Raw genomic sequence first — 144,179 nt, 5'->3', positions numbered from 1 at the left:
CATCCCTTCACTCCATTTCCGCATTTTCTCTTCCGCATCGCGAGCCGCTCCGATGCGAGGGGCAATGACAGGAGACGTGACCCCCAACAACATCCTCCTTATCGGTGGATATCGGGGACATTGGTCCGGCAGCGGCCTGGATCCGGAAAGCCACACTTGCTGATTCTCTTTGACGTGTGCATATGCTTCCGGCCAAAGTGGGACCCGCATCGCCTCTCCTGAATCCTTCACCACTGGTCGCAGATTCCAAAGCTTTGGATTAAACTGGACATGGGAAAGGTCCTCGCCGCCCATTCTGCACTTGAAGTTGTTGTTGAAGTCCATCAACATCCATCCCGGCTCCGCTATCCTTCCGAATAACCTGTCGTCGCTGGCCAATCTTCTCAACTCTTTCTGTTCCACCCAATTCAGCACGGAACAATCCACAACGGAGACTAGGTTGACGTACAACACCGAGTTCCTGTATGCCTTCACTTGCACGTCTGGGAACACGTATGACATCGCAGGTCCGTACACCACCGTGACGAACTCCCTTAGTCCATGGACCAGAGCCAGCGGATCGATCCGCATCATCACAGCCAGATCTGTCAGCAAGGGCATGCCACAATACTGTTTGCATTCACTCGCTCCCGTTGCCACCTTGTCCTCTTCTGTGATACTCCTATTCTGTTGCAGGAGGTACTGGAGCAAGAGTATCCTCGAATCCTTCATCTTCCTGTATGAGGCGGTTTCCAACTGCGTGTTGAATTCTCGACTCGCTCCCTGCAGTTGTTCGGGGTAGCGTAAAAGCACGAACAAATAGCCCAACCGACCACATGTCATGGCGATCAGGGTAAGGAACCATCCAATCTCAGGTCCGCCAACGCTTGGGTGAAGAGATTCGCAGGTCCCTTCACAAAATTCTCGTGACCAAACGTCACGTACAGTTCCATACCAATCGGCAGTTTCCGGATGTCCTTGACGAAGCTCGCGATCAGATTCCAGGAGGCCCTCGGGTAACACGTTGAGAGGAAGAAATGCGTCCATCCCACTCCCATTCCACCCAAGAGAGCGTCTGATCTCTCATATTGTGCCCTCGTGGCCAAAATATTAGCTTGGAATCTATCTAGCGACATCATGTTCACGTCTTGCATCAACTGTAACATCATGCCTCCGGCTAACTCCCTCTCGTTGAACAAGTTCTTCAGATAAGTGTGTATCTCCTTGATTACTGCCGGTGCATACTCGAACGCGTCTTCTCCTAAGGTACACACTCTTGGCGACAAACACAACCATGCATTGGTGTGTGGCTTCGTGCTCAAGGCCAACGCCATGAGGTCCTCTTCTGCCGATGTCATATTTCTTCTGACCGTCCTCCCTTGTTCATTTCTAACATAATCCATCTGTCTGAACCAGAGGTCATTGGCCACCTGTTGTACTAACAAGTGATCATCATCTACTCCTGGCCTCAACCTCAGTAATCTGGCGAAGTTGGACAGCTCCAACCCCAGTACTTCATCCAGCACCAACCGAGTTGTGCTGCAATCCTTGAATCCCTGGATGGCATTGGAAATGTCAGCCCAGATGGCAGTAAGCTCAAAACGGGGTGGGTAATAATCATTTGGGTCCACTATTCTGTTCGGCGCGGACATTATCACGCTGAATTGTCCCTCAGCTAAAGTTGTGACCATCGTGTACACAAATTGTAAGGGTTCTGGCAATGTGGCGTACCCCGGTGATAGCACAAAAATGATCTTCACCACATTCTTGACGAAGTGTCGTTGCACTGATGCCTCTACTTCGGTCATGGCTGAGAGCAACGTCATTATAGACTCCCCTATGCCTTCATTGTTTGGAATTGATCCATCTGTCAGACGGGACAACAACCCTCTGCTCTGCAGGTGGTCATTCGAGCCGGCAATTACTATCACCTGCGGATCCATGCTGATCGTCCTCCGCACGCTTATCGTCATGCCTACTGATTGCCCCAGTCTAACTTATGCGCTGTCAAGAAAATCACGTCGGGCCGAAAGAGGGAACGAGGCGTGTAGAGATAGTCTGAACTTGCCACTATCAGATATTTGACAGCCTTTATATCCAGAGGATCATAGGCAGCAAACAGGCTGTCACCCACTGGTGCCTTCAGTCCCGCGTATCTCCTATCGTCCACCTCCACCGAGGTCGCTCGGAGATAGTGTCTCGAATACTCACCGGGCGCCTGGCCGGGTGGTTTAGAGAACTGCCTGTACATCTTATGATATTGTTTTTGGGCTTATTCTCTGTCAAGAATTTGCCCTTCTGGGAAGGTGGCGTCAATTCCCTGGCTCTCCAACGGACGTCCTTAAGAGATCGGGTATTCAAGGGCCCAAAGGTATTGTCCTGAGGCAATCCATCAAGGTCCACGAACTTGAGCGTGGTCGCGGAACTAAACTGTTCCTGTTCCGCTAACAGCCAGTCCACGCCCGGTATTCGATATAATCCCGACACTACGGGACCATCTCCACCCATCATCCTCTTTGCATCCACTCCACACGTCAATGTGTTCATGTTCAGGTTCGTTGAAATATCCGTTTTATACTGTCTTCAACAGCAAGCAGCACGCTGGTTGGCTCAATCCCTTCTGCCGGCGTGACGCTCGTCAACGGGTTTCCTGTAGGAGCAGGAGTTGCCGTGGCGGGCGGGTTACTCGTCCTCGATATGGTCTAAGAGCTAGTCTGACTCTGGTCAATTGATCTCCCAAGTCGGCTCTCCAACGGTTGTCTTCTAGGGGGAGGGGCAGTCCCCAACCTTTCTCTCACATCTGAGCTTGGAGCAACGGGAGCGGTTGCACCCGTTTCCATTGCCAGGGGCCTGAGGCGATTGGCGAGTGATTCGAGCACATTAGGCCTCACTGTACCTCCTCCAGTCGAACTGGTCCGAGCCAGTGAGTTGGTTGTCCTCAATTCTTGCCCCATTTCCCCTATCTGCGTCTGGAACACGTCGTTTATCCAGCGTCTACCTTGCTGGGTGTTGAAGTGTATCCCATCTCTGGTGAGCGCGAGATGATCAATCATGCGCAGCATGTTCTCAAGATCCATGAGTCGCAGCTCGCTGGGATTGCTTTTCACCAGACTGCGGGTCATCTCGTTCCATCGGGTCACGTTGCCGTTCATAAAATCCGCCACCGGCGTGCCCACCTCCGGGTTCTGCGATATCGTACACAGCGCCACGAGTCTGGGTCTGTATTTCTCCTTCAGTTCGTTCAGAAGGCAGACCAATAGGGGCTCCACTTGCCCTCTGGGGTTACAGGGACGCTCGAAACATCATTGGTCCCGAGCAATATCACCAACGTGTCTGGGTGATCCTCGCCCTGGAACTCCATCATCTTGATGACTTGAGCTACGGAGGCCCTTCCAAAAGATAGAACAGTGGTCTGACCACTGACAAAGGTCTCGTTCAGATCCCTCACTAAACCATCTCCAACAACCAAATGACGACTCCCTGAGGAAATTGCCTGGTTGCTTATGGCAGGGTTCCAGCCCATGCCATTCAGACAAGCTCGAGGATGCTCCGCGGCTACTTGCACGAATTGGTTGCGTACCGTTAGGTTATTCCTGATGTCCACTACGCGAGATTTCTGAGTCGTTCTGCCATGTGTAGTTCCCGTTGGTACTATGGCTCGAGGTATGCGCTCCGAGCTACTCGAGGAACGATCAAAGCGTTGGGAAGGGACGACCTCAACCAGCGTCCGGACAGTGGTCCGGTTGATCTCATTCATCTCTGCTCTGGCCACCTGATTGAATGACTCCTGAAACTGGGGAGCCAAATAGTTGTCTGAAGGATCCGGTATCGTATTCCTGGGGTTCGGGGCAGACTGAGATGTCTTCTTCTACTCGTCTCTTTCTCGAGCTATTGCCCTGTACTCCTCCAGCTTGGTATACAGCTCCCTATGATCCTTTTCTTCCTTCTTCTCCAACGTCTCAACAGTCTCCGAGATCTGGATCTCCATCTCATTCATCTTCACTCTCTTCAACGGAGGAGCAGCCGTTGGAGAATCTGCTGAGTGTGACGGGTCCGGCCCATCACGTAGTCTTTTCGCTCTGATGGGCGGTTGTACTGGCTGAACAGGTAGGGACATCTCACCTAGCCGGTGATCCCTCCGCTCGCCTAGTCCCGGCTCACGAGCCAAGTCGTGGTCAGACATTTCTCCTCGCCGCCATCTCATCAGTCGGTTTCGACCTCTCTCGGCGGTCCCGGACTCACCGAAGGCCAGCATCAACGCTACTTCAGTGGGGCGATTCCCTCGACCCTCTCGTCCTAACGCATTGAGGAGCGGGACCACAAACATCGCCAGTCCCGGTTTCTCTTGTGCAAAATCACAGTCGATCAGCCGCTGGTATATCTCGTCCAGATTCGCTCCTAGACTCGCTGAGACAAATTCCATTAAGTCATTCGTGTCAACCATCGTCCTATTGTGTGTATCTTGTTCTTCAAAGTCAATAAACAAAATTGGATCAATCAAGATCTAAAAAGCAAGTCACGACATTAAACCATCATTTCATGCCGTTGTATTTTCAGGATAAAACATCATTCACATCTTTTAAAAACGATCCATTGAAATTTTCTTTCGTTCTTGATTTAAAAACTAAAACCAAGGTGGATCGTCCACCTGCAAACTCATCAAGATAACACAAAAGAGCGCTGTCACCTTCAGTACCTGGAGTGTTCCAGGTCCCTATGATACAGACATCACATAAAACATACCCTAACAAAACTATAACACATAAACATCACATATTCACATTATAACATAAAAACATAATCCCTAGTAGCTAACCTAAAACTTAATTCTAATGCCTATAAAGTGAAGTTAACAAAAATTATTTCTCGCCGAATGTAACTCCTAGCATATGTTCAGATAGTATTTTTTATGTAAGTAAACCTCTATGTCAGTTTCCGAAAATATCACGTGTACAAGGGCATATAACTCTCTCGGATGTAGCTTTCCCCTATTGGAATCATAGACTGGTAACGAGAGAGGTCACTCCTCTCTCAACCAGAAAATCTCTAGGTCGAGTCAAGGCCAAAACCAAGCTCTCTGGATTCACGTGTTGCTTATCAAAGGCCTTAGTAACCAGGAAACACAAATAATTCCCTGGTATCTGTGATGCAACAAGGGGCAGCGCTATCATCCCTCCCACACCAGGCCTCTGTTTCCATAAAAACTCGAAATTCTTATACTCTCTTTTAAAGTCAGCCGCTAGTGCTGTTTTGAAGCTTACATCCGCGGTTATCGCTATAGCGCATGTACGTTCCGTGAGTATGAAATCGCTGTCCGTTATGACGACATTGTTTGAATAGTGGTTTGGTAGGTCAAAATAAGATTCGAAAATTCTTCCAAAAGGTGGTTTTGTAGCGTTCTCGCCCTCCGTTTCCAGTTCTCCGGTTTCCCTTGCCGATTTTAGTTTTTTAATGATCAGATTTTTGAGGTGGGTGAGTTTTCCCCCACTCCCGGACAAAAATATCCATCGACGTCCCCGTCGATCGCCGAAAATCGAGCAGATTGAGGTTGGATTCGGGAACGCGTAGAGGGCCATCTGGAGCGACCAAGTTGGACTCGGTATTGTCATGGCTGATGTATTTGATGCTGTCTTTATCGACATCCCGAATCGTCAAGATTGTCTCTTTAGGATCTGCCGGCAGGTCGTGGAGACATTCGAGCACTCGCATGTTCGTTAATTCTTGTTCATGAGTCTGCTCCACCTCTGGTGCAAACTCTATTTCTGGTTCGGAGCGATCGTCCATCCAATCCTGATCCATGTCATTGACTAAGTCGATCTCTTGTGGCACCGCTACTTCATCCAGTCCCACCAGTGATTCCATCATATCGCTTAAAACTATCCTGTCTATGACGAAATCCTCTCCATACGGGTTGTACTTTTTCTTATTCCTTCCTTTCTTGCTCTGGCGTGTTTCCATGGTGAAGGGAAAGTCAGGCCGTACTCCTTTGTCAATTTCAGTTTGTTCTGGGCAGTCCCAGGCCTCTTGGGCATAACGTAGAGTTTCGTCGTCCACCTTCACTCGCTCGGTCAACTCCAGGTCGTGGCAGATCGCAATTATCTACCACCTCATTCCCGTCGTTTTGTCGCGCGTACCTCTTTCATTCACTTCACAAGCAGGATCCACTATCAAATAGTCTCCCTCCTGCATGTCAGCTGGGATGCACCAGTCCTCTGATGAGGCATTGTGCGGTTTGATGTTTTCGTAATGAGCTGCTTGTCCGGTGCTTAATCGATAAAAACGACCTCCTTGGTGCACTTCTGTTATTTGCAATGGACCACGCCTTTTTTCAGTAATTTTTTGGTTGCTTTTGATGGAACTACTTCCTGGAACACCCAGGCATAATCGCCAACCGAGTAGGCTTTTGCATCTGCAGTCCTTTTATCAAATCTCCTTTTTTGTCTGATTTGCGCCTGTTGCGTGTTCCTCCTGCATAAGTCATTGAGGTCCTGCTGCCTTCTAATAACAACACGCACGTATGTTTGCGTTTTTCGTGACCAGTTAGCATCATATGCGGACTTATTCCCGTGGTGGAATGTTCTGTGCTGTTGTAAGCGCACATCACTTGCGGCAAGTGTCTATCCCAGTCATCCATGTAGCGTGAGCAATAAACTCTCAACATGGATACCAACGTGCCATTTTGCCTTTCAACTAGGCCATTCGTTTGTTGGTGATAAGTGGTCGAGTGGGCCTGTGCTACCTGCGACCTCTTCATTAACTCCTTCGTGAGATCACCCACGAATGATTTGCCATTCTCCGATTGGAATGTGATGGGGCAACCGTGTCTCGCTATCCATACATTTATCAAGTGATCGCACGTTCCTTCCGCTGACTGTAATCAGAGGCTGACTATTGTTGCAATTGTTTCACCTAAATCAATTGCCTTTCTAGAAAAAACAACAGAAAAAAAAATGAAAAACAATAGTTTAGGTGAGTGTTTTTGTCTTAAATCAGTGTGATCGGAACGTTCTATACCACTTGCGCAGCAACCGACTATGCTTTGTCAAGTATACAGAAATGAATGTGGGAAAATTCCTTTTTTGCCAGAAGCTTGCAAAATGACAATATTTGAGATTTTTAAGAACTTATAACAGGGAGTATTCTCCTGTGGGTCAGAAATCTGTAGCACATGTTCATTTTACCGTTTTGGGAAATCTGAAGAAAACAGCGAGGAATTATATACATTTTCAATTGTTTTTGCCTTCTGGGACTTACCTTCTGCAAAACCTTCTTTGAGCCAGTTTTCAAGGGGACGTTTTTTTTTTCGAAAACGAAGGACAGGATGAGTTGTGGTCTCAAAATTTTCATCTTTTTCGGAAATTTTCAAAGAAAGATAACTTCATACACGTTCATACATCTGAGCATGACGTGCTTTGCCCTGATACAATCAGTATTGTATTTACTTAACTGACAAGATTCGATCTGAATATTCACCACTTATTGAATCTGCAACTTGCTGTTCCCCAGTGATCAATGGATTAGATGCTATTGCCTGCTTAAAAGGATCAAGAACTTGTAATGCAAGTACATCAAAATTATGGATTTGTAGTCCCAAATATAAGGTTTTTAGACACCAAAAGCGAGTTCTTAGTTCAACAATTTTTTTGTATGCGCAGCAGTCTCTTTTTATTGCTCAACTAGAAAACGTCTAAAAAATGGAATTGAGAAATTTTCCAGATTTATTTGGATGGGAATTTCAGCGCAACCTTCACAACTACAGCCACTTATGTTAAATATTGCTATTGAAACGAAACATTAACGGTTTTCAGCGTCAAATATGGCAACTGTTGATCAGTTCATTATCATCAAACTTTGAAAACATGTTGACAGAAATTAAATTTGGATTCCATTCGTATAAAAGGATAAAAAAATATTGCGCTGATTCAAAACCAAAAAATAAATTGCCAAGACCAAAGGAATAAGAACATACTCGACAGTTAGCTATTATCATTTGCCAGACTTTCAAGTCACCCAGTAATAATCACTCAACATCGACAAATTCCATTAGAAATAAGAACATTTCCTATCAATATCGTTCATTTTGATGAGTTCTAAGTTCAGTTTTTCGGCAATATTCTATTGCTGCTATTTAAAGTCATGATGTTTCCATTCTATTCAGAATTAAGTTTCTACTGCCTCGCTATTTTCATCTTCAGATCTCTCGCTTCCTTCATCTTCCTCTTCCTCGTTGTCTTCTTCAGTCTGACTTATACTTTGTCTGAAACTGGTCAAAAATGTCACCAGTTCCTTCTCCACTATGTCGCAGCACTGGAACTCGCTGGATTTCTTCCAGTGGTACTTGCGAGCATTCTCGAACACCCTGTTCATGTCTGAGTTGAAGTCGCTGAAGTTTGTGTAGTGTCGGCAAGATACTTTCTCAGATATGTCTCGGAAACCTAAATCAAAATATACTTTATGGATTTCATAAGTTAAAATCGGAGGGGGTTTGTTTCATTTTAAAAACATCTCCAAACTTGTCTTAGATCGACCAAGATTACTTTACGAGCTCTCTAACAACAGTAAATTTTGTCGAATATTTATTTAAAAACATCCAAGACACCACTTGGTTGCAATTTTGGAAGGTTTTGACCAAAAATTGCGTCATTTCGGCGCGCGCTCTTCATTTAAAAATAGTATAAAAGTCAAAAATGGATTTCGTTAAATAGAACCTTTGAGTAGTAAAGAAGTCGAAGAGGGAGTGTGGCTGCGAAAAAAGTTAGTAAATTATATCACCTAAGACTATACTTACATATGGGATTAGTCACCACTTTCGAATAATTTGGGTACTCTTCGTCAGTCGAGGGTTCATTGAAGGGCCAACTGTGTGTATGGTCCATTAACACCGTCATCAACTCCGACAATAGCTCAAAGTGCTCCGGTTCCAGAGTGAAGTTGAAATTACTATCGGCAGATTCTTTTTCCTCCGTTTTGCAATTCGGACAGAAATAATTGTCGATTTTTGACGCCTCCTCCGGTTCGATTCCCACACATGCCCCGTGAAACCAATCGCCGCATTCGTCACATCCTATGTAAAACTCGGACTCATTGTAAGGCGTCTGGCAAATACAATACAACTCATTTTTACTTGAGTTTTCTTTACAATTTGGACAGAGAAAATCTGTCATATTTTTGGCTTTCTTTGCGTTAATTCCGACACATTTTCCATGAAACCAGTTCAAGCATAAGTCACATTTGAGGTAGAACTTAGTGTGGTCATAAAAGGTTTTGCAGATACAATGCAAAGTTTCTTTGTCTCCAAATCTTAATTGAGAGCCTTTAGTTGCAACCGAAAGCTCGGCTACTGTTTCGACATTTTGTTGAGAAGTGTTATCTTTAGTCTCCACTCGTTTTCTCTTAACCAAAGGAGCTGAATGATCATTTTTTCCACCTTTCTGTCTCTGAGCCATAGCATCTTGCTTATTAGCGTACGCCGTGATATGTTCAAAAACTTCTCTGCGATTCTGGTGAACTTTGTTCTCATTTTTGAGTTCCGGGTCACCTTGAACTCTTTTCGAATCTGAAGTACTTTTCGCTTCGCCTAACTTCCGTTTTTCTGCCTTTTCTTTCTTGACGCTCACCGCGGTTACCTTTTCTGAATTCTGTTTTTTGGGTCGACCTCGCTTTCCTGTTGATATCAAATTTGAACCCTGAATTTTTGGCTGCTGAATCTTCAGGACTGCCGAAGATTCCGGGAAACTCCAAGCGTTCAACTTCGGCATGTTTTCAGATGTTGAAGCTCCTCGCGATAAGTTCAGATCAGAGGTAGAGTCAACTTCATTGTCATCAGTTGTAATTTGATCATTTTCCAATTCTGAAGAAGACGAACATGACATATTCGAATCATTATCATTGTCGGGAAGCAACTGCTTGTGAGTGACTGAATTGTACGGCCTCTCATAAATAACTCGAGAAAGAGGAACTTTATTTTTCTCAAACATCAATTCTAAATTTATTTGCTCTTTCATCAATTTCCGCTTCCTCTGAACCGGCTTTTTATTATGTCTAGTGGATATCTGCTGTTTCTTTAAGGTCTGTTTTCTGGTCAGCGCCTCATCTCTCCTTTTTACCTTACGAGGTGACAGTTGCATCCGATGTCTGTCATATATCCCGGATATTTCATTCGAATCCACAGCCCCAGTTCTATCCTCTCTCAAGTGTTTATGAGCCGAATTTTGTTTTGCAGGAAACTGGTAGTCCGTTTCAAGATAACTTGACACAATGGATCTCGCTATTTCCTGGTTGCTAGCTTTTACTTTTCCTGGGATAACTTGAACAGAAGGCTGGTCAGGATCTTTAGGTCGAACGAAGTCCTGGAGGTTTCTATCTTTTTCAGATGATGATATGAGCGAATGATTCTTCACACGAGCTGGAACAGGTGACATCACATTTGACATTGAGGGCGAACTCAAGGAGGTAGCTTTGATAGGAATGATTCTGATAGGCCGGCTAACGCCATCTGCTTGTTTCACGTGTACACTTCGTATTTGGCCTGAGCCCAGTGGAGATGGTGTCGATGTGTTTCTAAAGCATAGACAATCCCTGTCCCTTAAAAAGTTTAAAGCATGAAGGAAACTGAAGCAAAAGCGCCAATAAAGGAGGTTACAATAACAAAAAAATCCGACAAATTGCTATCAGTTCAACTTTTGACGGAGTTACACTGACCAAACCCTACATATCATTTTTAATTTTTTTCTGGGCCACATGATTTTTTTCAAGTTTTCTCTATAAAAAATACTTACAGGACTAATTGCTTTGTCGTTCCGTCTGCGCATCTGACTATCACCACTTTTGAAGTACTTTTCGGGGTATCAGCTGCTTTAATATCATTCTGCATTTGCACTGGCATCATTTGTGGAATGGCTTTTGGCGGAGTTGATATTGGAGGTTTATCTTCATCCGAATCGCTCCAGACACCAAATTCTCGATCCGGTTTACCCTGGGCATTTTTGGCGGCTTTTAGCTTTTCTTCTGCTGCTTTCTGAAGAGCTCTCATTCGCTCTGCTTCTGCTTTCTTCTGTTTTTCCAACTCGAACTTTGCAATGATTTCTTTGCGCCTAAAATATAAACTATCTCTCAATATTTTTTTTTACTTTTAACAGGCGTTTTTTTTTTACTTTTACATTTGAAAAAAAATTGCTTCAGTTGGTTGCAATGTTCGAATTTCACTTCAACTTCAAATCAGATTCCGAACACTCACAATTTTTACGATTGCTCACCTATTTCTGGAATTTTTCAATTCGAGTTTTATCTAAAATGAAGGGGCTCACCTCTCCAACATGTACTTGACTTCCCACAACTGTAAATCCACTTCCGACACCCATCTGGTCTCCACACTCCGCTCTGTGTTGCTCAACAGACTCTTTTTGAACTTAGGAGTACGCCCACTTCTACGCACTCTCCTGGCAACATTCAAAAACGAACTACTTCTTGGTAACATTCAATGAACTAATCAATGCATTCCTTTTTAAACCCATGGAATATCCCTTCATATGATTTTAACGGGTATTCGTATGCACCCGGGCTGTATATATTAGGCGAAAACTATATTAGGCGAAAATAAAAGTGTTAAAATTAGGCGAATATTTTGATAATAAACGTGTATATTTTTAGCAAAATCCTCCCTAATTGACGACATTGACAAGAGGCAGTTCAAAGACTACAAAGCCGTTTATCGGTTCAAGGTCGCCAGTGGGCGCGCTATGCGCGCGTCGCCGCGATAATTGGCTCTAATTTTCGTAAAGAGCCAATCCTCTGTTGCAAACTCGCAACACGTTGGCGCGACAACAGCCCGGCCCGAGAGGAGTACCTTTACGAGGTGCGCCGGATTCAAAACGAAACCTCCTCTTCAGTGGATATCGCCATCCGAGACAGATCAGCGATCTGGAAGAAAACTCACCTGTCGCCGGGTTTTTTGGGGGCAGAGGCATGGCTCCAGCACATGACCTCTGCCGCTTGTTAGAAGCTGGAGATATCGAAAGCAACCCCGGTCCCACCCAATGCCACCACTGCAGTGTGACCCTCCGCAGTGGACTGCCCCACTTCTCCTGTGCCACCACCACCTGTACAGCAAGATGCCACAAGAAGACAGAGTGCAGCGGTGTCTCGCGCTACAGCACCACACAGGAGTCCCTCTGTCCTTCATCCGCTGGATTTGGGCCTTCCTCAGAAACCGACATTTCCGCGTCCTGTTTAATGGTAGCCTCAGCAGAACCCGTTGGTTGGTCCACGGAGTCCCGCAAGGTGCAGTACTATCGCCTATGCTGTTCCTCTTTTACATCAACTCTTTTACATTGTTCGAGAGCGGAGTCCCTCTGTCTTTCATCCGCTGGATTTGGCCCTTCCTCAGAAACCGACAATTCCGCGTCCTGTTTAATGGCAGCCGCAGCAGAACCCGTTGGTTGGTCTACGGAGTCCCGCAAGGTGCAGTACTATCGCCTATGCTGTTCCTCTTTTACATCAACTCCGTAGCCGACGTCATTCCGAAAGCTGTGCTGAACTCAATCTTCGCAGACGACCTCACGATCTGGTCCAGCGACCACAACAAGGAGACTGCCCAGCGGAGAGTCCAAGAAGCAGTTAAGCACATCGAGTCCTGGCGCCGCAGCAAGAAGATGCTCTGTAGCGACAAGAGTGTCGTCACCTTCTTCTCGGCAGCGTCCTGTGACTCCAAATGGGTCCCGTCCCTCAACATGAACAACCTGCCAATGAAGTTGACCCTGCTCCGAAGCTCCTCGGCCTTTACATGAACCGGACCCTCTCGTTCCAACAACACGTTGAATATGTTGTTAGGAAAGTCGAGAAACACTGCAACCTCCTAGCTTGCCTTGGCAACACTGGCTAGGGGTGGAAGAAGCGCCCCATGCGCAGCGTCTACCTGGCAACTCAGCGCAGCATCTTGGACTACGCCGCCCCTGCCTGGCAGCCGTGGATTGCCAAGACGCAAATGGACCGCTTGGAGAAAGCGCAGAACCAAGCTCTTCGTCGCATCATCGGCCAGACCGCATCCTCTCCTGTGGAAGCCCTCCGCATCGAAGCGGGCCTGCCCAGCTATGAGACAGTCTCCCGGCAGCTGATAGCCACCTCCGGGAGAAAGCGTTCAGATGTCCTCCGAGCCACCCGAGACGCCTCGCTCTCGAAGGCGAACAGAGACACAGGCTCTACCGCGACAGCTGGCGCGAGAGCAGCAAGAGGTTAGAGGCCTCACTCCGAGAAGGACTAGCCCCCCGAGAACCGCTTACTGGCCCTACTGAGCACCTGTGGACCGCCAACCCGAGGAAGCGGACCGTGAGCTCCACACTGGTTGGAGGCAACAGAACTGACAATGCCAGGACCGACGCCATCCGAGTCATCCATGAGAGTGAGGCCAAGTGGGTGATCTACACAGACGGGTCAGCCTCTGAAGGTACCCACTTTCGCGGGTCGGCGGCGATGGTTGTGACCCATGGCGACCCGGAGAATCCGGTCACGATTGACGAGAAGAAAACCAAAGGAAGGATCCTCACATCTTCCTATGAAGAAGAGAAAGAGGCTATGGATAGCGCAATCAAGTGGCTGGAAAAGAACACCGTCGAAGAGCACGACAAGGTACTGATCTGCACCGACTCCCAGTCTGACCGCCGCTCTGGACAATGAAAGTCCTGATGTTGCCTCCTTGTGCCGTCGGCTGGATGTCATGGACCGCCACATCGACATCCAATGGGTCCCCGGCCACATGGACATTCCCGGGAACGAACTCGCCGACAAATTTGCCAACGAAGCCACAGAACTCGGAGACGACGCCCAACCTACAAGCCTGAAAGCCGCCAAAGCAGTAACCGAACGAACCCTGAAAGACAAACCGCTCTCCTACGCCAGGACAGCAGCTGTGTACCCCAAACACTGAACCGCCAAGGACGAGAAAACGCTGACCAATAGAAGAGACGCGGTCATGTTAGCGAGACTGAGAGCGGGGCACAGCATGCAACTGGCAGCGTATCGACACCTTATGGAACCAACAACAGACCCAAGATGCCCAAAATGCCTCCAAGAAAACCAAACCCTGGAAAACTGGTTACTCGAATGTCCAGCAACTCTCAGCACACGACAATCCATATTTGGCGACACCAACACTGAGCTTTCAGTCTTTACCGACGATCCGATCAAGGCGATCGAGCTGGCGAAGCGCTGCCTCTGAGCACGCTTCAGCTCTCACACAGAAGAAGAAGAAGCGAAGAAGAAGAAGGTCACTATTTTACCGTTTATTTGCTGTTTGCATAAAATTACGTGTGTTTTATATGTAGCAATAAAATGACGTAATTAATCACATACAATTTCTACTAAAATGTACACTTTTTTAATCAAAACTTTCGCCTAATTTTAGCACTTTTATTTTCGCCTAATATAGTTTTCGCCTAAAATAGCCGCCTCCATATGCACCTAAGAAATGAAAAGACAATGCTTTATTTTAATCATTGCTCGAAATGAAGTTTTATTTCCACGGAAACAAAAATTAGGCCTTTTGATCGTAAAAAGGAGCAAAAAATAATGTTCCGACCAAAGTAGTATTTTAGATCAGATATCAAAAGTAACTGCTGACCTTTTTGTCTCATTTAGGAGAGCCATTTCGCCTTCATACTCAAAGGCATCTTTCAGACAGTTGTTGACCATTGCAGTGCCTCCTCTGTCATTCGGCAGATGCACTATCCGCAATAGGAATTCTGTTTCCACGAACAAAGGAGCAACGTCGCGGATATTCTGGGGGTCTTTGATAATGGCGGATCCGTTATCCATTTCAAATCGGTATGCGAACCCTAAATGAATCATTATTCTATAAATTGAACGCGGGGAAAAACAGCAGCACTATTGAAAAAAATGTCAGATGATTTTGAAAAAAAGTCGATAAGAAGTCTTAGTACACGCCGAGATTTCCACCCACGCTTAATTTCGCTTGAGCAACACAGGAACAAAGAGCCCCTTGGCACGCTTGCGAAATCGCTACGACCATACTCTCGAACTTAAAGCTGGAAATTATTCAAGTCGAAAAACTCATTCTAGGATAAGCCGGAGACAGAAACAAAACAGGAAAAAAATCACCAAAACATTTTCGCGAAACTTTCGGAACCAAGGTTTAATTATTTATTTTCTCGAACTTTATGATTTACCACGAAAATTAGTGGACTCATTTTCCATCCCACTTGCTTCCTGAATTATTGTTGTTCTGACCATCTGTCAATTAATTCTAATTTGTTCAGGATGCTTTAGGATCTTATTTTAATTCATTACTTATATCATGGGCGGATTTAGGAGTAGGAGCAGACGCACACCCCATCGTGGATTCGGCCACAAAAGATCGTTCCCCCCTCTGTTACTGTTTTATGACATCCACATTTCGACGCATTTTCGGTAGGCGCAATAATTTAGTAATTTTGAAGGCAACGCGAACCGAAAACCTAATTTCAAAACCTCATTTATGGCCTGTTTTTTTTCGAAAACTCGCCTGCTGCAAAGAAGATTTTGGAAAAATAGGGTTCATTGTGTTTTTCGGTAGAGCCCATTATAACAAGACAATGTTCCGACTGGCCATTAATTGGTCTCGACTCGTTTTTGGTAAAGAAGATTGACAAACTACAAATTTTAGGCTGCTAATATCTCAGTGTTATAACTTGAGTCGTTTATGGAATAAATAAGACCAATTAGCCTGCCTCAATTCCATTTGGAACGATTGTGGGTGGGATAATTAGCCACGCATAAATAATTTGCGTATTGAAAAAACTCGCGTTCAGACAATTCGGCCACAGACAATTCAGCCAATTTCAAATTCAGACAATTCAGTCAAAATAAGTGAGACAATTCGGCCAAAGACTTTTCAGACAGACAAACGCGCGCGCAAAAACTTTTCACATGCGGCAAAACATCAAAGCTTTCATTAGACGACTTATAAGTAATTCCTTTCAAATGCACATAAAACAGTTAAAATTAACAGAACCAAAAATGCCTAAGCATAATAAAACTTTATACAACTCATTATGTTTCCAATTTTGGAATAATAGTTAAGCAAAAATCGAACTCTACAAAAAACTGCGCAATACTTAAAAGTTAACCAATTTACACGAAAGCAGACCCGAAATTGGGAATTTACAGGCGGTCACAAAGGATATCAGTTAAAGGGCTGACCACCCCTACCACGTACTGGCCACACAGTTACGCTGATATTCTTATCATGCCTTAGGCGGGCGAGGGTGCAATCGCCTATCAGGTAATTTGGGTAGTTGGTTGAAACTAATTTGATACTTAAACTTTTTAAAAAGATAAACTAATTGCGATTAAAATATTGACCAACCAGAAACCAGTACCGCGTTTAGCGCCTACTTTTTGCAGTTAAATGGTCCATTGACACAATTAACATTGATTAATTTTCATTAGTAAGTAGCTTGAACAACTGGTTGATTAGTATCCGAATCATTCTCAATCATTCACTTTTAGCAAAAGTTGACGTAAAATGGAATTCGTTATATCTGAACGCGGAAAAAAACATCTTTGTCTCGACGGTTATAGATACCGTGAAAAAAACCAACTTAAGAACGGTCTCATTAAATGGCAATGTACATTTGGAAATTGTAGAGCAGTGGGTTATTTGGACGAACAGCAAGAATTTACCTTAAAAACCGAGCACGCTCATTTACCGAGCCCCTCAAAAATTCAAGCCAAGAAATTTGCTAATGAAGTTCGAGAAAAAGCCGCAAACACCGGTAACGCTCCCTGACAGATTGTTTTCAACGCCCAAATTGACCTGCCTCTTTATGCAGCGTCCACAATACCGAGTTACTCAACATCCCTTCGAAGTATAAACCGAATCAGGCAGCAAGCTTTGGAAACAATGCCAAAACCAAAAAACCTTGAGCGCGTCGACGAAATTCCTGAACCTCTCAAACTCACACACAGCGGTGATACGTTCCTGTATTTTGATTCTGGTAAGTCGGACAGTCGAGTTTTAGTTTTTGCAACACTACCAGCGCTTGATTTGCTTTCTCAGTCGGAAATCTGTCATTGCGACGGAACGTTTTCAGTGGCACCAGATCTCTTTTACCAAGTTTATACTAATCATGGTGTAATCGAAAACGCAGTTATACCCTTGGTGTATGCTCTGCTGCCCAATAAGACGCAAGACACTTACGAAAAACTTTTTGGCTGCTTAGAGCAATTTGGAAAAAAAGTAGTCATTGACTTTGAAGCCGCTGTTCACAACGTCATAAAAAATGCAGCCTGATACAGAAATTCAATTCTGTTTCTTCCACCTGGGCCAAGCAGTATGGCGCAATGTACAAAAACTTGGTTTTTCGCGCAAGTACATGGACGATGATGAGTTTCGACTGAATGTCAAAAAAATGATTTGCTTGGCATTCGTTCCCATTGACGATGTTATTTTCGCTTTTGAGGCGCTCCGAAAAGAGGATCCCTCAGAGGAATTCCAGAGTCTATCAGACTGCTTCGAAGACACCTATATTGGTGCTTGTCGAGGAAATAGACGCGTCAAACCAAAGTTTGACACTGCCGATTGGAACGTTTTCAATCGGGTGCTCAGCGGAGAACCTCGTACGAACAATGCGTTGGAGGCATGGAATGGCAGCTTCAATAAATTCGTATCGACAAAGCATCCAGCCCTCCCCAAGTTGATCACACGATTCAAAGATGAGCAAAAAACGCCGAAATTAATGTAGAGAGACTGATGTCCGGTGATATTATCAGAAAACAGAAGCCCAAGTATTCAATAGCAAATGATAAACTCGTTCAAAACGCAAAAAACTACAATCGAGACCATATACAGAAGTATTTAAAACTGCGTACCTTCAATGTACATATTTCGTAAAACTTTATGCATAGCAAGTTTGTTTTGATCTTCGAAATTTGCTATTTGATGTTTTACATTTCTTTGGTAAACTGTTGAAAGCCTTCTGACTCTAATCAAATTAGAAAAGTTTTATTGTTCCCTTTTATCTTGTCTCTTTAATCTAAATCGGCCGAATTGTCTTTGGCTGAATTGTCTGAGTTTTTTTGGCTGAATTGTCTGTATTTTAAATCGGCTGAATTGTCTGTGGCTGAATTGTCTCTGCACCGAAAAAACTATCGAAGTATTATTTCAGCACCAAAGCCGCCCTATAGTCTAGTGCATGCATACTGACTGGGCAATCCGAAGGTTTCCGGATCAATGCCCATATGCACTCATCTTTTCTAAAACTGGTCTGAATAAAAAAACACCCCGCGCATATATATTTCTCACTTACTTCAAAAGTCGGAATAATTAAAGAACAAGCGCTATAAATAAAGCTATTGAGGCTCGAGACATTGCATTACAGATTTGGGAATTTTTCGCTCGAAGTAATTTGGCGCACTTTGCTATCGCCCGAATAAATTTCAAAAAACACAAACAGAGGTCTAGACAATTTCCAGAAATTCTTTTAGAAGACGTACGCAGTGTATTAAAATTACAACTCAAATTGAGTGAAAATGAATATATATTTCATATAACCCTGAAATAACCACACCTTTATTTAGGAAGTTGACAGCTACATTTTGGGGCATGATCGACTTCTCAATTTCCTTCAGTTCTTCCCACCTCACACAAGCGTGAAAAACTCGAATCAACACGGCTATTGTAGAAAGGGTACAAGGTAATGGAAACGTCGCTGAGGGCTTCACGTCATTTTTCACATCGACTGAAGATGCCTGATTTGAAACTTCATTTTCCAGTCTGTATTCCCAAGTATGCTTCGTGGAAGGTCGTTCACAGAAATAAGGCCATTGCACTGCGCTGGTCATCGGTTTATGCGAAAAATTTGCTGACGGAACATCACAAACACTCCCCAAACCCGACTGTGCAAATCTTTTCAGTTGATAATTCGGAAGTGTGAAAATATTTTGATCGTGCCTTGAATTCATTTGGCGAAAAGGTGTTTCACTTTTCGTTTTCGCCTTTTGGACTGAAACTAATTTATGAACTAAAGCCGTACTTTTCGTTTTAATTATTTGAGTTTTCGCTGTAGCTAACTGATCTTTAAGTTGCGACTTTTCGTTGATAAATGTTTTTAATCGTTCTCGTTTCGATTTAATCACAAAATCAAAGTTCTGCAGTTTTTCTGTTACTTTTTCTAATTTAGTGGATCCTGCTATTTCTCGAAGCCGATCAATAACAGCTTTACTCTCATTACAGAGCGGCGAATAACACTCATAGTTATTTCTCTCATTGAAGTGCAAAGCAATTTTTGAGCAGCTATAACAGCTGGTCAAATGTTTACGTTCTTCAAGAACATTTTCAATTCGTAACCTCTGTTTACTGATGTAATCTAATTCATCTCCGAGACTAGTAACTTCTCTGTCAACTTTTGCTATTTTTTCGCTAAATTCAATGATTGAACTTAAATTGTTTTTGACTTCTTGTTGGTCGCAAATTTCTTCGGTTAACTTTTGATTTAACCTCACGTCCAAAAGATTTCTTAATTGAGTATTTCTTTTGACATTTTCATTTAAGCTACGAGAAGGAAATAACGAGGACATTTTTATTACATCTTCAGATGCGCTAGTATCTTTATTATCCTCCGTTGTATCTTCGATCTTTATATTGACGACCTTCTTTTTTTCGGTTTTTTCATGCGACTGTAACTCAAATCCATCGTCTTCTCTTTCTGATTTTACTTTTAGCTTTCGAAACTGAGTAAACTTTGATTTCTTTTTGCGTTTCATCCAAACCCAGCCATGGCCTTTCTGTCTGTATAATTCACCTCTCGTCTTGTACAGATTATGTTTCAAAGGAATCGATACAAACACCGGGTGTTCGATTCCCGCGTCCGACAGTGCTTGGTAATAATCATCAGAAATACACTCATTCATCATTTTGGCAGTTTCGTTTTGCATTGACGTCCAAAAGGAAGCATTATTGGGGATAGAAACGCTTTCTTTTGAAGATGAAATTGGACCTGGAATTCCCGAGTTTGGTTCCAGTTCCTTTTTTGGCTGGAAGAACTTAACCCAGAAACCCATACTCGAACAACAATCCCTCCAGATAGGGAGAAATAGGGAAGGTTTAATGTGTCTCTGTATAGTCAAGAATGCATTGATGATGTCAGAGGGTGCGGGGTGGTATCCCAACATTGAGTTGATGCCTCTTGGGTATTTAACAGACCAGTCATCGAGCTAGAAAACAATGAAACTTCAGCAACCAAACCGAAAAAATCATAATGATCGGAATTTTTAAAACTTAATCTCATGATTTTTACAAGTACACACAAAAAAAAAGCAAAGATAGCCGATTACTGTGCAAGTAGCACAGCATGTTCCGACCACAGGTTTGTAAAAAACACATTTTTTTCGAATTAGTGTCGTTTTTTCTGAGCGCAGTGATAAAAAGATCTGAACAAAAAAGAACTTAAGCATATTTGACAGTAATAGTAAAATAAGCCAATTGGAAAACAGTTTTTGTAGAAAAATGACTGGAAACAGAAAAAAAATCGTAAAATCAATTGAAAAAATGTTTTTAAGGTGAGCTATTAAGGTTAAACGCTCACCTTAATAGCTCGAAATTATACCCAAAATGAAAAATTTCAAACCGGTTTTTCTCGACACTTTTTCTTAATGTCGTTCGAACCACGACTGAAACGGCTTTAATGTGATATATCACTCAACCCATTCCAATGATTAATTGTCTAACCCGATTTTGAAAGGAAAACTTAAACACACCAGAATACAAAGTTCCTCCCCATTTTCAATGGTCGGAAAAACAACAAAAATTTCAATAATAACCAGCTGTTGATTTGACACGGTAAAATTGTGATAGATTGCAAGGCTTGTAAAAATTGCGAGGGTCTCTAATAAATATTCTAAGGTGACTCAAACTTTAATCAATTTAGTCATACAGTGCTACTTATTCCTATATCATCAAATACGTTTTCGCGTGAGTCAGGTGTGTAATCGATCACAGACACGCACTCAAACAAATATTTGAGAACAGCGCAGAAAACACGATGGACTAGAAAGCAGCACGCCGGTAAAAGCCTAATAAGAAACTATTGAGTAGATTGTTCGATCAACTCTAAACTTGTTCTAAAGGCGCCAGTATAAACTGTCGTCAAAAACTGTCGACAATACGCCAAGTACCTTGGAAAGTAAAAAAAGGAGAAAAAAGCAAAAACAATTGAGTTTTGAAAAATAAAAGCTCTTTCCGGAAATCGAATACACAGGCCTTTAGAATACACGTCAATTGCCCTACACAGCTGAGATCGAGACGCTTACGGTACGAACCACAAGCCACTGGTGAAGAGGAGAATACATGCTATTCAAATGCCAATACTATGCTGCAAGTGTTTACCAAAAGAAACACTTTTGTTTGCATGTTGGATTGGAAAGAGTATACTCGTAATATAATACTATGCTCGCAAGATCGCAAGTGTAAATGATCATACTGGTCATACAGTGTACGACTATTACACCAGTGAAACTTCCCAGCTCGAACTTGGTGGGTTCTAGATACTTTAGTTGCAAATGCAGTCATTTGCAGCAAATTAGCGAATCAAACGATGCAAGCAAAAAAGCAAACAAAGATTGCAAAACAGTAAATTGTTAGAAATTACAGAAATTTAAAGATAAAACTAGATTCGAAAAACAACAGCATGATGAGCGGAACAATAGTAATATGTTTTCGGAGCAATAAAAGCATGATCTATAGCTCACTTATGCAAAAAAAAACATACCATAAAAATAGAGGGCAAATTGTCTTCAATCTGCTTAATAGTTTGCTTCAATCCTGTCACAACTTGTTCCTCCGTTCCCGTGAAATTCGATGCCAACTCGAATTCGGGTTCCAGACAGAATTTATATCCTAGATGTCTTCGTCTGTCTTCAATTTCCTTCGCCTGAGACCTGTTCATGCTTAGAGAGTGGTTGTTGAAGAAGTTCACGTATTGTTTGACTGTTTCTTCCATTCCAAGAGTGAATAAATTTTCGGATTTCAGGCGATCATGCACTTTGGCTTCCTAAAAATTCAGGGTTTTGTATGAGGTTTGCTGTTGAAAAGATTTAAGAGGATTTAAGCTGTTGAAAAAGTCGAGCAATTAAAAAATACTATAGTGAAAAAATTCTTTTGTCAAAACAGTCGATTTGAATGAGCTCACACCTGGTCGTATTGTTGAAAATCCAGGTCTTCGAGAATGATGTCCGAAGTTATCCAGTCGAAGTCCTCGTGGGAGTCCAGAACTTTTTCATCGTTTTCATCTTTTGTCTCCATTTCGTCCATGCGCAACTGAAAATTTAGAGCTGCTATTCAAGAACACAATGGAGAAAAAATTATCCAAACTATTTACAAAAATGGCATGGGTCTTCATTCAGACAGAAATATATGCAAAGCTAAATCCCATTCTGATTCTGATATTCCCAAAAAAGCGAAAAATATACTCAATATTAATTGTTACCTCAGTTTGCTCTTTGATGAACTCCTCAAACTCCAGCAAGTCTTCCGTCATCACCATCTTCAAATCGGGATCCGTGGCTACCATTTTGTCCTCTAAAGATTGTGTCATGTCCATAGTTAAAGACATATGTTTTGACATCACTGATTGCACTTCAGTAAGGCGAGTGTGCAATGCTTCTTCGTAGCAAACTGCGTCTAGACTCTCAATGATGTAGTTAACCTGTTCCATTTGGGAGTAGTACCTCACGAAATCGCCCTTTTCTCTGAAAACAAGGGCCGATTAAACTTAGTGACAATGATAAGGGTGTAACCTGCCAACCGCAACACTACACCGTTCGTTTTCTACATAGGGATTAGAAACCATAAGATTAAAAAAATCCTTATCTACACTCCAGTTATCATCATTTTGACAAACTCACATTAATGAAATCAGTGAAATTGTCAGTTTAAAACTGAAGATACAATTGCAGAAGTTTTATTTAGCTTCAAGCCATTAAATCATCTCACAGTTTTGGCATGCAAACCTTAACAGATAAACGTATTAGCTCATAAATCTATTACTTAACCACTTATTTTACTAGCTTCGAAGAAGTCAACTTACATTATAAGACGTCTTGCCACGAACCAGTATCTTCTTAAATGTCTGTCATGGCCCAAGCATTCGTTCTTCGGGCTCAATACAGACGTGAAATCATCAGCTTCATCTGACAAACTCACTTCATTCACACCTGGAAGTTGGTTAGCTTCACATAGCGAGCATAACCATTGATGTTCTGGAATGGTTTCTAAAGGAGGTTTAATGCATTGTAAATGGTATACGGCGGGACAGTTGTCGCAACATAAGAGATTACCCGGATCACCACAACGTCGACATTTCGTGTCGTATACAATCTGACCGTCTGAATTCAACTCGTTTCTAATGATTTCGAGGTCAGAGAATATACCAACCAATGTTTTCAGCACTGCAATTCGATATGCGACGTTTACGAAAGGGTATCGAGGTGACAAAACTGCTTCCTGTACTGGCGAAGGACATGATTCTAGGGACATTATGTAATCGGACACAATGACAGGCCATGTGGCTTCATCTATGAAGTGGACTACAAGGTCAAAAGTGAATTTGCTGTCATAAGGAGTGAACACATACCCAAAGGATTCCTCGGCTGAAACAAAAATTTGCGATAAAAAAGAAAAGACTTAAGCCGACCCAAATAAACTCAAAGCTCCAAAGCAAAGATTAAAAAATCCGGGCAACTATTAAAGGGATGACTTAACTAAATTGAACACAACAAAAATTATCCCACTTAATTGTTAAGCCTATGCGATTTCCCTTTCAAACTAAAACAGAGACAAAATCAATTTTCAGCATATTATGCATTATCTTTTTGAAATAGAAATCAGTTGCAGCATTTTTTCAATAATCCTAGAGTTACAGTGTCTTTACTTTTGAGGATTATTTTCATGAGCGATATGTGTATCTCGGCCAGTAGTTGTGAGCTCTCATTAATCTGCAGAACGGCACAGAAGTCTTCGAACTTGAAGGGAGTGAGTCGCAACACCTGATGGAACCTCCTCAGCACTTCGTATACCTAAACACGTGCCTGTGAAGAAAAGCTGAAACATAAAAAATCCGAAGAAAAAACGCAATCCAAAAAAGCGACTCAGCATTTTGAAAGAATCTGTTCAGAAAGAAAAACTTTTCAGCCAATATTTTCAGATGGAAACTTTTCAGCCAACATTTTCCTATTTCGGCATTTTTCAAAATCCCTCTCTTTAACATCGGGCCAGAACTAGAACCGTTATTCTACTTCAAACCATTCGTTTGATTCCAAATTGTGATCCAATTTGTAACCTCTAGAGTGGGCATGATTATCTCATTCTGGATTAGGAGATCGGAGGAGGAGGGGGGCAACACCAGTCTGTCTATGACGTCACCACAGAACAGCTCATCCGGCATGCGAGGAGAGAGATCCACACATTGCTGCAGGTAGGTCAAACGTCTACCACTAAAAAACATCAACACCAATTAAATAGATACCAATAATGATTCGATTCTGAGCTGAAAAGGATCTGCTTTACGCTCTGTTTAACTTGGAGGCCTATCGCTTTAGTCATCATGGTTATGATCTTTCTGGACTAGAAAAAGCTGCTCGGAAGAGCAGGATTAGAAGAGGCACAAATATTCGACATTTTAATTGAGAGGTGGAAGCTCTGATGTAGCTCACTAGTGCTTATTCTAAGTACAAAGTTTTTAAATATTGATTGAGTTTGACAAAACGAGGAAGTGGAAAAGGATCAAAATAGTTCAAAAATAAAAAGAATCTAATGAAAATTAACCAAAAGCTTCTTTCGAAAAAGTGTCTTTCATTAATTTTCAACGACTTATAGAATTTAAGCTTTCACAAAATCACATCAATTCAAGGCATAAAGTCGCTCCGATCTAGAAGCAAGTAAAAAAAACGATTCGACAAGAAATTGCACATGAGGAACAGTGTACCCAGTTTTTCAAGCGGTTCGTACTCAATGGACATAAGTAATGTGTCACACTCAGAATGACATCATTAAAATTACCTCGCCGATTTCTCTGATCCAACTTCTGACACGTTGTCAATTCCATCCCAAGTCAAGTCATCCTCAATTTCAAACTGATCGCGACGCTCCTTGACTCTAGCCTCTAGTTCACTTGGTCGAACAAACTCCAAACCGTCATGATCTCCAGCAAACTGCGACAAGTCTTCCTTCCTACTTCCTGTTTTTAATTTTTTGGTCGGAACAACCTTCGCAGACGTAGACTGTGTATGTTTGAACCCATTGAGGTATAAATCTTCGTGTTGACGTTCACTAACAAAACTTGAAGCTGTAAAATTGCATTCTGAATTGGCGTTGGACTTCACGCTACCACTGTCCGAAAACACATCATGATTGTCGTTTTCTGGAACAATGATGTCTGAAAAATGACCCGTCAAACCGTTGAATACGTCAATACCAGTCGCATGCTGAGAGGTTCCAGACGGAGGAAAAACTTCGATTTCGGGTTCCTCTTTAACTTTTGGAGGTCTTCCCCGTTTCTTCTTGGGTTTATTAATGTTTGAAGGACTGCGACCTTTAGCACGGGAACCAGTGGGTCCATTTAGAACTGCTTCCAAACTCAGGCCCTTGGGCATTTCTCGTTGCATTCCCGTTGTACTAACTGCATAATTGATGCTAGCCGAACATTAATTCATCTTATTCAACATTCCAGTATCCTGAAGATAGAAGGCTACTCAACTTGAGGTAAAATGATACCGTTTTACACATATGTTTAAAAAAACTTAAAAAACGACTCGAAAACAGCCAGATTCAAAATTATGCATTCAGCTTAACAGGCCATCGCTTTATTGACTATACCGCAAAACATAATTCAAAAAGACTGCTCGTATCAGGGCAAAACCCTGAAGGTTCCGACTGCCTTTTAAGGTCTATGGGGCAGTAATAACATGAAAAAACTAATGTAATAAAATAAAATGATATTTTAAATTTGAGATTTTTTATGAAACTCATTCCCCACACGCCATATGAAGTACAAAGTGATAGATTTCGCTCCTAGTAACAAATCAATTATGGAAAATAAGCTTCCTTCAACCAATTTGGAACGATTTCTAAGACTGATTAAATCTCCGCTTGCACATTAATAGCGCGAAATATATTGCGCGTTAATTGTCCCAAATTGGCCAAAATGGCAAATTTCAAACCCCCATAACTTTACAAAAAATGATCACAGGTGAAATATTTTTTCAAATTTAGGCTTAGGACAACAATAGCGTTTGAATGATATAAAAAAAATTGTCAAGAATGGTTAGTTAAAATCGAAATTTGTCTGAGGAAAAAAACCCACCCGAGCACAAATATTCCGTTATTTTCGTTACGAAAGTCGAAATAATCAGTTAGTGTGGGCAGACAACAAATATAAATACGTTCCTTTGTAATAAACAAGACAGCTCATATATACGAAAGTTTCGACTGCTCTTAACTGGTCTGAATTTCTGCCGAAAACATTTTAATAACATATTTTCTACTGTAATATCAAATGTCGTTTTAAAATAGGAGTCTTATTAGCAGCAAGATTTAACGGGAGATATTCTCACGAAGGAGAGACTGATTGATGAAAAACTTTTAACCAATCAGAATTGTTAGACCTTTCCTTTTGGCTAAATTACTTTCTAACAAAACCGAAGTCATTATTAACAGAAAATGAATAAGCAGCTAAGCAACGTTTTTTGTACAATTCGCGCAGATATACAATATTTTTTCATTTTTTTGAAAATCGATTTAGGTTTTTCCAATACCCGCTTTTGATTTCGCAATATTTGATAATTCAAATATCTGCTTATTTTATAATCGGTAAATATTAATTTTGTTGGCCTGGATTTATTCGATTTCTTTGAGATTTTCGCGATTTCTCAAACATTTTTGAATACACAATTCTGATTGGCTAAAAATGACTTTAAAAATAAGTTTCCATCATTCGATCTCCCCATCATGAGGGACGCCATCAGATTTAACAGAGGCAAAGCTGCAGCCTCGCCTAAACGAGCAAGAAAGCGGCAAAGATTCAGGAGATTTAGAATCACCTATAACCTTTGCAGGTAAAAATTTGGAATGTAAAAAACTACAGGCAACCACACTAACTTTGCATGTAATAAATTAGAATATATCATACCAAATTGACAAAAAGTTATACGTTTCAAAAAGCTCGCGAAAAAATACGAGGTGGAAAAATTCTGAAATGGGACTTTAATCATTATACTATTGAATGAAATAGATAGCTTTTTCTACTCAATTAATGCACCAAAAAAGCATCAATCTTGTTAGCTAGTCATTAATGACTTGTCAAAGTACTTGAGATTATACTGCTTATGTAGCCTACCGATTCAAAAGTACCATGAAATTAGCACTTTAGTAAGCGATTTGGGTCGCAAAAAAAGTTGCAATGCACTATAGGGGGGATAAATTACCGGTTTTTCAGATATTGACTTTGAGGGTAAAACAAATTGATCTGATTAGTCAAAAAAATCAATGAAAACCGAATAATGACTGAAATTCTACGCTATTCTTTTTATATCCATTGTTTTCTTCTATTTCTATATCTGCCATAACTAGAAACGGAGCCTGGTACCCAAAATACCCAACCGAAACTTTTTTATAGAATCAAGTTCCACGGTACCTACAACTCGATTTCAACTCATTGAAGTCAAACTTTGTGTTGCCAGACCAAATGACAAAACTGACTCCCTGCAGACCATTGAGATCAGAAACAGTCGATGTGCTTGACTCTACGTTTACATTCCTTGATAACATTACCACCAGTTTTGCCATATGCTTGTGTGTCAAAACGAACAATATCATTATGATCGAGAACAAAAAAAAACAGATTTTGAGCTGTACGTCGTCTTCAGAAATGGCAATGACAAACAACTAATTGCTTCAACTTTATCGTTCGTTTGACGAATTTGCTTGTTGTCAGAATCCCAGTATACATATTCTACATTCTGAACCAGAGAAACGATCATTAATGGGATGTGATTAATCGGAGGATTGATCTTTGGGTAACTGAACATTTTCAGATCCGGGTCAAACTTCAGAATATGGTAGTCTGCCAAAATCAAAATAGGTTGATTACCTTTTTGGAATTGACGAAAAACGAATAATTTCTTAACATCTTCATCTGCGACGAATTTTCCAATACTAATTACCCTCTTAGCCTCGATATCAGGAAACCGCGGTCGCCCGCTTTTCGACTCAATTAATTCATCAAAAAGGCATCAACTGTGTTAGCTAATTATTAATCACTTGTCAAAGTACTTGAGATTAAACTGCCTATGTAGCCTACCGATTCAAAAGTACCACCAAATTAACACTTTAGTTAGCGACTTGGGTCGCAAAAAAAGTTGCATTGCACTATAGGGGGGGGGGAATTATCGGTTTTTCAGAAATTGACTTTGTGGGTAAAATAAATTGATCTGATTAGTCAAAAAAATCAATGAAAACCGAATAATGACTGAAATTCTACGCTATTCTTTTTATATCCATTGTTTTCTTCTATTTCTATATCTGCCATAACTAGAAACTGAGCCTGGTACACAAAATACCCAACCGAAACTTTTTTTATAGAATCAAATTCCACGGTACCTAAAAATCGATTTCAACTCATTGAAGTCAAACTTTGTGTTGCCAGACCAAATGACAAAACTGACTCCCTGCAGACCATTGAGATCAGAAACAAAGTCGATGTACTTGACTCTACGTTTACATTTATTCATAACAATACCACCAGTTTTGCCATACGCTTGTGTGTCAAAACGAACAATATCATTATGATCGGGAACAAAAAAAAACAGATTTAGAGCTGTACGTCTTAAGAAATGGCAATGACAAACAATTAATTGCTTCAAATTTATCGTTCGTTTGACGAATTTGCTTGTTGTCAGAATCCCAGTATACATATTCTACATTCTGAACCAGAGAAACGATCATTAATGGGATGTGATTAATCGGAGGATCGATCTTTGGGTAACTGAAAATTTTCAGATCCGGGTCAAACTTCAGAACATGGTAGTCAGCCAAAATCAGAATAGGTTGATTACCTTTTTGGAATTGACGAAAAACGAATAAATTCTTAACATCTTCATCTGCGACTAATTTTCCAATACTAATTACCCTCTTAGCCTCGATATCAGGAAACCGCGGTCGCCCGCCTTTCGACTCAATTAATCCATCAAAAAAGCATCAACTGTGTTAGCTAATTATTAATCACTTGTCAAAGTACTTGAGATTAAACTGCCTATGTAGCCTACCGATTCAAAAGTACCAACAAATTAACACTTTAGTTAGCGACTTGGGTCGCAAAAAAAGTTGCATTGCACTATAGGGGGGGAAATTATCGGTTTTTCAGAAATTGACTTTGAGGGTAAAATAAATTGATCTGATTAGTCAAAAAAATCAATGAAAACCGAATAATGACTGAAATTCTAAGCTATTCTTTTTATATCCATTGTTTTCTTCTATTTCTATATCTGCCATAACTAGAAACTGAGCCTGGTACCCAAAATACCCAACCGAAACTTTTTTTATAGAATCAAATTCCACGGTACCTTAAACTGGATTTCTACTCATTGAAGTCAAACTTTGTGTTGCCAGACCAAATGACAAAACTGACTCCCTGCAGACCATTGAGATCAGAAACACAGTCGATACGCTTGACTCTACGTTTACATTTATTGATAACAATACCACCAGTTTTGCCATACGCTTGTGTGTCAAAACGAACAATATCATTATGATCGGGAACAAAAAAAAACAGATTTTGAGCTGTACGTCGTCTTAAGAAATGGCAATGACAAACAATTAATTGCTTCAACTTTATCGTTCGTTTGACGAATTTGCTTGTTGTCAGAATCCCAGTATACATATTCTACATTCTGAACCAGAGAAACGATCATTAATGGGATGTGATTAATCGGAAGATCGATCTTTGGGAAACTGAACATTTTCAGATCCGGGTCAAACTTCAGAACATGGTAGTCTGCCAAAATCAAAATAGGTTGATTACCTTTTTGGAATTGACGAAAAACGAATAAATTCTTAACATCTTCATCTGCGACGAATTTTCCAATACTAATTACCCTCTTAGCCTCGATATCAGGAAACCGCGGTCGCCCGCCTTTCGACTCAATTAATTCATCAAAAAGGCATCAACTGTGTTAGCTAATTATTAATCACTTGTCAAAGTACTTGAGATTAAACTGCCTATGTAGCCTACCGATTCAAAAGTACCACCAAATTAACACTTTAGTTAGCGACTTGGGTCGCAAAAAAGTTGCATTGCACTATAGGGGGGGGGGGGGGAATTATCGGTTTTACAGAAATTAACTTTGAGGGTAAAATAAATTGATCTAATTAGACAAAAAATCAATGGAGACCGAAATATGACTGAAACTCTACGCTATTAACAGGACAAAATAGCAATTCGAAATAAAAAAATCTTCCTCCAGCAGTATTTTCAGCGCGCATGTTTCAATTGATTAAATTGAGCGGAATTAATTTTCAAAATTAATGCATTCTTGGAAAGGACAATCTACGGTTGGTCACTTAAGGTCGGGGCCAACTTTTTACGATTATGCTTAATTGACTAACTTTTTACGGGTATGTGTAGTTCTCCGATCACACCATGGACAAAAAAGCGACACTAAAATAAGAAGAAACACCGTTTTGGCAGTTTTAAGGCATATGCTCGGAATATTTGTACATGCACACCAACCGGCTATTCTTCTTATACTTGTCTTTTATTCAGGGGGATTATTAACATCGACCGAAAAACTGTTCACCACAAAGAAATGTATGCTCCGATTCCATAACGCTTGCTGATCGCACGTGTAATTTTTTTCATTCGTTAAAATTCTGTTTAAAACATAACTAAATGAGATCTATATCAGTGCGTTATTTCGCTCTTAAAAATTGACCGAGCACAAAAAAGAAGTTTCAAATTCTAAATTCCCATACGAAGTTTGATTTATTACCCAAAACTACCCGAAACAAACCAGTAATTCATCAAAGATTTCACCTATAAATGAACACGGAATGACACATCAGAGGATAGATTAACTGATAATGTTGCCGAAGCAACTACATTTTCCCAATCTTTAGAAATCAAAAGTCACTGTGATCAAACATTTGTAATCTCTGTGATATAAACACTCTTGAAACAAACCAGAACTAAGAAAGTTGACTCTTGGAGCCATGTTTTGACCTAAAGTGACAAGTCAACTACATGTTTTGGCGAGCAAAAAAGCCGATCTCATCAACTTTCGTACAGCCTTACAGATCACAGAGTTTCTTATATAGTAAAGAAGGAATACAATCCCCCCTTTTTTGAATTTTCGGGAAAATTTCAGCAAATAATTTGGTTTGGTAAATTGGTTAAATTCTACAAAACAGCGAAACAACACAGCGACACAATACAGCGATATAATACAATTAATCCAAAGATACAATACAGTGGTACAAATGTATTTTTTGGATATGTTTTGAATACTCTTTCAGAAGATTGGATTCTCATCTCGCAATTGTATGATACTGACAATCAATATACACTGATCAGGTTGTGAATATTTATTCAAAAATTGGATGCTTTTCTTGGTTTGAACTACTTCTCTATTCAGCTGGAATTTGGGCTTCTCCTTCATAAATACTAGAAAAAAAAAGAAGAATCGAAAACAAAAGGAAGACGAATAGTTGAACAAAATACAAGCTGAAGAAAACCAAGATTAGATGTGGACAAATATATTTTTTTAAAGTTTAACCCCGAATTGTCTCGTTTTTTTCACACACTTTCAAAAAATCCAGAAAAAAAACATACTCGAGCCTTTTGTTTTTTGTAGTAGTTTTCGTTGGTCGCTGCCTTAAATATTTTTGACAATTTATCAATTTATTTCAAACTCTTCCCAAAAAAAAAAGAAAAAGAAAACTGTCTTATTAGACTGTGATAGAGATAGCCAATTTCTGAACACACTGAGAACAAACAACCTTTTGTAGTTTTCCTTGACAATTCATCTTGTTTGTTGTAATTTTACTTCGCAAAATATAACAAGTATCTTGGTTCGAAATTTTGTACGTGAAAGCAAAAGTTGAATTTGAAGAGAAAACGAAACAAATAACATTTCCTTGCATTTTTTTAAAAACAATAACGCTTCTTGTTAAAGTGTAATTTGACATATCAAAAAGTAACAAATATACTGGCACTTGATGCTGCAGACTTGAAGACTATGTCTACTTAAAAAATTTGGCTAGAATTCCATTGAGCACAACAAAAAGTCTTTTTGACGACAGTTCACGGAACAACGCTTTGTTTGTTTTTCAATTTTTGATTGACTTTAATTACGCATGCCTTAATTGTAAAACATAATAAAAAAAAGAATAAAAAACCCTTAGACGGACACTTAAAAAAAAAAACTTTTCTAAATCATAGACGATTCCTGGTTTTGTTTAATTTTCCTTTTTTCTAACTGATTTGCGCATCGCCTCGGTTTTTTAGAGCCGTTCTCACAATCTACATACAACAGGATCTTCGACGATCAACTTCAATAGCAACAGAAAACGATGTCAGCGTGGAACAGATTTCGCATTTGCCAAATGCAGCTCAATGGATCTCTCGACTTCTTGCAGAAAAAACTCTGCTCAGTAAAATCAACTCGTTCTTTGAGTTCGTTAGTCGCAGCAGCAGAATCCAGACTGCAGGAACTGAATCAATTGTCAGCGGAAATCATGGATACCGGATCGCCCGAACAAACTAGGTTTGTCACGGCAACAGCTACAGACATTGCAGTACGCCTCTTACAACTACAGAGTGACATCAACGATAACGATTCACTAACTCAATACAACGCGCAACTTATCCACGACTTCGAGAGAAGAAACACGAAATCACACAACGCGCACGCCGACATGGCCCCATCATCAGTTACAGACAATCATCGAGCAGAAACAAGCTATTCACTTCCAGACGATCGGCGAGCAGAAACAAGCCAACACTTACAACTTTACGACCCAAACTGCGGATACAACAACTTACATCATCGTCCAAGACATTCTCAACCTAATATGAGCTCGGCAATAACCCACAACTATTCCGAAAGCAACGAACATCCGACAAACAGACAAGATGTTGTCACAGAGACAAGAATTTTCGACAGCAGCCCTCATCCCCCGTCGTTTGCAAACAACAACGCTTTTTCTCAATGCCAGCAATACAAACCAATGAATGTCAATAACTTCGGAGATGCAGGTGCTCAGCTGAGTACGGATACAACAATCGAGATCGACGACGATGTAAGTTCGGAAACTGTAGTCTACAACCAACAGCAGCCCAATACAGCAAATAGCACAGTCCAAACAGCAGGGTTGCAAAGTCCATCGTTTGCTTTTACAATTCCGCAACCTCATCACCTAATGCAACCGGGACTACACGAGCAGCCTAGCGACAATATCGATCTCAGAACCCATCTCACAACAAGCACCTACAGTTTTCCACAAGAACAAATTTTCCAATCTCATCAGCAGATACGTTCAACTGAACAATCATCACACCATAAGTTACCGAGCCAGAAACAGCAAACTGGAGAACAAACAAACTCTTACACAGATCAAGGTTTCTACAGGCCTTACAACCCCAACAACCAAACTATAAATGATTTTCATTCAGAAAAACATATAGCGGCATCCTCTTGTATAGCGCAAACTCCTGTAATGCGAACTCAAGGACATCCGTCAGTATCAACTGAAGCCTTTTGTCCAACTTACAATTTAGAAAAACATGCATTAAACTTTGATGTTTTTCCAAACAATTTCAACGGTAGCGGATATTCTCATCAGATCTCGAAAGATATCGATCTAAACCTCATTACTACAACGACAACCAAAACCTCGGATTTAACATTCAGATATCCCTTGACGCAAACAACCTCTACATTTCCGTATCAAAGTACCTCGCAAACTAACTCAGTCATACCAACGCAACCTTCATGGCAACCAATGATTCCCATGAATCCGGTTTCTTTAGTACCGGAGGCATCAACTTTCCCACAACCCAAACTGCATCCTTATATGCAACCAACATTCAGCATGCATCAACAGACAAGGATCAACGCCGCGTCGATAGCTTCTGGACTAAGTTGTAATAACGCTTTTCTACCAGATAATAGAGAGCAAAGAAGCAACCCTCACCAATCTGCAAACTATTTTCTCCAACCATCTTTGATTCAAACCATTTCGCCACAAACAACATTAACAGAGTTTAAAGGGCAAGTCAGCAATTATCCTCAACTTACCACCTATTTTGACATAAATCGAGATAACAGAGACAAAATTGACTTCAAAACCACGGTCAAGTTACCACCAATTCAAATTCCATCATTTGATGGTAATCCTCTGGCTTTCCATGACTGGTTGAACATGTTCAATGCCACTGTTGATAGCAATACAACCATCAGCGATACACACAGAATTACCTACCTACAAAACGCCGTGACTGGCAAGGCGAAAGAGCTAATCAAAGGCTACTCATGCAACCCAGTCTTCTATAAACCAGCGCTAGAGGATCTTAAATCACGTTTTGGCGATACATTTATTGTCGTCAACGCGTATATAAAACAATTAGAAAAATGGCCAGCAGCCAACAAAAGCAGTCATTCTTTTGTTTCTTTTGCCGCCTTCCTGAAACAATTGGTGCAAACCTTCAAAAATCTCAATTTTAATGCAGATTTGAATTCCTCTACTTTGACAAAGCTTGTCAAAAGCAAAGTCCCACAAAATTTGCTTCTTAAATGGACGGAATACACCGTGCGAAACGACATACAGTACACAGATGTTCAACACTTACAAAATTGGCTAGAAGTGCATGCGAAGACCTACGACAAACTTCACAATCAATTTCCATCTTTCAACAATGCAGAACCGTCAACATTTAGCAGCAATGCCCTAGCGCCCTGTTCCTCAAACGTTATATCAAGCAATCCGCAGGCTTCTAAAACAATTGGACCTGAGAATTTCAACCAATACAGAACAAAGCGCAAGCAATGCCCTTCTTGTAAGAACGAACATAACATCATGCAATGCCCACAGTACAGTTCTTCTACGCCACCTCAACGCTACAACATCGTAAAACAACTTGAACTTTGTGTCAACTGCTTAAGCCCTCATCACCTCCGAACTACTTGTGTCTCAAACAACCGTTGTCAAGAGTGCAACGGATTTCATCACACAAGCCTTCACGACCCAAACAAGTTTAAAAAATCAACTTTCGTTGTCAACGCCCATCATGACTTGTTTCACAAAACTATGCACCCAAACATACAAGAACCAGTTTGGGGTTCCGACAATTTTTGTAAAACCGCACCCCAGGAAACCGGAAAATTTAATCAGCAGTCTGCAGATTTTAACCAAAAAAGCAAAGAGTACAAACCTAAAAGTAGAAGGTTTCCAAACCAACCAGACCTAAGCCGATATGGTGCCCAGCACTCTAACAAATCAGAACATCAGCGATCAAAAACAGAGATGTCATCGCAACAAAGCAAAGACGCAGCATGCGCAGAAAATCAGGAAGGATTCACTGCCTGTGAGTTTATCAGTTTTTGTTCAGAACAACCTCAATGGTTTGAACAACTACAACTTATGCCGGTTTCACTCTGCCATGGTGAAACGAGCACAACTACTTATGCATTAATTGACCACGGGAGCCAATTTAGCTTCATCGTTGATGAAATAGCAGATAAACTACAAATTCCATCTATGGAACACACATCAATGTCTCTTCGTTATATCGACATTGATCATGAAATGCCAGTTGCAAAGGTTGATAATGCTGTTCACATCTCACCGCATGACAAACCGGATGTTAAGTTTTCAATGAATAATTTGTACAAAACTCCTTGCTTAAACATACCGGCGGCAGATGTGTTTAATTTGAACGAGATTTGCAGCTCTACCGACACACTTCGCCATATTCATTTTCCACACCTCGATCATGGGAAGATTGGAGCTTTGCTTGGTGTAAACTCATTCTTGTTTACATATCCTCTACACGTTATTGAAGGGAACAACTTTATACCTTCAGCTGTGCAGACAAAACTTGGATGGACATTAGCCGGCGAATACCAGCTGAACAAAATTAGACAACAGCGACACTCATCCAAAACAAAACATCGGCCCTTTGTCTTCCACGTTTCTCGCAACAAAACAACAGAGCAACCTCTTGACTACCTTGTACAGCAGTTTTGGAAAATCGAGGAAAACGGAATCACTACATTCAACAAAAACTACAGCAGCGACGACAAGTTTGCTCTCCAAATCTTGGATAACACGACAAGACTTGTAAATGGACGATACGAAATAAGTCTTCCCTGGAAACCCAACTCAACTCTCAGCAACAACTACTGTGTAGCTCTGAAACAATTGCAATCATTGCAGAAAAGACTCGGCGAACTCAAGGACATCCGTCAGTATCAACTGAAGCCTTTTGTCCAACTTACAATTTAGAAAAACATGCATTAAACTTTGATGTTTTTCCAAACAATTTCAACGGTAGCGGATATTCTCATCAGATCTCGAAAGATATCGATCTAAACCTCATTACTACAACGACAACCAAAACCTCGGATTTAACATTCAGATATCCCTTGACGCAAACAACCTCTACATTTCCGTATCAAAGTACCTCGCAAACTAACTCAGTCATACCAACGCAACCTTCATGGCAACCAATGATTCCCATGAATCCGGTTTCTTTAGTACCGGAGGCATCAACTTTCCCACAACCCAAACTGCATCCTTATATGCAACCAACATTCAGCATGCATCAACAGACAAGGATCAACGCCGCGTCGATAGCTTCTGGACTAAGTTGTAATAACGCTTTTCTACCAGATAATAGAGAGCAAAGAAGCAACCCTCACCAATCTGCAAACTATTTTCTCCAACCATCTTTGATTCAAACCATTTCGCCACAAACAACATTACCAGAGTTTAAAGGGCAAGTCAGCAATTATCCTCAACTTACCACCTATTTTGACATAAATCGAGATAACAGAGACAAAATTGACTTCAAAACCACGGTCAAGTTACCACCAATTCAAATTCCATCATTTGATGGTAATCCTCTGGCTTTCCATGACTGGTTGAACATGTTCAATGCCACTGTTGATAGCAATACAACCATCAGCGATACACACAGAATTACCTACCTACAAAACGCCGTGACTGGCAAGGCGAAAGAGCTAATCAAAGGCTACTCATGCAACCCAGTCTTCTATAAACCAGCGCTAGAGGATCTTAAATCACGTTTTGGCGATACATTTATTGTCGTCAACGCGTATATAAAACAATTAGAAAAATGGCCAGCAGCCAACAAAAGCAGTCATTCTTTTGTTTCTTTTGCCGCCTTCCTGAAACAATTGGTGCAAACCTTCAAAAATCTCAATTTTAATGCAGATTTGAATTCCTCTACTTTGACAAAGCTTGTCAAAAGCAAAGTCCCACAAAATTTGCTTCTTAAATGGACGGAATACACCGTGCGAAACGACATACAGTACACAGATGTTCAACACTTACAAAATTGGCTAGAAGTGCATGCGAAGACCTACGACAAACTTCACAATCAATTTCCATCTTTCAACAATGCAGAACCGTCAACATTTAGCAGCAATGCCCTAGCGCCCTGTTCCTCAAACGTTATATCAAGCAATCCGCAGGCTTCTAAAACAATTGGACCTGAGAATTTCAACCAATACAGAACAAAGCGCAAGCAATGCCCTTCTTGTAAGAACGAACATAACATCATGCAATGCCCACAGTACAGTTCTTCTACGCCACCTCAACGCTACAACATCGTAAAACAACTTGAACTTTGTGTCAACTGCTTAAGCCCTCATCACCTCCGAACTACTTGTGTCTCAAACAACCGTTGTCAAGAGTGCAACGGATTTCATCACACAAGCCTTCACGACCCAAACAAGTTTAAAAAATCAACTTTCGTTGTCAACGCCCATCATGACTTGTTTCACAAAACTATGCACCCAAACTTACAAGAACCAGTTTGGGGTTCCGACAATTTTTGTAAAACCGCACCCCAGGAAACCGGAAAATTTAATCAGCAGTCTGCAGATTTTAACCAAAAAAGCAAAGAGTACAAACCTAAAAGTAGAAGGTTTCCAAACCAACCAGACCTAAGCCGATATGGTGCCCAGCACTCTAACAAATCAGAACATCAGCGATCAAAAACAGAGATGTCATCGCAACAAAGCAAAGACGCAGCATGCGCAGAAAATCAGGAAGGATTCACTGCCTGTGAGTTTATCAGTTTTTGTTCAGAACAACCTCAATGGTTTGAACAACTACAACTTATGCCGGTTTCACTCTGCCATGGTGAAACGAGCACAACTACTTATGCATTAATTGACCACGGGAGCCAATTTAGCTTCATCGTTGATGAAATAGCAGATAAACTACAAATTCCATCTATGGAACACACATCAATGTCTCTTCGTTATATCGACATTGATCATGAAATGCCAGTTGCAAAGGTTGATAATGCTGTTCACATCTCACCGCATGACAAACCGGATGTTAAGTTTTCAATGAATAATTTGTACAAAACTCCTTGCTTAAACATACCGGCTGCAGATGTGTTTAATTTGAACGAGATTTGCAGCTCTACCGACACACTTCGCCATATTCATTTTCCACACCTCGATCATGGGAAGATTGGAGCTTTGCTTGGTGTAAACTCATTCTTGTTTACATATCCTCTACACGTTATTGAAGGGAACAACTTTATACCTTCAGCTGTGCAGACAAAACTTGGATTGACATTAGCCGGCGAATACCAGCTGAACAAAATTAGACAACAGCGACACTCATCCAAAACAAAACATCGGCCCTTTGTCTTCCACGTTTCTCGCAACAAAACAACAGAGCAACCTCTTGACTACCTTGTACAGCAGTTTTGGAAAATCGAGGAAAACGGAATCACTACATTCAACAAAAACTACAGCAGCGACGACAAGTTTGCTCTCCAAATCTTGGATAACACGACAAGACTTGTAAATGGACGATACGAAATAGGTCTTCCCTGGAAACCCAACTCAACTCTCAGCAACAACTACTGTGTAGCTCTGAAACAATTGCAATCATTGCAGAAAAGACTCGGAAAAAACACCGATCTACAAAATTTATATGGAAAGACGCTAGTTACGGACCTGGAAAAATCTTACGCGCAGCCAGCAGTTTCTACCAAAGAAGTACCTTCTAGGTTGTGGTATCTGCCTCACCACGAAGTCGTAAACCCTAACAAGCCGGGAAAGGTAAGGCGTGTCTCAAATGCTGCCTCCAAATTCAAAGGCCAATCTCTAAATTCTAATCTGCTAACAGGCCCAGATTTGCTCGCAAATCTTACTGGAGTCCTTCTGCGGTTTCGTGAGTTTGGTATTGGGACACTAGCTGACATTGAAGGAATGTTTATGCAAATAAGCATAAAAGCAGAAGACCGTTCCTCGCTACGTTTTCTCTGGGATCACAAATATGTTATAGGACATTACCAGTTTTCAAGACTAATCTTTGGAGCAACTTGCTTTCCATTTTGTGCTATCTACATTCCACAGAAATGTGCCAAAGACAACATCGTGAAATTTCCGCTTGCCTTTGAATCCGTCAAAACAAATTTTTACATGGACGACTACATTCACTCAGCGTCTTCACCCAACGACGCATTGGAGTCCGCTTTCCAGACCAAAGCAGCTCTACAGCAAGGCGGATTCAGACTAACCAAGTTTGAATCGAACAGCACTAAGGTACTTAACGGTTTACCAGCCTCGGAAAAGGAAACACCTAAGCCAACAACTAGAGTTGTAGGACAAAAATGGAATTTGACAAATGACACACTATACATGGAGCCTCCAAAGGCAATTAGTGGGGATGCCCACGAATACACACAACGGAAACTTTTCAGCCTAGTGTCCTCAATTTTTGATCCTCTGGGAATATTAGCACCAGTAACCATTTTGTTCAAAGCAATTTTGCAATCAACGTGGAAATTAGGCAATTCTTGGGACTCATTATTGCCCGCTAACAGTCAGAAAGAACTACAAAAGCTGCTAAACCTCTTTGTGTCAATGAAACCAATCAGTCATCCCCGAACACTTTTCAAAAGGCAATTAACAACACGGGATAATGTTCAACTTCATACGTTCACGGATGCGTCCTTGATAGGAATGTCAGCAGTCGTATACGTGAGAGTCGAATATCAACCAGAAAAACAATTGGCAACTCACTATGTAATAGGTAAGAGCAAAGTAGCTCCAATCAAGCAGCTGAGTATTCCAAAATTAGAGCCTGAAGCAGCAATTATTGGATTTCGACTAGTTGCATTTGCTAAAGTACAACTTCAGCTTAACATTGATCCTGACGTACATTTGTGGACAGACAGTCAAGTTGTAATTGATTGGATCAACTCGAAGAAAAAACAAAAAAGTTTTGTGTCAAATCGTCTAGCCGAAATAAACGCAACTCAAGAAAACAATAACTGGCACTATATACCGACTCATCTGAACCCTGCTGATCACGGCACTAGAGGATTAAAACCTATAGATATCGAATCAGAATGGTTAGCAGCCCCATCCTTTCTGATGTCACAATCATTTGAATGGCCACAGAAGTCTTCCGTAATAAAAACTAATAGCGTCTCAATATTCGCCTCAGTGTGTGCATCACAAAAACTGTTTTCAGGTCCTCCAGTCTTTAACATCAGTCGTTTTTCCTCGAGGAATAAACTTTTGTTGACCATCGCCGCAGTTTTCAGTTTTTTCACAAAACTGAGCTCATCATCTGCAAAAGACCAAGACTTTAACGGAAAACATCGAAAAGAACGACAGCATTCAACTAGTAACGATATGGAACGAGCGAGAAATTATATCATCATATCAGCACAGCGAGAATCTTTCAGTGAAACGATCGAACATCTACAACAGAAGCGGCGCCTGGAAGCGAAGAACAAACTGATTAAATTCAATCCATACCTTGACCAAAAGCATATGCTTCGTTCGCGCAGCAGGCTCGAATTTGCCCCAACAATGGAGCTTGAATCACGTCACCCGCTGATTCTATTAGCAACTCATCCAACAGTTAAACTCTATCTACAGCATGCACACCAAATTTGCATGCATCAAGGACAAGAGTTCGTCAAATCTTTCGTGCAGCAGCGCTACCACATCATTGGGATACGACAAGCTCTTCGTTCAATCGCTCATCATTGTTTCTTGTGTCGACGATACAAAGCAGACAACCTCCAGCCAATCATGGCACCATTACCACTGAAGCGATATCCCGACGAAAATCATCTTTTCCCGTTCACTAATGCTGGAGTAGACTTTTTTGGTCCCTTCTATATTGAAAACAAAACAGATATTGAGAAACATTACGGAATAATTTTTACTTGTTTTGCAACTAGAGCTGTTCATTTCGAAAACTGTCCAAATCTGAACACTGATTCACTTATGAATGCAATAGGTCGGTTTACAGCTAGACGGGGAACTCCAAAAACGCTAATCAGTGATAACGGAAAAACGTTTGTTGGAGCCTCTAAAGAACTAAAAGACGCCATAAAAATGGTTGACAATAGAGCCTGTTCTTTGAAGCTACAACGGCAAAACATCCAGTGGTTCTTCAACCCGCCATATGGCCCTCATTTCGGTGGCGCTTGGGAGCGCTTGATTCAGATTGCCAAGAAAACAATCCTCATCATTCTTGGATCGCGAAAACTCACACTTGATGTTTTTCAGACAATTTTAGCCGAAACCGAAATGATACTGAATTCGAGACCCTTGACAATTGTAACTGATTACCCAGAAAATGACGAGCCACTGACACCAAATCACTTTCTCATTCAACGACCTTTCAGCAGCCTTCCACCAGGAGTATTCGACGACAGCATGCCATTAACCTACACTAAATGGACCCACGTTCAACAGATGATGAACCACCTGTGGAAGCGGTTGAAGAAGGAGTACCTACCTTCACTAATGAAACGCCCCAAGTGGAACGAAACGCAACCACCATTGAAGGTTGGAGACATAGTGTGGGTACTAAAAGACCTCACGCCGCGAGGTATTTGGCCGATTGGACGTGTGGTGGAGGAACATCCAGGAAGAGATGGCACAACACGAGTGGTGACCGTGAGAACGGCTTACGGCACTCTCAACCGCCCCGCTACCGCTCTTGTTAAGGTTTTTTGATTTTTTTGCAACGCCTTTTGCGCCGTTCCAGACAATTCGGGGCCCCGGGAGTATGTTGCCGAAGCAACTACATTTTCCCAATCTTTAGAAATCAAAAGTCACTGTGATCAAACATTTGTAATTTCTGTGATATAAACACTCTTGAAACAAACCAGAACTAAGAAAGTTGACTCTTGGAGCCATGTTTTGACCTAAAGTGACAAGTCAACTACAGATAAAGCTTTATGGTGGATATGAAATATATATATTTGATTTCATCCAGAGTGGCCCGAATGCATATAAACATACAAATAACCAATTGATGATATATCGACAAAATCAAATTGAGCAGAGCATTGATATAATTTCTTCCAAAGAATTGCAGAAAATTGTAATAACAGAGACATGAATTTATTATTCAGACTGTTCTAATCGCACAACAAGTGCAGTAATCAAAATGTAGAGACATTGAGTGTCTTCTCTGGAACTCGTGCGTTTCCTACTGTGTACCCTTGATCACAAAAACTTCTTTTTTTTTAAAATTTATCCTTCATGTTATCTAGAGGTATAAAAGCCGTAACTAGGAACTGAGGCTCGTTCCCCAAATACGGAACCGAGAAAACATCAAATCGAGATTTAAATCCCACAACACCTAAGACTCGATCGTAACGCATTAAAGTCAAACTTTGAGTTGCCAGAGACCAAATGACGAAACTGACTTGCTTCAAATCATTGAGATCAGAAACACAGTCGATGTGCTTGACTCTATGTTCACTTTCCTTAATAACAATAACACCAGGTTTACCATTTGCTTTTTTGTCAAAACGAACAATATGATTCTGATCGGTCACGAAAAAAAAACATATTTTGAGCTGTACGTCGTCTTCAGAAATGGCAATGACGAACAATTAATTGCTACAACTTTATCGTTCGTTTGACGAATTTGCTTGTTGTCAGAGTACCAGTATAAATATTCTGCCTTCTGAAACAGAGAAACGATCATTAATGGGATGTGATTAATCGGAGGATCGAATTTTGTGTAACTGAACATTTTCCAGGCTGAGGGGTCAAATTTCAGAACATGGTGGTCTGCCAAAATCAAAATATGTTGATTATGTTTCTGGACTTAAGGAAAAACGAACAATTTTTTAATCTCATCATCCGCAACGAATTTCCCACGAAGACTCCTTGTCGCCAGAAGATTTTCTGTCAACATCATGCGCTTTTCAAAAATTAACTGATAAACACTTATTTCTCATCCATGTGCTAGAATAGACAAAAACATTTGTTCACTGTAGTAGTTTATGAAATGATTGTGAGATACCTGCAGCCACGCAAAGTGATTTTCCAACCTTTCAATTAAGCTAAGCTGACCATCTGCTACATTCGGAATAATGCATTTTGACGCGTTTTTCATGAGTGGTATTTGCAAATGCTCCCAAAATTGTACTATGAACTCTCGGGCAAACGGTTCCAAAGTATCAGAGGCAACGGCGTGCATTTTTTCTTCAATGAGAACGTCGTTCAACTTCGCTTGTGTCTGGTCAACTGCAGCGGTTGCCTGTTTCACTTTTGGGTATTCGATGATCAAATCACCAATCGACCTTGACAGTAATTCACGCAAATCACTTTCACATTTCAGAAGCAGGTCTAAATTATCCTCAGATTCCTTGCCTGCATTAACGAATTTGTCATGTTCGTTTTTGATTCGATACAACACCTCTTGTTTCATTTGGTCAAATTGATCAGATACTTTTTGTAGTAAATCTTCGAAACCGGAGTTGTACTTTTCCTGGTCTTTAGTAAGTCTTTCCTTCGTTTTTCTGACTATCTTTTCATTGCGGTCCTATTCAGAAATGAGCTCAAACACTTTAATTCTTAATTCAGCTGCTTTTTCCTTCAATGGAATCATACCATGTCCTAAATGCTTCGAAACACAATTCAGGCACAACACTTCCTCACAGTTCGAACAAAATAAAGAACATAGATTCTTGTGATCTCCGCACAAAGCAGGTTTGAGATATTTGTGATCCAAAATTTCATGACCTTTTCTAACATGAGGGAGAATACACGCTTCGCAATGGAATTCTACAGCAGTTGCATCATCCACATCATCCATACACATTAAGCATTTAAACATATCTTCAATTTCAAAAGTCTCGAAACATGAATCACATTTCCTGTGTACACTTGATCACAAAAACTTCTTTTCTTTTTAATTTATCCTTCAAGTTATCTAGAGGTATACAAGCCGTAACTAGGAACTGAGGCTCTTTCCCCAAATACGGAACCGAGAAAAATTCAAATCGAGATTTAAATCCCACAACACCTAAAACTTGATCGCAACTCATTAAAGTCAAACTTTGAGTTTCCATAGACCAAATGACGAAACTGACTACTTGCTTCAAATCATTGAGATCAGAAACACAGTCGATGTGCTTGACTCTATGTTCACTTTCCTTAATAACAAAAACACCAGGTTTACCATTTGCTTTTGTGTCAAAACGAACAATATCATTCTGATCGGTCACGAAAAAAAAACATATTTTGAGCTGTACGTCGTCTTCAGAAATGGCAATGACGAACAATTAATTGCTACAACTTTATCGTTCGTTTGACGAATTTGCTTGTTGTCAGAGTCCCAGTATAAATATTCTACATTCTGAACCAGAGAAACGATCATTAATGGGATGTGATTAATTGGAGGATCGAATTTTGTGTAACTGAACATTTTCCAGACTGAGGGGTCAAATTTCAGAACATGGTGGTCTGCCAAAATCAAAATATGTTGATTAGGTTTCTGGACTTGAGGAAAAACCAACAATTTTTTAACCTCCTCATCCGCAACGAATTTCCCAAGACTCCTTGTCGCAAAGAATATTTCATTCAAAAACCCGCGCTCAAAAATTAACTGATATACTCTTATTTCTCTTCCATGTGCTAGAATAGACAAAAACATTTGTTCACTGTAGTAGTTTATGAAATGATTGTGAGATACATTCAGCAACGCAAAGTGATTTTCCAACCTTTCAATTAAACCAAGCTGACTGTTTGCTACATTCGGAATAATGCATTTTGACGCGTTTTTCATGAGTGGTATTTGCAAATGCTCCCAAAATTGTACTATGAACTCTCGGGCAAACGGTTCCAAAGTATCAGAGGCAACGGCGTGCATTTTTTCTTCAATGAGAACGACGTTCAACTTCGCTTGTGTCTGGTCAACTGCAGCGGTTGCCTGTTTCACTTTTGGGTATTCGATGATCAAATCACCAATCGACCTTGACAGTAATTCACGCAGATCACTTTCACATTTCAGAAGTGATTTTATTAATGTTTGAAGGACTGCAACCTTTAGCACGGGAACCAGTGGGTCCATTTAGAACTGCTTCCAAACTCAGGCCCTTGGGCATTGCTCGTTGCTTTCCCGTTGTACTAACTGCATAATTGATGCTAGCCTAACATTAATTCATCCTATTCAACATTTCAGTATCCTGAAGATAGAAAGCTACTCAACTTGAGGTAAAATGATACCGTTCAACACATATGTTTGGAAAAACTTAAAAAACGAATCGAAAACAGCCAGATTCAAAATTATGCATTCAGCTTAACAGGCCATCGCTTTATTGACTATACCGCAAAACATAATTCAAAAAGACTGCTCGTATCAGGGCAAAACCCTGAAGGTTCCGACTGCCTTTTAAGGTCTATGGGGCAGTAATAACATAAAAAACTAATGTAATAAAAAAAAAAATGATATTTTAAATTTGAGATTTTTGTGAAACTTATTCCCCACACGCCATATGAAGTACGAAGTGAAATATTTCGCTCCTAGTATCAAATCAATTATGGAAAATAAGCTTCCTTCAACCAATTTGGAACGATTTCTAAGACTGATTAAATCTCCGCTTGCACATTAATAGTGCGAAAAATATAGCAATTTTTAAACCCCCATAACTTAACGAAAAACGATCACAGGTAAAACATCTTTTCAAATTTAGGCTTAGGACAACAATAGCTTTTGAACGATATAAAAAAAATTGTCAAAAATGGTTAGTTAAAATCGAAATTTGTCTGAGGAAAAAAAACCCACCCGAGCACAAAAATTCCGTTATTTTCACTACGAAAGTCGGAATAATCAGTTAGTGTGGGCAGACAACCTGTGGGCAGACAACAAATAACAATACGTCCCTTTGTAATAAACAAGACTGCTCATATATACGAATGTTTCGACTGCTCTTAACTGGTCTGAATTTCTGCCGAAAACATTTCAATAACATATTTTCTACTGTAATATCAAATGTCGAGTGTTAAAATTTGAGTCTTATTAGCAGCAAGATTTAACGGGAGATTTCTCACGAAGGAGAGACTGATTGATGAAAAATTTTTAACCAATCAGAATTGTTAGACCTTTCCTTTTGGCTAAATTACTTTCTAACAAAACCGAAAACACTATTAACAGAAAATGAATAAGCAGCTAAGCAACGTTTTTTGTACAATTCGCGCAGATATACAATATATTTTCATTTTTTGAAAATCTATTTAGGTTTTTCCAATACCCGCTTTTGATTTCGCAATATTTGATAATTCAAATATCTGCTTATTTTATAATCGAAAAATATTAATTTTACTAGAGTTTCACGCACCTCCGGTGCTTCGAAATTTTTCGACAACTCATGACAAACCGCATATAATGGAAACAATATCTGCAAACTTTTAGTGTACTCTGACTGCACCCAATTACAGGGTTGGTAATTTCGAACTTTTTATTTTTTTAAATTCCCATTTTAAAGAGTCATCTCGAAAACTTAATGGGCCTCTGGAGAAATTTGGAGGCCACATTTGCAACCACTGGGAGTCCCTGAGAGCACCCGACTATAGGGTTCGGAATTCAAAAATTTGTGAACTTTTTTAAACTTAAGTTTCAGTTTCCCGAAAAAAAAATTGAAAAAAAAACGTCCTATCTCGGACACTAAAAGAATTTCAGCATTCATAGAAAAGAGGCAAGATTTGAGACGCCAGGGTGTACACTGACAATGAGGTTATAAATTCATCGAGTTGGTAATTACAAATTTTTTGAATTTCTTTGTAGATAAGTTCTTTAAAAAAAAATCAAAAAAACGTCACATCTCGCAAACTAAAAGCATTTGAGCAGTCGCGTTTAGCAGTCGCATGTGGCAAAATTTGCAACTCTTTAGAGTACCCTGACAACACCGAACTATAGCGTTGGGAATTTCAAAATTTGAAAAATAATTAATTTAAACTTCCTTAAAATTTCGAAAAAATCACAAAAAACGTCACATCTCGAAAACTACAAAGAATTGAGCAGTCAAATTTGGAGGCAAGAATCGGAATATTTGAGAGTACCCTGACAGGACCCAAGTAAAGGGTTGGAAATTTCAGATTTTAGAAAAAATTAATTAAAATTTTCTGAAAATTTTTTTGAAAAATGCACAAAAAACATTATATCTCGAAAACTACGAAGAATTCAACAGTCATATTTGGAGGCAAGATTCGCAATCTTTGAGAGTACTCTGACATGACCCTACTAAAGGGTTGGAAATTTCAATTTTTGTAAATTATTTTGATATCTGCAAATTCTGAAAATTTTTGAAAAATCTCAAAAATCGTCTTATCTCGTTAACTAAAATGATTCGTGCATAAAAAAACTCTTAACCATTGCAATATACGATATAGTGTAAACATGCAAAATTAATACGTTGAAAAAGCTTAAACATGGCGAGACAGTGAAGCCCGCATTTAAATATATAATGGATAATAGATTGGCCTGGATTTATTCGATTTCTTTGCGATTTTCGCGATTTCTCAAACATTTTTGAATACACAATTCTGATTGGCTAAAAATGACTATAAAAACAAGTTTCCATCATTCGGTCTCCCCATCATGAGGGACGCCATCAGATTTAACAGAGGCAAAGCTGCAGCCTCGCCTAAACGAGCAAGAAAGCGGCAAAGATTCAGGAGATTTAGAATCACCTATAACCTTTGCAGGTAAAAATTTGGAATGTAAAAAACTACAGGCAACCACACTAACTGTGCATGTAATAAATTAGAATATATCATACCAAATTGACAAAAAGTTATACGTTTCGAAAAGCTCGCGAAAAAATTCGAGGTGGAAAAATTCTGAAATGGGACTTTAATCATTATACTATTGAATGAAATAGATAGCTTTTTCTACTCGATTAATGCACCAAAAAAGCATCAATCTTGTTAGCTAAATATTAATTGCTTGTCAAAGTACTTGAGATTATACTGCTAATGTAGCCTACCGATTCAAAAGTACCACCAAATTAACACTAGTTAGCGACTTGGGTCGCAAAAAAGTTGCATTGCACTATAAGGGGGGAAATTATCGGTTTTACAGAAATTAACATAGGGTAAAATAAATTGATCTAATTAGACAAAAAAATCAATCAAGACCGAAATATGACTGAAACTCTACGCTATTAACAGGACAAAATAGCAATTCGAAATAAAAATCTTCCTCCAGCAGTATTTTTAGCGCGCATGTTTCAATTGATTAAATTGAGCGGAATTAATTTTCAAAATTAATGCATTCTGGGAAAGGACAATCTACGGTTGGTCACTTAAGGTCGGGGCCAACTTTTTACGATTATGCTTAATTGACTAACTTTTTACGGGTATGTGTAGTTCTCCGATCACACCATGGACAAAAAAGCGACACTAAAATAAGAAAAAGCACCGTTTTTGCAGTTTTAAGGCATATGCTCGGAATATTTGTACATGCACACCAACCGGCTATTCTTCTTATACTTGTCTTTTATTCAGGGGGATTATTAACATCGACCGAAAAACTGTTCACCACAAAGAAATGTATGCTCCGATTCCATAACGCTTGCTGATCGCACGTGTAATTTTTTTCATTCGTTAAAATTCTGTTTAAAACATAACTAAATGAGATCTATATCAGTGCGTTATTTCGCTCTTAAAAATTGACCGAGCACAAAAAAGAAGTTTCAAATTCTAAATTCCCATACGAAGTTTGATTTATTACCCAAAACTACCCGAAACAAACCAGTAATTTATCAAAGATTTCACCTATAAATGAACACGGAATGACACATCAGAGGATAGATTAACTGATAAAGTTTTATGGTGGATATGAAACATATATATTTGATTTCATCCAGAGTGGGCCGAATGCATATAAAAATACAAATGACCAATTGATGATATATCGACAAAATCAAATTGAGCAGAGCATTGATATAATTTCTTCCAAAGAGAATTGCAGAAAATTGTAATAACAAAGACATGAATTTATTATTCAAACTGTTCTAATCGCACAACAAGTGCAGTAATCAAAATGTAGAGACATTGAGTGTCTTCTCTGGAAACTCGTGCGTTTCCTACTGTGTACCCTTGATCACAAAAACTTCTTTTCTTTTTAATTTATCCTTCATGTTATCTAGAGGTATAAAAGCCGTAACTAGGAACTGAGGCTCGTTCCCCAAATACGGAACCGAGAAAACATCAAATCGAGATTTAAATCCCACAACACCTAAAACTTGATCGTAACTCATTAAAGTCAAACTTTGAGTTTCCAGAGACCAAATGACGAAACTGACTACTTGCTTCAAATCATTGAGATCAGAAACACAGTCGATGTGCTTGACTCTATGTTCACTTTCCTTAAAAACAAAAACACCAGGTTTACCATATGCTTCGAATTTTGTGTAACTGAACATTTTCCAGACTGAGGGGTCAAATTTCAGAACATGGTGGTCTGCCAAAATCAAAATATGTTGATTAGGTTTCTGGACTTGAGGAAAAACCAACAATTTTTTAACCTCCTCATCCGCAACGAATTTCCCAAGAAGACTCCTTGTCGCCAGAAGATCTTCTGTCAACATCATGCGCTTTTCGAAAATTAACTGATATACACGTATTTCTCTTCCACGTGCTAGAATAGACAAAAACATTTGTTCACTGTAGTAGTTTATGAAATGATTGTGAGATACCTGCAGCCACGCAAAGTGATTTTCCAACCTTTCAATTAAGCTAAGCTGACCATCTGCTACATTCGGAATGATGCATTTTGACGCGTTTTTCATGAGTGGTATTTGCAAATGCTCCCAAAATTGTACTATGAACTCTCGGGCAAACGGTTCCAAAGTATCAGAGGCAATGGCGTGCATTTTTTCTTCAATGAGAACGTCGTTCAACTTCGCTTGTGTCTGGTCAACTGCAGCGGTTGCCTGTTTCACTTTTGGGTATTCGATGATCAAATCACCAATCGACCTTGACAGTAATTCACGCAAATCACTTTCACATTTCAGAAGCAGGTCTAAATTATCCTCAGATTCCTTGCCTGCATTAACGAATTTGTCATGTTCGTTTTTGATTCGATCCAACACCTCTTGTTTCATTTGGTCAAATTGATCAGATACTTTTTGTAGTAAATCTTCGAAACCGGAGTTGTACTTTTCCTCGTCTTTAGTAAGTCTTTCCTTCGTTTTTCTGACTATCTTTTCATTGCGGTCCAATTCAGAAATGAGCTCAAACACTTTAATTCTTAATTCAGCTGCTTTTTCCTTCAATGGAATCATACCATGTCCTAAATGCTTCGAAACACAATTCAGGCACAAAACTTCCTCACAGTTTGAACAAAATAAAGAACATAGATTCTTGTGATCTCCGCACAAAGCAGGTTTGAGATATTTGTGGTCCAAAACTTCATGACCTTTTCTAAGATGAGAGACAATGCATACGTCGCAATGAAATTCTACAGCAGTTGCACCATCCACATTATCCATACAAGTTGAACATTTGAACATATCGTCAGCGTCAAAAGTCTCACAACATGTACAACATTCAGTTCTCACAAATTCTTCGGAGCCAGCCATGCTTAAAAATCAATCTGAAAAAAAAGAGTAAAATCTGACAGTACAAGGTGTCAAAAAACATTAGTTCAAAGACCGCATCATTGTTAAGTTCTTCCTATCATAATTCAGCTTTCAAAAAAACACAGGCGATGCAAAAGTATCGACAAATTGAAAATAAAGTCAAAAAAATTGTGAACATTGCAAAAAAACAATCTTAAAACAACTTGCAATTAGCTGCACCAAGACAAACATTACAATGAGCATACGGAATGGTTAAAAACCGAAATGGAAAAAATTTTCGTTTAGTGGGAACTAAGCCGACAAAAGCAGACTGACGATAGTCTAAAGTAATCAAAATTTTCAGTTGGCAAAAACACAGGTCCATAAGAACATAAGTCATGAATTATCTTGAAAAAAACTAGGTCTAACAAAATTTATGTATGCTCAGCACACCATTTGAACATTTAATTGGTAATGGAACAAAACTGACGAACCTGACGCAAGCAGACAACTTTTGAGCAGACAACAGTTGAGCCTAAAAATATTGATTTTGTAAAAAAAAGTTTTAAGTCCCGCTGAAACTACAACGAACAAAATTTTCAACAATAATGAAAATTGCTTACAGCGTAAGACAAATTAGTGATGTGTCAACTAAGCCGACAAAACATGAGCAGACAAACGAAAGTCCGACAATTCAATTTGTACCGGAAAAAAGCTTGAAATTCATAGATACTGAAAAAAAATAGTGTTCGACCGGGATTCAAACTCAAGACGTTAATGTACAAAGCTGACCACGTTACCTTGAGGCCAATTGGGAACAAACATGGAATTTATTAAGATTCAATAATAAAGCAAGTAAGAACATCAGGTAAGATTTGTTAAGAAAAGTGGGAAAAACAAAGTCTAGTTTCCGATTACAAGACACTTGGTTTCGCTTGATCATCGTCCAACTCGAAATAGCGTAAAGCACTTCAGTTTTTAAAATTATTGAGACGATTAATCAAAAAAATCAAAAAAGCGCAAAAACTCATCAACTCAACTTCATGCAACGACACTATAGGATGAATAAAACACGATGCTCAAGAAGCAAAGAGAATTTCGAACCAGGTTATCATTGAAGAATGAACCTAAAAGAGTCTTTTATAGTTTATCAACTATCGAATTTAATTACGTTTCACCGCGTAAAGCCTTCTTAATTACGAGCATTTTTAACAAAGTAATTTTTTCATACATCTAACAAAATGAAGAAAAACTGGGTCGAGAGGTTTTTTCCGCTGGAAAAACTCAAAAATATAAAGAAGCGAAGCTGTGCTTCAGACGCATTGCGGTGCAACAAAAATGAGATGGAAACAGCATGAGGCTCAAGAAGCCGCTAAGAGGATTTCGAATGAGGTTAAAATCGTTAGACTAGTAAAACAAAATCTGAAAAAAAAATACGTTTCATGTTTAATTTTATTAAAAAGCTTTAGAGGGGCCTTGTGGGGTTGACTGTTAGAATTCAAAACATTGTGTCAGAGCCTAACCAAACTCAAACAGAGCAACGGAAATTTAGGAAACAAAATCTTAATAAGAACAGATTAAGACGACACCCAATTATCTAAAAACCAACGAAATTTCGGTCAAGTAAAAAAAAATAAATGCTGAAGAAAAACTAGGTGAACCAAAATTTTCGTATGTCTGGATGAAGGACACTTAGGATCCAGCTAAAGCTGGAGGATCGGGTTTGATATTTTTTGAATTTCTTACTGATGCGGGATGAAATGTGTAATTTTAAAACTTGGACTTTGCCCAAAACCTTAGTTGTTTCTATAATAAAATAAATGAGAAGAGCATTTTTTGTCCAAAATCAACCTTTCACTTACAAAAAACATTAAGGAGTAACCAGTAACCACTTCTGCGGCGAAAAATTCGCGCAACCCCTTCTTTCGCTGGAATTTTTCATTCTGATTTGATAGCGTAGTTTTAAAGAAAATTCAAAAAGTTTCTAAAAAACGATCGAAGTTCAACAACTTGACTTTCCAAAATCCGTAAATTTTTTTGCTTAAAACGGGTCGCGGCCGGTAAAGTAAAGAAGATTCCCTAAATCGAGTATCTTGATTGAAAAAAATTATAATGAGAATTGCCACTGTAATTTTTGAGTAGAGTCCTTCCTTTTCGAATGGAGAGTGAAACACTTCCAAAATGGTCTTTCAAAACTTTCACTTGTTTAAAGGCCATATTTTTTTCTAGCAAATTATAAAGTAAGCTTCCAACAACCTGTTGTGTCGATTAAACCAAGGCAGGAAGACATAAGTCCAAAAAACAGTCAAAAAATCAGAATGTTGACACTTCTGAGAATTGGAGCTTTTTGTTTAAAAAAGGGCCGTGGCAGCTTATGCAGAAAACAATTCACCCAACCTGATACTTCGATTGAACCCAAAAACCCAGGAGTGGCAGGGAAGTTCTCGAGTAAAGTCAATACGTTTAAAAATCGGTCAAAAAATCTGAATTTTGACTTTTCCGAGGGCCACAATTTTTTGTGTCAAAAAATGGGGCGTAGTCGCGAATTAAAAAAGAGCTAAACACAACCCATTTTTTCTAGATTGAACCCAAAATCCTAGATATGGGACGTATTTTTTGGTAAAATTCAGAAATATTAGAAAAAACGCTCAAAAAATCAAAATTTGACATTTCGACGACGATAACTTTTTGTAGAAAAAATGTGAGTGTCCACTACTTCAGGTGAGCTTCGCACTACCCACTATTTCCATTGAATCCACAATCTCAGGTTCGGGGGTTCGAGAAAAACTGAAGAAGATTGAAAAAACGGCCTTTTCAATGACTTTTCCGAGGGCCATAACTTTAAATATAAAAAAAAGTTTGGCCGCAGCCGCTCATGGAGGGAGTCTTTCGATTCCATTCTATTCATTGGAGCCAAATTCTCTGATTTGGTAGGTTAGTTTTTGAGAAAACAAAAAAAATCAAAAACTTCGGTCAATTATCCCACCCCCAGAATTATTCGAAGGCTGTAGGCAAAGGGGTAAAGCAAAAAGAGACCAGGGTAGTATGCAAGCACACAAAAAATATAGACAATTTTTAATGGATACTCATTTATTGAAAACTGGTAAAAGATTTTTGGGGAAAAAAAAACTTTTTTTTTGCAAAATGGATAAAATTTTCCAAAGCGTGTCAAAAAACCCAATCCCACACACTTTCATTATACTGGTTTTTATCAAACAGGAAATCTAGACAAACACTGTAAGCAAGACATTTGAATTTCAAAATAAAAACTGAACAAAACTGACGAAAGCAGACAAGGCCGACAATTTTTGAGCAGACACCAATTAAGCCGAAGTAGCTGATTTTGTAAAAACAAAACTTTATACAGTCCCCACTGAAAGTACACTGTAGTAACAAACACCACCTCATTAGCTTAATTTGAACTTTTATGAAATTGAGCTCGTTATGCCGCTGACATGCTCAATCTCATGAAAATTCAAATTTGATTCGACTGATTTCGTTAAACTAGTTGTTAACCGAAAAAAGACTACATTGCAATTTGATAACGCTTGCTAATTGCAATCGTAATAATCGCAAGCGTGATAAGCATAAACACACTGGGCAGGATTCTGGATATAGCATTTACTAAAAGCAACTACTACTAGTAGCCAGTAGTTAAATTTGAAATTAAGTAATTGATTATGTCAGATGCCGAAATGATTCAAATGATTTTGTTAAACAAGTTGTTAACTTGAAAAAGTGTACAATGCGATTTCATAACGCTTGCTAATCGCACAAACAGCTAATCACAAACAAGGATAGCCAGTTGTTGTGCAAATAGCCTAAAAATATTTAACCACAATAATGAAAAACACTAAAACAACAAGTTTTTTGTCTGTGGTTTGATGAGATACTACCAAACGAAAGTGAGAAAATTTAGGATATTCTAAAATAATAGTATATTAGGTTCCTTTGTTCTTTAAAAAACAGAAATTAAATCAAAATCAGAATTTGATTTTTTAATAATACAATTGAATTTTTGAAAAAATTTTTTATTCCACCAAGGCTTCAAAAAGACTGAAAAATAATTCTATAGGAGAAAGAAAAACTACGCTTTCACGGCTTAAGGAAAATGATGAAATTATCCTATTATAAGAAACACTAAACTTTCACGGCTTAAGCAAAACGATTAAATTATCCTATTATAAGCCTGCTGGTTCGATGATAGACTAAAAATTACAAGCAAGTCTTTCTAGACGCTGAGAAAACATTTTGAATGTCGTTCGAATTACGACTTAAGGACTTTATATCCTATATCACTCGACCCGTTCCCGTGACTTTGTGATACTTAAATATTGTTTCCCAAGCACTTCAAGTATCACAAAGTCATGGGAACGGGTCGCGTGATATAGGATATAAAGTCCCTAAGTCGTAATTCGAACGACATTCAAAATGTTTTCTCAGCGTCTAGAAAGACTTGTTTGTAATTTTTAGTCTATCATCAAACCAGCAGGCTTATAATAGGATAATTTAATCGTTTTGCTTAAATCGAAAGCTAAAACAGCCGAATACAAAGCTCCTCCCCACTTTGCAGTAGTCGGAACAGCAAGCCATTCAAAAATCACTGAACAAAAATAGGTTAAAATCAGGTACCCAGATGATTTAACTCATGAATGTCAAAACATATTTAAATCATGATTTCGCTAGTAAAGCTGCATTTTAAACGATAGTCAAAATTTTGAGAACAAAACTTATAGCAAAATTTACTGAAGCTCATTCAAAAAATCAGAAATCTTCATTAAAAATAAATAAGAAGTTTATTTATAGCATATTCTGCATTCGAAATAATTTACAATAGTACAATCAGCAAACTCATGCTCCTCAAAAGTCAAGCCGATTCATGTTAACCGTATAATTTTATCATTTTCAAGAAACCGTTAGGATTGACATTTTTTATGTTTACCAAATTTTCAAACCTAAATTATATTCGCACTAATTTCACAATGGATTTCGGTTAGCGTAACTAAGCCCCACTTAGAAAAAAAATTATTTTCAAATTAAAATGACTTAAAGTGAAAAACCACACTCCATTTCTTTCGTCAAACAACAATCACATCTTACAAATCTTTCTATATCCGCAACACAATCAACTTTTTAACAACATGAAATCTTTACCCAAAGTTTGAGGAAACACTTCACGAAACAATTTTCTCTAGGGTTAATGCTAACAGTTGTAAATATTAGTTTCGATTACTCAAATATGACACATCTATCCCACACACGTAACCTTAACAGTCAAAATAAAACGATCTCTCTTCGGAAGTGACTCTTCGGAAAAAAATCTATTTTCAAACTTTCCCAGCGTTTTCAATTTTGGACTACATAGGATTTAAAATTTCTGTAAAAAAAAATCGAAAAAACTTGCTCATTAAGCAAGCATGAAACTTTCCCAAAAATCACGCCTGAGATATTTCAGCCAGTTCTCAAAATTGCAGAAAAAGGTAATTTTGACGACTAACTTGAAAAATCTCGAACCTGAACAAGATAGCAACGGCTCCAAGAGTGATTAGATAGCAGCTTGCCGCCGAATACTTTCTAAATGGTACTTAAAAATTAATTAGAGTGGTCATTTGCTTAGCAAGAAGCACATAATGATGCAAATGCATTTATCATTGCTAATTACTTGTAAACATAGCCAACAAGTTGGAACTGTAAAAAGAACTCAAAGAAACCGACTGAAAGTTCATTAAAAAGTTTTCAAAATTCAAATACAAAATATATCACATTATGTATAGTTCTTTGAATTGTCTATGATTGGTACTTTTTTCTTCTTAATGAAAACTGGATCAATAGGTAGTTTTTTTCATTTCACGGATCTTCTGAAAATTAAAACCCAAAAAAGGCCGATCACCTTTTTGTGACCTTTAAGCATTCGCTGTTTGATAGTGGAATTTTCCTTCCTTAGCAAAGGAAATGAACTGAACATAACAATAACTCATAAGTCAATTGGCGAAACATCATATTTGAGCGTGAACAAAATGTGACTCTCCTGAAAAAAAAAAGCGATCAAAAAAACCCTCACGACCTATATAAAATGACATCACATAGTTCTTCCACACTTAACGATGATAGCCAGTTGCTGAGCAAGTATTGCAAAATGATCCGACATTTATCAATTTTTATCACATCTTTGTTTTTAGCAAGTATGGGAAGGAAAGCGGCGCTATTAAAAACTCAAGGAACAATTAAAGTGAGCTTAACCAATGCTCAGATCAATTTTGCTCAAAATTGGTCTGAATGTCCTAAAACTCGACACGGAAAAAAACTTGATTTTTTTTTTGGAAAACGAATCACAACCAAAACGGATACGTTATGTTGCCACACTTGATCTCTTACAAATTTTCCTGAAATACCTATATTCACAGGCAACAAAACACCGTGCGCCATAATTCCTCCCGACTTCGTGAAGTAGTCCGTAGATAAACAGAAAACTATTTAATAGTAATTTATCTAGGATAAACATTTTTGTTAATTTTTTTAAATTGTTAAGTTTAGTAGAGTCTCAGTAGAGTTGCAAAATCATTCAAACTTTGTTTTTTTTTTTAGTAAGCAATTGAACTTGCGTGGCCGCTAATCTTTCTTCTCGATGCTTTATCGCTACAACTGAAACAAAAATAAATAAAAATCTTAAAATTATTCGAAGGCAGGTGATTTCAATTCGAACTATTTTTATTTTTCTAGATTTTGGGATATCGGGTAGGGATTTTGAGGTTCTTCCAGAAAATATCTGTGCTACGCGTACACGATCAAAACAAAGCCAGCATCAAAACCTCGAAAGAATAACACAAAGCGGCTAATCTGCACTTCTCAAACACGAATAAGCTAAACGTTAAAAAGTAGCTCGTTTTCAATTATCGGAGCTCAAAAACTTCGTGTTAAAGCGGGCAAAAACGTTGCATAAAAATGATCTGATCGTATAACACTACGCTCGCAAGTTGCCTGTGTAACAATAGAGCAGTTCGAATAAAAAACAAGGCGCAAGGAATCAAAACTTCGACAGTTTATCATGACACGCTTAACTGTCAATCTTTCAAACTTATAGTAATTGCTTTCAATTCAAAATATTCTCATTGCGCTCTTTTTTCATCAATGTGCATGAAATTACCGCTCACACTGTGCGTATTTCATGAGCTGATGAGGTTGGTTTCAAACCTATAATAATTGCTTTCAATTCAAAATATTCTCATTGCGCTCGTTTTTAATCAATGTGCGTGAAACTACCGCTCACACTGTGCGTATTTCATGAGCTGATGAGGTTGGTTTCAAACCTATAATAATTGCTTTCAATTCAAAATATTCTCATTGCGCTCGTTTTTAATCAATGTGCGTGAAATTACCGCTCACACTGTGCGTATTTCATGAGCTGATGAGGTTGGTTTCAAACCTATAATAATTGCTTTCAATTCAAAATATTCTCATTGCGCTCGTTTTTAATCAATGTGCGTGAAACTACCGCTCACACTGTGCGTATTTCATGAGCTGATGAGGTTGGTTTCAAACCTATAATAATTGCTTTCAATTCAAAATATTCTCATTGCGCTCTTTTTTCATCAATGTGCATGAAATTACCGCTCACACTGTGCGTATTTCATGAGCTGATGAGGTTGGTTTCAAACCTATAATAATTGCTTTCAATTCAAAATATTCTCATTGCGCTCGTTTTTAATCAATGTGCGTGAAATTACCGCTCACACTGTGCGTATTTCATGAGCTGATGAGGTTGGTTTCAAACCTATAATAATTGCTTTCAATTCAAAATATTCTCATTGCGCTCGTTTTTAATCAATGTGCGTGAAACTACCGCTCACACTGTGCGTATTTCATGAGCTGATGAGGTTGGTTTCAAACCTATAATAATTGCTTTCAATTCAAAATATTCTCATTGCGCTCTTTTTTCATCAATGTGCATGAAATTACCGCTCACACTGTGCGTATTTCATGAGCTGATGAGGTTGGTTTCAAACCTATAATAATTGCTTTCAATTCAAAATATTCTCATTGCGCTCGTTTTTAATCAATGTGCGTGAAACTACCGCTCACACTGTGCGTATTTCATGAGCTGATGAGGTTGGTTTCAAACCTATAATAATTGCTTTCAATTCAAAATATTCTCATTGCGCTCGTTTTTAATCAATGTGCGTGAAACTACCGCTCACACTGTGCGTATTTCATGAGCTGATGAGGTTGGTTTCAAACCTATAATAATTGCTTTCAATTCAAAATATTCTCATTGCGCTCGTTTTTAATCAATGTGCGTGAAATTACCGCTCACACTGTGCGTATTTCATGAGCTGATGAGGTTGGTTTCAAACCTATAATAATTGCTTTCAATTCAAAATATTCTCATTGCGCTCGTTTTTAATCAATGTGCGTGAAACTACCGCTCACACTGTGCGTACTTCATGAGCTGTTCTTGTTGGTCCAAACTTTTTAGTTACCGCACTCAAAAGTAAAATCATCACTGGAAAAGGCAAATATTTCGAAGGACTGTCAATTTAGGAACTTTGGATCGCACAAACTCTCAGGAAAAAATTACGCACCAAGATGACTTCTCATCTACTCAAACCGGCTGAAAACAATTAGCTTTACAAAATTCAATTATAATCTATACACGTGTATTAGAAATAGAACAAAGAGCATTCTTGCGAATAAGAAACTATGACAGATTGATTGGGTTTCGGTCGGTGAGATTTCTCGCCAGAGAAGTTGCCTCAGAGACGTCATAATTAATCCATACATTGAATCTGAATCCGAAAAAACTACTCTTGTCAATTCACATTAGCTATACTCTATTTTTATAAGAGCAATTTTTCAATGTCAGGTATGATGTCATTTGGAGCCGTCTTCGGACCATATCTGTTCACAGGCACGCCTTCTTTGTTCACGAGGAATTTGCTGAAATTCCACTTGATCGCATCGAGAAGAGTCCCGCTTTGTTTCTTTTTGAGAAACACATACAGAGGATCCGCATTTGAACCATTGACCTTCAAAAAGAGTCATTAAGCATAGTGGAATACTGAACCAAGCACTAAATTTCATAACCAAAATGTTACTTTATACATTTTTGTGAGAACGAATATCAAAGTTTCCACGGCTAATTTTCCTTTCCATAAAACACAAAACTGAGTGAAATATTATTGAAACTACACCTTACATTAATCTTGGAGAATAGGTCAAAGTTGACGTCGTACTGCTTGACGAACTCCTTGATGTCTGCCTCGGTGCCTGGCTCCTGACCTCCGAACTGGTTGCAGGGGAAGCCGAGGATGCGAAGACCTTTCTCGCGGTACTGCTTGTCAATGGCACTCAGCTGCGTGTAATTGAGTGCCGTCAAACCTGAAAAAATCTCTTTTCAAAAATCACGTGGCCAAACTTTATCGGTTTACTTTTGGATGTATTTGTTTTCACTAGAACTAAATTATTGTTTGTCAGTTTACTTATCAGACCTCAAAATGTTGTAGCCCCATGAAAGATTAGGAGATCCGACATGTTATTATTTTCAAGCCCTTTCGGTAGTGATTCGGAACCAAATAGACCTTAATTTTTTTCTAAATGTCAAGAAAGGCTGATCTGAACATTTTCGTTTTTCTGCTGATTCGTTTAATTTGTAGGCTATTATATTATCTATTTGCTGAGATGAAATTCAATCAATTACGCTACTCAATGAAACAGCAGAAAATTTTGAAAAACAAAGAACTTTGGTCAAAAATCATGTCGAAAAATTCTGGCAACCTGACCTGCAGCCAGATACTCTTGGTTTTTAACCAACTATTACTCTTTTTACCTACTATCACGATTAGTTGTTGACTAAAAAAATGTTACGTTGGATGAACAACCCTTCTCAGAATAATTTGTTCTTTATATCAGCCTGATAAAATCACATGATGTTCCCTATTAAAAAATCTTACAGATTCAATCAATACTGTATCAGAAAAACGTAGATCAAGAACAATATTGATACTAAATTCACCTTCCCGGGGTGTAAAAATATCAAACCGTAAGCAGAGCTTTCAAACTATAAACCAAAATTGGAAACCGCGAAGATATGTTGTAGCTCACAGAATTTTCATCACGACATCACGGTTAATGGGCCATTCAAACAGTACCTCACTCGAACCCATTGAACGTTTCCGCATTTAATGACAGGCGTTAAGGAAACCATGAACAGCAAAATATCGCCCGAATGCAAAATTCTTTCCCATTCCTCTCAAACAAGTTCCTTGATAATTTGGAACAAAAAAAACCATTTCAACAACTCACCTCATTTAGATGCGACATTGACAATGAGACACACATTGCCTTTATACTTATCCAAGGTCACCTCCTCGCCGTCAATCGTCTTCGCCTTAAACTGATAGATAGTATCTTCCATTCTAGCTACACTCGAACTATTCTTCCAACCACAATTCAACTGAAAATGCGATTGTGATGCTGAACTGAAATTGAGAAAATTAGCCGCACTTTTGATATTATGCAGAGCAAATATTCTCCTTGTCACGCTACAAGCAATAGCAATGGTTGGCTGATTTGCGAACAAATCGATGTATCTGAAATTATAATGAAGTACTTTAAGTTACCACAAGTCAGGCATGACCTAAAACCTTTTAACTGAACGAGAAACCATTGAACCTTTTGGCCTTAAGTGAAATTTGAATGGCCACAATAATTGATATTTAAACAAACTTGAGATATTTTCACTAATAACAAAGTGACACTTGACTCTCCGCACTTCTGTTACTAAGTTTTTAAATGTCAAACTAGATTTTCGACAGAAGTGTGAGCTCTAACAGTTCCAAACGTTCCGAGTCTAAGAAAAACTTGTCACTGATCTTTTCAATTGGCGATAATCAGGTTTTATGATGATAGAATTTACACAGGTAAAGCGGAGCTTCGCAAAACGTGCGATAAATAGGATATAAAATTATAAACAAGACCATAATATTTTCTCCCACTTTCACAAAAAAATTAAAACCACAACAATAATTCATAAAAACTCTATGCCAAACACATACAAAAATATACGAGGATAGCCGATTGCTGTGCAAGAAGCACAGAATGTTCCGATCATATTAATAAAAAACTACAAATAAAAGTTCTTCAAATTATTAAGGATATCAAATAATTGTCGTGTTTGTACGTTGTGATGATAACTATACACGCGCGTAAAAAGCTAGCGAATTGGGCCCAATCGAAAACATTAGTCTTAAAAAATCAAACAACAAAAAAATTCAAAAAAAACTTTTTTTGAATTATTTTTTGAAAGTTTTAAAAAAAAACTTTTCTTGCCAGGGAAGTGCCAAATATAGCTTTCAAAATTAGTTTCCATTTCGAAAAATCTAATTTTTAGCCTAAACTTTATTCGGTCGAAAAAAGATCGAAAAATCAAAACAATGAAGCAATAGAAAGAAAATGATGAAATCATATCATTTCAATTTTTTTTTTAAAATCATATATAAATATTTAGTCAAATCACCCCTGTTTTTTCGCAAAAAAAGATCAACAGTGAGTACGATATGAATCAACAAAAAAACGAGCAGTAGAAAACTTTTCGCGAAAATTAAGGACCGTACTTAAACAGCGAGTTAGATTAGAATCGAAAAAGATCAACAGAAAAAAAGTAGTTCTTGATACTTAAATCTAACACTTAGAATGATCTGCCAAGACGGCATCCACTTCTCGTTCTTTGGTTATAAAATCTCCTGATAATCTGAAGATACCGTTCCTCCTCATATAATGTCTGATCAAACACATTGTATCATATGTAACAACCACCTACGCGGCCGTGGTATTTGGTGCACAACATGCGCATCCTACATGCAGGTAAAATGCAGCGGCTTTAACTGTGGCAGCGACCACGATGACAAATTCAGCTGCATTCGCTGCAACTCGCTGACTACAGACAACACTACAACTGACATCCAAGTCCCTCGAACTCAACGTCAACAAGCTCCTTCGACCAACAATCAAAATCCTGCAATTGCAAACAGCAACGAAACTGTAACAGCCACACCCGACCCCTGGTCAAATCCCACACCTGAACTAAAAGATAAAATGAAAACAATCTACAGCGAAGCAGTGCACTGGGAACCAGTCTTCAGGATCCTCGCTTTGGGTTTAACTTTTCTAAATAGAACCCTCAACTCGTTAATGCACGCAACAAGAAAACATACGCAATGCACGCAACAATGATATTCGCTCACCTTATGCTATGCAAAACCAAATCGGAGAGTGATGGTTCGAACTCCAAAACTATAGCAAGAGGGCTTAAGCAATGGCATAAGGGCAAACTGGACGAGCTTTTTAACGTGGGAAAAGCGCTGAAAATGCGCTTGGTAAAGAGAAAAAAAAAGAAAGTAGAAACTGAAGCACAGCAATTTAATAAACTAATGAGCACCGGAAAAATATCGAGTGACAGGAGCCAAAATCGCACAAAAAATATCATTAGAAAAACTACGTCCTGAGCTTCTCGAACCATCAAATGCCTGTCGACTAGTTCCACTTGAGAAAAACCGAGGAGTTAGGCCAATTGGCATAGGCCTTCCGCAGAATTAAAGGTAGAACGATCACAAAGTGCTTAAAAAGCGAACTTATGGTACTCGGATCGATTCACCAACTATGCCGTGGCCAAAAATGTGGCATCGAATATGCAATTCACACGCTTAGGAAGCAGTACGAGAAAACAGATTCTGATGCAATATTACTGATAGACGCAGAAAGAGCATTTAACTCCCTAAACCGGAACCTAGCTTTAAAAAACATTGCAAATATATGCTACCTTCCATACTACCCTCTATACAGAACTCAAACTCTAATCCATCCAAACTCTTCGTAAATAAAAAAAAAGTTATCATATCTAGAGAAGGAACCACAAAAGAAGTCCCATTAGCAATGGCGATGTACGGGCTAGCCACTTTACCTTTAATAAAACCAGTCAAAGATAACGGCTTAACTCAGAAATGGTATGCAGACGATGAGAACGCAGTCAAAATTTGAAAAGCCTGCGAACAGTTCTTGACAAATTTATCAAACACGAAAACTATTTATCATATAAAGGCATCGAAATGCCAGCTCATTGTAAAAGATGAAAAATACAATGAGGCGTTAAAAGTGTTCAAAAATACTGAAATTCAAATGAAGAAAGGGGCCAGAGCACTTGGTTCTGTCATAGGATCCGAGACTGAATGTAAAACTTTCTTAGAAACTCAGTTAGACGAACATAACCAAATACTATAAAAACTTCGCAAGATCGCAAAAACATCACCACAAAACGTGTACTCCTGTTACACCAAAGGGGTACACGAAAAATGATCGTTTTTAGCTAACACAGAAAACATGCGGACCTGCCAGAAGATACTGCTGGAAAATCTCACTCATAATTTTAAGATTATATTAGCCATCAACTTAGAGACATCGCTTCTTTGCCACTGAAAATGGGTGGTCTAAATATCAAGCTACCTTCTGACGATGAGAACTTTTTAGAATGGTCAATTAAAACATCGTCAGTCTTAGACACATACGACCCATTAACAGCTACATCTGAGCAAGAAAAAATCCATACAAAAACTAAAACACTTTAGACTGAAAGAACAAACCAAAAGAGAACTAACATTTTGAACAACTTAAGCGGCAGTGCAAAAACGCACTTGAGCTAGCCTCCCATAAAGGAGCCTAAAACTGGCTATTATAGAGGAGGGACGGTTGAAGTAAATACCTTTAATGACAATGCATTAAATGCTGACTTGACTTAATTCCTGCAAAATTGTTTTTTGATGTATTTATATAATTCTGGTATGGGCCCTATCCAGCTTGTGCACGACCGTACCTAAACGGAAGGGCCCCTTTTATAATTTACCTTTTTTGTTGATACTTAAACTAAATCCTTACTCGTCCTTCTGCATCTAGGATTGTCGATCACTGACTAGCAAAATGGGGAAAACACGGGGATATAAGCTTCACAGAAGACTAGTACGGTGAACGAAGTAAACTGGGAGAAACATAAATTTGTCGCTGGATAACTGATTAATTTTGATGAAATTTTTCACATCCCATTCCCTAGAGTTTACTGTTAATAATCACTATGATTGTCTTGCAGATAATGAACGAAACTTCAACAAAAAGTGAAGAAAATTGAATACAAAAATCAAGGCAATAACAACACGCAATTCATCTTGAAATTTTGATTGACCTGCTTGGATTCGTACAGAAATAACACTGAAAATTATATGAAACAAAGTAAGCTTGAAAAAACATAAAAATTAGTGTTAAATTGAAAAAACATTTGTTTTCATAGCGTTTAAATCGTTTAAGCCTTAGGCCCTCCGCAAACTTCGATAGCAATGTTGTTTCAATTCTAAAGATTACCAGTAGACAAAAACAAAAAAGTAGGCCAAAAATCAAGTCTCGAGAACTATTAAAAAACCAATACATCTTAAACTATTTTAAGTCGACGGTGTACAGAAATTTAAACAAGAGAAGCTAAGATTTTCATGTTTCAGTGAGTTTCACCTGAATGAACCCATGGGGCAGTTTAAAAAATATTAAAAACAACTCTTAAAAATAGCACAATTAAGTGATGAAACGGAGCTATAAACAAACAGAACAGTTTTTGTTCCGATCAGTCAAATTGGAAGAAACTTTTGTTGGGGTGTGTTTTATTTTTTGTTTTCCACGCAAAATCAGGAACCACGAATAATTATCGGAATGGGTCGAGTGTTTCGTCTTATTACAGACCTTTGAGCCGAGAAGTTCAGTAGAGAAAAACCGGTTTGAATATTTCGACTTTAAGTCTAATTTCGAGCAAAATAGCAAGCGAGAAGGTTTATTTTAGATGGATAAGACGTAAAACTTTCGTTCAAGCCCTGAAAATTGAAACTTAATTCAGTTTAAGTAGTTTTCGTTGTTTTTCTTGCGCCATCTCAAGAATAAACCAATTTCAAGATTTTTTTTGTTTTTCGCAGGGGTGGATCTAGGATTTTCGCAGGGGCATATCTAGGATTTTCGAGGGGGGGGGGGTTCCGGATTTTCAAAAAACTTTGTAAATTTTGTCGACTTTTTTTTTAGGTCGACCGAATTGGTTTACCGAGTTCTCCTCCCAAAACATTAAAAAGTCCCTGTTTCGGCCAAAATTTCTGCACCGCAGGCGAAACTTATAAAAAAAAAACACCCCAAAAGGCGTTTTTAGGTACTTTTTGGAAAATTTTTACCAAAAAAATGGCGTTTTTTCGCCGCGCGGTCCCCCAATAAAATTAGTATATATTGGCGCCAAAGGCGCCTCTAGAAAAACTTTAGGGTCCGTCAGCCAAAATTGGATATTTCAAAATAGTTCAAAGGGGGACCCTTTTGGTCGGCAGGGGGTCGAATCCAACTTCCAAAACAGCTCTCAAACTGCTGAATTTGAAAAAAATGGTTGATGAGCGAATTTAAGCCAAAAAAACTTCCGAGAAAAACTTAATTTCTAGGTTCGATCGGTCCACAAACAGTTCGTTTCTGAAAAGTCCCACCGGTTATCCAATTATAGTTTTGTTTTGGCATTTTTTTGTTCAAAGTCAACAACTAAGTTAAAAATTTGTTAAAAGCAAACAACTTCCGGCCAAAAATTTTGGAATTCAATTTCTTATAAAAAGCATTCTAAACACAGAGGCGAAGCTGAGTTTCGCACTAATTACGATACAAAACAAGAAAGCCACTAGATAAGAAAAAATTAAAAATTAGAAAAAAACTAGATCTATCCAAAATAAATGTCAAGTTTTAAAATAAAAAAAGCGCGAAACAATGGAAGGTGAATTAAGCATCGGAAGAAAATTTGAAAACTTTTTCAAGAAAACTTGTCACGAAAAACTGTTGTTCTGAAAACCATGAAACGATCCGAAAAAAGGTCACTCAGCCGATAAAAAATAGGCCCAAATCATTTGGGCAGAATCAAGTTATTAAGCAAAAAAAAAGAAAACATAAAAAAACCAGGTTAGAAAAATCACAAACATCAGAGGTAAATCGGAACACTAAAAGCAACTATAATGTAGAACAAACCAAGAAACCAACATTTCTACAATATAACAACTAAGCCGACAGAACACAAGCAGACAAATAATCAGCCGACAAATTTTTGTGGAACAGAATATTTGCTGTTTGAAAAACATACAGGTCCTGTCAGATTCGAACTCAGGACATTTGCCGCCCCAGACGTATTCGTTACCTCCACACCAAATAAGCCGGAGACACTAAGAAAAAAGAAGTAATTGAGAACTGAACCTAAATTTACCATTTTAATTTTGACCATTTTATGCCTAAAGTTATTTACGGGAAGTCTAGTACCCGATTGCAAAATCCTTGCTATCGCAAGGGTAAAATGTAGAAAAGACGAATATCCGAGAAACTCGTTCACGAAAAAATTTAAAGTAATCGCTTCTGCAGGAAAAATTTGCGCAACCGCTTCTTTCGATTGAACTTTTCATCAAGATTTAATAGTGGGGTTTTTAAGAAAATTTCTAAAAAACGTCCAAAATTCAAAGACTTCCCGAAATTCGTAACTTTTTTTGCTAAAAAAGGCAATGGGCGGTAAAGAAGAGAAGATTCCCAAAGTCCGTTTTCTCGATTGAAAACTTAACCTGAGAGTTGACACAATAGTTTTCGAGTAAAGTCAAATTTCCAAAAAACGATCGAAGTTTCAAAACACTCACTTGTTTGAAGGCCTAATTTTTTTGCTAAGAAACTGGGCGAAGCAAAATACAATGGTAAACTTCCAACAAGCTGATGTGTCGATTAAGCCTATGATATCAGATTTGGCAGGCTAGTTAAGAAAAAATATATCTAACACTTTTATACAAAGTGTTAAAAATTTACTAGAGTTAAAATTATTTACAAAAAAAGGTGTCTTCAACTTGCGCAGAAAAATTTCTAAAGACTGCACACAACGAACATCGTCTGGAAATTTATTTGAAACGGCAGCAGCAGTTAAAAGAAAAGTTTGTTGGATATATTTCGTTCTTCCTCGTACTTTTAGTAGCCATTCAACGGTTCTTCCATAACGCAACAAAGCTAAGAACGGGTTGCAGAGATTACTTGGCATTTGGCAATTTCGCAAAAATATTGGAAAATCGTCACAATTTTAAAAATAATTCGACATTTAATCGGCAGCTAACGTAGATCGGTTAGAGCCGGAGATATAAGATCTGTACGTTTCAAGCAGAAAACGAACAGAGCAGCTGCATTCTGAGCGCGCTGATATTTAAATCTGATCAGCAGTCAAAATAGAGACTAATACAATAATGCAGCCTTGATTTAACAGAAGAGCGAGCTAGATGGGCAGCGTTTACAGTTGATACATATATACGTATTACCCAGAGTTGTCTAAGTTGCCAGTAACAAAGTCTGGTAACACGGGCTATCTGACGGTTCATTGATAATTTTTCATCAAGAAAAACTCCTAAGCTTCTGACGGCTTTTATTTTTTTATTTTCACTAAAGTTGACACATACTGGGGCCAAAGAATCAATTTTAATTCATTATTATGACAAGCAGGGATCAGTTTCCTCCACATTAAGGGATAGTCCTAAAGAGCCAAAAACTTCTTTCAACCGACTGATAATTTTTCGATCATCACCACGGTGAGTCTTAATCAACGTCAGTTCTGGTACTCAAATAATTGTGAAACCAGGTGGGTAGTTTGCCTCTTATGTCCAATCTGTTTTGCAAAACTGACAACAGAGGACTGTGATGCAGTGTTTCTAAGGTGTCGCTGAGGTCAATATAAACTAATAGAACATTTTCTCTTTTACCGATCATTGCAGCTAAATCAGATGTGACTTTCAGCAGGGCTGTTTTAGTTGAGTGTTCATATAAATAAGTAGATTGGTTTAAGTCGAAGAGACAACTACCAGGGAGATAATTTATCAAAGCTTAAGCTACATGTTTCTCTATTCTGGCTCACTATAGAAACCATTGTGATTTCTCGGAAATGACTGAATTCAACTCCCTTCAGTGATGCTATTTTCAACAATGGGGATGAGTGACCAATCTTCAGCAGGTCTGGAATTTCGCCAGTTTCAAGTGAATAATTCAAACATTCCAACAAATCTTCTGCAAGAGAAGGATAGACAGCATTGAAAGTTTTCAAGTCAAAAAATATCTGCCGCTGTCGAGATATTTTCCACCAGCATTTCCAATTTATCACGTTCAGTTTGAGAAAATCGCAGAAAATTGTACAAGCGACGACCCGATGTTTGAAAGGCATATACTTTTTTGAGGCAACAAACATTCGACGTATTCTATTCAAAGAATCATGCAGTCTTCCTCAAAACTTTCAAAGACGGACGCGAGCCCAGCGCTACTTTTTTTTCGCTTGATTGCAAGCTCTATTGACGTGTAGAACAGCTTGGAGTCACTAGCGGTACACAGGCGTTGCAGAAAGGAGCAGCGCTTTTTTCGGGAAGCTTCTAGAAGAATACAAGCTTGTAACAAACTCTGAGTGAAGCAAACGGTTTTCAAGCGCCATTCCGCTCTTCTTGTTACACGCCTCTGAGCCACTATATCATCATCAACCAAAAGAAGTCTTTCTTTGCGAAACGTTTTCATAAAAGGGCAGTGGATAGATTTCATCATTTCTATGCTTTTGAATGCGTGTTCTAAAATCCCGAGAACTTTCAAGTTCCATTTCGAGTGCACTGGCACTACGAGTACGTTTTCGTTTCCACGAATAACTGATTCGCATGTTCGTCTTTCCGATATTCGTTGATTGGCATCTTCGTCTTTTCAGGGCAGTGATCACTGAGATTACAACCACCAGCGAAAATATCGGTTAGGCTTACCCCTGGCGAACACAGAATTTGATCAAGTGTATGTCCATAAAGATGAATGGGACAAGACATCGTCTTTTCAACTCCTGCCTCTTACCATTACTAATTGTAATGGAATCGAGGAACTTTGCTGTTTTATAGTCATGAGAATTGTTGAAATGAATGTTGAAGTCAAGCAATAATAAATCGTTCGAAAAAATAGTGATAATGTGTTACTAGATTGAAAAAAATCGGACAAGAAAGCCGCAGAAGATGCCGAAGGTGGTCAACGTAGGAGGCAAATGATAATAGGAACTTTTCCTGCCATAATTTCCAATAAAAGAACATCTATACTGTTATTTTCGAAAATATCGATCTTGGTTACTTGATACTTCGAGTTGTAAATCAGAAGTAACCCACCTCCTCTTTTATCGTTGCTTTTCGCACTGATAAATCTTAACCATTTTGGGGTAGCGCCAACTTCAACCAATTCGTCAATCTCTTCATGCATAATCCATGTCTCGGTGAGAAATAAAAAATTAGGATCAAATGATTTAATGAGACTCCGTACATGCGAAAAAAATTTTTTTCGGAGAGATCTGACAATACACAGACAACAGTTGACATTTTGCAACTTTCTGTTTTTTAGTCGATCTTTTTTCAGCATTTTCAACCATGCTTTCGCATCTTCATTGAGTCTGAGCTGTCGGTACATTGAGTCTGAACTTTCGTTCCGCTGACGAAGCTCGGTGTGCAGAATATTTGCTTCCTCTGATGGAACGTGGTACATGCAAACTGATGGGCTCGCTATGGGATCAAAGATTTGGTTTATCTTGCTATTTTTTTGAATGCGCTCTTATGAAGCTTATCTGGCTATTATTTTAGATGCGCTTTTATGAAGCTAGTCTGTCGAGTCTAGAAGTTGAGGAACCACAAGTTGAACCTTCTCAGACAGTTGACGTAGTGGTTGCTGCGTCGCATGACCCTTGTGGTTAGTGTGGAAAAATGGTTCGCCGTGATAATGTTTAGTGCAACCGATGTGCTTTTTGGCATCATCAAAGATGTTCTGGTTTATCGACTGCCGAGATTGGACGGGCTACACCGGGCCATTGACATTGCGGCTGTGGGTCGTCTACTGTGAGTTTGACAGCAGTTTCTTCACCGGTCAAACTGTTTATACGTTACATGGACGATATTATTTGACAGTCGGAGGTTGACAACCTTTTAGAACGTGTCAACAAGCTGGATCTTGATCATCTCCTAACGATATTATTAGACAGTCTGAGGTTGACAACCTTTTAGAACGTGTCAAGCTGGATCTTGATCATCTCCAGTTTACCATCGAGAGAGAACAGGATGGCGTTTCACCTTTTTTGACACCAAGATAGTGCGTGCTGGTTTTTCTTGTGTTGGTACAATAAACTCAGACATCGGTTTTTTTTGAAATTTCATACGCTTGCTCCTACCAAGTTAAAACGAAATCTTGTGAAAGGTACATTGCACCGGATTTTCAACGCCACTTCCACTCGGCGGACTTTTGAGTCGTCCTCTAAAAGATTGAAGAGTCAACTGGAGAACAACTAGTATCCCCGTCTCAAGTCCCCTGTTCCCAAAGAACTGTCAAGACTTGTTGTTTATCAATTGAGAGTTCGGGTCGTCAGGTCCGCTACGTCGGCCAGCACACGATCGAAGCAAAGACATAGTGAAGACGGAAACTCTGGAAGCACTTTACACTGAAAAATCAAGCCTTGTCTGAATACCAGAGGAGTATCGCAGGCGTCTTCTCGTCATAAAACAATGATGCATCTTGTTCTGCATGTGTGGATATTATTCGCCTCAGAATAGATTTGCTGAGTGTCTTTTTTTTGTAATTTTTGTATTCTTTAATTGACTGGATTTGGTAATTATCTTCAAGCTGAAGGTTTTTTGTTTTTAAGATGCTGATGATGAGTGATAGCTCGAAAAAACTCCTAATTAAACCAACATTGATCAAAACATATCCATACATTAAAATGTGAAATAAGCATTGTTAGAAAAGTTACAATGTTTTTTGTTTTTAAGATGCTGATAATAAGTGATAGCTCGAAAGAACTCCTAATTAAGCCAACATTGATCAAAACATGCCCATACAATATTATGTGAAATAAGCACTGTAAGAAAAGTTACCGAGCGATAACAAAGCGAAAAATACAATTGCAGAAAAAATTCAACACAAAAAAAATTCAAAATGTAAAATAACTAGCGTGTAAAGCACCTCCGGGGCTTCGACTTTTAAACAACTCATAAAACACCGCATATATTGGAAATAAGATTTGCATCTTTTGAGTGTTATCTAAAAGCACCCAATTACAGGGTTGGTAATTCCAATTTTAGTGAAGTTCTTTATATCCAAGTTCTTTGAAGCATTTCGAATGAATTAAGAAACGTCACATCTCGGATACTTAAAGCAATTGAGCAGTCGCATTTAGAATCAAGAATTGCAACCCCTGAGAGTACTCTAACAGCCCCAAAGTACAGGATTGGAAATTAAAGTTTTGAAAATTATTTGATAATTTGAAGTTTCTGAAAACTTTTGAAAAAATCGCAAAATCGTCGTATCACGTACCTTAAAAGGATTTGGGCATTCATACTTGGAGATGAAAGTTGCAGCCCCTGTTGGAACCCTGACACTTTCCCACTTCTAGGCTGCTTGTTTTACATTTGGTGAAATAAACACTGAATTCAAACTGGAAAAAAGAGAAAAAAATTCCTTAAACATGTAAAATAAACATAGCCAATCGAAGGTTGGAAAAAAAAATAAATGCAAGAAAACATTTAAAAAAAACACTGACTTTGTTGAAAAAATCTCAGCTTTCGAACTTCCAAGAAAAAAATAGATGCTCTTTAAGCTATTTGAATTTCTAGAACGAATTTTGATTGGCGCTTTTTTGATAAGATTAACCCAACTTGAGAAAACTGGATCAAGAGTAAAGTTTTTATTCCGCTGGAAATCTAAAAAATAAATTCCCCTTTCGAAACTAGAAATCAATCACGAATTTTCGCGCCATTTGCACGTTCGTATTTGGAGAGTGTCACTTTCAGCAAATGAATTTCAAGTGAACTCAAAAAGTGCATATATACCAAAGTGCATTCATAAATGGATATGTGCGAATGCACATCTGTAGTTGTTAGGACTTTTTCGTAGTTGTTAGGTCTTCATTACTTTGGATTTTAACTTATAATTACCAAGCGGTAACAAAGCGGAAAATAGACGAGCAGAAACCCTTCATGCCGCAAAAAATTCTAAACTTATAAAAATGTTAGGTCCCCTTTCAGCTCAGAGCACACACACGCGCACATTAACTTTTTTCGGTCGTAACGACGCAAAAAGAGGCTACTAAGTCGGTATTAGTTGAGCCAAAAATTATTAAACTGATACAAGAGACAAAAAAATGAAGAAAAAAAATTTTGACAAATCGAGCTGCTAAAAACATAACTATTAAGCTAATTTCGATTCGGCCGGATTTTTAAAATGCTCAAAGCAACTGCAGTGAAAATTGTTTACAGCTAAAAAAAATGATTTTTAGATGTGGCAACTAAGCCGACAAAACATAAGCAGACAAAAAACAAATATAAACCGAAACTTTTTTGAACCGGAATATTTACCGTTTGAAAAAACTGGTCCCGGTCGGATTCGAACCCAAGACCTTTGCCGTCCCAGGTGTATTCGTTACACCATGCTAAGTTTGCAACAGACACAACTAAATTTGAAGACATGATGAACCAAGGTAAATCACGAGTACTATGATTCCTGTGGACAAAGTTGTTAACGGGAAAAAAGTCTAGTACCCGATTGTAATACCCTTGCTTATCGCTAGGCTAATAAACAACACACAAAAACAAAGCGTAAATCAATAAATCCATTTTTTTGGATGAAGAAAAAATTGAACTTGCAGCTGTTCACTAAGCTTCATTGAAGTTCCGCTAGCGTGATAGTCGATGCAATGGAAAAGCACGCCTTCATAAATTCGCAGATATGAACTCATTGACACTAAAAAGATTCATTGAGACTAAAAATTAGTATAAAAAATGAAAAAACAACAACAGAGGCGAAGCTGTGCGCCGCGAACACAAGCGACAAAAGAAAAAGATGAAGCCGAAACAAGACTTTGAAAAGAATTTGAAGTAATGAAAAAAAAATCGCACCTTGCGGCTTGAACACAAAATTTAAAAGTAAAACTTAATATCAACAAACAAATGAGTCCTATCAACCTACAATTTTCATACATGTACCTTTACATATGCTTAACTAGGGATATACATCAGTAGAAAAAAAGCACTTACCAGGCGGCGTTGAATGTGCATTAAAAAACAAACGAAACGGTTACTATTTTCAATCGCCATGTTTGAAAAACTAAACTTCATAAAGAATCGAACTAACGAATTGACCCTAAAAAAACTTCAACATTTACTGGAAAAATACAACTGATCTTATACAACAAGCAAAAAGAGGCCACTAAGCCAATATGATATAGATCGAAAACTATTATGCCGAAAAAAGTAAGTTTTGCAAAGCGAGTTGGTGGAACTAAAAAAAAAACGCAAATTTCCTCAGAGGCCAACCTTCGCTTCGCAAACACTGGCGAGAACACGAAAGAAAGCAGCTCTGTAAAGTGCGACAAGAAAGTAGAAATAAGCCTCGAATAAGTAAAAATTCGGCTACGTCTCGGATTTGATCTGCGACCTAGATATTATGATTCTCACGCACTTACCACAAACACTAGCCAAAAATAAAGCGGAGAACAGATGCTACGAAACTTCCAATGCTGCAGATGGCGATTATAGCAAAAATGCCGCCAACTAATTTATTTGCGAGCTAGGTTAGAAAAAAAGAAGGTTGGTACTAAAACACTACGCTTGCAAGCTCGCTAGTGTGAGTAGGGCGGATATTTGAAATTCAACCAGCTCAAAAGACATCGTTGCAGTATTTCCGACACAAGCGTATTTTATTTACGGGGAAAATCTAGCACCCGATTGCAACAAACTTGCTATCGCAATTATAACACAGAGGCGAAGTTCACTTCGCATACACAAGCAAAAACATGACCGATAATGCTACTGGGAAAAACTGAATGAGTAAGACTTTGAGTCTACAAAATTTCATAAGTGACGCACGCCAATCATGAGGCTACATAAATTCTAAGTGACCCAAGCCAATTAAGACGCATTGGCAGTACCAGTCAATTTGAAAAAAGAAAATTACCAACTAACATGCCTCAATTTATAGAGCGGACGCATTTAAACTAGTATACGAAAAAGTTCATTTAAAACATCCGACTCTGCCAGGTTCTAACCCTCTTATTTTGCTGCTTGTCTCCTTCCCTACCTCTACGCTACAGATCCATGATGCCTTGAAGCTAAAAAGCTATTTGTAATATAATAGTATGTGTTAATATCCTTAGCATTGGCTGTACTTACCAGCAAGATAAAATGATCACTTTCAAAATGAACACATTTGGTCGCAACAATTGCATCGCAACAATATTTGCGACTTAGGTTAGAAAAAAAGAAAGTTCATACTTTAACATAAGCTATGCTTGTGTAATAATTGAAATAAAGTGAGCAAAAACAATATGTGCCGCTCTCCAAATTCTCGTAAAAAATTTGAGTTATTGAGCTATAGAGCCTAAACAGTTACAACAAACAATGGAAGTGTCAATGGACTCAAGAAACACAAAAATGATCGACTTTTTTAGAAAGAAAAACTTATCAAGTTGAAATTCTTTGAAGTTAAAGAAACTTTTATAATCGGCTCTTTGTTCGTAAAACTAATCCAAATGGAGAAAACTTGTCAATGGTTATTAATGTATTCCGCTGGGAAGACAGTAAAAAAATGCCCCTCCCCCCCACGCGCTTCGAACATCGAGATATACACATTCAGAGTCTGATGTCTCGACAGCTGCGCCATATGATCTGGCAGTCTTCAAAAAAAGTCAGCAATAAAGTTAGAAAACATGCGGATGAAACACATGAACAGTATGTATACTGATTTTCACTAGGATGGATATTTAAAATGCTAACAGAGTCAAAATACGTCTGTCGCAGTATTTTCAACAGAGGAGACCATGAGATGAGTCTAAAAGATGTCTAGTACCTTTGATGATTGGCTCTTTTTCATAAAATAACCCAAAGAGAAGACTGGTCTACGGGTGTTTATTTATTCCACTGGGAAGTCTTAAAATCACACTAACTTTCAAAACTATAAATCAATCCATTTTTTTGCTCCATTTGCGCTCTCATTATTGGAGAGCGCTGCTTACCTTCTTTTCAGAAAATCAAATTTAGACTAATCAATTTAAAAAAAATTCTGACCTAAATACGAGTGTTCACTTTGTTCATTGACACTTCGAAAGATGCTGTGTAATTTAATACTCGGCTCAGCTTGCGTAATATAGCTAGGATAAAATGGACATTTTCCCTGATTGGGTTATGGTTACTACAAGTAAAAAGTTCTTCGCCTTTTTGTTGCTCAACTGGTCCCTAACATGGCTCTATTTGAAACAAAAAAAGACTGAGATCGAAAAGAAAGCGATAAAATTCATAATTTCAAATGTTGAGAAGTTTTATACTTTCGGCTTAATTTCAGAAATAAATAATCTAAACAAACGAAACAGCTTGAATAGAGGGCAGCTTGGTTAAGATGAATTACTACTTGTCTTTTGAAAACAAATATTTTCGGATTAAGCTGGTAGCAATTCTACTTAACCGTCAACATTGCTCGGATTAACGGTCATAATTTTACAAACGAGATCCGAAGTACGATGTGAAATTATGGACATTGACTCAAAAACAACTGTATAATACATTGCAAATTACAGAACAGTTTTTATAAATTTTTCAACTTTCTATCAAAACTGTTAAACTTCTGTACTTTGCTTGAAAAATAGTGTTGTTTCTACATATCAAAAGAAGATATGATGCCAATAGCTAACTATAACTTTGGGGCTACGGGGGAGGGGGCTTTTGAAGAGCTCACTCATGTAGCTACATCAGAGGTAGTAGTTTTTCGCTTACTCGTCTCAATGACAATCTCATTGCTGATTTGCTGTATGTATATCTAATTTCTATATACACCACATCTATCTAAGCTACATATTCATAGAAGCTTCTCTCCGATTCCGATCTCTTCAGAAACTCCTTCTCAATCAGGGCGTCTATTTCCTTCTTGATTGAGTTCACACTTGGCTGGAAACGGGACTTGACCTGCAACAATGAACTTCATTGAAAGTATCGCAAAATAAAGACACCATTAATGATTGGGTTAAATTCGCCACTTGAGGACAACTTTTGGTGTGAATTCTTAACAGGCAAGTATTTCAAAAATTTTTTTTTGCTATTCGACAACGTTGTTTTGCATGACAGGTAAACTTTTCAGCATATTTTAACTTGATTTGTCCGATTTCATGATTGTTGTCGCATCAGTTGACTTAAGAAATTATTTCAAATGTGCAGGTGATTGCTAAATTACTTAATACGTTTTCGTACAGTTGTTACATTTAGAAAATAGTTACTTCAGCTGAGCCGCATCTTACATATGTTGATACTACCTGATCTTTCAGCCAAGTTGTTAATGTATGAACGAAGAACCTTTTGACCTAAATACTATGACATTTTCACAAAAATACTTGGAAACTATCATAATGTAATGTTTGAGCTTTGAAGGCCATGCGGGAGATGGGGGGATCTTGCGTGACTACCAGGACTAACCTGGTCTATGGTCTCCTGCACGAGTAGGTTGTGGTTCAACTTCTTCCTCATTTTCATGATCCTGACTATGGCCGCCTGTATCACATTCTTCCTGTCCTCCTCCACCTGTCTGTCCGTGTGTGCCCTGTCGTGCTTCTGCTCCGCCTTCAGGGGCATCGTGATTGGCACTTTCAACTTCTTACTACAACAAACAAAAACAACATGTACAGATCATACACACTTTGGTCAAACATATACACTTGAAACAAAAACGAGTTTGAAAATCCCGCTTGCTTTCAAATTATAACTAGTAGACTATTTGATTGTTAAGTTAATTATATCGTCTTTGCGGATTTTTTTTTGTTCCAGCAAGCGCCAAAATAACAACATCCATCGACAATCGTTGACAAGTCATGCGAGACTAGCTAGATAACAAACACGCAGAAGCTTCGAAAAAAAGAAAGCTTGTTCAAATCGCTCACTTGTGGTAGGAGTCGCTCACAGATATCTCCGTCTCCTTCTCCTTCTCATCACCCGCACTGGTCAGTATCTTCAACTTGACCAACTGCTGCACCACCTGGATTGTGCTGTCCTCGTTCGGGATCCCACACTCGGCAATGATGCTGTCCATCGTGACTGTTTTGGACTTGTTGAACAGGAGCAGAACTCCCATCTTAACGAAAATAAACGAATTATTTATCCAAGAACTATTTGAAAGATTCAAACATACACAACCTGAGCCTGAGTCGAAATACCGAGGTGAGTAGACGACAACTGTGAACCTACCTTAATTTAACTCAGTTTTTCATTTTACTCGATAAAGTATTTCAGAGAGCCATTTTAATTAGAGAAATGTCTTCTTACAAAAATTCTTAGGCTTTAAAATAATTCTTAAATGTCTTCTTAAAAAATAACATGACTATCCAAGAGCTATAAATCAATTTCATTTTACCTGGTACATGGAGGCAACGAAGAAGTATGGTTTCTGAAAGCAGCCGGTAGCTATCTCTCCCTTGCACCGGTTCCACTGCCAGTCTAGTTTGCGGTTGGCGTGCTTCTGGTTATAGAACATTTTGAACTTCTCCACTGTCGATTGGAACTGGAAAGTAACGAACGTCAAATAAATTGTGGCTACAACATCCTTGACAGGATAACACGGCCATGACGATAAATTTTCAAAACTAAATGGCACCCAATTAAAAGATAAATGGCACCCAGGTATATTATCTTCAAGAACTACTGTTTGTTCAAACCAACAGGGAACTAGGGTTTACAAAGAAACGAAGCTACACTGAAGGAAAAAAAGCAAAATCAAAGCCAACAAGTTTAAAAACTAAGAAAACTGAAATAATTACACCAAACGAGCATTATGAAAAAATCTTAATCTTGTTAAAACTACTACGGAATTTCTAAAATATCTGATAAAGAACTTGGCTCAACGGATAGAATCCATTTAAAATTTGAAAACCATAATTTATGCTAGCTTCTTTTACTACCATGAATAGTTGTTAGAACTGGCATGATAACTGTAATAAAACATGGCCGCAATCAATCTAACTTTTGGGTATAGATTCAAAAATAAGCGACAAAAAAGGTCTCAAAATTTGCATTGAAACTTATACACATTGCCAACAGACAGCTGGAAGAGACTCAATGAATGCAAGGAAACCGAAAAAATATATACTGACTTGTTTTTTGAAAAGACTTGGCCTCAAAGCTCTTCGAATTTCTAGATACGCTTTTTTGATAACATAAACCCACTTTGAAAAAATAGGATAAAAAGATAAGTTTAATATTTTGCTGGGAATTCTGGGGAAATCCATTTTCGAGGGTGTCCTACAATTTAATGACATACAATTTAACACCGTACATTTTAACACTTAGTCATTTCACTACTAAACAATTTAAATCGACAACAATATAACTCCAATTTTCCAGTTTAACACCTAGTCATCTCACTATTAAAACTGATGCTGTATGAATTCCTTATCTTAACTCTTATCACACCAAAGTTAATCCTGCAATTAACACACGCACCATAATGAAAAACTTGGTTTATCTTAGTTATACATGCTAAAAGGAGGCTTCCTAATTTATTTAAGACCCTTATCTACAAGTTTGTAATTTATTTTCAATTAGACTTTTCGCTAAACCTGCTTGTGCTAATTTATAACAATTTGACGTAAAAATTCTGACAAAAATTAAATTCTGACAGTCACTTTATACTTTACTCAAGTGATAAACAAACGCAAACACAACAAACACATTATGATTGAGTCTTCTTTCGAGCTCACAGTTTCATCTAAAAACAAGCCAATTCTTATAGCGTCCGGCCATGAATTTTATTTCAAGCGAAAAAATAAGTTTACAGAAATATGAATTTGCTCAAAATATCAACCACATAAATGTTGAGCAACTGCCATTACTGAAAATAACGAATTAATCGAGACGCGTGGAGAGCATAACCACGACATTTCAGCGGGAAACTCGGAGGCCCGAAATGTCATAAAGCATATAAAAGATCTCAGCGAGAGATTTACCCCGACTGTTGCAGTTGCCAGTGCGGTTTTGCCAATTACAAACAATTTGGCCACTCAGTTTGCCCTCCCAAGTAAAGAGAAACTGGTCCGAACGGCTGCGCGCACTCGTAAGCAGCTAGATGTAAATATGCCGCCCATCCCCGTTGCGCGAAATTTCGAGATCCCTGAAAATTTTAACAGTGGATCAAATGATCATGAGCGAATCATTTTGTGCGGCGACCCCGAAATGCTGAGAGTTCTGGCAAAGTCATCTTTCTGGTTAGCCGATGGAACTTATAAAATTACTCCAAAAATGTTCTATCAGCTATATTCAATTCATGTTAGTGTATCTGGCATTGCGCCAGCTTGCATTTACGCCTTCCTTCCTAACAAAACCGAAAAAACCTACAATCGCTTCTTGCAGGCGTTTATTGATTTAGCACCCAACTGCCGGCCTGAAAAAATTTGGTTAGATTTTGAGCAAGCTGCTCTTCAGTGCTTCCAAAAAACATTCCCCGAAGCACATTTATCGGGTTGTTTTTTCCATCTCTCCCAGAGTTACATGAGAAAATTAACGAATTGGGTCTGAAAGTGACCTACGAAACGAATCACGCATTAGCGCTGGCTTTAAAACTGCTGCCATCCTTTGCATTCGAAAAAAAAAAAAAAGATCGGCGATTCCTATGACATGATCGTTCAGGAAATTCAGAATGTATGCGACAGAAATTGTTTAGAACCCGAGAAAATTGAGAAAATTGACGAGTTGTGTCTGTACTTCGGCTCTACTTATATAAAAAGCTTGGTGATAAACCGTGAAGTTTCATTTCCACCCTCCCTTTGGAACCAGCGAGCGGCCGTGATGGGGATTGCTCGAACAACAAATGCTGTCGAGGGATGGCATTTCGGGATTCAATAATTTTTCAGCGGAGCCCACCCAAATATGTAGAAAGTAGTGGGCAGCCTACAAAAAGACGCTTCCGTACAAAAACTCAACTTTTTTGATGCATCGAGTGGCCATAAGTTCACAAAAAAGAAAAAGTATCGAGTATTAAATAAAAGAGTACAAAACATGTCCGTTTACGAAGACAAAACTGATCTGTACTTTTTCAGAGTGTTATCTAGTTTGTGTTGAACCATTGTTAATTTTGTTTCATATTGGTTTATTCTTTCGTATTATTAAAATTCAAATTTTAATGCTACTGAAATTTGTGTCAGCTTTTTTTGAAAAGACGTTTCCTTGCCGACTCCCGGAAACGTAACTAAACGCAAGAACATGACTCGTGCCTTAGCAATTTAATCCCAGGACAATCGCCCTTATTTTCGGGATGCTAGGTTCGGACTACGGGCTGGCAAACCCTTTAGCTTTGCGTTCATGTGCCAACAGTTCAAAAAAAGCTGACAAAGCGATCAGGTCATATGTTTATAAGTTCGAGAATGATTCTAAAAACAATGATTTTAAGGCTTTTGGCATTGGTTAAACCTTTTTTAAATTTCTATACCGGCTGAAAATGTCTAGAAAATAAGGCCATATTAGTCAAAAGACGTCTAATTATTTGCGGGCTTTTGAAGTTCATTGAACTATTGCTTCTTTTTGGTTCATTTTGGAATGATTCATTGAAAATATTGGCAAGGCCATTTCATTTTGGTTTGAAACGTTACATTGAAATCATTTGCAAGGTCATTTCTGTTCAAAACTTACGCGAATTAAGTAGCGCGAATTTGTCTGGCTTTAAATGGCAAAAATTTCACTCGTTTAATTCTTTGATGGTTACCGAAATCCCCTTTGAAGTAAGTTTTCTTTTCATTTTGGATTAAAACGGTGTTAAGTCATAGAAATTGTTTGAAAATGTAGCAATGTTATATTGCTAAGGCAACAAAAAGTAGGGAGTGAAATTGTAGGGTGTTAAGTTGTTTAGAGTTAAAAAGGGGGGACCATTTTCGAGAATAGATGTCGATTTTGGTGAACTTTATACTTTCTATGTTCGATAGTGGAGAAAAGCGACTTCCTTTCAATAACGGAAATGAGTTCAAAATGAAAAGAAACCAAAGTCAAACCGCGAAAAAATACATGAGCCCGAACAAACTAAGAATTTTCCTGAAAAAAAACTTCGCAAAAAAATCATTACGAAATATTTATAAGTCTGAACTACGTCCATCGACTCTTGTAACGTGAGACCAAATACCGCATCGAAGCGATATGTAATAAAAATTGAAACATGGAAAAATATTTGAAACCTTTGTTTTATGTCTCTATAACGATGATACAAACTTTCGTTTGCCCTTGCTTCTTAGACAATATCATTTCCTATTCATTGCGAAAGGAATTTAACGTAAGCTGAAAAAAAAAATAAAAATCAAATCTCAAAAAAAATTTGAGCGTGAATACCTTTTGAGATTTTTTTCCCAAAAAAAAGCCCAACTAGTGGCTTCAGTTTGTTCATTTATATTAAACAGCCTAAAATTCATAGTTTTACCGTTATTTGATTCACCAAATAATCCGAGATCAATTTAAAAGCAGACGTTTATTCAGCGTTTTGCCCTGCTACGAGCAGTCTTGTTATTACATATGATCGCTTCAATTCCGTATTTGCTCCCTCTATCTTTGGTTCTTTCTTTTTGCTTTACTTTTCGAATTAAAAATCAAAAATTAGATAGGATTAATCCATTGTCTTTGTTCTAGTCCATTCTCTTTGAGCTCAGAGAGAAATGAAATTGTTACTGATTTCTGGACACGTATATATTTCTGGATTTCCTTCACTTGAATTGAACACACTTCATCACTAGAGTGCTGAGTGAAAATCTGGACATAATTTGGCTGCCATTTTATGAACATAGCCAACACCAGACTGTTCGAAAAGAGTGCATGAACTCACGGGACCCGGAAACAAAAGATTTGACTTTCTTCAACTTCCAAAAAAATTTATATTACGTAAGACTTTTCCCTGGAGCAACAAAAAATTCTGGAAATTATATTTCGGAGTGAATATGCAAAGTAAGCTCCATTTTCACCTTGATTAAAATTAAAGCTCCGCTTAAAAAAATACATACACAGCAAACTGTAAGAAATGAATGCAAGGAAATGTTTTTTTTTTAATTTTAATTTTCAACTTTCGAAGGATAAAAGCAGGGGCGGATCTAGGATTTTCTCGAGGGGGAGTGGGGGGCATATTGGCGACAACGGCGCCTTTAGAAAAATTTTAGGGTCGGTCGGCCAAAAATGGATTTCTTAAAAAGTACCAAAGGGGAGACCTTTTGGGTCGCAGGCAGGGGGTCGAATCCCTGAGGGGGGGGGGGGAGGACTTTTGAAACTACAATTCCAAGACATGTTTTTGTAACCTTTACACTTTTCCTGTTCAATTTAAAAGAAATGAACTGAACTTAATAAATATCAAAAAATCAAAGTTGAATGTGAACAACTTTCAAGACTTTTACCAAAAAAATGATGATGACCTATACAAGCGTCTTCACTGCGTTCATTGACATCTAAACATGGTTCTGGGCAAATTCATAAGACAACTATGAAACAAATGAAATTTCTATTGCTTTTCAGAGCTAAGAAATATCGCAATGCCGCACTTTCCGCGAGAAAAATATGCGATGCAGAATAACAAATTGCTACTTTTTTTTCAAAAAATCCTTGGTTTGTACATTGCAGAAGCATCTATATCCTGCATTGTTTGTCCAACCATCTAAGGGATCTTTGAAAGTTGATGATAGCATTAAAGGCCTTCTTTCAAAAGCGCATGCAAAGCGTTGAATACACTCGCATTTTGTTTACATTATTTTACCACGAGCTTAGACTTGGTCCAATTCTCGGAAAAAGAACATTGGTAGTCAAGAAACCTAATTAAGAATGAGAGAACTCAAGCCCAATTCCCCAATAATGTTTGTTTTTTGTCTACTTGCTTAGGCCTTTCAGTCCAACTTGTTTCACCAGTCGCATCACCCATATCGAACGGCCATGTCTAGGCCATCCAGTCTAACGTTTGCTCTAATATTAAGACAGCTGTATAAAGTTGTAATAGATTGGAACAGACAGAACTAATTAAAGAACAAATAACCAACAGTTGAAGAGCAAATGCTAATTTTTCAGACAGAAGTTATGTCTCAAGTTCACCTACAAAATAAAAGTTTCTTGGAAAATGTTCTATAAATAGTTAAATCTGCAGATTGCTAGTTTTAATTAAGTCTTTCTGTTCCATTTATTGGTACTTATTATATACGCTGCAACAATACGGAATACCCATTATTTTTTTTCGAGCGACAGAGGCGGCGAAGTAACAGTAGGCCGAGGATTCCAATCCAGGAAAAAAAACATGTTTAGCGTTGAAACAAAATTTTGCTGAACATGATTGCAAAAAGAGTGAATCAAACTTTCCTGAATTTGCGAGAATTCAAGTGTCGGCACTTTGGCGCAGGTCAAATTAGCGAAAGATTTTTTAAAAACTTTTTTAAAATATGAATTGGTCTACTCGCCTCTTTTGGTAGCATGTATCCCTTGACAGTGTTGAATGGCCACGACGCGCTCGTTCCCACGATTATTGAGAAGTCAAAGTCTAGCACCACTGAAGGGTTTTTGAACTCATCACTCAACTTCTTGGACAGATTCACATCTGTGAACATCTTCTGGAACTTACTCGTGTACTCGAACCCACAATTGCTTTTCAGCTTCTCAATCATGCTTTGCTCGGCGTCATCAGATACTGAACTTCCACTGACGAGCCGATTTGCAAGATGCCTCGAAAACTGTCGCGCAAAAACGTCTTTTTCTGAGATGTATTTGAAAATCATCATGGAATCCTGCATGTGTTCTTCAAGGTCGTTATCATCTCCTTTACGCGAACTAACTCTTAGAAGTGAGTCGATGTATTGCGCAAGAAGTTCTGCTGCCGATTTGGAGGGATCTGCTCCGCCCCTAGCTTGAGGATTGTTAGATACCTAAGCAAAGACGCATAAAACTCAATATGGTTCCCAAAACACTGCAAAAATAAACGCTTTTTTTTTAAAAAGGTTGACGTTTCCATCATTATGTCAATCGAATTGGAAATATATCAAGAACGAATAAACATCCAAACCATCTGAAAATTCATGTCGACTGATTATCTCGAATAGTGAACAGCCGTATAAATAAACTTAAACCTTAATGCACTCATCCAAAGACTTCAACAGAAACGAAACAAACATAGCCAAAAGACAGAAGAAAAAAACGTCAATGCAATTTAGGAGATCAAAAAATGATCATATTTTCTTGAAATTTTTTCAACTTCAGAGTTTCAAAGAAAAAATGTCACCTTAAAGAATAGTCAATTCCAAATAACTTTTCTGGTTGACATTTTATTGATAAACCTATCCCAATTTGATAGAAAAATTATCTATAGATAATATTTATTCAATTGATAAATCTAAAACAAATTCACTTTTTTAATTGAAGTTTATCAGGTTTTTTGCGCTATTAGCCCTTCTAACATAGAAGAGCGTTACTGTTTTTTCATTTAGAAATTTAAATTCAAAAGAACTTGAAAACAAATCGAATTCAAATCTGGAAATTTGAGCGTGAACAAGTGAGACTTTTTCGAACAACGTAATTAAGTGTCTTCGTTCATTGACAATGAAAAACGCATCTGGTACTTTTTTCGATCTAAAAGCCTGCTTTAACACAGACTAAACGCTCATAACTTGCAATACAAAAAAATGATGAAGGAAAATCAAAAATGAAACAAGGATAGTCGGTTGTATTGCAATCAGCAGAATGCTCCGACTAGTGATTAAAAAGAAATATTCGATAACGAACAAAATCAGCAAAAAAATCAAAAAAATGTTTATGAAAAAATCTGTAGCTTATTCGGTAACGCGCAATTGAACTAGATAAATAATTAAACAAATAACGAGTAACATCAGGTAAAACAACGTGAGTGTATCGTAGAATTTGAGTTTAGCCAGTAATTATAAACTGATATCTAGTTTAAAAAACCAAAAAAATGATGCCCCAATCATTTTTGAGTTTATTTGAGACAAATTTGAGTTTCAGATTCACAATGACGACTGAGAAATTTTTAAGACAATACCCCTACTTGACACCCACACCAACTTTCTTTGAGGAAGCCACTATATGAAAAAAAAGCCCGCCATACGCAGTAGTTCCTTACCGCTCTACGAGCGGAGTGGTTAACTACAGTTTGACAAAATCGGATTCAAATTTAATTTTTCTTTTCGATTTAATTCAGATTAAATTTAAAAAATACTGCCAACTTTCGAAAATCGAAGAAAAAATTGGAGAAAACTTTATCAATAGGTACTGGGAAAATCTGAAAACTAAATTTCATTTCCGAAACTAGAAGTTTCTCGTGACCTTTGCACTTTTGCTGTTCAAGAGCGGAGTTTGCCTTCCTTTTCAAAATCTTTTCAAAATAAAACCGCGAAAAGTAATTTGGAGCCTGAACAAACTTGAATACTTTTCCTGAAAAAACGACAAAAACATCATCCCAACCTAAAAAAGAGTCTGAGCCAGGTTCATCGACTCTTAAAATTCCTTCAAAACTGTTCGTCTGTTCTGTAAAAAATCAAAATTGGCCCGAAAAATAAACTACACCAAGGATTTAATTCCATCCTTTTTATAAATCGGAATAAAATTGGTTAGCAATTGGTCATCAGCTCAAAAACTCTGTAAATACCACGCTGTATTAGACAATACCTCTGACATGTCAAAAAATCTTAAATTAAGCCGACAAAATTTGAAACAAAACCACGAATGCAAAAAGACTTTCATTTAAAAACGTTCTTAAAAACAATTTGAACTAGGTAGTTTTATCTGTACTTCCAACAATTTGAACACATTAACATGCACTTGCTCCTGTTAGCAACTGCACATACTTTTCACAGATTTACAAAAAAATCTCGAGAGTGTAACACAAAGACGCAGCTGCAATTTGCAAACGCCAGCGAGATAACGGCAAAAAGCAGCTCTAAAAGGGTCAGAGATTGAAAAAAAAACAGTAAAATAAAAATTCTTCTATGTACCAAACGCGAGCCACCGACCTCGTGGTTAAGAGTCACAAGTCCTTCCGCCTTGGTCGTTTGACAATTTTTAAACAGAAGCGAAGTTGCACCTCGCATACACAAGCAAAAATATGACCGATAACGCTACTGGGAATACTTGAATGAGTAAAACTTTGAGTCTACACAATTTCTTGAAATACGCACGCCAATTATGAGTCTACATAATTGCTCATTGACGCAAGCCAATTATGACGCATTAGCAGTACCAGTCAATTTGGAAAAAAAGGAATTTACTCACTAAGATGATTCAATTTATAGAGCGGACGCGTTTTAACTAGTACACGAAAAAGTTCATCAAAAAACATCCTACCCTGCCCAGGTTCGAACTCTCTCATTTTGTTGCGCGTCTCCTTACCTACCTCTACGCTACAGATCCATGAAACTTTGAAGATAACATGCTATTTGTAATATAATAGCATGTGTTAATATCCGTAGCAATGACTGTCCTTAATAGCTGGTTATTGATCTTATGCACACACTGCAATAAAAGAACACTTTCAAAATGAATAATAATATTTACGACTTAGGCTGAAAAAGGGAGTTCATACTATCACACAAGCTTTGCTTGTATAAACACTAGCCACCAATAAACCAGATACAAAGATATAATGTCAGTGCAGCAAAATTAAACCAGATAGAATGCTAATGCTGCATAAGTTCCACCAAATGATGAGCAATTATATTTAGCTCGAAGTGTAAAAATGGTTAATACATACCTGGTTTTGTGTGGCTTGCTGTTTGGTAACTGCATTTCGGTTGATGTACTGTTCGTTGGCCAGGTCCAGTGCGGTTATGAATCCAGCATTATCACTGAATGCACGGTGAATCAGCTCTGTGAACTGTTTGTGCACTGAGATTATTCCCTCAGCGTACTGTTTGGGCAGTTCCGATTTGCCAGAGGTCTACAATGTAGAAATAAATCGCTTTGAGACCCCTAATTTGACTTTGATTAACTCTTTCTTGAAAAAAAAACACGCACTTTATTTCAGACTATATTCAATTTCAGACATTTTTGAACCCAAACTAAAGTGCTTTTCATGCAAGGCGTTCATTTGTAATGACCAATGCAAAGATCCTCAAGTGGATATTCAGCTAATTTTATTTTTACTCAAATACTCAATTTTAAGCTTTTAATGAGATTCTTTCTTCATAAAAGCTACAAATGATTGCACAGTTTTCTGCTAGAAAATGCCGATTAAGGACATATTGGAGATACAATTTTTTAAACAGAGAATTACATGTCGACTTCTGATTTTGAAGTTCTGCGATTTAAAAAAAATGTTTGATATTGCTCATACAGTTTGGAAGCTTACTTTGCTTCTCTCCATTTCACCGAGTACATTTTCCATGGCTTCCACTCCCTTGGCAGTGACATGTTCCTGAAACATCTCCTGCAGTCGCTCCAAAGTGTCCTTCACACGCGAGCACAGTCGGTACACTCGAGACAAGTCTGAAACAACAAGATATAGTGGCGATCTCATTTAACCGTACAAAACCGATAGAAAAACAAGGATAGCCGGTTACTGTTGACAGAATGTTCCGGCCATATTGAAAAAACGGGGAAAAAACTTTTTCCAATTTTCGTCAAATTAGTGTCGTTTTTAGAGGGTGGTTTGATTCGAGAACTATTCGATAGCGTAGAGAATAATAAATTAGGGGGCCTAGGAAATAAGACGATAAGCAAATTAGACGGATACTACAAAAACGAAATTAGACGGAATGTATTTTTTTACAGATCTGGCATTTTATTTTAGACGAAAAAGCTATGAAAAGGAAAGGGCCAACAAAATTTTTTCACGCATACAAAAAGAACATAAAATGTCAATAACTATCAAAACAATTAGTTTAAATGAACATAAAATGTCAAATCTGAATATTACCGGAGAGTTTTGAATTGAATAAGTTATGCATGATTGACTTGTAAAGTTTTTGACCACCGAAATTGAACTGTTGTCTACAAACAATTTTATTTTTCTAACACAATTTGTGTGCAAACAATGTTAATTTCTCTCACTTTCGTCTATTTTCTCACAATTGCAGTTTTGCAAAACCGTCTAATTTCCTTTTAAGTACCTCCGTCTAATTTGCTTATCGTCTAATTTCTCAACCCCCATAAATTAGGTATAACCGACAAAATTTATTTCCATAAAATGAATAATAAACTAAAGATTATTGCCTTGGGCTGAATTCTAAAAAAAAACTTCACATGTGTTTGTTTTTTGTAAGCTTACGGGGGTTTGAAGATGGCAATTTTGGCCATTTGGGACAATTAACGCGCGATATATTTCGCGCTATTAACGTCTAAGTGGAGATTTAATCCGTCTTAGAAATCATTCTCCAAATTGGTTGAAGGAAGCTTATTTATTAGCCATAATTGATTTATTACTAGGAGCGAAATCTATCACTTTGTTTTCTATATGGCGTGTGGGGGGATGCTTTTCGCAAAAATCTCAGATTAAAAAAATAGTTTTTTTTAATGCATGTAATTTTTTCATGTTATAACTGCTCAATAGACCTTAAAAGGCAATCGGAACACTCAGGGCTTCTTCGCCCTGATACGAGCTGTCTTGTTGATCTTATGCACATACTGCAATAAAAGAACACTTTCAAAATGAACAATAATGTTTGCAACTTAGGTTCGAAAAAAGAGAGTTCATACTATAACACAAGCTTTGCTTGTGTAAATAGCTAACTTTCATATAATGAACATTACTTGATCGCGTTTTTAGCTCGAAACTGAACCAAAAATCAAAAATTTTTGATTCAGTTTCGAGCTAAAAACGCGATCAAGTAATGTTCATTATATGAAAGTTAGCTATTTACACAAGCAACGCTTGTGTTATAGTATGAACTCTCTTTTTTCGAACCTAAGTTGCAAACATTATTGTTCATTTTGAAACAATACGTTTGCCCTGTGTTCCGATGGCCCTGTGTTCCGATGGCCTCGTGTCCAAAAGTGACGAGTCGCTTAAGGACCTTCGCAGTCTTCATCCTTCCGCTGACCCTCCTGTCTTTTCTGGCCGGGATGAATCCCCTCTTGTCTACCAATTCGAATCTGAGTTCGTTCATAAGTCTCTCAAAAGTTTCCCGAGCGGCACTGCTGCCGGTCCTTCGCGCTGGTTTCCAGAGCACTTTGTTCACGCCGTTGAATGCCCCACTCCTCAGACTGCTGCCAGAACGTTAGAGTCTCTCAATAGGGTTGTTAACATCCTCGCTGCCGGGCAAGCCCCTTCTAGTCTCTCTCCGTGGCTGTGCAGTGCGAATCTCTTTGCCACCGCTAAACCCAAGGATGGTGTCCGGCCTATTGCGGTCGGCGAAGTGCTCCGAAGGCTCACTGCTAAATGCCTTGCTAAAGCCGCCAACGCTGAAGCTCGTGATTTCCTGTGTCCTCACCAGCTTGGAGTCGCTACCAGCGGTGGCTCGGAAGCCATCGTCCACGCTACTTAAATGACAGTCAAAAAGTCCTCGGAACATGGTCACCAAGGCGTCTTAACAGTGGATTTTGAGAACGCTTTCAACACGCTAGACCGCACCGAGATCCTCCTTCAAGTTCGCAACCGTCTTCCCGGTCTCTCCGCCTTTGTTGAGTTTACCTACGGTCACCACAGTAATCTGCTGTTCGAGGATGTCATTCTCAACAGCGAGAAAGGAGTTCAACAGGGGGATCCGCTAGGGCCTCTCATTTTTGCGGTCACCCTGCACTCTCTTGTCGAATCTCTCAAGTCGGAAGTCCCCGGTCTCACCCTTAACTGCTGGTACCTTGATGATGGTATTTGTGCCGGCGACGAAGACTCCTTGCTCAAGGCTCCCGAATTCATCACTTCCAACGGCTTGCATCTCGGCCTCAAAGTCAAGCACAGTAAGTGTGAGTTGTGGGCCCCTGTGGAGTTCTCGTCCATCCCCGTTTCTATCCCGAGAGCAGCGTCTAATGGCTTCGAGCTTCTTGGCGCCCCCATTGGTGATACTGAGTTCTCAGTTAAAGTCCTGGACAAACGCATCTCGAAAGCCACCAAATGTCTTGAAAAGTTACCTCTTCTTGATGACCCCCAGCTCTCACTTGGCATCACTCGCACTTGCCTTGCTGCTCCCAAGCTGACGTTCTCTCTTCGCACTCAGCCGCCCTCTCAGCCTGTCGCAGCTTCCCTGCAAGTTTTTGATGAACTCCTCCGCGATGCTCTTTCTGTCAAAGTTGGCTCACCTGTTCCTGATCTTGCCTGGTCCCAGTCTTCCCTGCCTATCAAAGATGGCGGACTTGGCGTCCGGCAATGTCGCGACCAACACATCCCTGCCTTCCTAGGGTCTTCGTGTCAGTCAGCTCATTTGGTCTCGTTTCTTACCGAATGCGACATCACTGATACGCCGGAGTTCCTGCGTGCCTCTAACGACTTCCGTGAACAGTCAGGAAGCGTTAACACTCCCGGTTTTACTCAAGAAGCTTTCCAAGAGAAACTTGATAAGGCCACCTACAACGCTTTCTTCTCGTCTCTTCCCGATTCCCGCGAGCAAGCTCGTCTTCAGTCGCTCTCTCTGCCTTACGCCGGCGCTTGGCTTACCGCAGTCCCCATTAAAGGTCTTGGCCTGCACCTGCTACCTGCTGAGTTCCGAGCTGCTGTCAGATACCGACTTGGTCTTCCTGTGTTCGCGTCTGCTCGTAGGTGCCCCGCGTGTCCGTCTGGCATTCTGGACGTCCTCGGGGACCACGCTGTCGCTTGTGGGGGGAGTGGTGGCCGGATCTCCCGTCACGACAGACTACGGGACATTATTTTCAATGCTACCACGGCTGCCTCTTTAGCCCCCATCAAGGAGCAACGGAACCTCATCCCTGGAGAACGGTCCAAACCCGGCGATATTTTTATCCCTACTTGGAGCGCTGGTCGCCCAGCTGCTTTCGACGTCACCGTGACATCCCCGCTGCAGTTATCTCTTCTCTCTCGTGCGGCGGAGACCCCCGGGGCGTCCCTGGAAGTTGCTGATGACCGCAAATTTTCGAAACACGAGAAAAACTGTGAGGAACAAGGAATCAGTTTTTTCCCGTTAGCAGTCGAAACGCTCGGGGGTTGGTCCGCTTTAGCTATCAAAACCCTCAAGTCAGTTGCTATCCTCGCTGATGCCAGACGTTCTGGTTCACGTGACGCTCGTGTTGCCCCAGTTCGACTTCTCCAGAGCCTCTCAGTGTGCCTCATGAGAGGAAACGCCACTATGATTGTCAGTCGGGCCATCTAGTCTTGTGCAGTTTATTACGTTTTTGCCTTCCCAATTCTGGTGCTCCTTTGTTCCTTTGCTGTTAGTGCATTCCCCCTCTCTTTTCAATCATCAATGGTTCATCCCACATTTGTTGTTTGTTTTGTATTCGGTGTTTGTTGTATTTAGTGTTTCAATATCTCATAAGTTTTGAAAGTGTTCTTTTATTGCAGTATGTGCATAAGATCAACAAGACAGCTCGTATCAGGGCGAAGAAGCCCTGAGTGTTCCGATTGCCTTTTAAGGTCTTTCTCGACACTTGGAGAATTTTTCTCGACACCAGTTTTTCTCGACACTTGGAGAATTTTTTAAAATTTTTGTTGTGTCGTTCGAATCACAACTCAAATGACTTTAATAAGATAAACCACTCAACTCGCTCCGATGATTATTTGTGATGGCTGATTTTGTGTGGAAAAAAAAACTATAGTACACCCGAATACAAAGTTCGGAACAACAATTTCAAGTGCTTTCCTCAAAGTACAAGCGCAATATTTATCTTATGATTTTTTGCAACCTCCAAACTCGAATAAAAAATAAAATTAGCAAAAGATATTGCGCATCATTATTTGATGACTGCAGACCTTCGATTTTGTGGTCTCGCAGCAAAACTGTGTATTCCTGGTAGAACCTATCAATGTGCGTCTCAATTAAAATCTTCTCGCAGGCTTTGATCAGAGGTCGTTCAGTCTGGTTGTGCAAATACTTGGCCACTCGGCTTTTCTCCTCTTCGAACCTCGTTTCCGACTTGATCATGTAATCCGTGAACGAATGCTCTCTGATAAATTGTTCACTCTCTTTCATGTAGAAATCTTCTGTTTCTTTTATGAAGTCATCTTCAAAGTTGTCCTTGTAGAAAAACGTGGATGGAGGTAGTGAGGAGTTTTTATCTTTTCTACCCAGAGGACTTAAGTTTCCAGATGAATTTATCTGGTGGTGGGGCGAATGGTTCTGAAAGGTGTTCATGGAACTGGGACTCCCCACATGGGCTGGTAATGGGCGCGATACTTCCCACGGATTAGGAATGCTGAGTCTCACTAAAACATCAAAACGCAAATAATAAACTCACTCATTGACACTTTTTTTGAAAACCAGAAAGTGGGTTTGATTCTCACCTAACGATTGCAGCACGTATGATATAAGGTTAGTGTTGATTTGCTCCCCATTCCTTTCTTTTCTAATCAGTTGAAATACAGCTGCTGTTATCTGGAACAAACAAAGTTAAAACTGTACCGCACATGTTATTAGTCAAATTGTTTTTTTTGAAATATAACTGCTGTATTACACTTTTCAATGCCTGTACGTTCAACGAAAGAAGGCAAGCACTTTTTCAGGAAGTTGATGAAAATACCTCCATTTGAAATTTTCTACTTACGCTCTGTTTGAGGCTGAAAAAGAAATTGTCTCTCCATGTTACCAGCGCCAGTTCGTGGATATTGAAACATCCATAAATCGCATTCTGATCTTTCTGTCTCTGAACATAGGTCCTGTTCACATACTCGAAAAGACCATCTACAGTCGAAGCGGCTTTTACGTATGATTCCCATTTCTCTTTGTAAAATTGAAGCATGTTTTCTCCCGAATGAGTTTTGATTTCCTGGAAGGTATGACAATTATTACTACATGAATGAAAATCGGATTGATTGCAATACTTTGAAAACTTGATTGAGCAATACATTAACAGCTTAAAGCAAACGATGAAAAGTCTTAATTTTAAATTAGAATCCTTTGAATCTGCATTTCAAAACACAGTAAACTGCCTGTACGAACCTCTGAAAGCTTCAGAAGATAACCCTCGAAATAATTCTTGACTTTTTCGTAGACATCAGCACATCGTTTATTGACTATAGGCTCTTTTTTGTTTCTTGATTGTCCCGGTCTGGTGTGGCCATTACTGGAATCATCTCCGATTGTTACGTCAATGGCAATATTATAAACTTGTGTCTGAAGATCCATCCAATCTGCTCGTTTCATCGACTTTTCGAAGAAACAAGCATCCATGCCATTTTTGATTTTATTCCAAGCCTCGGTCACGACTGCTTGAGAGTTCCGCGAGTTATTGCCGGACCGCATCCTTAGTTATCTGAAAACCGTCATCCATACAAGTGATTTAACTTATGTCGACTTCATTTAGAAAGTATTATGTACGCTGCATTAAAAAATTCAATCTAATATACACAGAAATGTAGAAAAACGGACAAATCGATTTACACTGCTAATTTTTATCCAAAAACAAATCAAATTGACAGAGCAACAAACAGTTTTCACTCGTTTGTGTACACTGAAAAGCTATACTTTTCCATCATTTCATCCACCCTCGCCTGTAACTTTGGAACAATACTGCTCATGACAAATAGATGATTATCGTCTAGATCTTGAATTATGAACCTCTCGCCGAGAGCCAACTGCTCGTCTAAGTGAACGAGGAACTGTTTCATGCTGGCTTCGCACTTAATCAAAACTCCCTTCTGTACATTCACCATTTTCTAGCGGGATGAATAATCCATATTCAACACTGAAAGAGTTGGAATCAGAAAGTTCAGGCGTTAAATTTAGGAGTGAAGTTCCTTAACTCGTCCTTGATCATTTCATCTTACCTCAATTCCGCGGCCACATATCAACGCCAGACTCCTTGATCATTCCAGACTTTTCAACATTCCCTGCCATTTGAATTGGCATTTTGTAGTCTTTTGGTAATTGAACATTTTTGATTTAATTGCATGACACACTTTTGCATTATGTTAGTGCTTTTCTTTTCTTTTAATTGATTTTGTTTTTTCATCTAGTCAAAAATAGCTCTGGGATGTCGTAAATACCCAAAGACAAACAGCTCGGCACCACTTGCAATACAAAAAAAACTAAATTACAAAAGGGGCCCTTCCGTTTAGTTACGGTAAGTGCACCAGCTGGATAGGGCCATACCAGCGATATAAAAATGCATATATATCAGCAATGAAGTCATAAATCAGCATTAAATGCATCATCGTAATGTTAATTTATCTTAGCCGTCCTTCCTCTACAATAGCGCTTATGGAGTTGTCGATAAATTGAACTTTGCGTAGCGCTCTGCACCCCCTTATACAAAGTATAGAGCTCCTCAGGAGCGCGAAGCTTATTTTAGTTCTTATGTAGTTTATAGATTCTGGGTAGCTTTCTTGTCTTTTTTCACTTAGTTTTTCGGCCAATCGCTGCATCGTCCGCGTGGCTGTAGGAGCAGCGCCACCGGTGCATCCAAAAATTAGCGGGCAGAAGCTACTCTGCTCTACGTTTAAAATTCTTTGCTGATATTTGGAGTTCTTCAGCGTTTCGTGGTATTTGTATGCATTCTATGCAGTTTTCGCGAAGTTTTGGCATGGGGGTTGAAAATTTTCACATCAAAGAAAGCGCGGCTGAATCGTGAACCCCAGAGTCCGTTTGCCTTAATGTCAAGTCGTGCCTCATCTTCAGTTGTAGTTGAATTGTTGACAAAGCTTTCGCCTTGCAACGGCTGAAATTTCGGCTCAATCTCGACATCATGACAAACCTCGTTCATGAGGTTGGCGAATGTGTCTCCAATTTCATTGTTTCTTATGTGTGTGTAACCACCCTTTGCACAGTGAAGCGCATGTGTCAAGTTAAAATCAGCACCACATGCACATGTGAATTGGGTTTTGGTTGGTTGCCATCCGTATTTTAAAACAATACGTCTGGTACTGCAGAAAATGCATCACAATAAGGGAGAAAAATAAGTCAGGGCAACAATCTAAATTGTTTCTCCGTTACGTTGATGATAAAGTGAGAACAGTGAAGGGTGATCCTGAAAAAGTGCTACGGGCTGCAAACCTACTACATCCAAATTTACAGTTCACAATTGAGACACCAAACACAAACGGAACTTTGGCATTTTTGGATTTACAAATTAGTATTGACAAAAGCAGGAAAATTAGCTGTGGGTGGTATCAAAAACCAACAGATACAGGTACCATACTCAATTTTAGAAGCTGCGCCCCCTTCAGTACAAGAGAAGTGTGATTGAAGGAACTGTTCACCGGGTTTTCCGCAGTATGTCAACATGGGAAGAATATGATTAAGCCATGAAAATCAACCGTCAGCAGTGGTTGGATAACCAATATGCGGAAAGTTGGTCGTCGCGGGTTGCATCCCTGTAACAGTCGCCTACTTCGGTCACATATGAGGCTTAAGAAAAATAGGCCCTATAACCATTGGCTCAAGAGTCAGGGACACTATCTCTTGTGTTTTTCTACCTCAAAACGGTCGGAGCCAATTCGGTTCGCTTGCTACATGAGACTAGAACCCGTTACAGATTAAAGGCTACTACCAAAAAATCCCCCTTCAAGAAAACAAGAACGTCCCCATACTTAGGTCTCAAAATACCCAAAATACACGAACGAACAGGGTCGGAACAATTCGTTAAGTTACTTTTTATTGGACAGTGGAACTTTGATCCATTTCAGATGGATCAACCTAAAACTCGCCTTATCTCAACATAACAATCATAAAACACACTCGAGAAAATTAAATTAGGTACTCACATGTTGATGCACTCGAGTACAAGGAGTAATTAGATTGATAAGCAACTCAAGAATTAGATAATATAACTAGATAAGTTTAATACTGATCAGTTTTGATAACAGAAGTAAGTTCTGACTCTAGAATTGGAGTTTGTATGAACCATTGGGACACTTAAGCTGTCCACCTTTCCATTGAAGGTTCACTCTGGTTCGTTTCGAATAGTTGTTCTCTCTTCTTTTTACTATCTCTCCTCCTATTTCGGGATAAGACAGCTCTACTCGTGTCTTACTTTGTATCTGGAAATTGCGAATAGCAATTTCCTGCTGTTTTCTTAAGTATTTTCCCGCAATTGTAAATTCGATCGTTCTGATTTTTCACTTTGTGTTTTCAGTTGGTGCGAGAAAACTGAGCATGACAAGCTCCATTCGAAATTTTGAAAATTAAAACTTCACCCCAAAATTACGTATTTTTGTGTCCCTCAAGGTCAATTTTCCAGATATGACCGACTGGCACATACTCCCCGGACTCAAGATCGATGTCCTCATCGCGTGCTGTCTCTGTCAGTGAATCCCCAAAAGCCCGAGCGTCACTCAAGATACAGTGCCAGTGGTCATTTACAGAAGTTTGCAGCAGACTCAAGTTTATCTACCTTCCAAAATTCACAACCATATAAAATTTTCACACTATCGCTAAACAGCAATCAAAATCTGCACACACCTGCACCTATGAATTCTCGCTTTTTAAGCTGGTAATTTAAATTTTCTTTCGTCCTATTTCAATCAGGAAATTGTCATGCAGCATTTTGATTCATATAATAGATCTAGCATATTAATAACGATATCTCATTTGTTAAAATTTCTTTTTCGTGAACTCAGATTTCATCCGAGTTCACCCTCGAGCCCCCTCCCTCTCAAGACTCAAGACTCTAGAATTTTCCTTTTGAGCCACAGGCTCACCTCGTGTTCTTCGCCCTCGAGGCACCCGACCCAGATATATTTGACACTGTGATCTGTTTCAATAGTGCCTCTTCGTCATCGGAGCTGATCACAATCTCCTCCCAAGCCTTCAGCTGTTCATAGGATCGCATCCACTCCCTTTGCTCTTGCAATCTCTTCGCTTGATTCGGTAAGCTCTTCACCTTTGACTCCCGGTTCAAACAGACTCAGGCTTACATTCTTCGCCAGGTCCTCCTCCAGTATCGACTCCCTCGCTCTAGTGTTGTCTCTGGATTCTCTACCCACTCTTTTCCACCCCGTCGTGATCGCATTTCGATGGGTCAGCAGAGGTCTCTTGAAGGTATCTAGTCCTATCTCGGCCTGGAATTGTCGATATTCCTTTTGATGTTTCCTCATGTGATCCTTCGTCACCACATATAACCAGGATGTTAACATGATGTCACCACATGTGTCTGACTTCCATTGGTATGGCGAATACCTTGGATGCGGTCTCGAACAACTCAAGTCTCCTGCTGTAATCTATCGCGTGAATCGACTCTGCTGTTGGCGTCTTCGATTCCCGATACTTTGCTATGTTTTCTTCCATCCCTCGTAGAGCCAGCATTGTGCTCACCACCAAGATGGTCACTTTTTGTTGATGCTCGGGTAGTCCCAATGACCAGATTTCTTCCACATCCCAGATCAGGCAGAGATTGGCGTGGTCTGGGTACCACACTGTCTGCGCCAGACAGTGGCATGGACAATCCCCGTGTGTGAGGTCGATGCTCCTAAGATTGCGTTCTCCCGAGGCTTCTAGGAGAGGCTCAAGTACCATCATTTTCTCGTGTATCACGTCGACTTCTTCCAAGCTTGGAGCACCTACCATGGGTTTCCCAATCACGTTTTGTCTCTCATGATCACTTGTATTTTCGCTCTCCAAGCCTAGAAGTTCTTCGCCCCAGTTTTCACTCAAGTCGTCCCTTTGTTCTTTCGGCACCGTTCCTCGGATCTTCCTCAACAGCTTGTGTGAATGATGTGACATCCGAGCCAGTCTTACACATTTGGGCACTGAGAAGGCTTTGTCTATCAATACCCTCTGGCTGGACACTTCTACCATCGCCATGTGTAATGGATAGTGGCTGCCACAAAGGTTGGCCATCACTGACCCCACCAGGGACTTCGCATTTAGAGGCAGACCATAGGCTTCGCTCATGGGAAATCCCATCTCCGCTTCGAGTCCAACCTTCCAACTCTTGATGTGTTTCTGGGTCACTTGCAACACTCCGGGCCATGACTCCACGCTCAACGCGGTCACCAAGTGGTGTTCTGACTCTAGCCTCTCCAGTGACTGGAGACTACACATTCTTGAGAAGAATCCCAGAGTTGTTGCTAGGTTCACAGTGGTACTCGCGTAACACTCAGCCACTATCTGTATCTCACTTTTCTCCCTTTCGGTAATGTCTTCAAACCAGCTGACTAGGTCTTCTTTCTGGAAAGACTGTATCCTGACGCATGATCGTCCATCACAGGTGTGCTCGCCATTCCCACACGTCGAGTCAAGACAACTGCCCGGCCCCATCTTCTTTACCGACCCTGTTCCACTCGTCATCTCACTTGACTCCTTCATATGAGGCAGGATCAGTCGATGTACTTACTCAAGGTCGCCAAATCTTCATCCTCTGTCGGCGCTAATCTCACTCGCTCAGTGACTTCCTCGATCAGGCTCGCATGGGGATGTGGACCCCAGGAGGGCCTGAGCAATTTCCACACCGCTCCCAGATTCGTGGTCAACATGCCGTTCCCGTTACCCATTTTTAGTTCTACTCTTTTACTTGAGCGTGGCACACTTATTACTTCCGGTGTTCTCTCGAGAATCAAACCTAGGCTAGGTCTCTCCCTCTCCACAGTGTCTATCTCTATTATCTTCTCTGTCCAGAACTTCAGCAGCTCCGCCACCTCATAGTTTCTGTGGGCACCTCCAGCTTCTAAGTCCAGGAAAGGGTTGTATGCCATCCCCATCACTCCAGACACATACTGGTACTCTCCCTATTTGTTGGGTTTCAAGTACTCTCCTGACGAAGCCAAGTTACGGTGAACGTCGTGTTTCTCCTCAAACTTCTTGCTGTAAAATCTCCGTATCTCATCTAACTTCCTGTGGCTCTCTAGAGATTGCCTAGAACCATCCTCCTTTTCTATCCCAGTACTCTGGTACAAATTCAAGATGACTGTGGAGACTCTCCTTTCCAGCGTCTTGCTTCCAATTGCTCTCTGGTGACATGCTAGGATGGTACTGTCAGTCATCATCGACATTGTCCATCTCAAGAAACAGGTAGCATCTTTCCTCGTTGCCAGACTCAAGCCTGAGTTGTCCCTAGCAACGTGCTGATCAGCATTCGATATACCTCTAGATTCTTGCCTCCAACTTCAACTTGTCGTACGAAGTCAGTGTCTCTAACTCTATCCCCAACAGGCTCCACGCAAACATCAGTTGTCCTGCGGTCCTAATAAAGGGATTCGCCATCAATGGCGATGCTGATGAGGATGTTCTCATCGCTTCTTCAAAATGATCCTTTAACAAGTTCTGCCAAATTCTCTTCAGTTGGCTCCCCAATTCCAATTTATTGATACCAGCCTTCTGCTGGGTAGCCGAGTTGCGTCGTTTGCATGACACTCCACTGTCGAGCTTCTTCAGGCAGTCTTCCAATTCCTGCAATGTTTCCAGGGCCACCCACCACGGTCGGGAGGTGTTCCTCGTTTTATTCTTCTAAGAGGATCGCTTGTCACTTGCTTCCCAGTAGCCTGGTGTTCACTTGAGACCCATTCTTAGCCGACGTCCACTTCCCAGGTCTGCCCGCTCGTCGAACCTCGCTTCATTTTTATCCTCTGAGGTTTGAAGTCTTCTTCCGTTGTTGAGCTGGTGGGGATCTCCATCTCTTTTTCTACGTCGAGCAGTTTCCTCGGCTCGTAGCTAGGCTGCTGTCTTCCATCGTGCCAAAACCATGGGGGCTGTCTCTCTCAAGTTCCTCTCCGAAACAGCATCCGCTGAAGGATTGCCCAATCCCTCCACGTCTCTCTTCCTCTTGCGAGACCTCACGTCTTTACTCGGGGGCGTTGTCGTTATCATCACTGATTCGACTTCCTTGTCTCCATCCAACCCTTCCAACTCTTGCCTCCCCCTGCTCGAGCCTTAAGGATATTAGTACTTTTAATTATATTTCTAGTTCCGACCTTATCCCCCCTTACATGTTCAATTATTTTATTGTCAGGTTTTTGTTTCAGAGTAGAGCTGTCTTTACATTTGTCTTCTTTGGTCTTTCGTGATGCCTTCCTCAACTCGACCATCTTGCTCAGCAGCTCTCCTCTAGCTTTCTCCTCCAGACCTGTCCCCATCAGGACAGGTTCTCCAAATTTCACCACCTTGTCCCACAGCTCCTCCGTAAAATCGTTCAATGTGGTGTCGTCCTCCCCTTCTCGATTAAAATCACTCAAGAATTTTCGCCAAGCATCCTCATCCAGAGTGCCTAGGAAGGCATCCCTGTTTCCCTCGAAGGTGTTCTTCTCCCTTCTCTCCGCCTTCAGGAAGATCATTCCCATGTTGGGATTCTCACTCGTCAGTGGCAAGTCTAGATTCTTGCGGGGAGATGAGGTCAGAGGTGGCGTGGGGGTGTCTGCCCAATTTTCTCCACTCAGATCTTTCAACAGTTCTTGCGTGGTGAACTCTTCCTCCGATGGCTTCTGCTCCGGTGTGTTTCCCACCTCCATATCTTCTCCTGCCTCACTGAGAGTCTCATCCATGCTCTCCTCTCCCGATTCTGCTTCTCTTCTCTCAAGAATCCTCCTGAATCGATCTTCTACGGGACCACTTCTTTTATCCCCAGGGGTGTCCACTGATAGGGGTGATGGTGTCGCTGGACCCGTTTTCTTATACTCTGTCAGAGCCACATACAATGGGCCTGCTGCATCCAGCTCCTTTCCCTCCTGTCTCATTTCCACCTGCTCTAGTCCGTAAGGTGCCCGGTATTTCCTTGTGGCAAACACCATCTCGTCTCCTTTCAGTGCGATATGTCCTTCATTCACGATCATCCTGCCATCGTCCCACACCGACAACTTGTTCTCTAGACCTCCCCGCTCAAGTGTTCTCAAGGCATCTCGTACCTCGAATTTCGGGGGCATCGACCCTCTCATTTTCTTGGCTCATCCCCAGGGTCATTCTCCTTACTGTTGGAAATTCTGGAATGCTTGCCGGCAGGACTTCCTTCTCCAATATCGCCTCTAGCTCCCTTTTCACCAGCTCGAAGCTTTTCTTCAATGCGGGAATTCTCAAGATCTCTTGTCCATTTGCGGTCAGGGGATTTAGGTTCCAGAACTTGGGATAGGTTTCGATGGGGCCTTCGCGCTTGCCTCCCATCCTGCACTGCAGTTGTCCTCGAAAACTGTATACCACCAACTCCGGATCCTTCACCTTTCCGAAGGGCACCGTATTGCTCATCTGTGCCCTTAGCACCTCCTGCTGACACCAATTGAGTGTCGTCCCATCTAATATGCTTATGAGGCTCAAGTGGGTCACTGAGTATCGATAAGCTGTCACCAGAAGATCTGGAAACGCGAACGTGACGGCCGGTCCATAGATACAGGTTACGACCTCCTCTAGCCCCCGGATCATCCCCATGGGGTCCGATCTCATGGCCAGGCATAGGTCCGTCAACAGAGGCATGCCTCCTTTCACTTTCCTCCACTCATCTCTTGTCTTCGGGCTCTTTTCTTCACCAGTCAGGTGCCGGTTTTGCATCAGTAGGTTTTGCACCAGCAGCGTCTTTAGTCCGGCAGCACACTTATACGAATAGGTGTCAATGCTCGAGTGTGTTCTTCCCATCGACAGAGGCTCTCCGTATTTCATCAGTCGGTGAAATGACACCAGTTCCCCGTGGGTTAGAAGCACCAATGTCAAGTACCCGTCAATCCGGAGTGTGTCCACGCCCCAACTGAACATGTATGCTGGGCCCATATTGAACAGGTACCTTGGGTAAACCAGGTACAGTGCTAGCAACACACTGATGGGCATATTCAATATTTCTTGTATGAAGGCTCCAAAGATGGTCTCTTTCGCGCTGTACACTCCAGTCAGGAACTCCTTTCCCCCAACAAGGACCCAAGAACTCAAGAATCTCGTGATCCCTCCTCGTCCTCAGCTCACCCCTTGCGTGCTCCCTCCAGAATCCTCCAATCGTGACTTCGTTGGCTGCTGTGACGAACCTGCCAACCGTCATTTCCCTCTTCTCGGCCACTTCCAGCTGCTCCTCAAGAAAATCCCAGATCTGCTTCACAGAAGTGGTGCACCTTCTCTTGTCTTCTCCGTGGCGTTCTCCAGCCTTGGTGTCAAGAAGGGCCACCTGCCTCTCTCTTGTGTCAGTCGATACACCATCGACTCCAGCTGCTTCTCCGCTGCGGCCACGTTCTTCCTCTCGTTGCTCGGCCCTCTAGATTTACTGGTGGAGCTTGTGATGGTCAACTCCATGCTTCGAAACCACAGACTGGCCGTCAGGTGAGTCACCACTGGATGATCATCCCCTATAATCGGACTGATCTTGAGTTGCCTAGCGAAATTGGATATCTCTAGCAAGAGGACCTCGTCCAATACGATGAGGATGTCAGCCAACTCGTAGAAGCCCCTCAACGCGTGGGACACATCCGCCCATGCCGCCGCCAGTTCTGATCTGCGAAGTCTCAAGTTCGTAGGTTCCACCTCCCGATTGGGAGCTGCCATCAGAATACGCCACCCATTCCCTTCTGCTATCAAGATCAAGATCGCATACACAAATTGCAGAGCGGGAGGCATGCTCGCGTACCCGGGGGACGTCGTGAACGCTACTTTTGTCTTGGAGCCAAATCGTGAGGCAACGTTCTCTTATACTTCATTCATGGCTGCAAATAATGTCTGGATGGCGTCCCAGATCTTCTTTGGTGCCGGTTTATTACCCTTGAGCTGCTCAAGAAACCCCGTCGCATGCAAGTGATCGTTCATCCCTGCAAATAGCAGTAGCTCAGGTTCGCAAGGCATCTCCGATTTTATTGCCACCACCAGGGTTAACATCTGGTTTAGCTCCGCTCCCGGCAGTGAATATATCAAAGTTTCCGGCCAAAATAACTTGGGAGACGTTCCCTCAAAGTCCGATCCCGCCACGATGACCACCCTCGCAGCGACTGGGTCTGCCCTATCATAAACCGCCAAGGATTTGGCCAGCTGTGTACTCCCGCAGGGTTTCCCGTATCTGGGGTCGTTGGCTAATCGCGTACCTTCATAAGCGGCGTCTGGTAATTCCATTTCTCTCGGATCCATCAGTTTGTCCACCACCCTCAACTGTGCTGGAGTGGCCTCCCTAATCCTGGCAATACTGGTTCGGTGCTTGGGAGGCTCCACCATGAGTCCCGGACTCCCCAATGACTTGAGAGGTCTGTAGTTGATAGATCCCATTACCGATTTTGTGGGAATCCCAGTCAGATCCGCCGTCTCCATCATTTTCGCTCTCGAGAAATGTGTCTTGTGAGCCTTCAGCCAGTCCACGCACTCGTGTCTACCCAAGTCTTCGTGCGACACCCGCTCAAGACCCAAAGCTTTCGCTAACTCCAGCCTGCATTCCAGGTCTTCCAAGTCCAGCTTCTTCACCTTCTCCACATATCTCGACCTGCTGGTCTCCGCTGGCCTCTCCAGTTTCTTCTTCTCCGCCACCACCACCGAGGATGTTACTGGTCCCTGAGGAGTTGATGACGTTGCCTCCTCAGCCTCCATGGGCGCGGCGCCCGGCAACTTGGTCCGGCTGTTCCTCGAGCTGTCTCTAGAATCGGCCATCGCACCCAAGCGACTGGACAAAGCCCTCGGGTTGAAGAAGGGTGGATTTGGGGGTGGTCCGAATGTGACGTGTGCCGTCTCTAGCAACTCTGTCTCCAATGTGCTGATGTGCCTTTGGAAGACGTCATTTAACCACTCCACCCCTCTGGGCCTATCAAAGTGAATCCCATCCGAGGATGCATCGTCAGGGAAAGCAGATAGCTCCATTTGCTCGGCCACGTCCAACTGCCCAACGGGGAGGACGCTTCTTTGGTGTATCTGCCTGATTATTTCGTTCAGGTTTCTCACTTTTGTGTTCATCTCCATTGCATGTTGGTCCGCTTTCATGTTGTAAGGGATGGTGCACACCGTAAGAATGGCCGGATCCATTTAAATCCGAAATTCCTCAAGAATGCAGCTCAACTTGTCGTGCAGCCTCGTCACCTTCCTTGCTTCCCCCCTGGACACGTCATTCGTCCCGACCATCAGAATCACCGTGTACACTCTTGCCATCCCTAGCATCTCAAGCGTTGCTAACATCTGCGGCGTCGCAGCTCCAGTGAAGCTCAAGATCCCCGTTTGCCAATGGGACTGAATCCGGGTCAGCACCCGCAACAAGCTGTCCCCTATGATCAGGTGGACCGCCCCCTCGGGCACGCGCGGATGAGTGAGGTATTCCACCCAAGCTGCGTCATGGAAGCAACCTCTTCTGTCTCTCTGCGCCGTGCTCCAGTCCATCCGATTGTGCCTGTGGTATCTACCTTCCGTATTCTTCTTGTAACTTGAGATCACCACACTCCTGACAGGTTGCTCCCCCCACGTCGAGGGTAGCTCCACTCTTGCTGGACTCTCGCGACTCCTTAGCTGTAGCCGCTCGTGCAACTCTTTCAGTCGTGACGAGCTACCACTCACCTGACTACTACCCGGGGTCGAAATTGGTGTATATCCAGGCAGCGCGACGTCCATCAACGGGCGTATTACTTGTGTCTCTAGACCACGCAGGGAGGACGCTGATTCAGTCGGTATCCACACTTCCAACCCTTCGTTCATATGTTCTTGAGCCGCGCGATCGAGGTTAAATCGTCCCTTCGACCTAGGAGCTTCATCCACCTCCATACGTGACTCTGGTCTTGAGCTGGTCACCACCAGCTCTTTGGGCCTAGCCCCTTTCTGCATGTCGAGCTCGCGTTGTCGTAGCTGGATCCTTTCAAGCTCCGACTTCAGCTGCTCGGAATTCGCGGCATTCTCTCGCACCCTTTCTGCCTGTAGCTGTTCAGCTCTCAACATGTCCAGTTCCCTCCGCGCTTGATCCCTCTCAAGTTTGGCCTGATCTCCCTCGAGCTTCGCTTGATCCCGGTCGAGGTTCGCCTTGTTCCTCTCCCGCTGAGTCATCTCAAGCTCTCTCTTCATGATACTGACGTCCGGATACGCTTCCCCCGTCTGCTGCGCCCGTGACATCAATGGTGTCTTGCTCGTGCTCTGGCCCGTGGATCTGACTGATGGTCTGACCGGCAGTGGGAACTCCCCTGCACCATACTCCGTATTGTTACTCAAGCCAGGGTTCCTTGCCAAGTCGAACCCCCTTATTGCTCCATCCACGTTCCAGGACAGCCACCTGGTTTGCTCTTGATTGGATATTCCATCGGTGGTGTAGCCTACCATCAAAATCGCTTCTGTCGCAGACTCCCGGCACTCGCCCTGCTCCTCCAACTGGAGGATGGCATTCAACATCACTGCCATTCTCTCATCCACTTGAGTATAATCCAGTTCCCTCAGACGTCTGTACAACTCGTCAACTGTGGGTTTTTTCGAAGCCGATGACATGGACTTCGATCTGCCATTTCCGTAATTTTCAAGTGATCTTGAGTACTAGCAACTTGAGTTTTACCTGAGCAACTTGAGTTTTACCTGAGCAACTTGAGTTTTCTTCTTGAGGTGTCGTTCAATTTGCGCTCTCTTTCTTCAATTGAATACAGTTGGGTAGTCAATTTGACTTTACCAAATCAATCTGAAAATAACACCCGATTTTTAGGCTAACAGGCTGTGTTCTTAACCTAAAAACACCCTTCACTTCTATAGTTAAAACCCTTTCCTTTTCGTCCTACTAAAATAGTTCAATTGGAAATTTTTTAAAAACATGCAGATTCATTTTATGTTTTAGCACCATCAATCATTTAAAATATTAATTGTCATGCCAATCACCTCTAAGATTATTTACCTGTTTTGTACCCCCACACCTAACTCGAGATTCTTCCCTCATGCCCAGCTCGAGACCCCCGCGTACCCGACTCAGGCGATGCTCAAGTAGTATTTCTTGTGAAGATGCACCATTATCTCAGTTTCTGTGAAGACCACGTGTAGGATAGCGTACAATTCCCTTGGGCTCAATTTGCCCCTGTTTGGGTCATACACCGGCATTGAGACCTCCGTTATCCCTCTTTCAATCATGAAGTCTCGTAGTCTTGTTATTGCCAACATCACGTGTTCGGGATCAATTGTGTTCCTGTCATTGACCCTCGTCACTAGGAAGCACAGATATTTGCCCGGGACTTGTGCTACTGATGGTGGAAGCGCTGCCATCCCTCCCAGTCCTGGTCTCTGTCTGAACAGAAACTCCACATTCTATCACTCTCTTTTGAAGTCAGCTTCCAATCTTGATTTGAAACTCATGTCCGCCGTGACGCAGATCGCGCTAGTCCTGTTTGACAGGATGAAGTCACTATCCGTTATCAGGATGTTTTCTGAGTATTCGTTTGGTTTTTCAAACTTCGTTTTGCAATTCCGTCCTATGGTAGGCTCGGCCTCCTCCCCTTCCAGTTCCATCCCGCACTTTTCTCTCACTTCTCTGAGTTTCTTTATCATCAAATTTTCGGTGTGGGTAAGTCCTACCCCCACTCCCCAAACAAAAATATTTATCGACGTCCCCGTCGATGATGCTGGGTCTGAATTATCTGGCGGAATGTCGAGCGGGCTGTCTGTTGCCGTCCAGCCGAAAAGAGGATCCTCCGTTTTCATGTACTTCCCCGCTGATATGTCAACTTGCTGTATGCTCTGTCCTTCCTCGCTTCCGTTCTTGACATCGCGCATCCATTCTAATATCCTCAGGTTCGTATTCTCCCTCCTCTCTATCTCACTCTGTTCTAAATCCGTCTCCCGCTCCGGCGTCGAGTAGTCTTCCTGTGGGTAGTGATCATTATCATCTATGATCTGCCATTCACCATCTGCCGTCAGCTCGCCCACACTTATTAGTTCTTTGCCTAGGTCATCAGGTTGTATCTTGTCGATCAGGAAGTCGTCCCCATACCTGTTGTACCTCATGCCTGTGCGTTTGCGATTGCCACTCCTTGTCCCCGCTGGTATTGACAAGTCTGGTTCAGTCCACCTCGGCACCTCACCTTGCTCCGGATCGTTCCAATCTTCTTCCAAAAAAGACTCCGCATCAGAGTCCGCATCTATTTTTTCATTGTCATCCAAACTCAAGTTCTCATTGCCATCATTCTTATCTCTGGTGCCTCTTTCCTTCACTTCACATGCTCGTTCTACCAGTATGTACTCTAGTCCCTCCATGTCCTTTGGTATACACCAGTCCTCTGGGGATGGGACATGAGGCTTCAGGTTCTCATAATGTGCTGCTCGCCCAGTACTCAAGCGGTAGAACCGTCCTTGTTGATGTACTTCAGTTATCATGAATAGTCCTCTCCATTTCTTGAGTAGTTTCTTCGTCCCTTTGGGCGGTATCACATTCTGAAAAACTCACACATACTGGCCCACTTCATATTTTTTTGCCTGTAATATCTTTTCATCATATTTCTTGCGCTTTCTCATTTGTGCCTGCGCAGTGTTCCTCCTGCATAGCTCGTTTATTTCCTGCTGTCTCCTGATCGCTTCTTTCACGTAAGCTTAAGGCGACGTCCTCTTCCCTTCATACTCCGGGTAAAAGAACGTCAAGGGCATCGCTTTCTCTTTGCCTGTCAACATCATGAATGGACTGATTCCCGTCGTTGAGTGTTGAGTACTGTTGTATGCCCCTACGACTTGCGGCAGATACTTATCCCAGTCCGTCATGTATCTAGAGCAGTATACCCTCAGCATGCTCACCAACGTTCTATTCTGTCTCTCTACCAGCCCGTTGGTCTGAGGATGGTAAGTCGTTGAGTGTGCTTGAGCAATGTGTGACCTCTTCATTAATTCTTTAGTCAAGTCCCCCACAAAGGCCTTGCCGTTGTCTGACTGAAAAGTCATTGGACAACCATACCTTGATATCCAATGGGTTATCAAGTGGTCACAAGTCTCCTCTGCCGAAGCTGTTTGACACGGCACCGCTTCTGCCAGCTTTGTGAAGTGATCAATTATAACCAGTATCTGGTTATACCCCGACTCCGTCATACAGATCTTCTGATGGTCTATTTGCACCACTTCATTAAATTCCGAGCTTTCCACCGACTTGAGTGGGAATTTCATCTTCCTTGGGTCTTTCACTTGCAAGCATGCCGGGCATGCATTCACCCACCTCTCACAGGCTTTCCTCAATCCCGGCCAATCGAACCTGTGAAGTATTCTTTGTTGCGCCTTGTCTATCCCCTGGTGCCCCATTTGGTCATGTGATCTGAACAGCACCTCTGTCTGATACAATTGTGGTAATATGATGAGGTTGTGCTTGTGTAGTATCTTGTCTTTGTCTTTTCTCTTGCATGCTACCACCCCGTCAGCCGTGTGATAGAGTAACTCTTTCCTCTCTTTGTAGAACTGGCTCAGGATCTTGTAGCGGTCCCCTTCAAGTTCCCCTTTCTCCTTGGACCCCATTCGGATCCATTTGGAGAGATTGCTTGTCATCTTGTCATTCTTCTGGGCTCTTACGAGGTCCGACAGCCTATACCTCGCCTTGACATGTTCCTTCAGCGCCATGATCTGCCCATTCATCTCCCCAGGGTTGTGGACGTCGTCATTCAGCTTCACGCATACTATCCTCTTTACTACCTTCATGTCATCTTCTGGCACCAGGTTTGTTCTCACATTTGAATTGCATGATAGTTCCCTGAATGGCTTCCTCGAAACTGCAATCCTTTCCAGTTCTTCACCACCTCGTATTTCCTGCACGTCCAAGTTGAAGGTTCCTGAGGACGAATCTGTTTGTAATTCCCTGTCGTGGTGTCTAATCTTTTCTTCTGCCAATATCATGCAGAGACTATCTTGATTGTCACTGCTCGCTTCCGAGTCCTCATCCCACATTTCACACTCCCCGGACAAATTTTCTCCTTCAGTGTTTTCTTCTTCCGTGGACGTGGACCGCTCCCCGGACTCTTGACCTAGTCCCAGGTATTCAGCTTCTTCCTTGAACTCCACTCTCTTTCTCCTAACTCTAGTCTGTTCAAGTAATTCGGTTGGGATCTTTTCAACCAGTGACCGCACCACTTCCTTCCCATCAAGGTTAGTCACATTCGAGGTATTTCTATCACTAGCTGTCCCGCTCTTTCGCAGTATTGTGACCTAAGGTTCCTCCTTACAGTTTTCTTGAACCACGGGCCTATCATCTGGTAATTTCTCGAGTAACCCCCCTAAGTCTTCGTCTATTTGTGCTTCCCCCGTCTCTACCTGGTTGAGATCATAGCCTTTTGCTTTGAGCGTCTTCCTCGCGATCTTTGAATTGAGCATTATTCCTATCGGCATCCCTCGGTCCTTTTTCAAGATTGTTTCTTTCGTAGTATCTTTTGGTCTTTCGGGGTAATCTTCTATTGGTTTGCCTGATTTGTCCAACCATCTCGTGAGAGGAAGTCTGTCATACGTTTCCTTGTCCATGAAGGAGAAGCCATCCTTGATCTCAGGTCTATCTGCCTCCCTCTGTTCTTGTCTCTCGTAGAACTCCGTCTTCTTGCTCAAGCTGTCAGCATTTTGATGTTTGTCTCGTGTTCTATGCTCAATTATCATATTGTATCCGTCCAGGCGAACTATCCACCTCCCAATGTAACTTTGGTCCATTGAGTACGTCTTCAGCCAGCTTAGTGCCCTGTTGTCGACCCGCAGCTTGAATGGCTCGCTGCCTAGGTATGCCCTATATTTCTCGACAGAGGTAACCACCGAGAACATCTATGCCTTCGGTGCTCCGTACTTCATTTCCGTGTCACTTAGGACTTTGCTCCCGTACGCTATTGGTCTCAAGACTGTCTTCCCGTTCCACTCTTGTTCCTGGTGGAGTATTCCAGATATCGCTACTACCGACGCGTCCGTATCCAGCACGTACATCCCTTTCTCTGTTGGCATCCCTAGTACTGGTGCCTCGCACAACTCTTTCTTTATTCTCTGGAATGACTCTTCCGCTGTGTTGTTCCACGTGAACTTCTTGCCCTTGTGCCTCATTAACTGTTGCATCGGATAAACCTTGTCTGCATAGCCTTTGACGAATTCTCTGTAGTAATTTGCAAAACCCAGAAAGCTCATCAATTGGTGTTCCATTTTCGGCGATTTCCAACTTAGAACTGCTTCTACTGCGTCTGGATCTGGTCTGATGCCGTGTTTGTCCACCATCCTGCCCAAGTATTTTATCGAGTCCTTGAGTATCTCACACTTTGATGGTTTGCACTTCAGCCCCGACCTCTTCATGCACGCAAATACTTCGTCAAGTCTCTCAATTTGGTCCTCCAGTGTGGGTGTCGCTATTACCATGTCATCCACGTAGCACGTTACCAGATTGCCGTACTTTTTCGTCACGCCTATCAGCGCGTGTGCCATCAGCCGCTGAAACGTGGCAGTGGCATTTCATAGTCCAAACGACATCCGTTTCCATTGAAACAGACCCAACTCGCAGGCAAACCCTGTCCTGTCCCTGTCCTGTTTCCTGAGTGGTACCTGCCAAAAGGCCGAGCCTAAATCAAGAGTCATAAAAAATTTTGCATCACCTAACTTCGAGAGACTCTCATCAACCCTAGGTATGGGATAGGCATCCTTCACCGTGACGGAGTTCAGGTGTCAAAAGTCACAACAAAACCTCAACTGGTCGCCTTTTTTTTGGCCATCACTACTCCACACGCCCACGGTGATTTGAACGGTTCTATCATGTCATACTCTAGTAGCGTCTCAATCTCCTTTCTACACGCATCCGATTTGTGTGGGGTCATGCGCCTCGCCCCCTCCCTGTGCGGTATTGCGTTTTCCTCAAGTTCTATTTCATGCTCAACAAAATTACAACACCCGATGTCTGCCTTATGTCTTGAAAAATCCTCCTCGTTCCGTTCTAGTACGTCCTTGATGGCTTCGAGCTGTTCGTCCGTTAACGTGTCTCTTAAGTGTTCAATTTCCGGTAAGACCGGTTTATCACTCTGTATTTCATCTAGTGTGGGCCGTTCCGGGAAATTCGAACTGCTCGATAGTCCATCGTCTGTCTCTGACTTAAGTGACTTCACAAGACCTGATGAATCTTTTATTTTATTCAATCGTCTCAAGATACAAATTTTGTCCCTATGATTTGGACAATCAACAACTTCATTTTGTTTATGGTTTTCAGTCATTTCATATCGAGTTTTTACAGGTAAAGCATATCCCAGTTTCCTCCTCCTCTGTATCGTGATTGGCATGTCAAGGGTATTCAACAAGACACTCACGCAGAGACCGCTCTTCGTGATCAAGAAGGATCTTCCTAAAAAAGCAGCACTTTGACTATTTGGATTTGGGACTATTCATACCTGCTTGTTGTCACTTAGTTCATTGTAATTTTTCATTCGTAAGCTTACGATCGCCGCCTCGTTTGCATTTAGCCTCACCCTCCTACTCAAGAATACCGGTGCTTTGGTTTCATTTGCCATTATTAAATTTACCGGTTTGATTGCGTACCTCCTATCCGGGTTCCGTATCCTGAACATTGCATTGCTTAGATCAATCGCTACATCAAAGTTCCTGATGAAGTCTCTGCCTAAAATAAATTGGTCATACTCATCTAGGTTTTCTACCACAAGAAAGCTCATCCACAGGTTACGTTCCCCCAGATTGAGGGCTATTATCGGCGTTCTGCCCATCACCCGCAAGGCCCCTTTGTTTGCAGCTGACAACCGTATTCTCGAATCTATCAAATCATCTTTGTTGAAGCCCATTCGTTCCCAAGTTTCGATTGGTATGACACTCAAGACTGCTCCCGTATCAAGTAACCCACGTAACTGAGTCTTTTTACATCTTATGTCTAGCACATGTGCTGTCACATCTGCCTCTGTCCCGATGTGCATTGCATCTTCTTCAAGCTTGGCGCAGTGTCCAATCAATCTCACTTTCAACTCTTCTTTTCCCACGTAGATTTGCCCAATTAAGTCTTCATCACATATTATCATTGTTTTCGTATAGATGCCATCTATATTTAGCATCACCTCATGTGGACCATAAGCTTCTGTGTACCTGTTATCAACACGTACCGACTTGCTACCCCCTCTCGTGAGTAGTGCCTTCAATGCTCTAGAAGTCGTTTGTGGGCTTATACAACTCAAGTAACTCTGCGTACACATCAGTGTGCATTATTGTCTGGTCACTGGGTTCGCTCAAGTTCCTCGTTACTTCGTGGCCGCCCACAGTGATTATTGACATTGTTCTTGCCCCAATCTTTGTTATGCCAAATGGCTTTCCGGTAACCATTTTTACAGTGTTGCAGTTTCCATTTTTTTTCGACCCCTCAGCAGCTTCTGGTATTGTTTGTGAGCAATTTAATGTTTCGTTCATTTTCTGTCTTTCGATTTCTTGCTTCAGCCGTTGTTCTATTTCTTTCGCTGCCAGGTCCTGTTTCACTTTGTTGATAGCCTACGCTGCCGCCTTCTCATAATATATTTCTAGGGCGTTCTTTGCCGTGGCCTCTATTGCACTATTACCTTGTGTTACAGCTTTCACTGTTTTCGTCGGTAGCTCCGTACTTGGTCTTTCTAGGTTTTTCGTCTCAAATTCACCTTGTCTGTTTCTCTGGTTCTGTACCGCTGCTAGCGCCAACTTGTGTTTTGGATGACTCTGATTCTTAACCGCTTCCCAAAACAACGGACAGTCCATCCTGAAGTGCCCCTCTTGGTTGCAGAAGAAGCATCTTGTACCTATTTTGATGATCAAGCCGCTATAGAACTCGTGTTCTTCCATCTGGCTCATATCTTCCTCATCGGGTGCATATCCCAAACTCTTCATGCCCTGTTTGTATGTCGTGCAATCCGCCACATGATGATCAGCTGACCCGCAGTTAGCGCATGATCTGCGTTTGTCCATGTCATCTCTGGGCTTGTACCATGACGACCTTTGTGGCTGACTCCCCCCCCCCCCCCTGTGGGTTCCTGTTGTCTGAGTACGAGTATTTCTTGGGTTTCATCAGCATGTACTCTCTTGACTTCTGCCTCATCTCTTCTGGAGTTGGTGCACTGTCTTTCGACAATGTGTAGTACGTTGCTAACATCGTTCTCAAGTCATCACTCTTTACCCCATCAATGAACTTTGAGGCGATGCTGAAGTTCCTTCGATTGGTAGATTCTTCCGGGTCACTCCTTCTTCTCAAGCTCTCAAGATCATCTAAGAACCTGTCTATCGATTCATCGTCCCTTTGTCTCCTCTTTTCAAATCGCATCATCGCTTGATGACCCTTCATGCCTGAGCCGAATCTATTTAACAATATTTCAAAGATTTTGTCCGCTGTGTCGCTTTCCTCTTCTTTCTTCGCAACCACGCATTTCAATGCCGTGCCTTCCAGATTGCTTAGGCATGCCTGCCTCTCATCGTTCAAGTTGTCTTGTTCTAAGTGCAACCTCATGACTTCTACCCAAGTGTCAATTCATCCATCTGAACCATCTTTGAACTCTTTCGGTTTCTTGAAAGTTTTCCTGGATTTGTTGCTTCCTCTATCACTCGAGTCGGTGTTCCTTAGCTCAAGTCGCTTAGCTCAAGAGTCGTTGTTCCATGGTCCGTTGTTGTCCTGTAGTCGGTCGCTGGTTCCGGTTTTTTCTGACCCTCGTTCTGATCGGTCTCTGTCGTTCTCGTGGATACTGTTCCGAATGTTTTTGCTTTTCTCGACTTTCGTCTCCTCCACTGCTGCGTCCTTCGATCTCATTCCGACCATCATCGCTAATCTTTCAGTAAAAGACGTTCTCTTTTGAGACTCATCCTTCACTGTTTCATGCGTATTGCCTGTTGTGTCTTCCACGTTGTTCATCGGTGAGAACTCTAAGGGTTTCGGGTTAGGTTCTTCCGCACTAGGCATTGGAGTTGACTCCGTCGTTTTCTTTCCTACTTCATCCACACTTTGATCCGGTGTCTCTAGATCAATCTCGATGGTGGGTTCTATATTTTCTAGAGACATCTACATCTAATGCACCACTTTCCCACTTGGCTAGTCACCTCATCCAGTCAAGTTTCCAGTGGGTTCAGCTCAGTACTTCTGAACCACTTTCCCACTCGGCTGGTCACCTCTTCCAGTCAAGTCTCCTAGTGGTCCGGTTCGATCCTTGTGAACCACTTTCCCACTCGACTGGTCACCTCTTCCAGTCAAGTCTCCTAGTGGTCCGGCTAGGCTGCAATCTATCTGAAAACCCTTAACGACGCCCCCCACTCGGGCAACTTATTGAAGTCACTGGTTTAAATTGCTAGATTGATCGAAACGATCGGTCTTATAAAACAGTATGGGTATACTATTTAATTAATATAAAAGTTTGATCCAAATGATCCAGTATCAAAGTCACTGTCTTTTCGTTTTATGGTTTTTGTTCCTTTTTCTATACTTTTTTCATGTTTTTGATTCCCTAGTTACACCCTTTACTCGGTTAGCTAGGCCTCGTTCGGAGAGCGTACCAGGAAGTTTTCTCAAGTTTTCTTAAAAAGCTATCACGGTACAACCGGAAGGTTTAGACGTTCCCGCTGAACCGTACCACCGGTACTCTAGAATGGGCATGCAGCCCGGAGCTGTGTCAAGTGGGTTCGACTCCGTAGTCATGATGTCGTAAAAACACCCAGGAGCGCCATAAAAACACTATGTAACAGTCGCCTACTTCGGTCACATATGAGGCTTAAGAAAAATAGGCCCTATAACCATTGGCTCAAGAGTCAGGGACACCATCTCTTGTGTTTTTCTACCTCAAAACGGTCGGAGCCAATTCGGTTTACTTGCGACATGAGACTAGAACCCGTTACAGCTTAAAGGCTACTACCAAAATATCCCCCCACTCTAGAAAATAAGAACGTCCCCATACTTAGGTCTCAAAATACCCAAAATACACGAACGCCGTTAAAAACAGGGTCGGAACAATCCGTTAAGTTACTTTTTATTGGACAGTGGAACTTTGATCCATTTCAGATGGATCAACCTAAAACTCGCCTTATCTCAACATAACAATCATAAAACAAACTCGAGAAAATTAAATTAGGGACTCACATGCTGATGCACTCGAGTACAAGGAGTAATTAGATTGATAAGCAACTCAAGAATTAGATAATATAACTAGATAAATTTAATACTGATCAGTTTTGATAACAGAAGTAAATTTTGACTCTAGAATTGGAGTTTTTGTATGAACCATTGGGACACTTAAGCTGTCCACCTTTCCATTGAAGGTTCACTCTGGTTCGTTTCGAATAGTTGTCCTCTCTTCTTTTTATTATCTCTCCTCGTATTTCGGGATAAGACAGCTCTACTCGTGTCTTACTTTGTATCTGGAAACTGCGAATAGCAATTTCCTGCTGTTTTCTTAAGTATTTTCCCGCAATTGTAAATTCAGTCGTTCTGATTTTCACTTTGTGTTTTCAGTTGGTGCGAGAAAACTGAGCATGACAGGCTCCATTCGAAATTTTGAAAATTAAAACTTCACTCCAAAATTACGTATTTTTGTGTCCCTCAAGGTCAAACTTCCAGATATGACCGACTGGCACACCCATGCCCTTGAAAAGATCATCAGCGAGGGCAAAAACAAAAAGAACATGGCTGAGAAAAAGAAGCCCTGTGATTATAGCAGTGATTCACCAGCCATCTTGATGGTCCAATATAGGGGGAATCACAGTCAGACATTAGCAAAAAAAGTGCGCGATATCACCAATGCGCTGATAATATTCACGACGAGGAAATTGAAAACTTGTATGCCCTCTCTAAAATCCTCCTTTTCCAGTGAACTGAAATCAAAAGTGGTGTACAGACTTGAATGTTGTGGGTGCAAATCCATCTATGTTGGCCAGACGGTTCCATATCTCACCACAAGGATTGAGGAACACCGAAAAGAGGATACCCAGTTGGACAGCATATAAGGCAGTGTGGCAGTGAGCGTGGTAGGTCTGAGTTTAATTGGAAAATAATCGACCAGGCGTCCAGCAGCATCAAGTTACTTACATTAGAGGCGCTGCACATTAGGAAAGAGAGACCGGCAATTAACATGCGCGACGAGTTTAGAAGTAGGGAGCTGACACTAAGGCTATAATTCCAGAACCGAAAAATTTTGGCTAAAACAACAAAATTTTGAAACAACTTACATGTTATCATAAAAATTAGCCACAAAACGAAAATGTGAAAATAAAAATGAAGAAAACTCTCAAAAATTTGTGACAAAATGTTTTAAAATGTTACATAATGGTTGTTACATAATTTCAGTGATATTTGTAAGGGTTTGATTGGTTGAATTTTTAAAATTTTGAAGTAATGATGCGTGTGACACTTTTATGATCTTTGATCATATTGTACAGATAGCTTAGAATTTTTAAAACCTGAAGATGCACAAAATGTGCCAAAAACGTTTGTTTGAATTTACAATTTTAACGCATTCTCAAAATTAATTAAATACCATCCCTGAACTCTGATTTATTCAGGTTGAAGTTGTATCTGCTCAGTGGTAGAGCATTGAGCCCGTTAGAGGCTCCCTTTTCAGAGGCCAGGTCGATTGCGTATTTATCTGTTTCATTTAAGGAGTTAATGAGGTTTGATTTTGATTTGTTAATTGAGATTTTTTGATTTTCGTACATTTTCTTGCTGTGTTACTGCTGTAATAGGATCTTGAGATTCCAGTACTAGTGGTGTTTCCTTAGACCATTCTAGGTAGCTTTCATGATCGGATGGCAGCTTGATGTTAAGTCCGCCCATTTTAAGGGGTAAGGAAAATATCTCACGGAACTGGGGGTTTAAAGTGTCTTTACCGACTAGGTTAGGTAATAATTTTTCTTTGATAATATTTTCACACATTTCTAAGTTTTCCATAGTGTTCGGCGTTGTCCTGGCAAGAAATGAAAGCTTTTCTTGAATTCCCTTAGTATAGCAGGCAAAAATGTTTTGAGGGGAGGTTTTAGCGATTTTTGTTAGTTTTTTCAAATTTTTGATTTGCTCGTTCTGTTGAAATTCGAGAAATTTTTTACATTCAGATTCTGTTCCTATAACTGAACCAAGCACTCGGGCTCCTGCCTTTATAGAGCGAAAATTTTCTGAGCTTCACCGAGTTTTTCATCCTTGACAATGAGTTGGGATTTGGATGCTTTCACGTGGTAGCCAAAAAATTTAACCAGTGATACAATTTTATCAAGGAGGGTTCGTAGATTGCTTAATTTACCGACTGCATTTCCGACGTCTGCGTACCATTTCTGGGTTACATCGTCTACTGATAAAAGTTTTATGAGGGGTATTATGGCTAGACCGTACATGGCCATTGTTAGTGGATCCCCCTGGGTTGTCCCTTCTTAAGAGTAGATTGTTTTTTTTTGTTAACGAATAGTTTAGATGGATTGGAGTATGAGTTTTTAATTGCTGTTAAAAGGGAAGGGCAGGTATTTTTGATGTTTTCTAAGCCAGTTTTCGGTTCAGCGAGTTGAAAGCGTTTTCGGCATCTATCAGTAAAATAGCATCGGCGGAAGTTTTGCTGTATTGATCTCTTGGCGTGTGGACCGCATATTCAATGCCACATTTTTGTCCTAGGCAGAGTTGGTAGTTTGAACCGAGCGACATGAGTTCGTTTTTTAGGCATTTAGTTATTGTTGGCCCTATTATCCTACGCATAACTTCTCCTATGCCTATGGGTCTTACCCCTGGATTCTTATCTAAGGGTATTAATCTGCATGCGTTATATGGTTCAATTAGTTCTGGATTTAGTTCTTCTGTGGCCAATTTTTTGGCAATTTTAGCAATTGTTTTTGAAATTTCAACTGATTGTTGCCCGAAGTGTGTTGAAATACGTCTCCATTCATTTGCATCGAGGTCAGATGGTCCATGCGATCCGTGCGTTCTCATGGCTGCCTTCTTGATATGTTGACCGTTTCCCTGATCAAATATCGATGGATGGAAAGGAATGGTTTCGTTTGAGACTGGTGTAATATAGTTCTCATCAATTGGTTCAGATGGTGGGTGTTTCTCTATGAGAGTAGGTTCTACTGTCTTACCTTTGACAATCTCGTCGAGCGAAAGAACGCCTTTAGATGTGTCTGTTAGTTTTGCAATTGCGCTTGAAATTTTTCCAGTATTCATTAGTTTGTTGAACTGTTGTGCTTCAGTTTCAGTTTTTCTTCTACTTCCTTTCAACAAGCGCATTTGCAGCTTCTTTCCTTCGTTATATAGTCCATCCAGGTCTCCGTCTTGCCATTGCTTAAGTCGCCTTGTTATTGTTTTGGATAAAGATCCGTCAATTTCGGACTTTGTTTTGCACAGTAATAAGTGTGGAAAAATCATTGCTGCGTGCATTGCGAAGGTATTTTTTGTTGTTTTCTATTAGGCTGTTCAAAGTTCTAATGAGGGTTTCAATGAAGTTATAACCAACTTTATTTTTTGCAAAGATCATAAAGACCGGTTTTCAGTGGACCACTTCGGTGTATATTTTCCTGGTGGGTTCTATGAGTTCTGGACAGGGGTTTGACCATGGGTCTTGTCTTGTTCTAGGTTCTATAGTAGAAGACTCTCCTTAATTTTGTGAGTGTGGGGCAGTGGATGGGTGCATTTGGGGGAGCGTGGTTGTAGCTAGGGTTGGGGGATTGCATTCATGCTAGTCGTTAGCTGAATGAAATTGGAAGGTGCAGCGATGACAACTGAAATCGTCGTAGTGATCACTGCTGCGGGCTAGGCCGCTGCATTTTACATGAATGTAGCCTGGGCATGTGAAGCACCAAACACCTCCGCCTCGTAGGCTGCTTTTACAAATAAGGAAGTGTGTTTGAGTAGCCATTTTAGGAAGGACGGCGGTGTCAAGTTAGCGAGAGAATTTATAGATTAAATTTGCAAGAAAATTTGTAAAGAAATCATTACCGTAGAACGAGAATTGTATGCCATCACGGTAGAACATTTGAGGGGTTAGATTTAGGTTGAGGTTAGTCTAAACAATAAGTGTATGGGGGTGTACAAATCTATTTATCAAATTAAACAGCACATGATTATGAATATAAATTTTGCAGTTCATTTCGGAATTATTATAGTTCTGAATTGTTTTGGGGGTGCTCAGTGTCTTGGGCTGAAACTTGCTGTGACGAGGTTAATCAAGTTTTTCCACTGCTATTCTAATTCTTGTGAATGCAGCCTGTTGTCATTGTATCCAGCAACTATTGTTACTGTATTTAGGCGCTTTGGTCTGTATTTTAAAACTGTTTCAAATAGATCATGAAGCGTTGCGCCGCGGTAGGAGTGAATTTTTGATTTTACTAGAGCTGGTTTGATATATTTGGTCCTTGAAGTCCCGATAACTAGTTTCTATGAGAACTCATGGATGCGTCTTGCCTGGAATCGCGGCATCAACCTGAAACACAGACAACTGGGGCGAGAAAGGAAGCTCTTTGGGGTGATTTATGAACATTTTCACCTTGGGTTCAAAATTGCTGAGGCAAAGGCGATGAAAAAAAAGAAAAAAAAGAAAGGAGTGGTACAACCTGACGTCGATTTGGAGGTCGAATCACCAGCTCACTTCTTCTTGCGTCTAGTTACGCAAGGGAAACTTCACCCGCCTACGGCTTGGACGGCGAGATTTGGTAAGATAACCAGAAGAGGAAAGCCCAGCGCGCATATGATTTGAAAACAAACAAGCGGTAAATTTGAACAAAGAACTATTTAATAAGTTTATCACAACAATTAGGCTAATACAAAAATGAGTGACTATGATTACAAGCAAATGAATAGACAAATTAAAAATTGAAACAAAAAACCTTTGAAAGAATTTCTTCTTTTGTCAACAAAAACAGCAAAAAAGGACCAACAATTCCTGGAACAAATGTAACGTTCGCCAACAAATTACACAGCGACAGAAAATAGCAAAACTCCCAATTGACGACTGGCAGACGTCAGACACCTTAAATTTTGGCTTTTCTCCGACTTGACCTAGCCAGCTGATTTTTGGCCAGTTTAAGGGTAAACAATTGTGCTAAAGTTTTTAGGCCATCAACCAAACGAATACTGTTTAGATAATTGTCAATAAAATTTAATTGAACTACCAAAAAATTTATAATTAAATACGAACGTTTTCGTTATAACTAGACTCGTGAACAAAATTAAACGAAAATTCAGGTTTCACTCTCTGAAAAGCTAGTTTTCAATGTCGATTTTGGACAATAAGTCTTTCAAAATATAATGAAAAATTTTCATTGACCAAAATAAGGCAAAATTTTGCGATAATGTTATACAATAGATATGTTATGTTTGATGTTTGTGTCTGTGTCACGCACTATGTTAGGAATTTTAGAGACAGGTCTGTCTGTGGTTTTATGGGGTAAAAGAAGCAAACTCAAAGGAGCTTGAGTAATCTGTTGGTGTGCCGCTAGACCTGCTAGCTCGGATGAGATTGTTCCTTGCTTTTTACTTTTGTAGTTCAATTTTAAAAATTTTTAATTTTACTCTCTTTGTTGATCTAAAAAATTCTGAGAATGCGTGAAAAATGTAAATTCAAACAAACGTCTTCGCACATTTTTGTGCATCTTCAGGTTTTAAAAATTCTTAACTATCTGTACAAAATGATCAAAGATCATAAAAAGTGTCATTCACATCATTGTTTCAAAATTTAAAAAAATTCAACCAATCGAAACTTTACAAATATTACTGAAATTATGTAACAACTGTTTTATGTAAAATTTTAGATATTTTGTCACAAATTTCTTAGAGTTTTCACCTTTTTTTTTGTTTTTGCAATTTCGCTTTGTCGCTAATTCTCATGCTAACATGTAAGTTATTTCAAAACTTTTTGTTTTAGCCAGAATTTTTTTTATTCTGGAACGATAGCCTTAGTGTCAGCTCCCTACTTCTAAACTCGTCGCGCGTGTTAATTGCCGGTCTCTCTTTCCTAATGTGCAGCGCCTCTAATGTAAGTAACTTGATGCTGCTGGACGCCTGGTCGATTATATTCGATTTAAACTCCGGTTACCACTCTCACTACCACACTGCCTTAAATGCTGTTCAAATGGGGTATCCTCTTTTCGGTGTTCCTCAATCCTTGTATTGAGTTGTCGGACCGTCTGGCCAACATAGATATATTTGCACCCACAACATTCAGGTCTGTACATCACTTTTCATTCCAGTTCACTGGAGAAGGAGGATTTTAGAGAGGGCATACAAGTTTTCATCTTCCTCGTCGTGAATGTTATCTGCGCATTGGTGATATCGGGCATTTTTTTTGCTAATGTCTGACTGTGATTCCCCCTATATTGGACCATCAAGATGCGTGGAGAATCACTGCTATAATCTTAAGGCTTCATTTTCTCAGCCATGTTCTTTCAGTTTTTGTCCTCCCTGATGACCTTTTCAAGGGCATGTGATGCAACCCGCGACGACCAAGATTCCGGATATTGGTTTTTTCAACCACTGTTCACGGTTGATTTTCATCGCTTTATCATATTCTTCCCATGTTGACGTACTGCAGAAAACCCGATGAACAGTTCCTTCAATCAGACTTCTCTTGTACTGAAGGGGGACGCAGCTTCTAAAATTTAGTTTTGTACCTATATCTGTTGGTTTTTGATACCACCCACAGTTAAGTTAACTTTCTTGCTTTTGTCAATACTAATTTGTAAATCCAAAAATACCAATTTCTCGTTTGTGTTTGGTGTCTCTATTGTCAACTGTAAATTTGGATGTAGTAAGTTTGCAGCCCGTAGTACTTTTTCAGGATCACCCTTCACTGTTCTCACTATATCATCAACGTAACGGAAAAATAATTTAGCTTGCTGCACTGCCCTTTTTTTCTCTTATCGCGATGCATTTTCTACAGTACCAGACCGTTTCACTTATATTTCGATACTCATCATCTGATATATCACCGCATTTTACGTGATACAAGTTCAAACAGCATTCACATTAAACACCTTTTGACCTGTACGTGACTTTCTTTTTGCACTCGGGACATATCCCGTTAAGATCTTTTTTTTTCGGGCGAAAACATTTTGGGAATATCCCTTGATAGCGCAGTTTTGTACTGCTTTAGCCAAGGATTTGCTAGAATAACGGCAAGAGATGCCCCAATTGCCAAACCATCTCTCTGATTTCTAAACGTACCATGTTTCATTGCACTTGAAATGGACTTGACTAACTGCCATGTTCAACAGTCTCTCCATGGTTTTTCTAGTAATTGATGGTGATTCATCTTGCTCATACAGTTTTCTCAGAGCTATGTCTATTGCTTCGTTCAGTGGAACATTTGTATACAAACTCTTGACATCTACAGATATCAAATTCTCATTGGGCTCAAGATTAGTGCTCTCTAAGATTTCTCTCGCATCTAGTAAGTTGGTTTCGATGTTTGCGCCCTCAATTTTCTCAAAAATTGTTGCAAGAACTTTGTTCAATTTATAATAAGAGCTACCAGGCAATGAGAGGGCCCGTCTTAATGGGGTTTTTCCTTTATGCACCTTCGCCAACCCATAAAGCCTGGCGGGCTGCCACCCAATAGACCTCATCCTTGTGCAGAAAATCTCACTTATTTCGTCTTTTTCCTCATAGCCAACAACTCCTTATTGATGTCTTTTTCTATCTTCAAAAAAGACGCATCAATTGTTCCTTTACTTTCGCTGAACTGATTTGAATCTAATGTATCCGATCACCTGTTCTCGTAGATTTCATTCCTCATATCACTAAAAATTTCCAACTAGCCGCTTATTATGGGTTAATTCAGTCCCCTAAAGTCGAGTCAAAATCCCTTTTATACCCTTAAGCTGCGCCAAGATGAAGAAAAACATTGAACACTGTACAAAAATTTTGCTTAAAACCTTCATGGTTGAGAAATTGGATCAGATTTGATAGTTGGTCTTGCTGGTACATTATCAATTGTGTATTTGCTTCTTTTACCGACTCCCAGAAAGTCCGCTGGTTTCAATTGTAGGATCACCACAACACAGGTTTTCTGGGAATAAAACGAGGATTGACTATAATTTAATTTGAAAACTCGAATTATCTATGAACGCTTTAGTATTCATACTCAAAGTCGATCTCGCAGACTTTTGTGATAATTATTACAATTTGAATCGAAAAAGTTTATCAAGGAAGGATTTATCAACCAACTATTTCTAAATGTTCGATTTTTTTTGATATTCCCGTGTTGCCCCGTTTCTATAACTTATCTGGATAAAAATTGATTTCAACAAGATTGCGGATTTTCGCAATTTTTGTCAGCTTCATCTAACATTTTATGAAGTGAAGTTTTCTCCCACCTGTCAAGGCGTTTGCATGATTGTCAAAGTTATTTAATGCGTTGACGGTAAAGTTTTTCTACATATTTGAGTAAATGATGATACTTGTTTCAAAAATGTGTTCAAAAGACAGTTTGCGCAGTAAAACCAAAAATTTCTCGCAGGAAATTAGATACTTTTTCGGAGAGTCAATTCGTTTTGAAGCATTGATAATTAAATTTCAATTTTTTAGTCGGAAAATTGATAATAATTGGGAAAGGGAAACTCATTCTGTTTTAGTCTGAGTCGTTACGTAAAAAGAAAAATGAAATGCAAAATTTAGATTTGATTCTCGATTCAAAATTGCTATTTGAAAGTCAAGTACAAAAGTTTTCGCTGATTTGATTTCAAGCAAACCAGAAAAAATATGCGATTGGACATCAAATGGTTGGCTTCTGTTTGCTTCATTTTTTTGTTTAAATTAATCATAATTACCTTCTGCAAGATTTTTTCTAGTAACATCAGCAAATTCAAAGTTTATTCTACAGAGGCAGTAAAACTGAAATTCAAAACAAAAGTTCTTCATTTCCAATCTAAAGCTTGTTGCTACTAGCATAAAATCAAGTTTTATTGAAAATGAAATAAGAATTTGACTGATATGTATATATATATCTCAGCGGACCCCGACGCACACAGTGCGTCACGTAGCTTATCCTAGCCATGCTGAGATGAGTCGGATACTCTTGCTACCTGGTCACTTAAAGGGAGCGTGTAGTGCATACGACATCCCACCTTACGTGACCAGCTTGGATCCTATAGGGGCACCACTCCTATTCAATCCCACTCGTTGGCCCAGGGTCATCATAGATAACCCACAGGGATAACTTAAAAGGTCTCTGGCTTAGACCGAGGTCTTTGGCTTAGACCGATGAGCATAGCTCATGCACTACTTGGGCAGGAATCTCGTATCGCCAGCTTTCTTTCTCCTACTAACAGACAGCTAGGAAAAACCAGAAACCCGCTGTCAGCTTTCGGGTCCATACTAACCGGCAACTTAAGATCCTTTACAATCGCAGGTAGTTATAGAACATAGCTACCGCTTTGAGGGAAGAGTATCCCTAAAACTCCTTTAAACAGAAGGGTTTTTACACGACTATGCAAGCATAGACCTCCGCCGAACACGGAGCCGTACAAAGTGTCGATAGACGTACGGGAAACCCGCCACTGGTTAGACCAATGACAGGAGGGGCATGCGCAAACACAAAGATGTCGGGTATCCCCCAAGGCTCACATTTGCCGAAGCAACGCTCCCCTTGGTTCGCACCTACGTCTCTAAGCACTGGGCAATGCGGCGTGTGATGTTAGCAGAATTGGCCTCGTTTGATGAACCGTCGGTGTTATACTGCAAACTCCACACAGTATAACGCGCAGGCAGACAGGAAATACAAATACCTACCCGACAGTTCAAAAGCTCAGACCAATTCCCCAGGATGCACCGGGGTAGATCCGATTACTGCGGACCACACCGCAAAGGACTACACCACTCGAGGAGGTGCCACACTAATACATCCCACTGATATGTATATATATATCTCAGCGGACCCCGACGCACACAGTGCGTCCCGTAGCTTATCCTAGCCATGCTGAGATGAGTCGGATACTCTTGCTACCTGGTCACTTAAAGGGAGCGTGTAGTGCATACGACATCCCACCTTACGTGACCAGCTTGGATCCTATAGGGGCACCACTCCTATTCAATCCCACTCGTTGGCCCAGGGTCATCATAGATAACCCACAGGGATAACTTAAAAGGTCTCTGGCTTAGACCGAGGTCTTTGGCTTAGACCGATGAGCATAGCTCATGCACTACTTGGGCAGGAATCTCGTATCTCGTATCGCCAGCTTTCTTTCTCCTACTAACAGACAGCTAGGAAAAACCAGAAACCCGCTGTAATTGTTTTCACACCGGTAATTTAAAAAATGAAAGTTTTTTTTACGAATGATTTATTAGTACTGACAGAAATTGGTAGAAAAAATCATCGCAGAATGTAGTATCCGACTGCTTGTCTGCAGTTTCTTTTCAAAACTCTTTGCCAGTAATTTTACGGGAGTTCAAGATGTTCAAGAAATTCAAAGTAGATCTATTTCATTTACGCTTACTTCGCTCGCTTCCATTTTTCAAGAAAAATTGAATACATCATTTGTTCTCACCAATATTTGAGTTTTTTCAAGTATACGCTATCACTTCTACTCTTAAGATAATAATGATGCAATAGATTTTTCACTATCAATGAAAAAATGTTTTTCAAAGTTATTGGTTTTTGGGCTAATTTACCACTTGTAACCAGTCTATATTTTGATTATTTCAGGTGATAATGTTGAAACTTTTTGAATGGTTCGAATCAGACCCAGCTTTGAACACAATTGCAGAGCTAACAGTTGGGTTGTTACATCTGTTACAGTCAAGAATTGAAGTTTTGGTGATTTTCTGCGATGGAGGTTCATCTTATCTCAGAGCTGTCTAGTTTTTTTTCTTATTTTTGCTTCAAAATTGGTCTTTTTTTGTTACTGAGAAAAAAATTTCAAAAAAGATGAAATTTTCTTCTTCATATTTGGGTAAATAATGGTACGTTGTTTCAATTATGTGTTCAAAAGATAGTTTGAGCAGTAAAATCCAGAATGTTTTGCAGGATTTTATATGTTTTTTCAGAGAGTCAATTTTTTTTGAAGCATTGATAAATAAATCTCAAAATTTTAGTAGAAAATTTATAGTAATCGGAAAAGGGAAACTCATTGTTTTTTAGTCTGAGTCGTTGCGTAAAAAAAATGAAATGCAAAACTTAATTTTGATTCTTGATTCGGAAATTGCTATTTGAAAGTCATTTACAAAATTGTTTGCAGATATGATTCCAAGCAAACCACAAAAAAGAAGCGGTTGGACATCAATTGATTGGCTTTTGTTTGCCTCAGTTCTTAGTTTAAATTTATCATAATTACCTTCTGCAAAATTTTTTTTAAAATCAGCAAATTCAACGTATATTCTACAAACGCAGTAAAACTGAAATTTAAAACAAAAGTTTTGCATTTCCAAAATAAAATTTGTTGCTAATAGCATAAAATCAAGTTTTATTGAAAATTAAATATGAATTTGACTGATATGTAATTGTTTTCATACTGGTAACTTAAAAAATGAAAGTTTTTCTTGCGAATGATTCAACAGTACTGACAGAAAGTGGTAGAAAAAATCATCGCAAAATGTAGCATCCGACTGCTTTTCTGCAGTTTCTTTTCAAAAATCTTTGCCAGTAAGTTTACGGATGTTCAAGATGTTCACCTCAAGTTTCAAGAGAAATTCAAAGTAGATCTATTTCCTTTACGCTTACTAATACATCGCTCGCTTCCATTTTTCAAGAAAAATTGATTACCTCATTTGTTCTTACCAGTATTTGAATGTTTTCAAGTTTACACCATCACTTCTACTCTTAAGGTATTAGTGATGCAATAGTTTTTTCACTTTCACTGAAAAATATGTAACTAGTCTATATTTTGATTATTTCAGGAGATAACGTCGAAAAGTTTTGAATTGTTCGGATCAATCCCTAGGGAAGCAACTGATCTTTCCCAGCTATTAAAACAAAACCAGAGCGGTCTAGTTTTTTAAATTATTTTCGCTCGTAATTTGGTCTTTTTTATCGTTTCTGAGAAAAACTTCCCTAAAATTGAGCTTTGCTTTTATATATTTGAGCAAATGATAGTATGGTTTTCAATTATTTATTCAAAACAAAGTTGAGCAGTAGAATCCAAAAACATCCTGCAAAAATTTATAGTTTTTTTACCAAGAATTAGCTCATTTTGAAGCATCAATAATTTGATCTAAAAATTTTAGTCGGAAACTTTTTTAAAATTGGAAATGGGAAACGTAAAAAGAAAATTGAAATGCAAAAACTTTGTTTTGCATCTTGATTTCAAATTGCTATTTGAAAGTTAAGTGCAACATTTTTCGTTGTAAAGTTTTCAAGCAAACCAGATAAAAGATACGATTGGACATCAACTACTTAGCCTTTGTTTGCCTTAGTTCTTTGTTTAAGTTTATCATAACTACTTACTGCAAGTTTTTTTACAGCAAAATGAGCAAATTCAAGTTTTTTTCTCCAGAAACAGTTAAAGCAGTTAATCTTCTGCTGCGCAGCATAAAATCAAGTTGTTTTTTGATAACGAAAAAGGAATTGAACTGATATGTAAGTGTTTTTTATCTCAAATTTGATTTGCAAATGCTTTAACAGTTCTAAGAGAAACAAGGTAGAAAAAAATCATCTTAGATCGCAATTAGTATTCGACCGCATGTCTGCAGTTTTTTCAGAACTCATTGCCAGTGAGGTTATGGGAATTCACGATATTCACCTCAATGTTCAAGAAAATTTGAAACAAACCTATTATAAGTACGTTTCTAATTCAGCGCTCTATTCCGTTTTTCTAATGGATTTGTATACATGATTTGTTCTTAACAGCATTTTAAAGACTTTACCAGTTTGCACTATCACTTCTACTTTTTTGATATAACTGAGGCAATAGTTTTGTAACTTTTATTGAAAACACTATTTCGCAACTAACTTGTATTTCGCAACTAAGTATTTCGCTATTACCTTCATGCAACCGATCAGTTTCTTGAACCAATTTTTTCTAACTTTTCTGTAACGATGGTGCAATTGTTTTTACCAAGAATGGAGTGTTTTTTGGATGGAACTGAATCAGTCTGTTGAGGACATCACAGTACCTAAATTGCACCGATTGGTTATGAAAAATACTTGTTCCGAAACTTTCAACTTGGCTGTTCAGGAGATAACGTCGAAACTTTTTTGAATGGTTCGGATCAGGCCCTAGAAGACCAAACGAGCATTGCCAGCTATTAAAACAATTGCAGAGCTAACATTTGGATTGTTTCATCTGTTTCAATCAAGAAAAGCATATTTTCTTCGATTGATTTTCATCTTATACCAAAACTGTCTAGTTTTGTTCTTGATTTTGCTCCTAAGTTTTTTTTCATCGTTTCTGAGAATTCATTTTCTGCCTTTTCAATTTTCAATTGTGGGCAAGTTTATGGTTATGTCTCAAATCGCCTTCAAAATACAGCTTGAAGTTTAAAAAATTTTTCACAGGAATTTGTAATTTTTTGCCGAGATTCAAAGCATTTGAAGCATTGACAACAGAGTTTCAAACTGTTAATCGGAAAAGTTTTAGCAATCAGAAAAGAAAAAAAGATTGTTTTTTACATTTGATTCGAAAATTGAAAAGTAAAATGGAATGCAAAAATTCAGTTTTGTTCTTGATTTGAAACTTTTATGTGAAAGTCAAGTCAAACAAATTTTACAGAAATAGATAAATGCTATTAAATTTGCTATTAAAGAGACAAATAGATACAAATGGACTTCAACTACATTGCTTTTGCTTGCACTAGCCCTTTTTAAAAATTTATCGAGGTTATTATTTGCAAGTTTTCATACAGAAAAATGAGCAAATTCAAAGTATATTCTACAGAAGCAAATAAATTGAGTTTTAAAACAAAAGTTTTTCGCGTCAAATCTAAAATTTTTTGCTGCGCAGCGTAAAATCAAGTAATTTATTGAAATTTAAATAAAAAATTAATGGGAACGTGTTTGCTTTCATATCTACCACTTTCAAAAAAACTGAAAGCTTTTACAAGTACCTCAACCGTACTGACAGGTGGTTGAAGAAAAAATCATCGCATAAAGCAATATGTATTTGACTACGAATACTCTTTTGCTCCTCCGCATTTTTGTTTCTGTCCAACATGGACATTTTTTGCCAGTAAACGCACGGGAATTCAAGTTATTTGCCTCACTGTTCAAGACAAGTTTGAAATAGAAACATTTTAAGTACCTGTCTAACTCATCGCTTGCTTCCGTTTTTCTAGTAGACTTCCAAACATGATTTGTTCCTAACAGCATTTCAAGTTTTTTCCAGTTTGCACTTTTGCTACTACTTTTTTTTTGATATTAGTGACACAAGAATTTGTAAGTTTCATTGAAAAAACTATTTAGCAACTAACTTGTTATTTTTATCTAATTTACTACATGTAACCGATCTGTTTTTTTAAACCAATTTTTCTAACTTTAGTGTTTTGATGTTTTTTAAACCAGGAATAGGGTGTTTCTTTGAATGAAATCAAATAAGTATAAAGAGGACATCACAGTAGCTAACTAGCACCGATTGATTTTTAAAAAAAATCTTGCTCCAAAATCTTCAACTTGACAGTTCAGAATATAACGTCGACACTTTTTTGAATGGTTCGTATCAGTGCATTGAAAGCAACTGATCATCTCCAGCTATTAAAGCGATTGCAGAGCTAGCAGTTGGGTTTTACACCTGTTACAATCAAGAAATGTAACTTCTCTGATTTTCATCGTATACCAAAATGGTAAAGTTTTTTTTTTGTTTTTGCTTCTAAAATGTCTTTTTCTATCGTTTCTGAGAAGGAAAATTGTTCCACATAACTAATCTTTGGCTTCTACATATTTTTGTCTTAGATTTTCTGAAAGATTAACTCTTATTTGTTTCTCCCTTTACAAAATTGGTTATATTTGCAAAACTAATTATTTCTGAGCTAATATCCCGGGTTGACCTCCATACACCGAAAATGCTTATCATACAATTCCATACATCAAGTGTGTGGAAAAATGCTTGTCATTCAATTTTCATACAATGTCTAAAAATGGTTGAAAAAAGATGTAAACTTATTTCTGTGGCTGTTTGATTCTAATAAAACAGTCTGGTAATAAGAAACCGAGGTTTTCCTTTTTTGAAAAAAATGCTTATCATACAATTCCCATATATAATTTTCGAAATTTGGCTCAAAATTTTTTTTGATTTTTTTCAACCGCAAATCGAATTTTGTACGCAAACAAAAAGTTTTCCAAAAAAAATTTTTGCAAGCAAAATTTAATTTTTATGTGCATAACGTAGTCCTGGATACGATAATATTGGCTTTTATTTTCTTTTGACTTAAATTTTTTTTTTTCAAAAAACGCTGACAATTCTTATTTCTTTTGTATGGGGGTGTTTATATATACCATGATCAATGTCCGATACTTTGAAAATTCAAAAATTTTAAATAACCACCATTGAAAAATTTTGCCAAAAATTAAAAGTTTGTTACTTTTGTTATATCAAAAGTGAAAGACAGCCGAACTTAGGTCATTTTCTATGCATTGTAAATGCAAAGACCGTCCAACTTTTGGTGCTTTGAGTAACTAAGGTCTTTGTTACTTGTGTTCGGTTGCAAACACAACCGAAATTTTTTCAGAAAATAAATTTAGAAAGAAAAAATCAAACTTTTTGGTTTATGGAAAAACACCTATCATACAATTTTCATATATGGAAAAAAGTTTATCATAGAGATTTTGTACAATTTTCTGTACGTATGGATTTGTATTAAAAGAAGTTTCTCATATATGGAAATTGTATGATAAGAAGTTTCGGTCATCCCGGGATGCCAGAGTGACCATTTTTTTGAAGTCCAGTCAATGTTCTTTTTGGTTTTTCGAGTAAAGAGAACTTATCAGAAAAGTGGTTCAGTGCAATCCAACAAAACTTTAAAAATGCGCCGCAACCAATTCTATCTACCTCATCTCAAGTTACATTATTCTGTAAACCGCATTAAACTGTAAAACTTCGCAGTGAGAAGATGATTTGCATAGAATAAATTTGCTGACACTCACTGTCAGTAAACAAACTTTTTCGAATAAACTTGAAATTATCCTCCAACTCTCATGATCCTCCATCCACCTGACTGCCCACATCAGTGTATCCACAGAGATCGTCACTGTTTGCCACAAAAACGCCTTTCTTGACACTGAAAATCCACCATTATAAATTTTTGATTCCTTCAAAAAATCTCCTTCCCTCCTACGGCCATCACTTTGGTTTATCTCTTATTTTGCACATAAAATTCCTGTATTTCTGGGCATGTTTGACGTGGCAGAACGGCTTATTTTACCGCAACTTCAGTCAATGCCCCTTTTGAAATTCAGAGAAATCATCAAATAGTGGTTTATAAATTGCACCAAAATCATTTTTTTTTACCTCATCTCAATCTACATCGTTCTGAAAATGGCAATGTACTGCTACCTTCATCACTGCTTTTTCAAAATTGTCAAAAAACCTCACAAAGGTGTTGTGATTCGATGAAGTACATGTGCTGACACTTATTGTCGGTCAACAATTGATTTTTTTTAAGAAGCTTGGTCAGGAAACAGTTTCGCGAACCAACCATCTAGATTTATCTTGAAGTACCCGGCTTCTCGTCGTTTCTGTCATGCAAGAATTTCAAGTGACTCCCTTCACGACCATCATGACTGCATTTGTTCAGTCAGAACATTCGTTTATAGTCCGATGTACTAATTCCAACGGGAAGGATTTGTTAATTCGAACATATTTAGCCAGTTGGTGCTTAGTCTATCAACCTCGCCTCAACTTACATCGTTCTGGAACTGGTATTGTACTACCATCATCACTGTTTTTTTCAAAATTGTCATAAAATTCTTACAGTGCGAACGTGACCTTGATAAAATACACTTGTTGATTCTTACTATCAGTCGAAAATTGGAGTTTTTTTTAAATGGCTTGATGAGGAAACAGTCTTGAGAACCGATCAGTTAAACTTAACTTACAGTTGCTCAATCAACTGTTTTGTTTTCCGACTAAAAGGTTGTTGTTGTGGACAGTAGAACTAAGACACATCAAGGCTAGAAAAAAAGATAGGGTAATCACTTTTTTGAGGGAATTTACCCAGAGTTTAGCTGGCTGCCACAAAAAGAAAACTCAACCTGTTTGAATTTAAAAGAAACAAAAAATTAGAAGCTATCATGCTTGTATTACATTTAGGCCTGAATAAAGAAAAAAATTTCAAACCGCTAGTGCACTTAATCTCTACACCGCTCAAACAACAATTATCATCTCAAAAAATTTCTGTTTTTCTTCATGGAGAATCAACATTACCTCGTTTCTCCATCCATCGTTTCATCGCTGCTCGACCCTTCACTGCTGTCGTCTTCTTGGCCTGATTTTTGAAAAATTTCTGCGCTTGCCACTGGTTGGCAAGTAGAATAACCGGTCAGAAATACTGGCAGTTCACACATTTAAACCGGATCTCACCGGATATTTTCTACCGGCTGGTCTTTGGTAGTTCAAACTATACCTCGATCTCGTTCTCTGTGGCCTCTCGCCACCCGCCGATGTTCTTTTCAATTTGCAGCGCTCCTGGAAACATTTTGAGTCTGATAGACGTGACCATCTGGATGCCCTTGTTCAAGATATACCGGTGATTCTTTTAAACCCACCATGCTGCAGAACTTTAGCGCAGTAACGAAATTCAAATCCGTCGCCTCATCACACTGATTTTATAGTAATGCTCATAACGTCCTTCCGTTTTTTGACCCGGTCACACTTGATAAGGATCTAACCCCACATTAAACTTGAATTTGATGGTTTTTGACTGCGACAAGACACTACCGCGAACCAGCTTGTAGAGCGAAAGATGCTGACAACGGAAAAACGGCTGTAGTTTTGCTCCTCCTGAGTGTGAGTTGACAAAGATGTGATTATCGCTAGGGATGTCGCCTGGAGTCATCCTCTGACCTTGTTGAGGGCTGCGCTTAGCGAGTTCGTGGTTTGCATCTACGGCCCTACAATGCTTTTAATTTTTCTTTTTACCGGGTGGTAAATTGTCATTCAATTGGGTTAGTCAATTTATTACTCGTTTTCGATCAAAGCACCCCAAACTGGAATGATCAGCGATGGGATTTCATTCGTGATTCGAACAACATTAAGAAGTTTCCAAAAACGTTTTCGAATAATTTTCGAATATTTTTTGAACAATTTTTTTGAGTTTTTTAAAAATTTTTGTATGAGAAAAACTGTTGTCAGATGTCCTTTATTTTTTTACTATAGATTAGTTAGGCTTTCATTAGTTCAGTCATCTCACCAAAAACAAAAGAGGACTCAATTTGAAAAAAAAAACTTTTTTTTTGTGTAATTTTTTTTAAAATATGGTCGGAATATTCTGTGATACTTGCACAGCAACAGGCTATCCTTGCTTAACTACTTGTTATCAGTTAATTTAAGCAAGTACAGGAGTTCATTCTTATTCTTTCAATTGTACCCGTCTTTGCTTTTTCTACAAAAGGGTTCTTTTCTTTCGTTTAAATTACCTAATTTCTTCTTTGATTAAGATTAATCATTTTTTCTCTTTGCATGACCCTTGGTTTCTTTTTGGATAACTTATAATCCAATCTTTGGAATGTTTTTGCTTCAAATGTTTTTTGTCTTCTGCTTACGTTTAATTAAACTCGGAGTTATCGCATAACTACTCGTTTGTTTCTAATCTTGTAAAAACTCTTCATATTATGTAATAGTTCTTGAAACAATTTTTATTGTATAACCCTGAAATTGATTCTTAGTCCTCTTTTTCTGTTCTACAAGGAAGACTTTGAAAAACCGGTCTCTAATCCTTCAGTTTGCAAAAGTCGATCTTCAGTTTGCGAAAATAAACTCTGGCGACTTTACGTCGAAGACCTTCTCGTGAGTGAGACTCTTCATGTTTGAATTTTTTTGTAGGCTGTTCTGGGGAAGAGATAGAAAATTTATTTGGCGAATTAATTGTATTGTTTGGAAATGGATTCCCAAGTACTCCAGCGATGGTGGATTTTCTGTTATGTAAAAATTTTTGGGTCGCCTCAATCGCAATTTGTGGTTGCCTCAATCGCTAGATGAATTCGTTGACTCCACTGTAGTTTTGTTGCTCGCCTATTATAGGTTTGTTGCTTCCTGGTTCGATTTTCATTTCCCATGCATGTGTCGCTGGCAGTGATTTCCCCAGTTGCTTTTCCGGTTATAGGTTTCAGTCTTCGTCTCTTCGGACTCGCTTCTGTTTTTTACTTGCGAGCGTGTTGTTCCTTGCAGATCAACTTCGTTGTTAAACCGTTTTCCTCATCTTCTGTGGTGGAGCGTTTGGCTTTTTGATGTCCAAAAACGCAAACATGCGCCGCTTATCCTCGCTGATTTATACGCTACATAATTCGTTAAGCGGGGCGGTCCGCATATTTTTGAATTCGGCACAAAAACAAGATTGTGTTTCTTAATAATCGGCGTTGTTTTGCTAGTGTTTGAACCCAAGCTGTGTAAGACATTTAGGTTAAAATTTTTCCGTCTGTTGTTTCGTATTTTGTTTGAAAGTTTTGTGTTTTCATACTGTTGTTGTGATTCGTACTGATTTTTTTGCTACTTTATCAATGAGTTCCTACATATATTTCTCCTTGCTGTGATTTTAATCAGTTTTATTTTAAGTTTTTGTGCTCTTTTTGTCTTGTGCTCGCATCTGCTTTCTTTATTTCGTGGATGGGCCGATATTTTTCATTGTCGTTGTTTTCCCTGTTCATTCCTGATGATCGTTTATGGCAATTAGGGATCCACTGGTCTCCGCTTGATGCTTATTTTGTCCTCGGTCCATCTTTGAAGGTCATGAATTACCTCCGATTAGACTGATTGATGGATCAAATTTTTGCAATTTAAGCAAGAGTAATTGGCATTTTCCAGGTTTAGGATACTTGTTAAAGTGTGCGTTCGGTTTTTGACTCAAATAGGCTCTAAAAGGAGATATTCTTGTTACCCCGAGTTTTTCTTGATATTTGTACAATTTCAGCTATATCTGATGCCAGTTTGTAAGATGTGTTGTTCTGAGCCATAAGGATTACTCCAAACCTGAATTTTAGTGTTTGTAACATACGCTTAACTACACTCATTGAACTGTGGTCGTAGGTTTCCTCATCTTTGGTGATCATTTCATGCTGTGGTGCCTTTGGTTTTTCGATGTCAAAAAATTGCAAACATGCACCGTTTATCTTCACTGATTTATATGCTACATAATCCGTTAAGCGGACAATCTGCATAGTACGTATAATTTTGAATTTAGCTGTGAAAAACAAATTCGCTGTTTCTTTATAATCCGAGTTGTTTTCCTAATGTTTGAACCCAGGCTGCGTGAGGAGTGTAGGTTAGATTTTTTTCCGTGTCTTTATTTTCTAGTTTTTGTTCAAATTTTTGAGATCTTTTACTTTCGCTGTGGTTCGTACTGTTTTTCCAATTATTTGATCCATGAGTTTCAAAAATGTTCTTCTTCTTTCTGTGATTTTTTTCCTGAATGTTCTAGAATCATTGAAATGGAAGATTTATTTTACGCCGAATTAAATTCCTCGTCCAGCTAATCCTACTGGTTTTCTAGACATACAATCTTTTAGTCCCAATTTTCTTCCCTGTAAATTTTCGATGTCGAAATTGAATGAAACCAGCCTGTTAATCCATCTTCTTTTCGATCTTTTGCTTGAAGCACTGATTACTGCATGGTGGTCTGTGATGACGGTAAAACTTTCCCGTATAACGACCCCTATTAACTCTAATTAGTTCATTGAATTTTTTCTGCTTGTGAACTCAGAAACCGCGAGGCGTAGGCAACTGCTACTCAGCCTTACTTCTATGATTTGTTCTAGTGCAGACTCTAACCCAAAATTTGACGTATCACAGACCAGGTGGGTATCTAAGCTTTGGTTGAACTATTTGTTTTCAGTGAGTTCAGATACTATTTTCAGCACTGGGTTGAGTGTGGCGGTATGTTCCGCTTTGCAATCTAAAATACTGTTTACTTCTATGTTATTAGGAGTGGTCTTATGGTTGCTTTTAGTTGTGCTAAAATTGGGATGAAATTTTAAAGATGATTAATTTATCATCTAGACATGCGTATCTTTTTGCAGTTTGATGTTTGTGAGATCTATTGCTTTTCGAATCTCGGCTGGTATATATGAATTTCGGTAAAAAAAAGTTGCTTGAAATTGATATGTCGCGTTTTTTCTTTTTGAAAATTTAGGCAATATTGTCAATAAGTAGTTCAAAAGAACAAACGGAGCCGACTGTACAGTACACGCACTGGAATCAATTGCCACGATAAGTCTTTATATTTTTGAATTCGGCACAAAATAAGTTCGCTGTTTCTTAAAAATCGACAGTATTTTCCTAGTGTTTGAACCCAAGCTGTGTGAGACAAGTGGGTTAAAAAATTTTTCCGGTTGTTGTTTTGTATTTTTCTCGAAAATTTTGTGTTTTCAGACTGTTGTTGTGATTCGAACTGATTTTTGGCTACTTTATTAATGGTTTTGACATATATTTCTCCGTGCTGTGATTTTAGTATGTTTTATTTTTGCTCCTTTTACTTTAGATAATGCTTGTCTTGTGCTCGCATCTGCTTTATTTCGGGGATGGGTCGATATTTTTCCATGTCGTTGTTTTTCCTGTTCATTCTTGATGATCGGTTAAGGCAAGCAGGGATCCACTGGTCTCCGTTTGATGATTACTTTGTCTTTGAAGGTCATGCATTACCTCCAGTTAGACTGATGGATGGATCAGATTATTCCAATCTAAGCAAGCGTGTTTGGCATTTTCCCAGTTTTAAAATATTTTTTGAGCTAGTTGTTGTTATTTTTTGATAAATGCGTGTTCATTTTGCAACAAATTTTTTTCTATCGTTTTTATGATTTCAGCTACATCTGATGCCAGATTGTGATGTTTGTTGTTTTCATCTATATACATTACACCTAACGTGATTTTTGGTGTTTGTATCATCCGCTCTTATACTTTTATTGAGTTGTGGTCATCGACTGGTTCAAACAGTAATTTAAGGTTGTTTGTTTTTAGTAAATTTTGAATTTTTCCGACCAAAAACTTTGAGCCAGACCGCATCTTAGTTTTTGCATCACACCGTTGTTTGATTTGTATCTCTGCATGAATTTTCTCACCATGTGAGCGGGGGCCTTAGTTAGATACTATATTTGATGTTGGAACTTTTGAGGACTTATCTTCTGCCACTAAGATATATGCAAGCCTTTTTATTTCATCCAGTAGGTGTCCTGTAAAGTTATAATGCTTGTCTTGTGGACCTCCTCTTGGCTGCTACTATCGATTTCATTTCGACCGACTGTGTTTTTTTGCTCTCTGATTTCGTGTCTTTACCTTGTTTGATGCAGTAGTAGCAGTTCTCATCCATTTGTTAGAAAATCTTGTGTATGTGCGGTAACCAGCTGTATTCACACAAATTTTGCATTGAGGCGGGTCCGGGAGGTGTTAGATGTAAGCTATCAAGTATCGTTTGCCGTAATTGAGATAGCAGCACGATCCGTTCGTCTAGTAGTAGGCAATCTCCCCTGACATGTGGACGACTCCTTTTATATTGCACCAATAGTCTCCATAAGAGCATTTTAGTGACTGACAGTCCTTTTTTAGATCAAAATTTACGAGTGGTTCCGTGTTTCGGTTCCTCCACAACGCGGTGGCGATGTATCTACTTCCAATGCGTTTTGGAGATTTTTCCGGTAAAAAAGTATCCTCTTCCGCTTCTATCTTGGAGGCGCAATCCATTGTAGCAACCAAGTTTGATTTGATGATCTCGTGGCTCACCTCGAGTTGTGGCACATGATTGTTTTCCACTGTTTGGACCGTCATCGTCGGTTGTGTCTCGATGGGGACATGATCTCGGCCCGATTTTGTTCAGGGTCCACTCTACATGCGCAGTATTCGTTTTGCTCATGTACTTCAATTGGTAGCTCCGCTTGTGTTTCTGCGTTGTGTTGTTCCTTTATCTTTTTGGTATCTTGGGTGGCAGATTCTGTTCGCTCGTTTGTTTGAGTTTGGTTTTGAGTTGACTTCGTGTGGAAATTTTCTGACTCTTCTCGTCATGGTGTTTGGTCTAATTGTTTGGTTTTTTTCGACACTTTTAATAGTGTAGGGATTCTATAGCTTCTTGGGCTATCAAAGACTACTTTCGGAAAAATCGTTTTTCTTGGCAGCACCTGTGTTGAGTCTTTGGCTTGCATCGGGTTTTATTAGTTTGCTTTCCCGGCTTGATTGTTGGATTCTTTGATCTGTCATAACTGTCTGTGTTGGGGAATTTTGTCGTTCGTATGTATTTTTTGTTGTGTTTCGGTGGTGCGACCGGACGTTTGATAAGCTTTCTTCACTGTCGGACTCGCATCGCCAGTAGTTTTTTCGTTTCTACCTTGCCGTGATTGCGGTTTGTTTCCACGTTTTGTTTGTGCGTTTTCCTCAATGAATACCTCTTTAAATCATTTGTAGTCGTTTCTATGTCTCATCTCATTGTTATGTTTCTACCTTCAATTGTCGTTGTTTTTCGACAAACTTGAATAACCGTTTTCAGTTCGCCCGGACATTTTGAATTTCACTTGAGGTTTCAATTGCCTCGTTAGCAATTTTTGATTAGCAGGTTTTGTTGGCCTTAATCATTGAGAATGAAGTTGTCAATCATTTAAAAACTTGAAAGTTGAAATAAAAGATTTGTTTTACGGCACAATAAATTCCTCATTCATCTAATCCTAATGATTTCTAGACATACAATCTATTAGTCCCACTTTCGTTCCCTGTAAATGTTCGATGCCGAAAGTGAATGAAACTAGCCTGTTAATCCATCTTGTTTTCGATCTTTAGCTTCCGTTTAAAGCACTGATTACAGCTTGGTGGTCTGTGATGACGAAAAAATTTTCCCGTATAAAAAGTATGTAAAATGCTTGTTGGCTCAAACGACCCCTGGTAGCACTAATTAGTTCAATAAAATTTTTCTGCTTATGAATTCAGAAACCGCGAGGCGTAGGCAACTGCTACTCAGCCCACTTCTATGATTTGTTCTAGTGCAGACCCGAACCCAAAATTTGACGTGTCACAGACCAGGTGGGTCTCTAGACTTTGGTTGAATTTTTCATTTTCAGGGAGTTCAGATAATATTTTTAGTAATGGGTTGAGTTTGGCGGCATGTTCCGCTTTGCAATCTACTATACTGTTTACTTCTATGTTATTAGGAGTGGTCTTATGGTTGCTTTTAGTTGAGCTAAAATTGGGATGAAACTTTAAAGATGATTAATTTACCATCTAGACATGCGTATCTTTTTGCAGTTTGATGTTTGTGAGATCTATTGCTTTTCGAATCTCGGCTGGTATATATGAATTTCGGTTAAAAAAAAGTTGCTTGAAATTGATATGTCGCGTTTTTTCTTTTTGAAATTTTAGGCAATATTGTCAATAAGTAGTTCAAAATTTTGCATCTGATACTTGTTTTTGGTGCCTTTCTTCACATCTAATGCTATTGACACTGTTTGATCCTGCTAACCTTTATTACAGTTTGACTAATGAATTGTTTGTTACAATCAGAATACAAGTCCGACAAAATGTTTTTGTCTGAATAATATGTTCAATTTTTACAATTTTACATGTTCGTTGAGTGACGTTTTTCACACGTTGTGTTTTCGTAGCGTGATTTTTTTCCCATTCGTACACATAGTTACCGAAATTTTTTTGACTTTATGTTTTACTTCTGGATTTGGTTTTTTTTCTGCTTTATAATAAAGACCTGATTTTGTTTTGGTTTTTCCTGTACCAATTTTATACCATTTTGTGATAGAACATTTCTTTCAAACATGTTGGATGTTGGCTTTCTGTTGGTCATCTGTACAGTCCACGCACTGGAATCAATTGCCACGATAAGTCTTTTTTCGAGATAATGTACTCACTATGGTAGCAAGCCGGTTGGACAATTATAAAATATGTACATTTGTCAGTCCGTTTTTTTGCGCAGTTTTCATTTTTGGAAAAGAAAATGATTTTCAGTGAGCCTGTAGCTGCAAATTAATTCTCAATTCTTCATTCTAGGTTCCAAACGTACTATATGTCCGTGTAAATGGTCTTCTTGGATGCTTAGCAACTTTTTGATCTTGATTGCCTTTGCAATTGCAATTACAGTAAAGTTGTATCGCGGTATCTCCTAATTCCAGTTGTAGATACAATTTCTGCGTATGCCACGTGAGAATTTTCAACGCCATCGACTGCTTCTTTTTCATTTACTCTCTGCTCGTTGTTTGGTTGCTTGCTTGTAGTTGACACCTGTTGATCTACAAATCTTTGCAACTTGTCCCGATTTAGCACACTTTGTGCAGATTTTATCCTCTGTGGGGCGTGACTGTAAATGTTTTTGTCCGAACTATCGTCCACATTTGTAACACATTTTGCCTTGTGTTCTTTAATTCTGATAGTGTGAGTAGCTCCCTCGTGGATAGTTTTGACCGCCTTTTGTTTGTCCGCGACCTCTTTGGTTAAATTAATCACTCATTGGTTCCCCTCGTCTGCATAGCTGAATGTAACCCATGCGTTAGTATTTGATTGTTGTTAATGATGTGGGTCCAAATGGATTTGTTTTCATTGTTTTGCTAAGTTCTATCCCTTATATCTTATGATTGCATTTTTATATGCGTCCTGCGGAGATCTGGTTTTTTCCAATAATTTTTCTGCTATCTCTTTGATAGCCATATGTGCGGTAAAGATGTCTCGAACCCATTCCTCTTGCCAGTCGCTACGATGTGCAGTGGATGCTAGTTCCAAAAAATCTGCGTGAAATGTTTCTGAAGGTTCCTTTTTCTTTTGTTGTATCTAAAACTGTATCTACCGAATACGATTAGTCTCGTTGTAACGAAAATATTTTCAAGTGTTTTCAATTTTTTGTTGATGTTTATTGTGGTTCAACACCGGGTCTTTTCTGTTGTAGTTGACGTTGAACCTCTGCACACAGGCAAAGAAATATGCAGTTTCGTACATTTGCGTCTGCTTCCTCCCATGTAAATGAGTTAGACAGTACACCTTTCTCTATGACTTTGATAACATCATTCTTCCAACCTCCATTTTTCTCTTGATTACTAATGTTCCCATTTTTCTTCTGTCCCTCTGTTTCTCTAGTGATTTCCATTTCGTTTGTTGGTTTTGCTGGAACTGTTATTGCAGGATTATCTCTATATAGGTTTCTTACCTCTATCCTGTCCTTGGCAAAAACAGCCATTTCCATGATGGCTTCCGACTTGGACCATTCCATTGGTGGCTCCGCTGACGCTCTTTACCAGAACGGTGATACTTGACGCATTTTTCTATCACTATGTCATAAGTTAAGGCAAAAAAACTATTAAAATCTGAACGGACTGATAAACCGAAGTATGCGTGAGCTCCCGAGAAGGTGCAAACAACTGAATGGTTAACGCTAATTCATGCGATCTGACAGCTATTGCTCTCAGTTGGGTTGTACCATATCAGATCATGATCACCACAAGACCAGTATGAATAACAAATATATATATATATATTTTTGTATTATATTTAGGTTTGCTGCAGGCAAGTTTTCGACAATTGATTCGACAAATGATTTCCGAGCTGCGCCGTTAATTAGGACGGTTTCATAAATTCCCGTCAAAATCAGACAATGTCCGATAAAGTCAAACAAAGTCGAAACATGTCCGCTAAAGTCGAACAAAGCCGAACAACTTTTTAACAATTCCCGGTATAGCCAAACAAAGTCGAGCAAAATTGAACAAAGTCGAACCATGTCCGGTAAAGTCAAACAAAGTCAAAAAAGGACATGGTTCGACTGAAAAAGTCGAAAACGGACATCGTTCAACCGTTTCGGTCGAATCATGAGTCGAGCATCTTAGCCCGGGTAGACAGATTCTTTTTCTTCCAACTCCGAATAACTTGCTAACTCTAGTAGAGAATCCCGAAATTGTTACTCTTTAGACGTTTGTGAGCGTTGGTTTTAGGCATTTCAGAAGAGCAACAAACAAAAACTGCCATTGAAACGAACCAACTGATATTATTCATCAACTTGTGTTTTCTGTTACAGCCCAAAATGGCTTTTGAGCTTGAAACATAGAAGTTTTAAGATTTATCAATGATAAACTAAAACGCCAAAAAACTTTCGGTGGTGATAAATAACGGAGTTGCTGCGCTTTTGGAATTTTTGTTTCATGGATTAGTAATTGAATCTACCTATTCCAATTTGTTGGTAACTTCCAGTGTTTCCAATAAAGTAGGCCAAATGAACGTTTTTTTTCTTCAAAGTTTGCCCATATTTAATTTGCCCATTTTCATTCTTCAAAAAGTTCAATTGATTGCAGATTTGAATGGCAGATTGAAACAAAATTACGGCACCGCTGTGGCAAGGAGAAAATAAAAAACAAATTTCTTAAAGGAACTGCCGGGTCGAACTGTTCTAAAGGTAATCAGACCGAAGTCGGTCAACCAGACAATTTATCCAGACCGAAAATACATTTTGGTCTGACGCATGCTGCATATTCAATTTCAGTCTGATAGTCGAGATGGGGTCTAACTAAGAGTTAATAGCTATAAGTAAATTTGGATTAGTTTCATCGCACATTCCCTCTATGCGTAATGTTAAGTTCAAAAATGCACAATTCTCATTTAACGAGCGTCAGTTGGAATGATATCTGAACTGGAATATTTTTCGCTTGTTCTACGCTCGCAGGGTAGAATAAAGCCACCAATAATTTCCGAAGCTGATTTTTTCCGAAGCTGATGAAGAAACTTTGAAATCAAAAACACTTAAAATTAGCATAAAATCAGTAGCGTGTCAACAGTTTGGTAACAATTACATCCATTTTTGGCTTAACATCACTAAGATTTTTCTAGAGGCGTTTACTAAGTTAATTATACAAAAATACCAATATCATTATACATTAATCAAAAAGAAAAAAGCTCACCAGATACGTAGACTCGTATCAAGAAATGTTAATCATAATAAAAATCTTCCGGTTTCATAGTTTTCCAGTATTTTTATAAGATCTATTGCAAGTTAGGTCCGGGGTGGCTTTCTCGTATAGTAGTTTCGGATAAGGTACACCGTCTGTTCGTCGCGCCGGATAGATTTGTGCAACTTCTTTGTCTAATACCAATCTTAATTTTACTCTTATATTTCCTAGTTTCAATAATCTAATATAAACTGGTGTTCTTGCGAGGTT

At 39.6% G+C, this 144,179-nt stretch overlaps 3 protein-coding genes across 3 annotated transcripts; all 3 read right to left on the bottom strand.

The window, feature by feature from the left end:
• Positions 1 to 7,836: 7,836 nt before the first annotated feature.
• On the bottom strand, positions 7,837 to 25,694 carry LOC134852199 (nucleosome-remodeling factor subunit NURF301-like). Its single transcript, XM_063868511.1, has 13 exons — positions 25,025 to 25,694; positions 24,306 to 24,459; positions 23,898 to 24,042; positions 23,055 to 23,616; positions 22,455 to 22,716; positions 22,160 to 22,285; positions 21,738 to 22,019; positions 18,540 to 20,184; positions 14,594 to 14,807; positions 11,286 to 11,417; positions 10,758 to 11,072; positions 8,768 to 10,539; positions 7,837 to 8,414 (listed from the first exon to the last, which is right to left on the bottom strand). The coding sequence occupies exons 1-13, from the start codon at positions 25,627 to 25,629 to the stop codon at positions 8,140 to 8,142; spliced, it is 6,489 nt and encodes a 2,162-aa protein (XP_063724581.1). The 5' UTR covers positions 25,630 to 25,694; the 3' UTR covers positions 7,837 to 8,139.
• Positions 25,695 to 59,629: 33,935 nt separating this feature from the next.
• LOC134852183 (glutathione peroxidase-like) lies at positions 59,630 to 61,700 on the bottom strand. The gene is made up of 3 exons (XM_063868494.1): positions 61,413 to 61,700; positions 60,307 to 60,488; positions 59,630 to 60,136 (listed from the first exon to the last, which is right to left on the bottom strand). Exons 1-3 carry the CDS (start codon positions 61,522 to 61,524, stop codon positions 59,948 to 59,950), a joined length of 483 nt encoding a protein of 160 aa, XP_063724564.1. The 5' UTR covers positions 61,525 to 61,700; the 3' UTR covers positions 59,630 to 59,947.
• Positions 61,701 to 76,759: 15,059 nt separating this feature from the next.
• LOC134852182 (cullin-1-like) lies at positions 76,760 to 120,740 on the bottom strand. The gene is made up of 12 exons (XM_063868493.1): positions 120,720 to 120,740; positions 94,231 to 94,545; positions 93,836 to 94,057; positions 93,576 to 93,666; positions 93,045 to 93,497; positions 88,536 to 88,672; positions 87,939 to 88,124; positions 84,643 to 85,104; positions 78,600 to 78,746; positions 78,130 to 78,320; positions 77,669 to 77,849; positions 76,760 to 77,164 (listed from the first exon to the last, which is right to left on the bottom strand). Exons 2-12 carry the CDS (start codon positions 94,531 to 94,533, stop codon positions 77,045 to 77,047), a joined length of 2,493 nt encoding a protein of 830 aa, XP_063724563.1. The 5' UTR covers positions 94,534 to 94,545; positions 120,720 to 120,740; the 3' UTR covers positions 76,760 to 77,044.
• Between the last annotated feature and the right edge of the window lie 23,439 nt (positions 120,741 to 144,179).

This window comes from Symsagittifera roscoffensis, chromosome 7 (genome assembly GCF_963678635.1).
Source record: "Symsagittifera roscoffensis chromosome 7, txSymRosc1.1, whole genome shotgun sequence".
Lineage (NCBI taxonomy): Eukaryota > Metazoa > Xenacoelomorpha > Acoela > Convolutidae > Symsagittifera > Symsagittifera roscoffensis.
This window is presented reverse-complemented; position numbering and strand designations above follow the sequence as displayed.

Excerpts from the sequence above, each read along its gene's own strand:
- LOC134852199 (XM_063868511.1), bottom strand. The coding sequence starts at position 25,629 with ATGCAACGAGAAATGCCCAAGGGCCTGAGTTTGGAAGCAGTTCTAAAT. Across the intron at positions 23,617-23,897 it reads CATGAAAATAATCCTCAAAA|CCGAGGAATCCTTTGGGTAT; the intron begins GTAAAGACACTG and ends TTTTTGTTTCAG. Across the intron at positions 22,717-23,054 it reads GTGGCAAGACGTCTTATAAT|AGAAAAGGGCGATTTCGTGA; the intron begins GTAAGTTGACTT and ends CCTTGTTTTCAG.
- LOC134852182 (XM_063868493.1), bottom strand. The coding sequence starts at position 94,533 with ATGCGGTCCGGCAATAACTCGCGGAACTCTCAAGCAGTCGTGACCGAG. Across the intron at positions 94,058-94,230 it reads ATCTTCTGAAGCTTTCAGAG|GAAATCAAAACTCATTCGGG; the intron begins GTTCGTACAGGC and ends CATACCTTCCAG. Across the intron at positions 85,105-87,938 it reads AGCAAGCCACACAAAACCAG|GTATCTAACAATCCTCAAGC; the intron begins GTATGTATTAAC and ends GTCTTTGCTTAG.